We start from the raw sequence: 127,793 nt of genomic DNA on the forward strand, positions 1-127,793 counted from the left end.
GCTCATGAATTTGTGGTCTTGTCTTTTTCAGCTGTTGGGGCCTTTTGCCCCTCCCTGCCAACTTGGCCTCCTCTCAACAACTCTTGTTTGCTGCTGCAGACCCCAGTGATTCTCTGCCTCATATTCCCTCGAGCTTAACAGATCTCTATTCAGTTTCTACGCTATGCAGGGATCAAGGGACACTTCTTCCTGTCCATGCCACTCTGCCTTCTTATTGCTCTTGTGGTCACAGTAGGTCAGTGTTGCAGAGTAGTTCCCTTCTAAAATAATAAGCAGGGGAAAGAGGAAAAGCCTCTTTGCCCTCAGTACCTCAGTTTACTTCTAAAGTCCCAGATCATGTTTATCATATTCCTCCTTCCCTTGACTCCACTTCTTCATCCCCTACCCCTCACCCCGCCACCTGATCTTTAAGGACAGGATGGGACATATCTCTTCCCTTTGTCACATGTCTTACTTCTTCCTTCCTTTCATTGTTCGAGACTTTACTTCCCTAATGAGTTTTTTTTTTTAAGTTTTAAGTTTGGTTTTGGTTTTTTTTTTGCCACACCATAGGACATGTGGGATCTTAGTTCCCTGACCAGGGATCAAACCTGGGCCTCATCAGTGAAAACACAGTCCTATTCACTGGACCACCAGGGAATTCCCCTGAGATTTTAATTTATCTGATAGACAATTTCAACTGTGAAATTATTGAATCTGGAATATTTTTACACTCAATCATTGTATTTGGGCTACACTGTCACTTGCTACTTATAACCTATACTTGTCTAAGTTGGTACTTATAACCTCTGATTGTCTAAGTTTAATAACAATTTGCTGTGCATAATTCAAAAGTGAATTTCAGTCAATTATGCATCAGTAAAAATGAATTTTAAAAAAATAAATTCTAGGTTTAAAAAAAGAATACATTTTGGTCTAGAGAATGATGTGGATTTATAGAAAATTTTCTGGTCTAACCCATTGCAGATGGTTTTACTTGTATATCACTATTGTTCCCTGTTCCCAATGGGGAAAATAGTATTGATGGACATATGGTACATATGGACAATAGTACATATGGACAGAGAGTTCATTTATCCAAAAGGACTTCTTTAATACTCTGCTAATCTCCTCACCTGAAGGAATAGCCATGCCCCCGGCTATAGAAAAGAAAAGGGAAGAGTTTCTGAAGAAAGAGGGAGCTTTTGCCTCTTTGCTCAGCCTTTGTTAAAGGACATCAGTTGCACTGCAGTCACTAGCAAGTGGGGGTAACTGAAGAGCCTGTGCACTGATGCTCAGTATACATCTCTGCATTTCCTCCCACCACATAGCTCGTACCTAATCATACAGCAAGGGAATTAATTTGTACCTAGTAAATTCTGGTGCCTGGGGGCAAGGAGAGGAGCTGCTGTTGGCTTTTAACTGGTGTTGTCTGCTACATTCTAACCCAACTTTTATCCAAGAGGTTGGAGCTGGGGTAGGAAGCAATCACGAAACTAGTAATTACTGAACATATCAAAGCAGAATTCCTGATTCTCTACCTCCAATTTCTCTCAAATTTCTCATCTCACTTAATGACACCATGATCCACCTAGTTGCTGAAGTCATCCTAGATTTGCCCTTTTCCCTCACATTCAATCTTGTCAGTAAGTTCTGCTGGCTTTGCCTCCAGAATATTTCCTAAATTCATCAATTCTCCATCTCCATGGTTATGACCGTAGTCCAAACTCCATCATCTCTCACTTGATTTACTTCAATAACCTTCAAATAAATCTTCCCCCTTGTTACTCTGGATTTCCTTCCATTCATCCACCCACCATGGGTTTCCCATGTGGCACAGTGGTAAAGAATCCACCTGCCACTGCAGGAGACGCAAGAGACACAGGGTTTGGTCCCTGGGTCAGGAAGATCCCCTGGAGTAGAAAATGGCAACCAACTCCAATACTCTTGCCTGGAAAATTCCATGGACAGAGGTGTCTTGTGGGCTATAGTCGATGGGTCGCAAAGAGTCAAACACAACTGAGCAACTGAGCACACATACACATCCACCCACCATAGAACAGCCAGAATGATCTTTGAAAAAGATAATTTCCCTTCTAGTACTCTCCAGTAGATTCCTTCTTACACTTTTAAAAATACAAGCTCATCATCATGATCTGCTCCGGTTTATGCCTTTCCATACTTTCGGCTCACTCTGCCCCTCACTCACGTGTTATAGCTACATGTTCTGTTCCTTGAACACCCCAGGTTGTTCTTGCCTCAAGCTCTTCGCATCTGCTGAAGGCTCTATCTGAAAGATAGGTACTCCTAGATTTTCTCCTCCTAGATCTAGCAGACCTACTCCTAGATCTTCAAATAGCTCCCTCTCAAATATTCAGCAAGCCTCCCTTGACCACCCAAACTAGATTAACTGCTCCCCTCCAGTCACACTCCAACACATCAGCCTGTTTTGTTTTCTTTATAGCACTTAAAAATCATCAAATTTAACTCATTTATATGTTGGCCTTTTTATTGTCTCCCAGCATTAGAACAACCTCATCAGTGCCTGGAAGAGCACCTCATTCAGAGGAGGGCTCATAAATGACCATTGAAAGAACATAGGACCTTGTGTCTTATTTTGCTTTTGTTTCTTCGTGTGTGTGCTGAGAATCCATCTTGCAGGGATGACTAGCTGGGCAGAATTGGGGCATTCCCAGGCACTACTAACTGCCTGAGGAAATAATATTGAATTCTAATGTTCTCCCTTTAAAAATATCCCTTGTGGGTTTAGCATGGAGCTGAGAGCACAATTGTGAGCTGGGCAGGGATTCAAAGTCCTATGTGTTAGCCATCCTGAGATCTGCCTAGCCCCTTGGAGACAGGACTAACCCCAGGTCCATCTCCCCACAGTGTCCCCACACTTGCCTCTCCCCAAGTGCCAGGCACACACCCTCTTCTACCTTCAGTGTGAATAGACCTCCTCTTTCTCAGATGTACACAGTTTTCCCCTCAGAGTGTCACTTTCTCTGTGTGCACACATCTACATCCCTTATAAGTCTCAGAAACGTTTCATCAAATCAGTCCAACTTTATTTTGGCCGAGGGCTCAGGACAACGGAGGGCTGCACACGTGGACTCTCCGCTGGATGCAGGTGGCGGGGCTGAGCTTGGTGGGCAGGGGCAGGTGCATCAGGACCTTCCTCCGGTGCAGCCTAGTGGTGCCCAGGGGCCCTTCCAAGTACACAGGACAGGAGTACACTGCCAGGCCGCCTCGGGGTGGCAGGTCATTGGCCCCTAGGGCCTGGGCACTGACGCTGACGGGAGGCAGAGGGCTGGGTTGACTGGAGGAGCTGTCCTGCAAGGCCCCTGCTACCGGGTCCCACTTGGCGTTGTGAAGCTGTAGTCCAATCAGCAGCAGCCCCATCTCTGGAACCGTGGGATGTGGGCTGTTCGCCACCTGGGGGCGCCAGAAACTGGTCAGGCAAGGCTAAGAAACTAAGGGGTCCCGGTGGAGTCGGCTCAGAGAAGCAGGTGAGCTACTGAGGAAGTAGAACCAAGAGAAGCTAAGGTGAGGGGCTTAGCTACACTGCGAGGTGTAACCAGGGATTTGAAGGAGCGGAACTGGAAACGAAGGGGCAGCACGAAGATACCTGGAAGTGCAGAGGACTGATCAGCTCCTGACGTTTGTGGGGGAGCTGACTGGAGCTGGAGACTTTGCAAGCTAGGAAACTTGTCGGGGCGACCACAGTAAAGGTAGCTTCCCAACGCAGGGACAGCAGCAGGCGGCGCGGGTGGCAAAAGGCTGACAGGTGAAAGATGCGCTCTGGTACTTGGGTTCCCACACCCAGGTAGCGAACCAACAGCTGCCCACGGCGCGACAGCTGCCGCAGCCAGTGCCAGGGCGGCTGCGGCCCGGCAGGCGCGTGGGGTCGCCAAGGCGCGGGTAGGCGGCCAGTCCAGAGAGCCTGAGCCACCGCGGCACAGCGCCGGGCGGCACACGGAGGCGCGCCCTTCAGCTGCTGCAGCAGGCAATCCAGGTCCCTCTGCAGCGCGCCCACCAGCTGGCTCAGTTCCAGCACCTCCATCTTGAGGAAGCCCTCCAGCGGCAGCGGCGCACTCAGCCCCAGCTCCCCAAACCCCACGCCAGACTCCTCTTGGCGCGTGGTCTCGGTCAGCTGAGCCTGCAGTGACTCCAGCCTCCGCTTGGCTTGCGCTAGGCGTTGCCGCAGCCGCCTTTCGGCACGCCGCGAGGTCCCGCGGGCCGCGGGCACCCAAGTAGGTGAACACCGCTGCAGCGCACTCAGGATGGCGCGGCTCTGGCGTCGCAACAGCCAGGTCTGGGAGCCAACACTCAGTCCGCAGATCCGGGGTTCAGGCGGTGAGGGCAGTAGGTGCATCTCAGCCTTGCACTCCTCCAGAGCATCCAGCTCTAGTTCTTAGGGGTTGGAGAGGAGGGGTGAGAGACAAAGACCATCTCTTTCCACCCCAAAACCAAGGAGTAGGCCTTCCTCTGACACTTGAACCCATCATTATCCCATAACTGTGTGAATATCCTCCTTTCTATACCTTTATTGGTACCTTTGTTATCTTCCCTTGAGCAAGGTGGCTTTACTGTGCTGCTTCCCGCCCCAACACAGATACCTGACTGCAGCTCACCTGGGCTGGGCATCAGAGTGGCCAGCAGATACTGAGGTGTGTGTGGCTGGGCTCCATTCCCGCTGCTGGAGCTCAGGCAGGCTCGCGTGAGGCTAATCAGGACCTCCCTGTCCTTGTCATCTCCCACAGGACCCCCATAGAAAACCGAAGCTGAGGGTGAGATCAGAGCCCCTCAGTTTCAGCCCCTCCCATTTCCACCACCTCCCAAACGGAAGTAGTAGATTATGTCCCATCTCAGTGCTCCCCCAGGCCACTCCCTTCTGGGCTCTCCTAGGAGGGGGGACAGGAGGAGTCTCACCGGCCAGCTCTCTCATGGCAACACTAGGATTGCTAAGGCTGGCCCACAGCTGGTCTTGGATCTGCAGGACATGGGTCAGGGTCACTTGACTCCTGAGGGTGGAGAGCAGGAAGTCGGGTTTCAAAACTGTCTATATGCTGAGGATTTTCACATCTTTCTCTCCAGCCCAAACTTTTCTCCTGAGCTCCAGACCCATGAGGCTTACTAGGCATTGCCACTTGGCACCTCAAATTTCCTTTCAACTGAAATCATCATTTCCCCCCACACCAGCCACCCAGTTGTCCAATGCCGAAATCTGAGACCCATCCTTGACTCTTCCTTCTTCCTCACCCCATATTTACTCTCTCCCCACTGTGACTACTCTAGTCCCAACCACTTATACCACGATCTCATTTCTCAATACTGCCAGAGCCTCCCAAAACTATTCTGCTTGCCTCCAGCCTGCCCCATCTGGTCCATTCTCCACACTGCTGCCGGACTGATCTTTCCAACAGACAAATGGGATCATGTTTCTTCTATTTAAAGCCCTTTAGTGGCTTCCCACTGTCCTCAGAATCCAGTCAGTCCCACAAGCCTCTCCTCTCCCCACCGACCCCCAGCATGTCCACCTCAACCACACTGAAGCCTTCTCGCTCCTGCTAAGCTCAGTCCCCTCTGCTCAGAAAGGCCTCCTCTCCTCCTCATCTGCCCCTGCTGTTGGGACTCAATTCGAAGCAAGATTCCCAAGTCCTTGGAGAAGCCTTCCTTGACTTCTCCTTGCCCTCATATTTTGGAGCTCCCCAGAGATGAATCCCAGCATGTGAAAAATATTCAGTGTTTGCTGAGAGAGTGACAGAGCAGGATGGGTTGGGGAGTCCCTCACCAGTGCCCCCTGTGAGCCTGCAGCTTCATTCCATAGAGCTGCCGGTGTAGCAGGAGGCCATGTAGGAGAAGCAGAGGCAGCACCCTGCTTGGGGGTTGCACAGAGAATCCTTGCTGGACTAGCTCCATATTGTCGACCAGGACATGGCCCAGCTCCAGGGACTGGTCCCAGAAAACAGGCATGGAGTGCTGAGTGAGCACGGCTGGGGAGGAAGGAAAGTGCTGGGTCAGCACAGTGCAGTTGTCCTCTGGGCTCCAATCCAAGAGCCTGTGGGGAAGCTCCTTCCTCACCTGGTAAGGAAGCAGTAGCTTCTGCAGACACAGTAAGCCAAAGGCGGAAATCCCTGTGGACAGCAGCCACATTCCCATCTTCTTGTTGAGCAAAAAGCAGGTCTAACTCCAGGTCCGAGACCTCTAGGGGTCAGACATGGGGCTGAGATCAATTGCTGGACAGGGATCAGACTTGAGGCTAAGGGGTCTTACAAAGGGGATGAGGGGATAGACCATCAGACCCAAGTTCAGGCTCAGGCCCAAGTGCAGGATAAAGTCCTAGAAGCCATCTCTAGACAGCAAACCCACCTTTGCAAATCCCACCTACTCCAGGGGATCTTCCTGACCCAGGGACCAAACCCACCTTTGGCTCCATCCAACAGTCCCAGCAAGGGCTGCAGCAGCTCTTTTGGCCAGTGAGGCATAAGATGACAGTTCTCCAGCACCAGCCATTCCCCCCTGAGCATAGCCTTATGGAGAGAGCTGATCACGATGGAGAGTGGATCCCAGGTTTCAGAGCCCAGAGCTATCACCTTCAGATGCTTCTTCCCCTGGAGACCAACAACAAAATGGCAGAGTAACTCAAAGAGATCCTAGGATGACCCAAAGGACCCAGAGTAATGCCACAGATAACCCAGAAAGTCCCTGAGTAATCCAGAAAGATCCATGAGAATGCTGGAGGGGGTGGGCCCACCACCCACCCCAGCCCTAAAATCCCCTTCACTCTGTGGCCAAGAGGCTAGGGCTCAAACCTGCTTATGTCTGGCAGCCAGCTTCTGGATCACGGTCAAGTGATGCAGGGTGGCAGTGGGATGACCGGGTGGTGGCAACAAGATCAGTATGGGCTGAGTAGCCTGAGTATGTTCAAAGGGGATGGTGTGAGCACTCAGGTTTTCATCCAGGGGCCGGCCCAGGAGGCTGGTGGTGAAGGTGGCCAGGGTGCTGACCAGGCACTCAGGTCGCAGCACACGCCACAGGATCAGCTTCTGGAGGAGGCTCAGTGGGTGAGCCCCCGGCCCTGGTGCAGGGCCCAGCACGCTGGATGAGAGCGACAGGTAAGCCTGCCAAACACTGGCATGGCCCGCCAGGGATGCGCACAGCCCGGCAAATGGGGGCAGCACCTCTAACATCTCACATTCCTGCCAGGTTCTCAGCCCTAGCCAGGCCGGTCGAGCCACACCTGGGGCTGGTTTTTCACAGCCTGTGCTGGGAGAGACTGCCAGTCCAGGCCAGAGGGCCAGCCTCTCCAGCTCCGGCGCCTTCCTTGCCACTCGCAACAGAGCCAAAGCACCCAAGACGGCCACCAAGGGTACTCGGGTCAGGCCCAGTGTCGCCACAGTGCTGCCTAGGAGCTGGTGGGTCAGCTGCCTCTTCAGCTGCAGCAGACGGCAGGTTATTTCCTCCCGCCGGTGAATCTCACCCTTTATGCTGTTCAGAGCCCGCTTGGTGGCAGCCAGACAATCCTCTGGACTCATATGGAAAAGTGGTAGAAGGTTCTGCAGTGAGTTAAGAGCCTTTATGATGGTCATGCCGTGCCAGGCCACACGCCGATAGGGTGCCCACAGTGCCACCTCCTTCAGCTTCAGCTCTTCTAGGTCCTCTAAATGGGCCCGCAGCTGACACAGTTCTGCCTGGGCCCTCACCACATCTCGCAGGAACTTGGCTGGTTTCTGACGCCTTGGGCCCTGGAGCAGTAGCATCGTCAGCAGTCGCTCCTACAAACAGTCACTTTATTGCATGGATCTGGTCCTTCTCCACATAGTTCCCCGGTCAGCGACATTCATCTCTACCCCCATACCGGGGCCCATCCCAACCCATAGACTGAATCCCCAAGCACCTCAACATCCCCTGCAGCTTCCCAGGAGTCCAGGAATCTGACGGTCAGGTCCCACCAGTGGGTCTCGAGCTCAGGACGCTCCGTGCACAAGATTTCCCACAGCATCCGTTCTTCTAGGATTTCCGTGTTCACGCCCAGGTCCAGCACATTCAGCCCCTTCAGCAATTCACAGCCTAGCACTTGGAGTCATGCAGGAGAAATGCTTAACCCCTTCCCTTCGGCAGAGCCAGGGGTGCAGGGCCCAGGGAGTGTGGCTACCAGCTATGGTCCTGAGCCCGCTCTAGGTCAGATTGAGTGAAGCTCGGGCCCTGGTGTGTCCACAGAGGTGTGCTGGCAACTCACCCACTGGGCCTCACCTTTTTCCAAGGCATTGAGGGGGACAGTAGTACTCAGATAGAGGCAGAAGCCAGGCTGCACCTGGGGTGGGCTCAGCTGTTCCCGCTGAAGTAGCCATTGCAGTTCTGGGCAGTCTAGGCCCAGCTCCGTGTTGGTCAGTAGCACGGGCAGGCCTGAGTGGGGGAGACAAGGACACCTTACCCACCATGCCAGCACCTGGGTGCCCCCATGCATGAAGTCTGGCTCCAACCCAGGCTTCTTCCAGAGGATTAGTGCCTAGGGTGAAGGTAGGGGCAGAGGTCAGACTGGGGTTTGAGAGGCCTGTGGGGCCACTGAGTAGGGGAGGATGCAGGAGACCTTGGGCGGAGGGCATGCGTTCTCACCACGGGCAGCTGCCTCCTGGAGCTTACGCCCCAGCTCTGGGCTGGCGCCTGAGAAGACTTGGAGCTCGGGAGGGGGCGGGGACTGAGTTTCCTCCTCATCCTGCTGTTCTTTCTCCTGTTGCTCCTGCTGCCCTTCCTTTTCCTCCTTCGTCTCCTTGATTCTCCTTTCTTCGGCCTTCTGCTCCTTTGTTTTATCACCCTCATCACTATCATCATCTTCATCTCCCATGTTCTCCTCTTTAGACTCTCCTTTTTGATTTCTCTTAAAGCCCTTCCCTGTGGCAGGAAGATGAAGAGGCACTCTTTTCAGGGAGGGAATCGGGCTCCTGGGGAGCCCTATTCACCCAAGGACTCCAGCTCATGAAGGAAGGTCTGGTCTGCAGGAAGACACCTTAGGAAAGTCACTTAAACTCTCTACGACTCAATTTCCTCATCTGCAAAATGGGTTGATATTAGCGCATTACCGACACCACAGAGGGTTCCTGTGACGATGACGTGAAACAACGCACAGAAAGCGCTCCACTGGCACCTGGCAAGCACTCAGTAGAGGGTAGCTCCCAGTAACTAGAAAATTCCAGGGAGGGGTTCTAGTCACCCCTGAAACTAGCTCCATTTCTGCCTATGCATATATATATGCATCTAGGTTGGCTAGATGAGCCAGTGCATTTCCCTTTTTGCCTGAGCTAATCCTGTCACTAACAACTAGAAGAGTCACCACTAGCATAGAGATCAGTGCCTGGAAGTATCAGTTTGTAAAAGAAAGTCCATAAACTGTGGCCTTGGCCACAAACATGGGCACTGCTGTGGACACAGGTGGTTAGTTAACCAACATCTATCTGCAATCCCCTTCTCTTTTGCCTCCTCTACTGCAGAAGCTGGAAAAGATGAATAGTTTTTTGTTTTGTTTTATGTTGGGAAATTTAAGAATTTTAAGTTCTTAAAAAAATTAAGTGTTTAAGAAATGGGCAAGTAGAGGATGCCAGACCCACAATCTGATGTGTTTGTTTCCTATTGCTTAACAAATTACCACAAACTTAACAGCTAAAAACAACACCCATTTATTATCTCTCAGTTTGGTAGGTTAGAAACCTGACCAGACGCTCTGCTCAGAGTTATACCGGGCTAAAATGGAGACTCAAATCACGAGTTGCAGTGCTCAGCGGGCACTTGGGTGTTCTTCCAGGCTTACCATTTTATGGGTTTTGTTTGTTTGTTTGTTTTTGTTGTTTTATTGAAGTACAGTTGGTTTATAGAGCTGTTAGGTTCAGGTACACAGCAAAATGATTTAAATATATATATGCATATTCTTTTTCAGATTTTATCCACTATAGGTTATTACAGATATTGAATATAGTTCCCTGTGCTATAAGTAGGTCCTTGTTGTTTATCTCTTCTATCTATAACAGTATACATTAATATCTGCTAATTCCAAACTCCTAATTTATCCTCCCCCTCCTTTCCCTTTAGTAACCATAATGTTATTTTCTATAAGTATGTCTGTTTTGTAAATAAATTCATTTGTATCATTTTTTTAGATTCCACATATAAGTGATATATGCTATTTGTACATCTGGCTATCCAGATTTCTGGAAGATCTTTTATTTTTCTGATAAAAGGGACAGATATTGGCTAGGAGCACCTCTGACATGACTCTTGGAGGGATAGTAGCATTTGATAGCAAATACGGTGACTTTAAAACAATAGAAATTTATTCTGTTAGTGGCCTTGAGACCAGAAATCCAAAATCAAGGTGTTGGCAAGATTGCACTCCTTCTGAAGGCTTTAAGGAAGATTTCTTTCTTGCCTCTTCCAGCTTCTGGTGGTTCTAGGAGCTCCTTGGCTTGTGGCTACATAACTCCTCTGTCTTTCCCTTCACAGGCCTTCCTCTGTGCACCTATGCCTTATCTTCTATCTCTTATAAGGACACTTATCACTGGATTTAGGCCAACCCTGGAAATCTAGGATGGCCTCATTGCAAACCCTTAACTCAATTATATCTACAAAGATTCCTTTTCCAAAAAACATCACATTCATAGGTTCTGGAGGTTAGGATGAGGATACATCTTTTGGGTAGGCACCATCCAACCCACAACAATGTGATAAATGACTATACCAAGGGTCATAGGCCAGAAAGCTAGAAGATTCTGGGTGCTTGGAGGCAACACTGAAGCCCTATACCTGCTTATCCCAGTCCTTTTTATTGGATAAGAAGGACTTATCCAATAAAATAAGTCCATTTGTTTAAGCCATGGTGAGTGGGATTTTTGTTACAGGTAGTAAGTGGCAGTGAGGATTTTTCTTATCCTTACCAGTAAGGTGGCTAGGCTATGTGTAGCTAAAAAGCTAGCTTATCTCATGGGACTTGGCCCCTGGGCTCACTGAACTTTAGTGGACTTAGTAGAAGATGCTGGAGCAAGCTGGCTACACCTCTTCTTAGTGAAACAATCTCCAGAAAGAACTTAAAGGGAATTCCTTTTTTCTCATATCAAGCAGTGTTAGATCACACATGATCAGATACTCATGCACCTTGCCGACATAAAAAATGATTCTGTACATCACATCACATGGAATAGGAAATCACAGGCTATTGGAAAATCAGGGATGCCTCCAGATTCATCACAAGCACTTCTCTCCCTGCATTCCCTGCCTGACAAGAGTAGTCTCTCTTCCCCTTTTGATCCACATACTTCCAAGTAGGGGCTGCATTCCATGGCCAGGAGCCTCAGCCTAAGCTCCCCCCTAATACTATTTTCTTACTACAGCCCTGAGGTGAAGGCCAAGGTTTAGGTGAATGACAGTTACACTAAGGCCTAGTGGAATAGGTGGAGTCCCCAGAACCAATGTTAAGAGACAGAAGCCAGAAGTTGGGGCTTAAATTCAACAATAAGAATATAGCAAGAGTTCTGGCATCAGTTAATAGAGTCTTTACAAATGAAATCTGGAGGGGAAAAGAGAGATTTTAGGGGATTGACCAGAAATTCCCCCATCTGGTAATAAGTGTTTGCTTAATTTTACAGCACATCCTAAGCCCCCATACCCATTCCAATAGGAAGTGGACATTTACGGTATAACAGCTACCAACAGGGTACTCTTGCCTGACCTTCCTCTCACAGATACTTCTGGGGGACAATGGGAAAGGAAAATTATACTGTTTATCAGAACTCAGGGCAGCTGAACCGGCTGTCCAGGAACTCACTCCAGTGAATTCAATTAGCCAGTGAAATGATGCTATCTTTTACCTTCTGTCTGGCATTGCACAGTATATGCTGTAGACCAATATAATGTGTATTTCTCACCCTTTCCAAGTTTCTAAACAGAAGTTTATTAGTTATCTTGATTTGATTTTGCTTCTCTTTGCTTATCAGGTGTATTCTTAAGGTGAGATTCACTTAATCTAGGATAGTTTACAGAACCACCATGAAAAGCCATATCCAGATCTGATCAAGAGATTATTCAGAGTTTCAGGACTCAGAATTGGATATGGCAGCTAGATGTTCCTTTAGGGTGTCTCTTATTAGAGAGGGGGTAAATTAATTTCTGGCTCCACATGTGCTAGCTGTATAGTGGATGTTTTTGTAATGGTGTATGAGCACAACAGAAAGTCATATACTGGACAACCAAGGGATGGACTGTAATATTAACAGCAGTAAGACACTGGTAGTAATAATGACTACTGACTCAACGGACATGAATTTGAGCCAACTCTGGGAGAGAGTGAAGGACAGGGAAGCCTGGCATGCTGTAGTCCATGGAGTCACCAAGAGTCGGACATGACTCAGCAACTAAACAGCAACAACAAAAATAATGACTAATGTTTTTGAGAACTTATTATACATTAGGCACTATGTGAACTCTTTTTTCATGAATATCTTAATTCTCACAACATTTTATGAGATGGCCATAAGACCCTGATTTTTATTAGCAAACAAACTTAGGCTTTCAGTTCAGTTCAGTCGCTCAAGTTGTGTCCGACTCTTTGCGACCCCATGGACTGTGACACACCAGGTCTCCCTGTCCATCACCAACTCCCAGAGTTTACCCAAAGTCATCTCCATTGAGTCAGTGATGCCATCCAACCATCTCATCCTCTGTCATCCCCTTCTCCTCCTGCCTTCAATCTTTCCTAGCATCAGGGGTCAGCTCTTCGCATCAGGTGGCCAAAGTATTGGAGTTTCAGCTTCAACATCAGTCCTTCCAATGAACACCTAGGACTGATCTCCTTTAGGATGAACTGGTTAGATCTCCTTGCAGTCCAAGGGACTCTCAAGAGTCTTCTCCAACACCACAGTTCAAAAGCATCAATTCTTCGATGCTCAGCTTTCTTTATAGACCAACTCTCACATCCATACATGACTACTGAAAAAACCATAGCCTTGACTAGATGGACCTTTGTTGGCAAAGTAATGTCTCTGCTTAATATTTTTTAAACTTAGGCTTTAGAGAGATTAAATACCTTGCCTTAGGTCACACAGCTAGCAAAGTGCAAATATTTGACCCATGTAGTCTGCTTATAGAGCCCCGGTTACAGACCACTTTATTATACACCTGTTCTAGAAGTCTATTATTTTCACCAGTACAACCCTCAGCCCCTTCCTCTGGGAAATAAACAGTCTTCCTTCCTTCCCCTGGGAAATGCTCCTTCTGATGCTCTACCCAGATGGGTCCCTGATCCAAGCAGAACCAATGGAAATATTTCCCCAGAATTCCTGATAAATTTGAATAGGAAAGCTCTGAGTCATAGTCCCAGGTTCTAATAGTGCTGAGCAGACCAGGAAGTGGAAATTACGGTCAGCCACATAGATTCACAATCATTGCAGCATGGGCCCAAAAATATACATGTGACCTGATTGATTAATATCACATTGGCTGAAGAAAGCTGGGATACCCTGGCCATGAATATTTAGTGTCTTCATTGTGAAAGGGAAGAATGCATGTGGCTGAGAGTGTTGAGCAGCTCAGATACCAAGAAGTGTTGTGTTTACTATCCCTGGATTTACCTGTGCCGTTGGTGGGACCGGTGGCCAAGCGTCCAGCCTCTTCCAGAGGCAGCGGCTTCAGCCAGATGAGGGCCTCGTTGCCGGGGTCAAGCAGCAGGGGCCAACGGCAACTGAAGTAGTGAGTGCGACTTCGCAAAAGCAGTGCTGCCAGGCGGGCTGACTTTGCCTGGGGCTTCATATCTCGGTCCCACTGGAACTGTTCAGATTCGGAGCTCAACAAGGACACAAGGCTGAAGGGAGAGCGTGTGGAGAGCAGGGGATTCTTTGGCAACGTGGTGACAGATTTCTGCATCCGCTTCAGTGCCTGCGCCACGTCATCCGGGCCCAGTGGCTCCTGACAGCCCCTGCAGAGAGCCAGCCACTTGTCGAACAGCTCCTGGCGTCGCACTGGTGGGAAGGGACCCAGGTAGTTGATGGCAGCTGAACACAGGAGGGCATCTCCGAGCACCGTGGAGGAGTGACCCTTCAACTTCTGGTGTGGAAGGGAAGACCAGACGGTGTGTAGGCCGGTGGTGAGGGCAGAGGTAGACGGTCTGGCGGAGAGGGAGGGAGGCAGGGTGTGGGGGAAAGCGTGCAAGGAGGGCAGAGTGGGACAGAGGGAGGCAGTGAGGGCATGGGGAGGGGCAGAGGAGTGGTCTGCAGTGCAGAAATGAGCTTTAGGGGGCAATCTAGAAGGAGCTGGTTACCTGGAGCTCCGTAGTCCAGGAATGCATAGGCGTGAGCAGGGCAGCCTCAACCGGCCACTTGTGATGTTGGCCACACTGAGCCTGCCCCAGATTCTCGACCACACGCTTGTGGGAATTTTGGGCATTCTCCAGATTCTTGGAGAGGGCCAAACTGTGCTCTAGAAGCTCCTGGGCCTGGAACTGGTACTGGCCCAGGCGGGCCTGCTCCCGAGCCAGTGTCATCTCCACCTGCCGCAGCAGCAGGCCTGTGGGCAGTCCTCGGCGCTGTGCCAGCCCGTAGCACAGAACGGCCCAGAGCCAGGCTGCCAGGTTTGCTACAGGTATGCTCACTGCCCGCAAGTCTGCGTCACTCATGCCTGGAGCTTTCAGAGCCAGGTTTAATTTGATCATCTCTGAGTCTGTCATCTTCTCCTTGGGGAAGAACACCAGCTCCTGGGGGAGTGTGTGTTTAAGAGGGGTGGGGGAAGACATGGATGCTCTGACCCTGCCCCAACAGCCTCGCTCTGCCAAGTTGCCGCTTCACGCCTCCATCTCTCCTCCTCCATGGAGCCCCACATTTCTTACCTGATAAAAATCCTCAGAGCATAGCAGCTGCTTGGCGCTGGCCCAGCCTGTCTCACGGTGGAAGAGCTCACACAGAGCATCGGTCACCCGGACCACAGACTCTGCTGGTGCTCGATAACTTCGTATCTCCTCAAAGTCAGTCACCTGCAGCTGGCTCAGGGGCCCCAGAAATGCCTTGCCCATCTAAACGAGGAGAGACGTGCAGCTGAAGTGAGCTCCCAGAATTTCCTCTCTTCCTTCAAGGTATTTCCAGGAGGAATCATCTTCTCCTAGGGTCTCCAAGAGACCACACCCCAAGCCATCCTATTACCTCTGCCCCAGGAGACTCCATGATAAGTCAACCCATCCTCTCCTCTGGGCATCCTGTGAGAGGTTGTCCCTTTCTGAGAGGGGATCAGTGCAGGGCAGGTGGTAGGAAGGGCTCACCTGCTCTAGGAAAGCCTCATACTGAGCCTTCAGGGCATCCCGCTGCTTGGTCAGGTTCTCAATGAGGTTCTCCTGCTGCCGACACTCTGTCAGCTGCCGCTTGTACAGAATCTTGATTTGGTCTAGCTGATGATTCAGTCTGCCAAGGCTCTGTGAACAGAGTTTAGGCTCTGCAGCTCTAGATCGTGAGCCAGGTGGGACTACCCCAAGGGAAGACCCCACCTGGGCTTGGAGTCAGGCATACTCCTGACAGTTGTATGACCAAGTTGACTGTTAGGGTGAACAAGTTGAATTCCAAGTAGGCTACAGATACGTGCTGAGCTCTGAAACTGTCATTCTCCAGTCTGTGAGTTATACATCTACTCAGGCAGCCTCACTGAGTGGGTTGGGTGCTTCTGACCTACCATACAGGCCTAGGCAATCTGAATCCAAAGCCTCCATGCTTAACCACTGGGTGATAATCTATCTTACTTGACCCGCTAGTGGCATTTGTCATAGAAGCTCCTCCCTGTTGAAACATTCTCCTCCCTTGACTTTCATGAGACCATGTTCTTCTTTGGCTTCTGTGACTGCTCTTCCTCATTCTCTTCCTCTGCTATCCCTTAAATATTTCTCAAAAACTTTTCAGGGCCACCTTATCTTATCATCTTTTAGTGTACCTCCCTAAACTCATGGCTCTGATTATCACTTATATTTTAACAACTCCAAATCCTTATATCTAGCCAGATTCTTCCCCAAGACCCACACCTCCATATCCATCTGCTTAGTGGGAATTTCCTCTTCAGTGTCTCACAGACCCCTCAGACTCCACATATCCAGAAATGAATGTATTTTGTTATGGCTCCTCAGATCTCTTGAAATCCTATTCATCTCTTCATGTATTCTTTTCTCAGAGATCTGTGGCAAAATACATCCAAGTTTCCCAAGGAAGAAACCTGATGGTTAACCTGACTCCACCTCTTCTAGTCCCCAAAATCAAACCCATCTTCAAGAAAGGCCTTTCTGTTTTGTTTTGTTTTGTGTTTTGTTTTGTTTTTTTTTTTTTGTAGTTGTATTGTTTTTATTTTTGTAAGACAAAGAGAGAGAACGGACGGAACAGGGCCCAACATCATCCCTCAGAACAGCTTCTGAGTCATACATTTGCCTGGATTCATTTCGAAAAGGCAGTTTCAGGGTCCGTGTTTCAGGAGACCCTCCAGGCTGTCTATGTCTATCTCAGTGCAATCAGCTGAAAAGAAAAACCTCCCATCTGTTCACCACACAGAATGCAAAACAAACCTGTTTGGAAAATGCCTGCCCTTAAAACAAGAGTGAGGGCTTTAAAGATGCATTAAACACAGAATCTTCCAGGAATCCAGTTGGCTGCGGCTTCACAAAACCAGAAGCACAGAATAACACTTCCGCCACCGCCGCCGCCACTCACGTTCGGCCTTTCTGTTTTATCTCCAATATGTCTCTCATGTTTACTTCCATCCCCAAAACCATGACTCACACCCATGCTCTCTCACTCCTGACCTTTTGCACTGGCTTCCTAATAACCCCTACTCCCCCTCCTCTAATCTGCTTTTCATGCTGCAAGGCTATTTGGTTTTCTCAAAGGCAAATATCATATCATCATGTCTCTTAACACTTGCCACTGTTGCATTTGGTTTACAATACCTCCGTGACCAGGAGGCTTCTGTTCATCTTTCCAACCTCATTTGCTTTTCCTCTCCCAGCAGTGTGCTCTCCAGCCATTCCTGACTTTCAGTTCCTCCAACCTGGCACACACACTCTTGCCTCTGGGCCTTTGCACCTGCTGTTACTTCAGCCTACGACATTCTTCCCACCCACCCCCCCCCCTTCATACCAAATCTCACCTGACCTTCAGGTATCAACCTTGATGTACTTCATTCTTGTGTTTACATATTTAAGGAATGCTTTTGGTGCTTACCAATGCCTCTGTGCTACACAGTGTGGTACTATGCTCTCTCTAGGAAGTTTTTTTACTTCTTTTTTATTTTTTTAAATTATGAAAAGATGATAACACATTTACTAGAAACTTGGAAAATACAGAACAATGGTACATATAGTTCTACTGTATATTTCAATTATTTTTCAAGTAGATAAATTAAGATTTTTAGTTGGAGTTCAACATCAAGCTCTCAAAAATTAATAGAATAAATATACAGAGAAGTATAAGGATACAGTAGACCTGAAAAGCACTATGAACCAATTCAACATAAGACTTATAAAATTTTAGGAAGTCTTTCTTGACACTTCAGAGCATCCTGGACTTGCTCTGTCATAATGCATTGTTTTGTAATTACTTGCACAAGCCTATATCTTCCAGCAAACTAGGCACCATGAAGGACAAGGAGAGTGCCTTATCTTTATCAGGAGGCCATCTACTATCAATACATGATGACATTTATTGGGCTCTAGCTATGTGCCAGCACTTTGAAGTACTTTACATGTAAAGGCCTCATTTAATCCTCATCCTAACCTCTCTGGATCTGAGTTTTTTCATCTGTAAAATGGAAGAAAGAAGGGCCTCCTTAGAAAAGTGGAGGTGAGAATTCTGTCTACCTAGATGTAAGCATAAATGTCTCCTCCATTGCAGGAGGATTCTTTACCAACTGAGCCATGAGGGAAGAAGCCAGCATAGATGTAGACATGGACAAAAGTATTAATGAGTGCTCACACAAAAAATATGGAATTCAATTAAGCTTTGCTGAGCACAGTTATAAATAAATGAACCAACTGACTATGAAAGGGAAGAGAGATGGAGGGGTCCAAGATGACTCCTGGGGTTCAGCTTAAGTGACTAAGTGGAGGGTGGTGCCATTTCCTCTGGTGGGCAACTCTGAAACAAGTACACACAGTTATGGCTGTTAAGTGAATGCCCCTGAGACTATGAACATCTCTTATCCAGTTTTTGGGCTTCTTATGTTCTGATCCAGGGATTAGAGAATAATAGCTCCCCTAAACCATATCAAAAATCCCTGGTATTAATCATTTGAGGAAAAAGCAAGACCCGAAACAGAAAACTGGAATTTGGAAATCATGGGAAAGAGGACTCCTGTTCATCAATGAACTTAATTTTTTGCATCTCAACTGAGTCTTAATTTTTAATCTAAGCTAGTGATCCTCCATGGCAAATGGTAGGAGGGCAACAGTACTATGGTGACTCCATAGGACTCAGTGAAAACCACGTGTGTAGATACTGCATAAGCCATGCCCCTGGGGTTGTCCAGCACCGAAGGATAACCCTGAGGACACCCATCGGAAGAAGAGGGTTAGGCATGGGGAGCCGGAAGACCTGAAACACCGGGAGAAAGTAAGCCATATTATCTGCTTGTGAACTGATCACTAGTAACTATCTCACTGTAGTTACTCCTGAACTTCCATCAAAGTTTTGTGTAAGCAGGAAAGGGGAAAAAAATGCAATACCAGAATTCCTCTTATTAAAAATGAAACAAAACCAAAAAAAAATGTCTATTTTGGGAAAGCATTTTTAACTGAGAGTGTTTGATGTAATGATGCCACTGCTACCAATTTTAGCTAGATATGAGCGGTTTGTTTATTCAAAGAAGGAAATTGTTCTGTATAAGAAAGCAACAAGATTTAGAGTAAGGACTGGAAAAAAATCTCTTGTTACATGAGCATTGTCTTTGGGAAGCTCTAAAGGAAAAATAGGGTGACTGAATAGCATTGGGAGCAGTGCTGGGGAGATGGGACAGGGAGAGAAAACTCTGTCACTAGGAAATGCCCTGTAGAGGAAGGTGACAGGACAACAGGACACTGAGATTTAGTAAACCATTTAAACCTATTTATGGTTCTGTTCTAAAATGTAAATTGCTCCCACTGCCATCACCCATCTGCATTTCCCCACCATACCTAACAGTGTACATTTTTGTATATAGAGTATATAAATTTGTATGTTTGGTATCTTGTGGAAGGGTACACTGCAGGATCAAAGGGGTATGGGAAGAGAGGACAGCTACAAGATGTGTGCCAACCAGCAGTGAGCAATAGATAATCCAGGAGAAGAGGATTAAAGTGAGAGGGGACCATGAGGATGTAATCCTGCCCCATCCCCAATGGGAATCTCTGCAGAGCTTAGGGAGCGTACTGAACTTCACACAGTCAAGGTACTAGGGACAACCAGAAGCAGACGCTTGGGTTTCATGCATTTAGAGGAATCAGCCTGATCTGAGATGTGCCACAGGGAACTTTGAGCCTGAGCTCTAGAGGAGGAGGCAGCAGGGATTAGAGACAGCCCCTGGGGGAAATGGGGCTCTCAGGAGACCAGAACTAAGGTTCAGTCTGGTTGGTTTCTGCAAAGTCATTGTTTGGGCTCCTGCTTTGACCTACTGTTCATGCCTCAAACTCCTCTCCCCCTTACCTTATGGGAGCCTTTCAGCTGCTCCTCCAAGTTGAAGACCAGGGTGGTGTGGGCACTGTGCTTCTCAATCAGCATCTTCAGATTTCGCAGGGCATTCTGTATCCTGAAGACACCGTGTGCCAGTGAGTGGACCTGAGGGAGTGGAAGGAGATACAGGGGAGGGAATGGGGGTCACTCACCGCTGGGCCCTGTTCTTAATGTGCAGGGTCATCCACTGCTGCTGCAGTACGAAGGTGTCCAGGAAGTCCAGGAAGGTCTTGGGGGTGACGAGTGGCAATTCAGGGCACAGGTGCCCTTGGTAGCTGGCAGCCGAAAGGTGGATGAGAGCCATGGCCTTGGCCACGCTGGAAACTGAGGCCTGGATGTCTGGGAACCTCAAGGGGTCTGCAACAGGCGTGGCTTTAGCCTAGACTTGTGAGCTTGTAGGGGAAGAAAGGAAAGGGACCCTCTCTCCTCGCTCAGGAAGGAGGGCGGAAAAGGTGAAGGGAAGCTCAACCAGGTTATAGAGAGAGACTGACCCAAGTAGCAGTCCTCTTCAGAAGCTGGTCTAGATGGGGGGTGAGGACAGGTAAAGAGGCTCACCGTCATCAAGGGGTGGGCTCTGAACACCCTTCAGGTGATGCTGGGCCACAGCGACCAGGGAGTCTTGGTCCCAGGGTTCGTAGCGGTCAGTGCTGGCGATGGCCAGCTGAAGGAGCCTCAGGAAGAGGGTGGAGGGTAGCTGATCGTGGGCCTGGTCATCTCCGATCAAGATGAACATGTGCAGGTGGCTGCGTACCTGGTGGCAGAACCTGTGGGGCAGGAGCTCTGACACCGTCCTCCCCTCCGTCCCTGTTTGCCCACCCAGGTCCCCACCCCAACCTGCCCCCTCAACCCTGCTCCTCTGTGCCCCCTCAGTAGCCCTTAAGTTTTGTGGGGGCCTTTGGCCTTCGGCCAGGGTGGAGCCAGAGCAGAGCGACCCCTGGCTTGGGGGTCTTGGCCTCACCTCTGCAGCAGTATTTCCTTCTTGATGTTCTGCTTGGCAATAAAGCTGTCCCTGGGGAGATGTCCTTCGATGTTTTCCAGATCTGCCTCTGTGTATAGGTCAGGAAAACTGCCTGAGGTTGCCAGGGCCAGCAGGCGATGAAGGGTAGTATGGTCCACACCCTTGGGCACCAGCAGGGCCACCGGCTGGCCTAACATGCCAGCATGCCAGCTGACCTCCCTTAGACACCCGAGAATGGCCTCCTCTGATCCACACGGCAGACGGAAGAGGCGGGTCTGACAAATGCCGGCAGCCAGAGTGATGGCAGTACAGCGCCCGGTCCCCTGAGCCCCTGCGAGCAGGAGGCCATGCTGCCGGGGCCTGGCCAGCACCCGGACCAGGCGGGCCACGTGCTGGGCCATCGAGTGGCACCGGGCGAGGTGGGGGCTCAGCCGCAGCTGAGCGGCTGAGGTGGCCAGCTGCTCCTCCAGGCTCACCCACTGGCGTTCCAGGTACAAGTTGGAGCTCTCAGAGTTGGACTCTAGTATCAGTTCCTGACTGAAGACCAGGTCTGAGGGCTTCTCCTGGGGCCGGAGTAGCAGCATTGGGAGCAACAAGGGTGAGACCATGTCTTCTTGGGCTGCCTTCTGACACAAGTTCTTAGATTTATTCGGCTGGAGTTTGTAGCTGGAGATCCTTGTGCCTTCCTCCTGGCTTATCTTCTGACTCATGCCTCCCATGGTCATCTTCCTTACTGGTGCTACGGGTGGTGCTGGATCATTGCACGGAGAGCCTGTGGTGACCGGAAGGTCGTACGGGGCCTCCTCCTCCTCCGTCTCACTCCCGCTGTTGCTCAGGTCCTCCCACTGAGCCAGCTCCCCTTCGGATTCCACTTCAGGCACCTTCTCTTCCTCCTCCTCCTCCTCCTCATAACCCTTGCCCAGGCTCTGGGGTGCCGGCCCACAGCAGAAGACATTCTGAGCTACCTCTAGGAGTAGTCTGGCACAGAAGGAGCGTTCCTTGGGGCTGTCCAGCCGGTCACAAAACGTTCTCTGTGCCTCATGCAACCAGAGGCGCATGATGTTGCGCGTGGCCATCATGATCATCAGGCGGGTGCCACGTAAGCCGGACACCCGGCGCAGGTGCTCCTGATGGTTGAGACAGTCCACAAAACCCCGGGAGCCCATCCTGATGGGCAGCAGCTGCAGGCTGCCCAGAAGCTGGCTCACAGAGTGCATGGAGAAGCGGTAGTGTGGGCGGAGGGGTGAGGGCATAAAGCAGTTGCCCACTGCCTCCCAGGCCTCCAATGAGGCCCGAACCAGGGCTCTTGCTAGAACACTCTCCCGCTCCACAGAGGGGAAGCGCTCGAGCCAGGCCTGCATGCTGGGCATGTGCCTGCTCAGCAGCATGGCCTGGGTCACGCTGCCCAGGGCCAGCACTGTGAAGAGCCGAGAGAGGCGCGGGCACAGCGGCCGCTCGTAGAAGCCTGGCACCGTGGCAGTGGCCAGGAAGTTAACTCCAGGCTGCAGCGTCTGCAGCTCCAAGGGGCTGTGGGTATACACCGTGCCATCTATGGCCTGACGCAGAGTCTCCAACAGTGGCTGACAGCTCTTCTCTGCGTCTGGGGGCCATGAACAGAGAACACCCGCGTGAGGCCGAACGACAGTGTCACCCTGCTCCTCCTCTCCCTGCCTCTGTGGGTCTGCTCCTGGCGCACATGGGGTTCTGGGGAAGTTTATGCATCTGGGGTGTTGGGACTGGGTCAGGTCTGAGGACATTGTTCTCTCTCCCTAGAAGTGAGTGATTTTTTTTTTTTCTTCTTCCCCAAATCTTACCTCTAAGACCAATTACATATTCATTAACTGAAGGTTAGTGAACAGAAAGGTTTGGAAACCTGATCTGACCATAGTAGAGGGAAAAGTGTAGTCACCACAGTCAAAGATAATGGAGTTATATCTCATGCAGGCTTTTATAAAGTCAACTTTATTGAGAAATTATTTCTATAAAATAAAATGTACACATTGTAGATAGTTCAGTGAGTTCTGACAAATGTATATGCCCATGGAACCACGACCCCAATGATATTTAGGACAATTTCATCACCCCAGAAAGGTTCCTTCTGCCCCGCTGCAGTCAATCCCCTATCACACTGTCCCAGGAATTTCTATCTGATCTGATGTCTATCATTATGGATTAGCTTTGCCTATTCTAGAACTTCATACAAAGGGAATCATACAGTATGTGGTTTACCACGTCTGGCCTCTTTCACTCAGCATGATTCTGAGATTCATCTATATTTTGCGTCTATCAGTAATATGTTCTGTTTCATTGCTGAGTGATATTCCATTATGAAAATATCACAGTTTGTTGATCCACTGGCACTGATGTACTTTTATGTTGTTTTGAGGTTTTGACTATTCAGAATAATGCTGCTATGAACATACATGTGCAACTTTATTTGAGAACATACACGTGCTTTCATTTCACTTCGGTAAATACCTGTGAGCAGAACTGCTGGGTCATATAGTAAACATACATTTAATAGGGAAGAAACTGTCACACTTTTTTTCCCCTATAGTTGTATCATTTGCTCCTACCAGCAAAGTGTGAGGGTTTCAGTTGCTCCATATTTCACAATTACTATCAGTCTTTCTACTTAAACTCTTTCTAGTAGGTGTGAAGTACTGTCTCACAGGTTTTACATTTGGAGTTCACTGATGCATAACCATATCAAACACATTTTCATGTGCTATTCGTCACTCATGTATTTTTCTTTTGTAAAGTGTCTATTCAAAGTTTTTTGTCCATTTTTTAAATGGAGTTTTTCTTACTGAGTTATAAGAGCTTTTTTATGTTTTCAAGGTACAGAGCTTTGTTAAATATATGTATCATGAATTTTTTCTATGGATTTTTTTTTCATTTTCTTAAGTGTCTCTTGAAGGGCATAGGTTTTAAATTTTGGTGAAATATAGTTGTATCCTAAGAAATCATTGCTTCTAGCCAACTTCACACAATATTTTTCTAAGATTTATAGTTTTAATTTTTATACTTGTCTATAATCTATTTATAATTGATTTTTGTGAATGTTGTGAGGTAGGATTCAAGATTCTTTTTTTTTTTTTTCTTCACACATACATACAGCTGTTTCTACCCCAACAACTGTACTTTCCCACAGTGAATTATCTTGGAACACTTGTTGCAATCTTTCAACACTTGTTGAAAACCAAATGACCATAAATGACCATATATCAGATTCATGATTCTGTTTCATTAGGCTGTATCCATGTCCTTATATCAATATTGGTATCTATTACTTGATTACTGTAAACTGTGTACAGTAAGTCTTAAAATCACTAGTTTAAGCCCTCCAACTTTCTTATTTTTCAAAGTTGTTTTGGCCCTTCTAGGTCTTTCGCATTTCCATCTAAGTCTCAGAAAGAGTCTGTCAGTTTCAAAAAAAAAATAAATAAATAAAAATATAAAACAAAAACAAACAAAAAAAACCAAGACTTCCTAGTTTAGACTGGGACTGCATTGAATCCATGGATCAATTTGGGGAGAATAAGCACCTTAACACTGTTGATTCATCTGATCTAAGAATGTGATATATTTCTACATTTACTTAATTCTCTTTTATCTCAGCAGTATTTAGTAATTTTCAGTGTGTATCTTTCACTAAGTTTATTCCTAAATACTTTAAGCTTGTACATGATATTTTAAATGATACTTAAATTTTTTATTTCTGATTGTTTGTCATTAGGATATAGAAATAATAATGATTTCAATAGATTGACTTTGTAGGCTGTGAGCCTGCTAAATTCACTTATTTATTCTAATAGTTTTGTAGTTTTGTTTTTGCTTTTGGTAGATCCTTAGGACTCTCCATGTAGTAAATCATGTATATGCTAGTAGAAATAGTATTACTTTGTCTTTTCTAATTTTAAAGGCTTTTCCTTCTTTCTCTTATTGTATTGATAGCAGTCTCTGTTCACTATTGAAAAGAAGTAGTGAGAGCGGACACTCTTGCCTTGTGACTGACCTTATGGAAAAAATGTTCAATATTTCACAATCAAGTATGTAACTAGCTATAGATTTCAATAGATGCCCTTCATCAAATTGAGAAAATTCCTTTCTATTCCTAGTTTGCTGAGAGTTGCCATAAATAGTGTTGAATTTTATCAAATGCTTTTTCTTTATCTACTAGGATGATCTTATACTTTTCTCTGTTATTCTAATGTCATGCATTACACCAATTGATTTTTGAATGTTGAGTCAACTTACATTCTTGAGATATACCCCCACTTGATGATAATGTGTTGCTGAATTTTACTTAATATCTCATGAGGATTTGTTTTGCATTTATATTTATGAAAGATCATGGCCTATAATTTATTTTCTTGAAATATCTTTCAGAACTTGGTATTAGGGTTTGGTGGCCTTATCAAATGAGTTGAAAAGTATTTACTTCATTTTCTGAAAAATTGTAGGTTTCCATTTTTTTCATTAAATATTGGATATAATTGAACTGTGCAATAACCACCCAGGACTGGGAATGTTTATTATTATGAATTCAAATTTTTAATAGATCTATAGGGCTATTCCTTTCTTATTCTTTTTCTTCTTGAGTCATATTTTGATAAGGTGTGTTTTTCAAGGCATCTATCTGTTTCATCTGAATCACTAAATTTATTACTATAAGTTTTTCTAAAAAAAAAATTTCTACAATATTCCCTTGTTATTCTTTTTAATATCTTTAAAATAAAACCTCTTTCATTCCTGATATTGATAATTTATATTTTCCTATTTTATTTCTTGATTTGTGTTACTTGGGGATTCATTTTATTTACCTTTTTAAATTTTTGCTTTGCTGATATTTTCTATTATTTGTGCTTTTTATTCTATTTCATTGATTGCTGGTCTGATCTTTATTATTTATCTCCTTCTAATTATTTTAACTTTCTCTTCTTTTCCTAGATTCTTAAGCTGAAAATATAGATCACTGATTTCAAATTTTTCTTCTTTTCTAATCAGGCATTTCAAGCTGTAAACTCTCTGAGCACTGCTTTAACTACATTCCACAAATTTTGATGTGTTGTGTTTTCATTATTATTCAGTTCAAAATAGTTTCTAATTTCCCTTTGAGTTTCTTCATTTATGCATGAGTTATCTAGAAGTGGGCAGTTTAATTTCAAAAACTGGGGGATTTCTAGTATCTTACTGGTTTTTATTGCTACAGTCAGAGAAAATATTCTGTAAAAGTTAATCCTTTGAAATTTGTTGAGACTGATTTTATGCATAAAGTCTATCTTGGTGGATGTTCCATGTGCACTTGAAAAGAAAGTACATTTTGCAGTCAGTGGATATAATGTTCTCTAAATGTCAATATGGTCAATACTGCAAGGGATGCAAGGGACGAGATTATTCGGTGAGCATATGTAGACTGAGAAGATATTGAGAGTGGAACACTCAAGTCTGGTCTGTAGGTGTAGGTGTCAGAGTTGATAAATATAGCTAAGGATTTTACAGTCAAGAGAAAGGACGATGACTCCTTCCCTCCCGACTCCTCACCGGAAGCAGCCAGGTGGAGATCCTCCAGCAGGAAGAGGAGAAAACCTTTAGAATCCAGGTGCCGCCCAATCCATGGGCTGGCTTGTGATGGGCCCTGGACCGCCCGGCTCAGCAGCAGGCGAAGGTGGGTGGTACTGATGGCGGGGTGAATGGGGCTGTTTATGTAAGGGTGCTGTGGCTCCACCAGCGCTTCCACGAAGGTTGTCTTCCCTGTTGCTGCCTCTCCAGCCAGCAGCACGGGGTGTCCCTCTGACAGAAGCAGGTCCACCACGTACAAGAGCCGCTCAGTCTGCAGGACGGGAGCAGGGCTTACTGTGGCAGCTCCTGGCTAGCACAGTAATCTAGCTGAAAGTAAAGGTCTTAGGAGGCTTATGTCAAAGCTGTATTTGCAGAACACTTCATGTATTCTTGTGATTTTAAAAATGGTTCAAGGAATGGGAGCAGGCAGCCCTTAGCTATGCCGAGGACATGTACACCCCAAGATATCTCTTTGAGCCCCAACGCCAGCTTCGGCCCCACTGTCCTCACACCTGGGGAGAAGGGTAGAAGGTGCCCTGAGTTCCCTTGATGCGGCTGGCCAGGTATTGGCCAGTGAAGGGAACCAGTGTCCCATCTTCGGGGCACACATGTAGATCAAACACCGAGTCTGAGGGTGGCAGCTCAGAGTAGTTGGAGAGGCAACTAATAGAATCCTTCAGGAAGGTGTCATAGAGGGGCCAGAGCCTGATCAAATGAACATACAGGTGAGAGTGTCATATGGTTACAACAGTTCCGTTACACTCAGTTCCATACACTCACACACCCCACCCTTCTCCAACAATGACGCCAGGGTTTGGACACCCATGGGTCGTTCCATTTCTGCCCTCTCCATCTCCCCCCTCCACCCCTGTAGATACCTGGAGGGAAGGTGGGCTCCAAAGCCCCAGATCACAGCAAAAAGAAAGCTGCTGATGGCCAGCAAGTGCTCCCTGCGCTTACTAGGCACAGCATCACTGTCAATCTGGTTCTGGTGCAGAGAGCTGGTTTTTGAGGCCTTGATGCTTCGAGCCACTATACACTTTGAATCATTATAGCTGAGGTCCTCTGTGAAGGTCACCATGGCCAGGAAAGGAGCCCCAGGAGGAAAAAAGAGGAGGGGGTGGGGAAAGACAGTAGAGGTTGGCTATTACTTCTCGCCTTCAGTCCCAAGACCCAAGTCCACCTAAGAACCTGGGCCATAAGCTCCAGCTTATATCCCCACTATCCTCCACACAGCTCTCAAATCAGTCCTGCCTTCACCTGGGATATGTGCCTTCTCCTCCTCATCTATGCGCAGGTGTGCGTTGAGCAGACAACGCAAGATGCGGGCCAGGCTGGTGACTTCAGCCACACCTGGGCAAATGGGCCGCTGTCCGTGTACCTGCAGCAGAGAGCTGACACCCTGGCAGGTGAGGAACTGGAACGTGGCGGGCACCAACCCTTCAGCCAGGTGGCTGAGTTCAGTGACAGTCTGGGGCTGCAGGCGGTACTCACGGGGCAAGGCTGCCATCAGGACGCTCAGTATACCCTGCCAAGTCTGCTCCCCGCCACACCACACCAGGGCACAACGGCCCACCACTGTGGGGGCCATGCCTGTGGTATCTCCCACTTCCATCAGAAGAAAAGTACCTGGGGGTCGTGCTATTTGCTGACCATTGGGGAGGCTAAGCTGTGGGGGGTCACCTAGGAGGCAAGTGATAGGGTCCAGCCAGGAAGAACTGGAAGCTCCATCACATATTATCCAGTGATGAATCCCCACTGATTCCTGTACCTGCCCCCTTGGGCCCACGGTCCTACACCGACTGGCTTCACGCAGCAGCCTGGGGAAGACACCACTGTGCCAGCAGGGGCCCTCCAGCCATCCCAGGAACTCCTGAGGGCTGAGGACGCCTGGATACAGGTGAGTAATTTCCACAGGCTGGCAGCTCTGGGTTGTGGGGTCCTCCATGGCCGCCAGCCGATTCTGGATCTTAAATAAGCTGTGCCAACATGTGGTCTTGCCACTGCCTGCTGGGCCCAGGAGCAAAATGCCCGAGGCCTGGTCCAGGGCCTGGCTTAGTTGATCCAGGGACCCCAAAATATCAGGGCTGGGATGCAGGCCTCCCTGCCGTAACTCCTCCACCAGCAGTGACTTCCTCAGCCTGGGGGTTGCAGGCTCTGCCAGCACCTGGGAGGCGGTGGGAAAGAGCCCACAGAGCAGCTTCTGGAGGTCCTGCAGGTGGGCCCCCTCCAGGAGGCTGAACAGTGGGGAGCGCAGCAGGGTGCGCAGCAGGGTGGCCTCCTCCACGGTGGCTAGGCTGCGGGACTGCTCGGGCTCGGGGTCCTCCTTGGTCACGTTCAGAGCCTGTATCGTGTCTTCTAGCACTTTCCTGAGGAGGGGTAGGCGGCAGGGCAGGGGCCCAGACACCAGCTCACGCTCTAGGGAAAAGAACTTGGATAGGCGGGTCGCGGTGCGGGGGGCATCCCGGATCCCTGCACCCAGCAGGGTCAGCTCTGCGACTTGCTGCATGTCGGGCAGGGTCAGCGCCACGGGCCGCAGCAGTTGGCGCAGGTTGGCGGGGATGGCAGGGCTCAGGGCCCGCAGCGTCAGGAGGCAGCCGTAGCCAAGGCGCATGTCCACGTGATGTCTCTCAAAGAACCTGCTGCCGAGGAGCCAGGGGTGGGTGGGGTCGAAGGTGCTGGTACTTCGGGAAGCTTCCTGGTACAGCGGGGCATAGAGGTGGTGCAGTTTGGCCAAGCGCTGGCCCAGGGCAGAGAGCAAGCCGAGGGGCAAGTGCTGAGCTGCTTCTAACAGCAACCAGGCTCCTCCCTGCAGGGCACCGTTCAGGTAGTTGCTCAGGCTGCGGGCCTCCATCTGTGGCAAGCAGGGCATCACCACCAGCTGGCGCCCCAGGGCCTGGGCCAGGCTCTTTACTATGGCTGCCTTGCCCACACCACGGGGGCCCAGTAGGGTCCCGCAGGCCACCTCTTCCAGGGCTAATAACAGCGCGAGGGCTGGCCGCTCGGGCAGCAGGCTGGGTAGGGACCCCAGTCGGGGACCCAGGTACTCATAATTGTATAGGAAAGACCGACCCAGCACATCTATCCAGCATGCAGCTGGGGCTGGAAAGGTCTCAGTAGACACAACAGTCTTGAGACCCTGCAGGGGGCTTTGGGGAGCGGTATGAGGAGAACCCAGGTGATACTTGAGTTGGCGGACCCAGTGGAAGTCTGTCAGTCCACTGACCTGGTGCTCTTGCAGCAGCTGGGCTATGTCCCGGTGGGTTACCGCCATGACCAGCAGGGCACTTAGCAGGCTGGTCTGGCGGACAGAGGGCAGGGGCTGCTCACCCTGAGAGTACCTCTGGGCCCGAAGAAAATGCGCCAGTACCTCTAGCTTGCGCACATGCATGGGGACCATGGCCAGGGTCCTCCCTTCAAGCAGAGCCTCCTCCATGCTGGCCCGCCATACCACCTCCTCCGCCACCAGCACACACTGCCACGGGAAGGCCTGGACTAAGTCCAGCCAGTGCTGGACATACATCTTCAGGGGTAACTGGGTTTCCTGGGGCAACTGGTTTTCCTGCTTGAAGGCCTTGTCTAGGGACGGGCCCAGAGCAAGACGGGCAGCCACGCAGTCCTGCAGCTTGTGCACCAGTACCAAACGCAGACTCTCCTCCAGGGAGGCCAGCCACTTGGGGAGATCAGGATGCAGAGGAAGGGACCCCTGCAGCTTCACCTCCTCCCCACCCCCGCCGAAGACCGCGAGCGCCTCCACCTGAGTCTGTATGCTTGGGCTTGACTCCGGGTCATCCGTGCCTTTTGCAGTTTCGCTGGACTCGAAGTTCACGGCGTGCACATGAGGAAAGCAGCGTCGTGCCCACAGCTGGGCCTCGCAGGACTCCAGTGGGGCAGCCAGCAGGGCCACGAGCTCACTGTCGCTGAGGAAGAAGAGGCGGGGGAAGTGGGCACGCACGGCATAGAGCACGCTCTCCAGCTCCATGATGATGCCCTTCAGGTCCATGGAACCCTCCTGCAGCAGTTGTTGCAGCTGCTGGCCTTGGAAGAGAGGGTTCCGCTTGGCACTGGGCACTATGAGTGACAGAACCAGGGGGTCAGCTACAGAGATCTGCATCAGGGTCCGATACTGCTCATCCATGGCCTCGAAACGGGTGCTCTGTGGTGAGAGAGGGCGAGGGTGAGGGCAGCGCCCCCACCCTGACCCAGAGCCCTGCGGTTCGGCAGCACTGATCCACCCTGCCACACCCACTTCCCTACCAGCTCAGGACTGGGAAACTGGATCTTCATCTCATACAGAACTTTATTTAGGAAGATCCACTTCTGCTGGAAAGTCACCCACACCTGCAGCAGGGCACCTGTGAGGGCAGTCAGGGGAACAATGGAGGGAGACTAGGGTTCTAGCTTCTGCAAGAGGGACCAGCCTCCTCCTGCCCTCTTGGGATGCCCTACCCCCCAAAAAACTGCTTAGTAGGACCCCGGGACCTTGCACGAAGGAGAGAAAACCTGCAACGTGAATAAAGACCTGGTCACTTTAGCCCAAGAAGTGGCTCTGAAGGTGGTGCTCACTCTGTCTTCCCCCACCCAGCAGCTCTCTCCCCAGCCTTCTGGGTCATCTCCCATCAGGTCCCACCTATCAGCCCAGCTAGAGGCCTGCACTCACTCAGGCCATGCATGATGGTCACCCACTCCAGAGCAATTCTGTTTAAGTTTCCTGACTTCTGGATGGCCAGGATCTTGAACAACACCTGAAGGCTTTCATGGATCGAGTCCTGCAGGCTGCTGTAATCTAAGGAAGAGTGGACTTGAGCTGAGCTAGCAGTCAGATGAGGCAAGGGCACAGGCTACTGATACCCAAAACACACTGAAATGCACAGATCTCAAACTATTCTCTGGAAGATACAAACATTTTTTCTTCCACTAGTTGAACCATATGCTCACCAACAGTCAGAGTGTGTTTGCAAAACTGTTTATGTGAGTTCTGTTTATTATGTGAGTTATATTTTAATTATAGAATTTAATCTAGCATTATGTTAATCAATGAAATGCAGGTGGGGAAAGAGTTGCTGGTTCTATAAAAACTATGGAAGCCTTCAGAAGTAAAGGTAAACTACTAAAAAATAAAGGCATGATGTTAAATTAGGTATGCATGCTGTTGCTTTAGTCTTTTCCAGCTCTTTGCAACCCTATGGACTGTAGCCTGCCAGGCTCCTCTGTCCAAGGGATTCTCCAGGCAAGAATACTGGAATGGGTTGCCATGCCCTCCTCTAGAAGATCTTCCCAACTCAGGGATTGAACCCACATCTCTTTATGTCTCCTACACTGCAGGCGGATTTTGTTTTACCACTAGCACCACCTGGGAAGCCCAAATTAGGTATACACAAGTCAATTTTTTAAAACTGTGAAATTATAATAAAACTCTAGAAAAATTCTGGACTCAGATAGCTTCATAAGTGTCTTCATGTCACTTCTCAACTTTCAGAAATGGAAAGTGGAAATAGCAGACAATGTATTAATACTACAAAGGCAGTGAGGAACCTCTATCTGTTGGCTGCAAATCAAAGAAAAGCTCTTGTCCTTAGATTGAAAGGTTAGTAAATAAATGTACATTATATGATTTAAGCTAAAATAAAAATCTTAGGCCATGTATGCAAATTTTATGATTGACTGCCCTATTTAATGAACTTTTTGAATCCTCTGGCTGGGTTTTAATTAGACTGGATAAGAGGATTTCTCCTTTACTGGCAGTTCCCTAATTATACCATTTTGGGTGCCTGGACATACACTGCTCCCTCTGTCCGGCAAGCCCTTCTGCCCTTGCATGTTTAGCAAACCTGTACTCCTTCAGAAGTCAGCGTGAGGCCTTTTCCTAAGGAAATGGAAGATTTCTCTCAGTCTCCTGCTCATTTCAAGTTGCTCCTCCTTCTGATGGCTCAGTGGTAAAGAATCTGCCTGCCAAGCAGGAGACCTGGGTTCGAGCCCTGGGTTGGGAAGATCCCCTGGAGAAGGGACCAGCTACCCACTCCAGAATTCTGGCCTGGAGAATTCCATAGACTGTACACTCCATGGGGTCGCAAAGAGTCAGACAAGACTGAGCGACTTTCACTTCCACTTTTTCACTGCTCCATCTCACACCCATCTTTGTTCTCTTGTCCCTGTCTGGGAGTTAACAAGAGACAGGACTTTGGTCTGATAATCTCCAGAGTCTCCTGAATTTGGCTCAAAAGAGGCAGGTGAGTTTGTTGAGGGAAGGGCAAAGGAATGAATGAGCTGGTGCAGTCTAGAGAACACAGCATTGAACACTGGGGAGATGTGACCATAAATAGGGGAGACCTTTGCTGAAGAGGCCAGACATTGGGCAGGAGAGAGGGAGTGAGGGGCTCCCAAGAAGATTAAGACTGTGTGGAAGCTTCATGGAAGATACATCTCAGAACAGATGAATGGCTCAGGCTGTCCAGGAGGGCAGGGGCCCTGGCTAGAGAAGCCAGGTCCGGCAGAGCTTGGTGGATGAATATGGCCCTCACCCTGTCCTGCTGTCTCTGGGCCCTAAGGGCTGGGCCTCACCTGAGAGGATGAAGGTGCCGCTGTCCTTGCCCACTACCAGCCACTGGGGGCTGCGCGACGCGTGCCTCTTGGAGCGCTCAGAGACTGGGGACTCGTAGGGCACGTGCAGGATGAAGTTGAGCAGTCGCAGCTGGCGTGCTTCCCAGGCCCGCCGCAGCCGCAGGAGCGCCTCGTGGGCATGATTCCGTATGTTTTCAGTCCTCCAGAGCTGGAAGAGCCGGGACTTAGGAGCCGAGACTAGGGGATGGCTCAGGGGATAGCCCTGGAGCTTGGACTCGAGGGCCAGGGCTCAGGAGAGTGCGGGTCTCGGAGAGGGAGAGCGGGGTCATTGGCTTCAAAGGCAAGCCGCGAGCATCACACTGTGACCTAGGGCTGCTGCCCTGAAACCTACTCTTTTGCAAAGCTCTGGCTGAGCAGACAAGACCTCAATCAACTCATGCTCTTTGGGGACAGGGTAAGTATTGGGGGACATCTGCCATCCTGTGTGCCCACCACTTTGGGGCTGCCACCCACTTCCTTCCCCTGTAGAGGAGGGACATACTCTCAGTCATGGAGAGTCTGGAACCACCCATCAGATCCCCATACTCCCCAGGCAGGCTAGCAATCTCAACCCCCTCCCCACAGACCAATATCTGCTGTCCCCCTTGTCTCAAGGGGCTGCTGGGTCTTAACTGGCTCTACTAGAGCTCAGCAAACAGGCCTTGGGCTTGAACCCCTCCTCAGTGGGGTTGTGGGGGAGGGCTCACCTGATTGATTCGATCTGTAAATTCCAGCAGCGGACAAGAGAGCAGCTGGCCCACTGTTAGGTGCTCTATGCTGGAGAGACTGCTTAGCCCTAAGGCTGGAGGTGGAGGGACAGCAAGTCAAAGCAATACTCGGTCTTTGGCAGAGCCCAGCCGAGCCCAGCCTAGCCCAGCCCAGACAGCACATCTCAAAGCATGACTAGAGGCAGGGGCCCAGAATCTGAGGTCCAGAGCACAATTCAGAGTCCAGAACTAAGACTTCAGCCTAAGTCCAGCCCTGGGCAGCAGAGAGGATCCACGGGGTAGCATGGGAGGTTAAACATGCTTGTCTCTATGAGGGGAAGGAGGCTGTGGTCCATGGAGAAAGGTCAGGGCAGCCCAGGGAGGAAAGATGCTTCCCCAAAAAAGCCATAGAGAAGTGAGTTGTCCCATTGTTCTAACCCTATGTCCTTCCCTCCCCCAGCCCTCTGACTCTATCCAAACCCACCTCGCAGGAGTGCTTGGCAGTTGAGATTCTGCACCTGGAGGCTGCCCAGCTTGGTCAGCAGAGGAAGGAGGCTGCGAAACTCCTCCAGCATGCGCATGCAGCGCTGCAGAACTGGGCTATGCAGCCCCAGGGTCGCGCTCACCCGGGCCGCCTCTGTCAGCCAGCCGTCTGTCTTCTCCTGGGCCAGAGCCAGATTGAACTGTAGGGGGAGAGGCACACCGGGTGCTGGAGACCCTCCCACCCCCCACCCCCGGAGATGCTTCAACCCCGCGGAGGGGCTCCAAGGAGGGCGTCAGCACCTTGGCAAAAGCCATGCACTTCCATTCACTGATGTTTTCCGAGATGACTCGGTACAGGTGCCAGATGTGCTGCTGCTGCACGATGGGGCGGGTCCCACAGACTGGCAAGGGCACAGGACTCTCGTCCCCTGTGGGATAGGCCCGGGGGCCGGGAGGGCATGATCAGTCAAGATCCCATGATGACAGAAGGGAGGGTCCTGAAAGTGCAGGGGACGAGGTGGGGGTGGGGATGGTGTCCAAAACTGTTCAGTACAATAAACCAAGGGAGAGGTAGTCCAGGGAAAGAAACTCTAGGAAAACGTGATAGGGAAGAAAGGGAAGGCGTCCTCTTCTATTGATTAGAGTTCGTCTCACTTATGCCACTTCAGCCACAGCACCCTTCACTATTGCTCAGATACACCAGCCCTGCTCCCTCTTGCTGAGGGCCTTTGACTGGCAGCTCATTCTTTCTGGAACGCTCTCCTCTAGAGAACTATATGGCTCACTCCCTCACCACCTTCGAGTCCTTGATCAAACGTCAGTTTCTGAATGAGACCTAGGCAGTGTCCCCTCATTAAGAACTGCTTTCCACCCTCCCTGACATTCTTGACTCCTCTTAATCCCAAGGACAGAGGAGCCAATTTTTTGACTTCAGAATCCAATGTTTAGCCAGGCTGTGATATAAGGATATTATACAGTCATTCTTAGTCATAAGTAGCTTAGAAATTCTAACACCTCCAACTCCCTTCTTAGAAAAAAACAGTTACTCAAAGAGTTACTGCAGCCATCCAAAGAAGAAGTGAAAAAAACTAAAAGGTGTGGTATTTTTAAAACTGGAAGTGGGTAAACAAAAACCATTCAACCTTAGATGTCAAAATAGTTGTTAACACGGTTATAGAACAAAGCACATGTCAAAGGTAGCAAGTAAAATAAAAGACACAGAATGGAAAATAAACAGTAGCACTAACGGTCTAGATCTAAGATCCTAGATTGTTGTATTAATAATAAAAACCGGGAGTTTGGTGAAGAAACAGGGGTGGAAAAAGGAAATAAAACCAATGCTGTGCAGTTTTCCGGGTGAGACCCCACAAGGCCAGAGTCCCCTGCTCTACTTTTCCACAAACATCCCAACCACTAGCAGGAAAGGCCAAGGTCTGTGGTCTACATCAGCTAGAGCACGGGATGAGGGCCCCCCAGTACTTGACCAAAGGAAAAGTCCCTTGTTTTAGGATGGTCCCAGAGTGTCTCCTCCCTGGGATTGGGGACCCCACAGTCAGAGATGGTAACAGTTGGCTAAGAGTCAACTCAGAGGCAACGTGCCCTTGCAAGGGATACAAGTGAGCAACAGAAGTGACTGCACCTGAGAAAATAACCTGCAGCCTACAAAGTCCTTCCCGTGCAGGAGGGAACCAGCCTAGCCGCACGCTGCACAGAAGGGCCAAGACCAAGAGTTCTGTCCGGGTTTCCTCCTCGGGGCCAGGGGAGCCCTCAGCAGCCACCTCTCTCCACCACACTGGCTGGAAGCAGTGGCCATGGAGCGTCCACACCTGTTCTCATCTGGGACCTGCTGCCTGCTGTAGGCCTGAGTTGAACAGGGCTACACAAAGGCTAAGGACTACGACGAGAACACTTCTACATTTCTCTGCACAGGCTTTTAGCCCTCCGACCCCATCACATTCTGATGGAGCACTCACCTATTTGTCTTCTCCTCCACACCATGAGCTCCCATCTAAGCACAACGCTTATCCCCACCCTAAGCACAACACTTGACATACCCAATGGATTTAGATTTTGTCCTGCAATCTTTGCATATAAAAGAGACTAAAATGAAGGTATGTGATCCCTAAGACTTGCTTAGGATCACCCAGGACACAACCCAGGATCACACCACCCAGGATCATGCCACCCAGGATCCACCACCCAAGGGTGGTGGTGGCCGAGGAGGCGGGAACCCTGGGTACCAGTGAAGGTGGTGTAGGCATGGTGCAGGTCACAGAGGCTGCTGACTGTGTTCTGGTACTGACGCTCCAGGGAGATGAGCTGGCGCTCAGTGCTTCTCTGCTCCTGTGCAGGGTCCATGAACGGACCAGACAGGGCCTTCTCAATCAGGCCCTCCAGCTCCGCCAGTGCCGCGGCCATCAGCTGCTGCAGCTTGGGCACGATGGCATGCTGCTTGCTGAGCAGGAACTCTGAGGCCTGGCTTTTCTCATACTGGAATGACTCCCATGTGTCCATAAGCTGAGGGGTAGGCAGAGGGCGGTCAAGCAGAGGTGGTGGTGGTGGGGAGTGGGGAGGAGCAGCGGGAGGGGCAGAGGAGATGCCTTCTCACCGAGATGTCCAGTGCCTCATTCTCAGCACTGAAGAGGCCAAAGTGGTTGCGGATGAGCTCATAGAGGGACCGCGTGTATTCCATTTGCTCCTCCAGCTCAGCGTACCGCTCGTTGGCCTCATTCAGCTGCAGGGATGACAGCGTGAGGCCAGCACCCACACAGCCCTGCGCACCTCTCTGCACCCATCCTGAGGGGCACCCCCTCCTGCTAGAGGCTCCAGGTCCCAGCAGTTGCCTTTTAACCCACCGAGATCAGGGCAGTCCGGGATCAGATCCCCATCTGACTGAGGTCTCCCTGAAGACAGCACAGCTCCTCCCCCATCAAGTCATTGCCCTGACGACAGGGCAATGGATCTCTACTTAAGCATACAGAGAGCAGAACTCTGTCTCTGAAAGCAGGACTATTGCTCTCTCATCACATCAGGGCCTCCCCATTTCATGAGGATACTGAAGGCCATGTGAACAGGGTGAGAACTGGCCAGGGCAGGTCACACAGGTGAATGCAGTTTAAGGGTATCAAGCCCCATTGGGAGCTCAGGGAGTGTGCTTGGCATGTGAGCGGGATGGCCCTGGATAAGCTGGGGAGGAAGGATGGGGAGCGCCTACCTTCTGTGAGCACCATGCGATGGAGTGGATGTCTGAGTTGATGGTTTGGAAGGCCTTCATGAAGCCTGTGAGCTCTGTTATTAGCTGCTGACTGCGGCTTTGGCATTCATTCTGTACCTGTTCAAGAATGTCCTTCCTGATGTTTACCAGCTTGGATTCTGAAGACAGGAGAGAGTGAGGCGTGAGGGGCTGCAGTGCCGAGGGAGCATCCAGGGGAGGCTGGAGTGAGAGCAGGTTGAAGGGGAAACCAGAGCACGAACTGGTTCCCTCAGCCACTGAACACATGCTGGACCCCTGCCTGGTGTCATTAGCGGCAGCTCACCGGAGCCTGTGCTGGGCACCAGCAGACAAGGGCGATGAGTGAGACAGGAAGGTTCTCACCCACAGAAGCTCACAATATGGCAGCAGAGACAAACATACAAATGGACAATCACACATCAGTGCAATAAATGCTCTTCAGCCAGCCCTCAACCTGGCTCAGTGAAGAGGGGGGAAGCCTGACAAGACTGGGGAAGGCGTCTTCAGGGAAGGGGGCCCTGGAGCTAACTGTACTATGTGCTCAAGGCTCCCAGGGGCACACCCAGTGGATGAAAGCATGTGCAAAGGCAAGGGGACGCCATGGCCATGAGAAGCAGAATGCCCACCACAGATAAACAGTTTCTGAGGAGTCTTACTGCATCTGCCCTAGCAGAAGAAGGCCTAAGAAGAGTGTGCACTTGGCCTTTTGTTTTTTAAGGATTAAAGGAAAGAAGCTGTCAGGTGGACTTGTGGCCGAAAGATAATCTTGGAAGCTGGCTTTGGCGATATGAACAAGTCTACTGTCGCCAAGGACAGGAATAATACCAATATGATGGCTCATATGGTAAAGCAAGGATTCAAACTCTGGAAGCCTGGCTCCATCTTGTTATATTTTATGCTTTGAAGGGTTAAAAGTAAATTGACTCAAATTTCGTGAGCATCTCTGCAACTGGAAAGTAGGATAGCAAGTTCCAGGGGCATATAATTGAGACATACAAGGAATGGATCCAGTGGGGCTTTGAAGAAAGTAACCAATAGGAATTGGCACCAAGAGCTGAAACTGAGAAAACCAAGATGAGGGAACCTCCAAAGGGTACTCAAGGTTGAGCAGAACACAAAGATATCAACTTATCCTTTTCCTAACCGTCCCACTGGCCTCTGACAGTAGCTAGACCATTGCAATGGTGCTGCTTTCTGATCAGCAGCACCAGGCTGGTGAAGACCAAGAGCTCAACAGTGACACTGTGTGGTAAGAAGGAGCAGTGGACTGATAAAATACCAGGGTTCCTCTGGGTTGCAAGTTGGAGATGGAGGGGGAAATACATTTGAGAGATACTTAGGAGGCAGAAGAATGGAAAGGATTTGGTGACAGGTTGGATGTGGTGGAGTTAGGGAGATGGGTGAGAAAAGTACGAACTCAAATTTCTGTTGAGGCCAATTCTTTATCATTCTCTATTAAAGGGAGCCCAGATAGAAGAGGAGCAAAGTGGCAGGATAAATACATAAAACTAGAAGGATGAAAGTGGACAGAAGGGAACAAGGTGAAATGAAAAAAAAAAAAAAAAAATTAAGCATTTGCTGCATGCCATACTCAATGCTAGGAATATTGCAAATAGTATCTCATTTAATCCTCCTTCCCATAACCCAGTGAGTGGCTACATTATGTCCATGTTACAAATAAAGAAACTGAAGCTCAGTGATATGAAGTCACGCAAACCAGTAAAAACAGAACCACAGTTCTGAACCCAGCGCTTTTCTCTCTCCATCTGTTCCTCTTAAAGAGGTCAGCTGACCGTTGAGCAAGGACAAAGAAGTCAACAAATTAGAAAGAACACCGATTTCCTGAGCATGAGTGGAGCAAAGCCCGCAGCAACCAAGGCCAGAAAGAAAGCAGGCCAGTCACAGGCCCTCCTGCTTCTGCCTGGCCAGCCTGAACCCTCTGAACATTTAGGAGGGAGGGTGGGGATAGGAGTAGGGAGTTCTGTCACCTCGGAGATACCTAAGGAGGCCTGTGCTTTCGTCTGTGGAGGGGCAAAGGCAGGGAGAGCTAGGCAAGCAATCACTTTGAGGCCCAGCTTCAAGGCCTCCCACCTTCATAAACCAAGCAGGCCTAGATAGAGGGCATGGGTCTCAAAGTACCTAGTCTCTGCAGGAAGCAGACACTGCCATCTGGGGGTGTTAGGTCACAAAATAGATCGACCTCTCAATTTCCTAGAGGAACCAGCTTTCCAATCTACTGTGTTCTGTGTCTCTCCACAGCCATCTCCTGGGTGGAGGCACTTAGCCTGCAAACAGTAGTGTGAGACACGCTGCCCATAGGAAGGGAAGAAGAGAAAAGAGGAACGAGGCTACGTCTTAAACCAGACTTCTCAGAGATCCAGGGAGACCAACGACTGGGCCTTGGCCTTGTGTGGGTAGGTAGACACCTGAAGCGGGAAACTGAGATGGGCTGAGCGGGAATAGGTGGCACAGTGGGCCTGAGCTCCACTTGCCAGGTAATCGCTCTGGGGAGATGACCCTCTTGCAGGGTGCCCTTATACTCGTGTGACATGAGACAGTCACAGCAGAGCAGAAACCAGGGTGTGATGTGATGTGGCAGAAAGAGGAGCAAATATAATGTTCCCAAGATCCCACAGCTCCCAGACGGCAGTGGACACAGGGGACAGTGGAGAGTTGATAGCCAGCAGGCCCGGATGGTGTTCCTGGGTTGAGAGGCAAGGGGCCCCCTTCAGCAGAAGCTATGGGGGTGGCGAGCCCAGGACAAAGACTGGATGAAGGGTTTACTAAAACCCCAAGGACATGTGGTGTCAGCAGGAGCCAATGCAGAGCCAGGTCAGCTAGGGCACACACTCTGGGCTCCTACCAGCCGAGAGAACACATGCCAGCTACCCTAGCTCAGGATGCAGCTGTGCCGGAAGCAAAGGTCAGAAGGAGAGCAGAGGCCTCAGGGAAGTCAACAGAAGCCAGCCAAGAAGAGCACACGGCCCCGAAGTCCTCCCCAACGCCAGGTGCCACCCTGGGGAGGAAAATGAGCTGAGGACGCTTGAGAAACAGAACCACCCAGAACTGTAGTATTAATTTTGAATTAACCAATTACCCCAGATAGACTGAATTAGACCAAAAGTCCTCCTTTAAATGAAAAAAAAAAAAAATGTGTTCACTTTCAATTGGAATACAGTTGTCCCTAGGGGAATTGGTTCTAGGACCCCTGAGGATACCAAAATCCATACATGCTCAGTTCCCTTATAAAGGCACTCCTGGGCATACACACCGAGGAAACCAGATCTGAAAGAGGCATGTGTACCCCAATGTTCATCGCAGCACTGTTTATAATAGCCAGGACATGGAAGCAACCTAGATGCCCATCAGCAGACGAATGGATAAGAAAGCTATGGTACATATACACAATGGAATTACTCAGCCATTAAAAAGAATACATTTGAATCAGTTCTAATGAGATGGATGAAACTGGAGCCCATTTACAGAGTGAAGTAAGCCAGAAAGATAAACACCAACACAGTATACTAACGCATATATATGGAATTTAGAAAGATGGTAACGATAACCCTATAGGCAAGACAGAAAAAGAGACACAGATGTACAGAACAGACTTTTGGACTCTATGGGAGAAGGCGAGGGTGGGATGATCTGAGAGAATAACATCGAAACATGTATATTATCAAGTGTGAAACAGATCGCTAGCCCAGGTTGGATACATGAGACAAGTGCTCAGGGCTGGTGCACTGGGATGACCCAGAGGGATGGGGTGGGGAGGGAGGCGGGAGGGGGTTCAGGGTGGGGAACACATGTAAATCCATGGCTGATTCATGTCGATGTATGGCAAAAACCACTACAATACTGTAAAGTAATCAGCCTCCAACTAATAAAAATAAATGAAAAATAAATAAATAAAGTGGCATAGTATTTGCATATAACCTATACATGTCCCCCTGCGTACTTTAAATCATCTCTGTGCTGTGTGCTAAGTTAAGTCACTTCAGTCATGTCTGACTCTGTGCGACCCTATGGACTGTAGCCCATCAGGCTCCTCTGTCCATTGGACTCTCCAAGCAAGAATACTGGATTGGGTTGTCATGCCCTCCCCCAGGAGATCTTCCCAATCCAGGGATTGAGTCTGTGTCTCTTATGTCTTATGTCTTCATTGGTAGGCAGATTCTTTACCACTAGTGCCATGTGCGAAGCCCCTTAAATCATCTCTAGTTTACTTATAACACCTAAAACGATGTAAATGCTATGTAAATAGTTGTAAATACAGTGTAAATGCTACATAAACAGTTGTCGGTTCAAGTTTTGCTTTTTTGGGACTTTCTGGAATTTTACCCACAGACACAGAACATACAGATATGGAGGGCCAACTGTCTGTTCTTTCACCATCAGCAGAATTTAAGGCTACATAACAAGCCAAGATCAGTTAAAGAGAGTAACTTTTTATACATGCGAATCGTGGTGTCAACTTTGACTGCTACATGTGGAGAGAGGGCACCCTTGATTCCTGAGAATCTCAGTAAAGAAACTGAGTTCTCCTAGCCTAAGGAGCAAGTTAAGATTTTCCTCAGTCACATTTGGTCTGACTACTTCCACACCATAAGAACAGAAAATGCCAGGTGACAGAGACACCTTTCCTGAGAAGTATGGGGGATGAGCTGGGCCAAAACAGATGGAGAGGCCATCCCCTGTAGTGGACAGCTGGCAAAGGGAAGGATGGGACCTGGGGCTTTGGGAGGCTCTTCTAGTTCCTGCACCAAAGGTCTCTGGGAGACACTGAAGGCGTGAGGAGGGCCGTGTGGATAAGGTACAGAAGGTGAAAGACAGAAGGGAGGATAGGACTTCGCTGGTGGTCCTGCCACCAGGAAACCCCTGCCAGTGCAGGGGACACAGGTTCCATCCCTGGATTCCACATGCCATGGGGTCACTGTACCACACGCCACAACTAGTGAGGATGCAACTACCGGGCTTCGCAGGAGGCTCAGTAGTTAAAGAAGCCTCTTGACAATCCAGGAGACAGGAGATGCAGGTTTGATCCCTGGGTCAGGAAGATCCTCTGGAGGAGGAAATGGCAACCCACTCCAGTATGCTTGCCTGGGAAATCCCATGGACAAAGGAGGTGGGCAGAATACAGGTCATAAGGTTACAAAGAATCAGATATGACTTAGCAACTGAGCACACATGCACCCTGCAACTACTGAAGCCCGCATGGCTAGAACCTGTGCTCCACAACAAGAGAAGCCACTGCAGTGAGAAGCCCCTACTCAAGAGGGCTACCATAACTCGAGAGTAGCCCCCATTCGCTGCAAGCAGAGAAAGGCCATGTGCAGCAACGAAGGCCCAGTGCAGCCACAAATAAATAAATAAATAAAATTTTAAAAAAACAAGAAGGGAGGCTAAGCAGCACTCACCCATCTCTGCCTGTATGTCACGGCAGCTCAGCAGCAGCAGCCTGCCTCTTGTGATCAACTCCATGGGTATCCTGGAGACTTGGGCTTGCCAAGTGTTCAGGCGGGTCACCAGCATTACGTAGTTCTTGATAGGATAACCTTTCATAGACTCCAGCTTTTGACACCCCCAGGCTTGCAGGAATTCATAAACGCCTGTCATCCAGTGATAGTCCCTGCAGAATTCTTGCACCTCCTGCAGCATGTCCTAGAGGCAGATGAGGGGCTTAGGGTAGAGGTGGGCGGCTGTGACAGGAACTGGTGGCCACCATCCCATTTCTTAAACCTCTGTCCTCACCTCCAGCAGGGCCTGTTGGATAGCCAGTGCCTGCCGGATTTGGGAGCTGTTGTCCAGGTCTTCTTGCAGCTGCTTATAATCAAGAGGCAAATACTGGCCCCGAAGCCGGTGCCCATGGACCTCCAGGGCTTCAGTAACTGTGCGAGACTTCCAGGGCCACACCAATCCTATATTCGGGCCACAGAAGATGTCCACAGCATCGCTGGGCTGGCCCTGGAACTTGGGCATCATGAAGTCTGAGTCTGCATAGTCCTCATCATCTTCGTCTAGTGGGGGACATACCATGATTGTCCATGAGTGCCCTCCAGGGACCACATACAACCTCTCCCTCTTCCCTGAGTGTGGACATACACATTACACACCTTACACATTCTCTGTTCATGAGTGAGTTTACACATACATCTATATCATAAACACAGTGCCAGGGAATCTGTTAGAGTTCAGACACAGACAGCAAAATTTACTCTAGCTAGCATTTGCAGTGAAAGCATTAGTCGCTCATTCGTGTCCAGCTCTTTGTGACCCCATTGACTGTAGCCTGCCAGGCACCTCTGTCCATGGATTCTCCAGACAAGAATACTGGATGGGGTAGCCATTCCCTTCTCCAGAGGATCTTCCCAATCCAGGGAAGCCCAGTATCAGTACCCCAGTATAAGCCCAGTATAAGCAATTATTTCATAAAATTACATGAGTTGTGAATGACTGCAAGAACTGAAAAACAAAAACACTCTAGGCCAAGTGTCTAGAGATTTGTGCTGCCTGGCAAATGGGGATGTCATCGCCATGCTACCAGCGACATAAATACATGATGATAAATGATTACGAGCCCCACCAGAACAGATGGCATGCGTCCTGCCTCTCTCCCCTACTTACCTCAATTCTGAACTGAAGTCACATATAGCTCTAAATAACCTATGACTCCCAGCCTCGAGGAGGTCTGAGAAATGCAGTTTCAGAAATGCAGAACAGAGGAGGAAGTGGGGAAGGAAGCTGAGCAAGCCAGTCCTCAGTGCCTGTTTAAAGGAATATCCTTGAACCCGGCCTTCACCTTAATTCTCAGAAACTGGTTAATTGCCAACTTCGGTATTTGTGTTAAGCTTTGCACAAAAAGGGAGACGAGGCAGCAAAATGTTCATAAATTAGATTCATACACCAAACATGTAAACACCACGGTGCCCCCTCCCAAGGGCCCGTCCTCAGATCTCTTCCCTTCCCCATCAGGACTCACTTTCTAGAACTAACCCAGTTTCATGGTTTTAAATACCATCTATTTTCTCTGGAATTTGTGTCTAACTCAGATCTCTCCCTGAATCCCAATCCCATTTAAACAACTGCCTCATCCACATGTCTACCTAGATGTCTACCATGCACATAAAACTTTTTACAGCCCAAAGTGGGCTCTGATCTCCACCCACTCCCCTCCAAATTGCTCCTCATGCAGTCTTCCAACTTCAGTAAACGGAAACTCCATTCTTCCAGGTTGTCCAGTCAAAAACTTTTAAGTTATCTTTGACTCTCTTTTCTCACATATAATGTACCCACTCATCACAAAATTCCACTGGCACATGCACGAGGAGCAAAAACATGCCTCTACCCTCCTACCCCTCAACACATGTTCAGACCCAGGTTAGAGCTGCTCTGTCCACGTCCAGTGCCTGATTCTATGGCCATTAGGACACCGCACGTGCCCTTCTCCCTCCTTCCACCCTTCCTCCCCACTGCCTAGGGCTCCTTAAATACCTTCAATATACAGGGAATCCCAGAAGGTCTTCAGATCTGTAGACTGCATTACCTTCATGCCAACGTGCAAAGAAGGGGCAGAAAGAGCAAACAATGAGGGTTCGGACCAGGCTGAGAGCTTCTGATTCTAGAGGACAGAAACAGGGTATTCCCTGTAGGGAATTCCTCCAGCCAGCCCCCTGCCCACAAGCCAGAATACCTTAAGGGCAGAGGCCTTCATTGAACTTAGGCCCGCAGTTAAAATCTGGATCATATTTTCAATACAGGGCTCATGAGACAGCTGACCACGACTGTCAAAGACCAGCTGTGCTGAGAGAAAGGGTTTCTGCCTTGGGGCCTGTAAAGAAAGGTCAGGAGAGGTTGTGGGGCTACAGATCAGTACTTGTTTCCCGCCAGTCGGCCCCTGCCTGCCCGCCTTCCCACGTACTACCCACCACCTCACTTGCAGGATGTTGGCCACAAAAGAGGTTATCTTCTCCTCTAGGATGGACACGAGGTTCTGGCAGATCATATAGTCTACCAAGCGGGCCAGCTGTCCCATCTGCAGCAACCAGGCCTCCGCCTGCTTCAGCCTCTGCTCCAGCTGCTGGCACTGCACCTTCTGTAGGTACACAGAGGTCTGGTCTGTCCTGATCCTCTTGCAGTTTTTCAGTCGCTTCTGCAGACCCTGTTGCATGTGGTATGTATCCCCGTGGATCTGTCAGGAGAGTGGAAAGTTCACTGGAGAAGGGGGGATGGAGACCAAACTGGCCACCCACTGGTCTGTTGCAAAGCTCTTGGGTCTCAGAGTATAAAACCTCAACCCTAGATATGCAGATGGAGGGCTGCTTCTTTGTAGAGATTGGCTCTGGAAATCTTTAAGTGACCAGAGAAGATGTGAAACGGAGAACATATATTGAGAGGCTACAATGAGTTGATTTGATAGGCCAGGTCTGTCTGTCAAATGCCCCCAGTGAAGTGAAAGTTGCGCAGTCTTGGAATTCTCTAAGCCAGAGTGGTAGATATTCCCTTCTCCAGAGGCTCTTCCCAAACCAGGGATCGAACCCAGGTCTTCTGCATTGCAGGAGGATTCTTTACCATCTGAGCCACCAGGGAAGCCCAAGAATACTGGAGTGGGTAACCTATCCCTTCTCGAGTGGATCTTCCCAACTCAGGAATCAAACCAGGGTCTCCTCCAATGCCCCCAGGATTGGAGGGGGGGACTCAAATAGAAAGTTTGTGTGTGTGTAAATAGAGAGATTTGTCATGCATAGATTAGACAAAGAAGAAAAAAGATATTCAACAAATAAGGCTCAGTAATTATTCCAGGTTATGGTGTCCAGTCACTAGACCTGGTTGATATGGCACGCTGACCAGCATAACATAGCCTTCTGTGACAGCAGAAACTCTCTCTGGCTACTGACATAGACTTTCTAGTGGGGGGCAGGAAATGTGGGATAAAAGCCTGGGAGCCTCTTTGTGGGTTCATCTCACAACTGGGAAGTTCCTCAGCCTACAAGAGTGCTGACAGTTGCCACCTCTCTGGCCTGTCCTGATGAGGAACAGAGGGGAGACACCAGGAAGGTACGTTTGGCCAGATGGACGCTTTTGTCCCTGCGGCTCTCCTATCCTTTTTGATGCTCAACAGAGCTTGTGGTGAGAACTATGAGGTAGCTATGAATTATATTCTGCTCTCTCTGAGTTCAGATCCTAGTCTTCTGAGACCCAGACATAAGGCAATTGAAACCTAAGTTAGGCGTGTCATATACAAACTTGCCTTGGATACTTGGCGAGGTGTCCTCTTCCATGCTCTAGCAATGCCCTCAATACCCACTGGCTCCTATACATAGTCCTTAGTCCAGTGCACCATTATCAATTCGTGTGACTCGTCCACTACACTGTAAATTCTCCAAGGAATTTACTCCTTATTTGCTTCTGTTACACTTAACCCTAACTGCTTAACACAGAGCCTGGCATGGTTAGTTCCATTGTAAGTGTTTGTCAAGAGAAGGTATCGTCTCACATTGAGAGGACTTACTGAGTGACACCTAGGATAAAACCATGAACAACAAGGTCCTACTGTATACCACAGGGAACTATATTCAATATCCTGGGATAAACTATAATGGAAAATAATATTTAAAAAAGAATGTATATACATGTGTGTATGTGTGTGTGTAAAACTGAGTCACTTGACTGTACAGCAAAGATTGGCACAACATTGAATTAACTACACGTCAATAAAAATTAAACAAATAATAAAATTAGAGAGAAAAGGAGATTCTAAAAAACACTAACAACAACAACAATTACTACAATAGAGTATAATCTATTTAAAACCTTACCACTAGGGACATTATATCAATGCAAAGAAATAGAAGAAAACAATAGAATGGGAAGGACTAGAGATTTCTTCAAAAAATCAGAGATACTAAAGGAATATTTCATGCAAAGATGGGCACAATAAAGGACCGAAACGTATGAACTTAATGCAAGCAGAAGATATTAAGAAGAGGTGGCAAGAATACACAGAAGAACTGTACAAAAAAGATCTTCATGACCCAGATAACCACGATGGTGTGATCACTCACCTAGAGCCAGACATACTGGAATGTGAAGTCAAGTGGGCCTTAGGAAGCATCACTACGAACAAAGCTAGTGGAGGTGATGGAATTCCAGTTGAGCTATTTCAAATTCTAAAAGATGATGCTGTGAAAGTGCTGCACTCAATATGCCAGCAAATGTGGGAGACTCAGCAGTGGCCACAGGACTGGAAAAGGTCAGTTTTCATTCCAATCCCAAAGAAAGGCAATGCCAAAGAATATTCAAACTACCACGCAATAGGACTCATCTCACTCTAGCTAGCAAAGTAATACTCAAAATTCTCCAAGCCAATCTTCAACAGTACGTGAACCGTGAACATCCAGATGTTCAAGCTGGATTTAGAAGAGGCAGAGGAATGAGAGATCAAATTGCCAACATCTGTTGGATCATCAAAAAAGCAAGAGAGTTCCAGAAAAAAATCTACTTCTGCTTTATTGACTACACCAAAGCCCTTGACTGTGTGGATTTTCCACAACAAACTGTGGAAAATTCTGAAAGAGATGGGAATACCAGACCACCTTACTTGCCTCCTGAGAAATCTGTATGCAGGTCAAGAAGCAACAGTTAGAACTGGACATGGAACAACAGACTGGTTCCAAATTGGGAAAGAAGTACATCAAGGCTGCATATTTTCACCCTGCTTATTTAACTTATGCACAGAGTACATCATGTGAAATGCCAGGTTGGATGAAACACAAGTTGGAATCAAGATTGCCAGGAGAAATATCAATAACCTCAGATATGACACCACCCTTATGGCAGAAAGTGAAGAAGAACCAAAGAGCCTCTTGATGAAAGTGAAAGAGGAGAGTGAAAAAGTTGACTTAAAAATCAACATTCAGAAAACTAAGATCATGGCATCTGATCCAATCACTTCATGGCAAATAGATGGGGAAACAATGGAAACAGTGACAGACTTTATTTTTCGGGGCTCCAAAATCACTACAGATGGTGACTATAGCCATGAAATTAAAAGACTCTTGCTCCTTGAAAGAAAAGCTATGATCAACCCAGACAGCATATTAAAAAGCAGAGACAAAAAAAAAAAAAAAAGCAGAGACATTATTTTGCCAATGAAGGCCTGTATAGTCAAAGCCATGGTTTTTCCAGTGGTCATGTATGGATATGAGAGTTGGACCATAAAGAAAGCTGAGTGCTGAAGAATTGATACTTTTGAACTGTGGTGTTGGAGAAGACTCTTGAGAGTCCCTTGGACTGCAAGGAGATCCAACCAGTCCATCCTAAAGGAGATCAGTCCTGGGTGTTCATTAGAAGGACAGATGCTGAAGCTGAAACTCTAATACTTTGACCACCTGATGCGAAGAACTGACTCACTAGAAAAGACCCTGATGCTGGGAAAGATTGAAGGCAGAAGGAGAAGAGGACGACAGAGGATGAGATGGTTGGATGGCATCACTGACTTGATGGACATGAGTTTGTGTAAGCTCCGGGAACTGGTGATGGTCAGGGAAGCCTGGTGTGTTGCAGTCCATGGGGTCGCAAAGAGTCGGACACGACTGAGCGACTGAACTGAAATGAGGGGCATTATCTTTAAAGTTCTAACAGAAAAAAAAAAAGTTCTAACGAGATTTTTAATGGGGCTTCTCTGATAGCTCAGTTCGTAAAGAAACACTGTAAATCAACTACACTTCAAAAAAAATAAATAATAAAAATAGAGAGAAAATGGAGATTCTTTAAAAAAAACAAACTAACAACAACAATAATAACTACAACAGAACATAATCAGTATACATTTTTAAAACCTTACCACTAGGGGCAATATCTTTAAAGTTCTAAGGAGAACTTTTAAAAACTTAGAATTCCATATCTAGCCACAGTATCACTGAAGTTTGAAGATGAATAAAGACATTTTTAGATATACAAAGACTCTAAAAATTTACCATCCATAGATTCTCTCTGGAAAAAACAAAGAGTTAATTTCTGACAGAAGAAAATGAATACAAGAAGATAAAGTGGCCTACAAGAAGTTGTAATGAGCAAAAAAAAATAAAACCAAAAAATTGTGAAATATATTGTTAATTCTAAATGAGAAGCCATAAACCAAAAATGTTTGTAACAATGTAGGACTAAAATTCCAGGAGATATCCAAAAAAGCATAATGAGAAGGGTGGAGGGTAGGGAGAGGAGAAAAAGAAAATTAGAAGAATGCCAAGGTTTTATTCTGCTTGGGAGAAAGATATAGATACAAACTCAACTTGGCATTCATTCAGTCAACAAATATTCACTGAGCACCGACTGTATGTCATACACTACAATAAGTAATAGAAACATACTAGTTAATGAAACAGATAAAAATTCCTACCATCTTGTTGGAATACCTACAATAAACATAATAAATAGTAAATTTATATTGTATGCAAAAATTATGAGAGCTGTGAAAAAAAAAAAAACAGCAGGAAACAAGAAATCAGGAGTGCTGGTTAGGGGACTTCCCTGGAGGTCCAGTGATTAAGAATTTGCCTTACAATTCAGGGACGCAGGTTTGAGCCCTGGTCAGGGAAGTAAGATCTCACATGCCAAGGAACAGTTAAGCCCATGCCTCAACTACTCAAGGAGGGAAGGAGGAAGGAAGGAAGGAAATGGGTTTGTACCAGTAATGCAAAGGTAGTCTAACACTGACAATTTACCATATTAACAGACTCAAGGAGAAAAATTACAAGATCATCTAAATAGAAGAAGAAAAAAAAAATCATTGGACAAAATTCAATACCCATTCATGAAAAAAACTCTTAACAAACTAGGAGTTGATGGAAACTTCCTTAAAAATTGATGAGTATGTAAAACACTCACATATAATATCATTATTTGTTTCTAATCTGAGTGATTCAATAATATGACATTTTAATAGACAGCAGCATGCTTTTATTTAGCACAGATTATAAGCTTGGTTCTGTAACAGTTCAGTTGCCAGCTGTGATGATCACTGATTCTGCCTTACTGCCCTTGCACCCCACCTTTGGGGTGACTGCCAACAGGGACTGGTTCCATTCCACTCCACATAGCAGCACAGGAAGTGGCAAGTGTTACATTTGCTTGTCCTTTCATTTTTTCAATGGTGATTTTTAAAAAGTTAATTTTAATATCAGTTCAGTTCAGTTCAGTCACTCAGTCGTGTCCAACTCTTTGCGACCCCATGAATCGCAGCATGCCAGGCTTCCCTGTCCATCACCAACTCCCGGAGTTTACCCAAACTCATGTCCTTCGAGTCAGTGATGCCTTCTAGCCATCTCATCCTCTGTCGTCCCCTTCTCCTCCTGCCCCCAGTCCCTCCCAGCATCAGGGTCTTTTCCAATGAGTCAGCTCTTCACATGAGGTGGCCAAAGTATTGGAGTTTCAGCTTCAGCATCAGTCCTTCCAATGAATACCCAGGACTGATCTCCTTTAGGATGGACTGGTTGGATCTCATAGACACGTTGTTTTTTATGGCTTTTAATTTTTCTGTTTTAAGAAACCCTGGGATGATAAAAATATTATCTCATGTTACCTTCTGAAAGCTTTTTAAAATTTCTTTTTGCACTTACTTTTAACCACCATGAATTAATTTTTGTGTATGGTATAGCAACTATCAGAAAACAGCAATGCTTTAAAATATCATTTTATAATAGCAACAAAAAATGTCTAGTATCTAGCAATAAATCTAATGAACAAATCTAATGACAAATATGTTCAAGACCTCTACAGGAAACCTCCAAAATCATGTCAAAAGTAATTAAAGAAATCAAAATAAATCAGTAGATCCATGTCATGGATTAGGAAACTAAATATTGTTAGGATATCAATTCTCCCCCAAATTGATCTATAGATTTAAAGCTGACATGCTGAATCCACCTGCAATGCAGGAGATGTGGGTTCAATCCCTGGGTCAGGAAGATCCCCTGGAGTAGGAAATGTCAACCTCCTTCAGTATTCTTGCCTAGAAAATCCCCTAAACAGAGGAGCCTGGTGGGCTACAGTTCATGAGTCCCAACGGGTCGGACACGACTGAAAGGCTGAGCAGGCACGCACGGGGGTGTGTACCACAGACGTAGTCGGCACAAGAAGGAAGGATCCCATGCCTGGATGCTTCTATCAGCCACGGAGGCCTATCAAAAGCTCAAGAGAGGTTCTGAAACAAGCCCAGAAACATGTAAGATCGAGATCCCTACTTTCAAATTCTCTAACTGCTCCTGGCACGAATGACTGAAAAAACAGACATTGTTATGTTCCTTCTTGACTCCACTCAAGCCTTTAGGAAAAGACTGAATCTAAGTCTCTGCCTATTTGTTACTAATCCAGCCACTTAGAGTACAGGCTGCTGTTGGTAAACAGGACAAAGACTCTGAGCCCACTGCAGAGTCCAGAACATACAGGGAAGCTTAAGCCAAGAGATAGCTGAAACCCTGGCATGTTCAGCTTCGAGAGAAATCTCACCATAAATGGGAGCCTCTTACCAGATGAAGGATGGACGTGCAGAGACGCAGGCAGCGATGGAGCAGCCGCAGGGCCTTGTGGTTCTCCTTGGCTAGAGCCCGCCGCAGGTCCAGCAGCTCGTAGGACTGATCTGCTTCGTGGGGGAGCCAGGACACAGAGTGCAGCTCCTGCAGAAGTCTGGAATCAGGGCTAAACTGGTCAGAGCTGGTGACTCTGCCCTCCTTCCTTGGACTCTTTTGACTTATTCCTAGCCCAGCTCACCCCAGAATAAGCAAAGGTTTAGAGACAGCATAATGTTCCCAGAGACCGACAGTGACAGCCTCCTCTTGAAGGTTCTTTGGAAGAGGTTAAGCCCAGAGTGTTGCTGGCTGTGGAATTCTTTGGCAAAGGTTTGGGGTATGCACAGATGTTTACACTGGGTAACCCTTTCTGCCAGGATAGAAGGTCAAAGAGATCCTAGGGTCTGACTAGAAGGAGAGACTGCAGAGGCTTCTTCCTTGGAATAAGGAAAGCCGCGGGTCTTTACAGTCTAGATGGACAGGCAGGTTTTAGAATCAAAGGTGAGGAACCTCCAACTTCCCTATGGGTTGACCATCCCTGAAGAAACCCACTTCTGTTATCTATTCCCCCCACAACCACCCTGAAAAATCTACATTTCAAAATATCCTTGAAAAAATGGGCTCCCTGATAAACAGAGGATGATCACATGGGTATCATTTACTCAGTTCCTATTGAGGCACTGAACATGGTACTTTATATTCACTATCTCATTTAATTCTCACTGCTGGTTCGTTGAGTAAAGACAGTGAAAGTAAGTTAAAGTGAAAGTCACTCAGTAATGTCTGACTCTTTGCAACCCCATGGACTTCTCCAGACCAGAATACTGGAGTGGGTAGCCTTTCCCTTCTCCAGGGGATCTTTCCAACCTAGGGATCGAACCCAGTCCTGCCTCACTGCAGGCAGATTCTTTACCAGCTGAGCCACAAGGGAAGCCCAAGAATACTGGAGTGGGTAGCCTATCCCTTCTCTAGCAGATCTTCTCGGCCCAGGAATAGAACTGGGGTCTTCTGCACTGCAGGCAGATTCTTTACCAACTGAGCTATCAGGGAAGCCATCAAGTAAAGAATCCGCCTGCAAAGCAGGAGACTTGGGAGACGCTGGTTTGATCCCTGGGTCAGGAAGCTCCCCTGGAGAAGGAAATGGAAACTTACTCTAGTATTCTTGCCTGGAAAATCCCATGGACAGAGGAGCTTGGCAGGCTACAGTCCAAAGGGTTGCAAAGAGTTGGTTATGGCTGTGACTTTTTTTTTTAACAGCTCTGAGTAGCAAAAATCTTCTTTTGTTTTCAGATCAGGAAACTGGGGCTCACAAAGTAAGGTCTCTTGCTAGTGTTTAGGACTTAAATTCGGATCTGTGCAGCCAATTATGCCATGATGATTAAGCTCGACTGGAGAAAATCTAGAGCTGAGGTTATGAACTGGTAGCACATGGGCCAAATTCAGAATGAAAGGGTTTTTGTATGTACCACTAAGAGTTGGCCAGCACAGTGTTTTAATAAAACTTTTTGGTGTTTTAATAAAAATTAAAATATAACCAGATAAAATTAAGAGATTTTACAACAAAATGTGGATTCCTAGGTCATCCTGAAAAAAATAATGTGGCTGACATGCTGGATCCATATTCCTAATGGTAAGAATCAATTGGAACTGAGTAGTGACTGTCCTCTTTAGGTGCAATCCCGAAGCTGACTGCAGTCCATGCTCCCTAATGTCTTGAATTCAGCCCACTGTATTTCTTCCACAGCTCTTCCTTGGGCCCTGCAGGCATCTGAGCTTGCAACTCCTATCACAGAAGATAACTGCAATAGTTGAGGAGTTGTGCAGAGAAAGTAAGAAAGAACTGAAAACAGGAGAAACTAAGTTTTTCTTTAAAAAAAAAAAAAGAGAATTCAAGTAATACCATGGTAAGTGCAGAGTTTCAAATACCTACATTACATCCTCAGATTTGATATTTAATAACTGGACAATCTGGAGAAAGTTGATATAGAAATTTATTAATACATAGATCTGTTCAGAATATATTTTTCAGAGGAAAAAACTGGTTACATAACAATTATGTGAAGTATGATTGCATTTGTTAATATGATGGGAAAAAAGACTCTAAGAGTATGTGACAAAATGTCATGGTTATCTATAGATAGTGAGACTGAAGAGTTTTTCATTTGTGCTCTTTTTGTATTTTCCAAATCTTCTAAAATGATCGTGTAGGTTACTGCTTGTAAAATAATTTTCAGAAGTCCACTGCAGAGACTTCCCTGGTGGTCCAGTGGCTAAGAACTCTGTGTTCCTAATGCAGTGGGGTTGGATTCAATCCGTAGTCAGGGAACTAGATCCCATATGCCTCAACTAAGACCCAGAGAAGCCAAACAAATAATTTTTTTTTTAAGTCCATAGAAGTAAAAAAAAAAAGTCCATAGAAGTTGTGCCTTGAAGACCTCACCTGTTGATATGAAGCAGCCCAGCTCCAAAGTGGGGGACAGCCAGGAGCAGGTGTTTCTCCAGGAAAGACCGATGCTGGTGCAACCTCTGCAGCTTCACACCCTTCTTCCAGCTACAAACCAGAGGGAAGTGATGTGTACTGTGGCTCTTTGTGATGCCTCTTCCCAAACCCCATACCCACCATCACCTACCTGGCTAAGGCCTTGCGTAAGAGGCAATACTTGAAGAACGGTATGAGCTGGAGCTGTTGCCAGAGGACAGAGTGGCGATGCCAGGTTCCCAGCGTCATCGCCTCACTGCCCTCCACGGGATGCACGTGCAGGATCCCGAAGGGAGAGAGGATGTAGTGCTCGGGGTTCACCTTGCTGGGTGGCACCACCATCAGGCTGTAAGGCCTTTAAACCAGAGCGCAGATCAGTGGGGGCCTTGGGAGTTTGTGCAGACTCCAGGGAGGGACAAAAGAAGGACAGAAAGGGGAAACAAGGAGGCAGAAAGGAAGGCAGAAGACAGTGGGAAGAGGAGAAAGAGAGCAGAATGATCTTCAAACCAGAAAGATGCGCTATTAAGAAGAAAAAGGAAGCCAAAAACAGGTGGGAAGAAAGAAAAAGGCTCTTAGCCAGTTCCAAGAAGTTCATATCTCCAGACGCAGAGAACATACATCCCATCAACCCTAAGATGCTATCAATTGTAAGCCACAGCATTCTTTCATGAAACACTAAAAGAAAAAATGCTGGCAATATGATACGCCACCAATTTGTAAGATGCATGACAACTTCAGAAATGTTGAAATGTGAAAAGAAATGTACATCTTAGAAATGATAAAATATGTATAGCCAACATGCTGAAATAACATGCAGAGATAATCAGGGAAGGCTGTTTAGAGTAACTGAGAAAGGCGGAAAGCAAGGGTAACTAGAACACTAGACACAGACCAATAAAGAGGAAAACTGCCATCTAGTGAACCAGATAAATTCCTCCAGAGCTATTTTATAATCCTAGTAAGTTGTCTTATTTCAGGAAAATGCTCCCATATCCCACATTAAATATACTCTATATGTAAGTATATAACATATAAACTATGTGCTATTATCTAGTTGAGGTAAAATAGTTGCCATAATGCCATGCTTGGGCACATTTAATAAGGCATTTATTAATTTTCATCCTGCAGTTTTCTTTTCATAACTTGGAGTCAGCAATATTTTTAAGCACTAAAAATATTTTTTAGCCCTTTAAAAGCTGTGTGTCCCAAGTCCAATGCATATAATGCCTAAAAGGTAAAACCACCCTCCTCTCTCTCTCTCTCTCTCTATCTCTCTCTCTCCCATCACTCCCCCCATACATTATTAAGCAAATGACTCAAGGGCATATACAAAAGTATCCGTGTAAACTCAGTAAGTCAAATCATATAAAAACTTTATTTCATTTCTGACAAAGTGATTAGATCTTCTCAAGTATACCATTATCCCCAAATTACAGATGAGAAAACTGAACAAAGAGAAGTCATAAGATTGCACAAGGCAGTTAAGGAAAGAATTTTTGTTGTTTAGCTGCTAAGTTGTGTCCAACTCTTACACGACACCATGGACTGTGGCCCACCAAGCTCCTCTGTCAATGGGATTTCCCAGGCAAGACTGCTGGAGTGGTTTGCTATTTCCTTCTCCAGGGGATCTTCCCCACCCAGGGATTGAGCCTGCATCTCCTGCATTGGCAGGCAGACTCTTTACCACTGAGCCACCAGGGAAGCCCAGGATTTAAAAACCAAACCTACCTGACTGAAGCCCCCCTCTCTTAACCACTGGGTTATGCAGCATCCCGCAGGATAGCTACCTATCCTAACTGAGGCCTGACTTCCCAAGGGGATGCTCCTTCCCCTGTGGCCTTCTTAATGGAGGCTATTCCTCCTGCACAGGGCAGGACGTCAGGGAGAGCTGAGCAAAGACCCTAAGGAAGTGAAGGAATATATTCTTCCCTAAGTATAAATCAACCAGTCCATCCTAAAGGAGATCAGTCCTGGGTGTTCACTGGAAGGACTGATGCTGAAGCTGAAACTCTAGTACTTTGGCCACCTCATGCAAAGAGTTGGCTCATTGGAAAAGACCCTGATGCGGGGAGGGATTGGGGGCAGGAGGAGAAGGGACGACAGAGGATGAGATGGCTGGATGGCATCACTGACTCGATGGACATGAGTTTGAGTATACTCCGGGAGTTGGTGATGGACAGGGAGGCCTGGCGTGCTGTGATTCATGGGGTCACAAAGAGTCGGACATGACTGAACGACTGAACTGAACCAAACAGAAGTATAAATCAAAATCTAGGACAGGGGGTTCCCTGGTAGCCTAGAGATTAGGATTTCTGGCTTTCACTGCTGTGGCCCAGGTTCAATCCCTGGCCTGGGAACTGAGATCCTTGCAAGCATGGCAATCTAGGACAAATATAAGAAAACTTTGATAATTGCAAATACACTGAAAAGAAAACCTCAAAGTGAAACAAAAAATGCCAGGTTTCTACTTTTACTGATGGTGCACTAGAAATATGGACCAACATTCCCCTTGAGAACAACTAGAAAAACTGGGCAAAGTACCCAGATAAAACATGAAAGTCATCAGAGAACCCACAGATTAAATCCCCTGCGCTTCCAGATGGGACTCTGGTTACAACACAGGTTGAACCAGAAAACACCTCCCTCCTTGGTGTGGGCCCCCAGCTCTTTTGTTTTAAAACCAAATCTGCTTTAAACCCACTTCTGCTCTTTAGTTTTCTGAGTCTGAAGAAAGCTCAGCTTTCTTTCTTCTATCTTTCAGGAGCATATAGTAAAACTGACACACCACTGCCTCTACTGGAATCTCTGTTTGGAGAAAAGCAGCAACAAGCGCAAAACTCACTTCACTGTGTTCCTTTCTGGGCAGATGTGGGCCCTGTAATTATTCACTGCTTTTTTAGTTCTCTTGCTCATGGTTTCTTGTTTCTCTCTGTGCCTAATTATCTTTGATTATGTTGTTTCTCTGACTATGACTGAGCTGATAGTTGAAAGCCCTAAGCTTGTCATTTTCTTTCTATAGGCTCTCCACCATTGTCAACAGGGCTCCCACCCCACATTGCTGCCATTACTATCACTACTGCTGGACAGTCAAGTGTAGCAGCCACTAGACGTCAGTAGGTAGTTCATCATCTTCAACTACAGCGACAATCTAGTTGTGACGTCAGCACAGGTCATGGATTACTAGCATGCTATTTCCCATTAGCAAGAAGCCTAGTACTTTCCAAGGCCAAGGACATTACCAAACCAATATCAGAATCCCATAGTTGAGGATCGTTTCCTGAGACCACTCATGATGCCAAGTACTGTATCAGAGTCCAGTCAGAAAAACAGAAATTGCCTTCAGCATTTCGACAAAGTGAATTCAATAAAGAAAATGTGTTTTTTAGAAAAGGTGTCAGAGGACACCTGAAAAGCAAAAAGGAAAAAAACTAAGGTAGAGCAGAGACAACAGCTACAGGAAATGGATGCCAGCCCTAAGACTAGAGGAACAAAGGAAAGAAGTTTGGGTTCTCAGAAGCCATGGATTTGGAGGCTGGGCTTGTAGCACAGGGACTTGGATTTCTAAGGAATGCCGCCTGGCTGCTACTAGTAAATAAGGAGTTCGAGGAGGGGCCTTGTAGAATTACGATTCAGAACTCTGATGGGAAAGTGCTACCCCAACTGGCGTTGATCCCTCTTGCAGTGCCAGGATCAGGAAGAGGCTACTTCAGAAAGTGCCTGCTGCTGGCAGAGTGAATGACCATTTCTGGGGCAATGATATGAAGGGAAAGCAGAGGAAGGACAAAGTCCCTTCTCCTTTTATCCTGCTATCCAGTCTCCTTCTAGCATCCCCTATTAATCAAAACTAACAGGAAGCTAGCTGAAAAAAGAGAAATGAAGTTTACAGAGTCCCAGCCCCAGCATTACAAAGCAGAGAGAGAAGAGCAGAACTAGAGCCAAGAGACAATTGCTTAATAACAAGCACAATGCTCTCCGTGAGCTTTTGTTAAAAAGTGGATGGTACAGATCATTAGTCCCACTGAAGTTCAGGAGAAAGAGGTCAGTGTATGCAGGATATATAGATTCCTGGGAGTAGATATCAGATACTGCTCAAGACTATGGACTTTTGAGTTAAGACAGGGCCAGGTTTCAGTCTTGTTTCTACCACTTACTATGTGGTCTTGGACAAGTCACGTAACCTGTCTATGCATCAGTCTACTCATATCATATATGGAATAATAAGGGCACCTACCTGGTAGGTGGGGATTAAACGACACAGGTATTTTAAAAAAGCTTGATTAATGGTAATTACTACTGATATTTCTGGGAAGAGAAGAGACTTGAATAGGGCTTTTAAAAATACTAAGATTTTGATCTAATGGAAGAAAGTGAATGAATGACTTGAGTCATATAGAAGAAGACTTGTTTTCTTTTTTTTTTTTTTTAGAAGACTTGTTTTCATAGCACAGGGATAGAACGAGGACCAAAAGGTAAAAGTTAAAGGAACATAGTCTAAGGAAAATGATGCCTTGTGAAACACAAAGATTTAAATGAACACCTGATTCTTGCACTGGAATTAGAAGAGTTCACCATCAAATTCCTTTCTGAGGTGATGACCAAATGTTTCTGTCATGCTAGGACAAAATAAAGAAGACAGAGCAAAAAGTAGAAAAGAATGACTAACAAGAAAAGCTATGACAGCAAAGGGGAGCAAGAGGAAGTGAAGAGTGGAGAGAAGGCTGAGAAGGGAAGAAAGAGGGAACAAGGGAGACAGAAGAAATGAGAGGGGAGAGGAGAAAGACAGGAAAATAGCAGGTCTGGAGAGGAGGAGGAGGGGAAGACAGTGTGGGGGGAAGTCAGGGAGCGGGAAGAGGAGGTCAGGGGTCTGGGCATGGGCTCTCACGTAAAGTAGCGGCTGGGAGCCACGTTGAGATAAAGGAAGTGGATCTTCTTCAGGTATCTCTCTGTCTTCATAATGGCCATTATCTGGCTACCCAGGAGGGAAACCTGTGGTAAGAAGCCAGTGCTTCTTTTTTGGAGGGTCTTCTCAGGAACTTCCAAGTCCAGCTGAGACCTGTATGATACAAAGTCAGGAGAGAAGAGGCAGTCAGGAGAGAAGAGGCAGAGCAAAGCGGTCAGGCGGCTACTGTCTGCCAGTGAACAAAGGAGCTAGATTAGGTGCCTGAGAGGACCTGATGTGGCCTTGTTAGAGCCTGTCAACCATCTACACCCAAAGGTTTGCATGCTGAGCAAATACAGTCCAAGAGGTGACATAGTCAGGCAGCTGCAGTCATTCATATCTGTGTGTGAAGAACCCTTCCCTTCCTGATAAATGAGTAATTGTTCTGGATTGATTGTGATTACTATGACATCAATATTACATAATACTCAGTAAAAGTCATGGGAATACTTTGCTGTCCCAACTCATCACCTTGCAAGCCCATAGTCCTAGATATCTCCTCTCTGGCAACTTTCCTAGCCTTCTCGATCTCCTATCTTTGTCCCCATTATACCTGCTTTCCAACTCTTCATGATCTCCACGCCTGGGGTTTCTTTCTTGTTTTTTCTCCATCATCACCCAAACTCCACCTTCACATCCATCTCTTCCCAGCTGGGATCCAACTCTACATCCTTCAGCACCCTCAAGCCTGCACCAATACACCATCAGTCTTCCTACCCTTCTACCATACCAGCTGATAAAATTGGTATTAAAATTAATTATTATTAGAGAAGCCAAAAATCAATTACCTGGACTAATAAATTTGATGAGTAAACTCAAGAGCACAAAAATAAAACAAACCAAAAACCCTCTGAATAATTCAGTTTAGATTTAACCAGTCCAAGTATATTCATGCCATTAATTAACCCAAATCTAGATAAACAGAACAACTTACTCCAGGGCTACAACGCCATCCTAAAGTTCACATCAGGACTTCCTTGGTGGTCTAGTGGTTGAGAATCCACCTGCCAATGCAGGGGACATGGGTTCAATCCTTGGTCCTGGAGGATCCCACAGGCCACAGAGCAGCTGTGCCCTCACACCACAACTGCTGAGCCTGTGTTCTGCAACAAAAGAAGCCACCGCAACGAGAAGCCCTAGCACAACAACTGGGGAGTGGCCCCAGGTTTCCGCAACTAGAGAAATCCCATTGGCAGCAATGAAGACCCAGAACAGTCAAAAATAAATAAATTTTAATTAATTAATTTAATTAAATGAAGTTCACATCAACAACAGGGTTTGTGATTTTGACATTAGATCAGGACATCTTAATGGTGTAACTGCACTAAAGCTTCATTTCCTCAATAATTAAAGCCCTACTTGTACTAAGCAGGTTCAGTAGATCTCAGAAGAGAAATATCATCTCCTGTATAGACTCCTGGAGTCCAGCCTCATCTGTGGGCTCACTCTGCTTGATGTCTTAGTACAAGTTTTTAGGCAGCTACCCCTTGCGGTCTCCTTGACTGCTACTGCAGGCTTCCACCTCCCCACCCCCATGCTCAGCCCGCCGAGCTCCCAGTCCCCTTTTGCTTCTGTCCCTGCCCAGCAAAAACTGAGGCTCTCAGCCATGAAATAACTCCCTCAAGTTAGCTGCCTTCCCACACATTTATCTATACATATTTCCATTCTACTTTTGCCTCCAAATTTGAGAGGAAGGAGTGACCTTCTTCTCTGCAAGACTAATTCCTCCATTTGTGCTCTGGATACCTTCTGCCCTCATCATGAAGTATTTTCAATCTCCTCTTCTTCTGTTGTTAGCCTATACTTATTCATTCACTCTACAAATATGTATTGAGCACCAACTGCTCAAAGACTGTCTTGAGGGCTATAAACACCTCTCCATTTTTTGAGAGTCCTACTCAGACACCACTGTTCTTTCAATCTGCTTTCCTAATCTCTCTTTCTCTTTCAAACCAAGCTTCATGAAATAATGAAACATGATTTCCACTTCTTCCCCTTCCATTCACTTCTGAATGCACTACAGTCTGCCTTCCTCATCACAAAACTACACTGAAACTGCTCTCACCAATCTCTTCCTTGTTGCTAAATCCAGTGAATATTTTTTTCAGATTTTTCTTAATTGTCTTGGTAAAGCTTAACACCGACTGCTCCCTCCTCTTTGAAATTTTCCACTTTATTTCACTTCCTGACCTTCAAGGTATTTTGTTAACCCAAATTTAAACCCAAACTCCTCTGATGTGCTTTCTCCTATTTCTGATGTGTATGCACACACACACCCAGAGAAAGACCCGGGGAAAAGGCAGTGTTCTTTGATTTTGTAGCATTTAACTCAAATTGTAATGCTATTTTACTTAAATCAACTTATTTAACATCTATCTCCCTTAACTAAGCTGTAAAACCCCAAGGTGGAGAAGGAAATGGAGTACTCCACTCCAGTACTCTTGCCTGGAGAATCCCAGGGACAGAGGAGCCTGGTGGGCTGCCGTCTGTGGGGTTGCACAGAGTCGGACACGACTGAAGCGGCTTAGCAGCAGCAGCAAAACCCAAGGGAAGAGATTGACTCGCTCTTATCACTTCTGTATGCTCAGCATCTAGCAGTTCCTGATACATATTGTTTATCCAATAATACTTCTTGAATATATGAATGTCTGAGAGGCCAGTCCTGGGGAATATGGTGAAATTAAGCCACATGAGCTAGACCTCAGAGGTTTACTGCCAGCTCCAAAAAGAGGACCAAGAACTTGACTTCTTTCAAGCATCTCAGCCCATTCTCACTCAATCTAGATTACTCCCCCGGGAAAGGAGACTTATACTCACGGCACAGGGCAGATCATTGAAAAAGAAGCATCTGGTGGGGCAATTGAAGGCATACACAATGAAGGCACTAGCCACCTTCCATCAGGGCCCCAAGAGTCTACCTATATGCCCAGCCATAAACTGAGAGCTAAAATTGAGAACTCCAAGATTGATTGAAGGTAAAACTAGCCTTCTTTCCAGACAGTGAACGTATGAATGCCTGCAAGCCAGTCCTAGAGAATATGAAACAGAAAACAGCTTGAGTTTCTAGAATGTGTCACAGACAAGCTGGCCAGGGGACAGGGAGAAATTCCAAGACTAGAGTTAGAGAATTCTGAGAAGAGGGCATTTCTGTAGGCATTCTGAAATCCTTACAGAGCAGTTAAGAGCCAGACTGGGGCAAAAATCATCGCTCCAAGGGCCAACAGTCCCTCACTCGCAGGGCAAGACTCTGGAAGGATCAGAATGAAAAGTCCTATCTGGCAGTGCAGCCAACTCTAGTCTGCCTTGGAGCTGGTTTAGCTCACATAGACATGAGTGGAAGGGGCCCCCAGACAGGCACTCACCTAGGAGCATCTCGAGGGAGAGACCCAGATTGAGTATCCCACAGTAGGTAGGCCCAGAGGCAAGACTCGGGGATTATGGAACAAGTGAGAAAAACAACTAAGCACTACATGAGAAAGAAGTCTAGAAACTCTGGAAACTCAGGCTGTTTTCTGAAGCTTTGGCTTCCTCGAGGTTGACTTGTGATTTTCATTAATTTCTGCATTTTCCTAAGGGGATTAACACTGAGACCACTGGGGTTATTAGCAGACAGAAAGGAAGAGGTTTTTTTCCTTTCCTTTGCTCAAAGCCCTGGACTAGGTTCCTCACTTACTTAGTCTCTGTTCTTCCAACACGCTCCTCTTCTGCGTTGTCAGTGTCACTGACTTCATACTGTACTGGGATGTTGGTTGCCAGTGCCAAGGGCAGAAGCCTGAGGCCATCTAGCCACTGGGTCTCTTCCATGGCCACCTCCGCACCGACAATACCCAGGCTGTGCTGTAGCTCGGGCAGGGTCAGTGGTCGCAGCCATGTGGCCAGATCGTCCTCGACTTGCTGCCCTTCCCACTGGGCCTGCACAAAAGGGCATGCTGGGCGTGGGGTCCCATGATGGAACCTCTTCCTCTGGGGATAGCAGTCAACATGGGAGGTGCCCTCTAACAACGAGGAGTCTCGGGGAAAGGCCTGGTCTATGGCGTCCAGCAGATCCAGCTGGAGCTGGGCCTGAACCCAGGGTGCCCAGCGGTACAGCCGCTCCAGGAAGGGCAGCAAGTCAAGGCGACCGACCAGCAGCGCTCGATATGGGGGCAGCAGACCCAGCACGGCATGCAGGTAGTACCACGCTGCAGGGCTGCCATCCTGTAGCACTTTTGAGAACAGGGTTTGGAGCTCAGCTACCAGGAGCTCTAGCACTGTGGGGCGCTCGGACCGAGTCACTGCCTTCAGGGACTGCCTCTGTTTTCCTTGACAGGCTCCGCGCTGCTCTGCTTCGTCCAGGACACCTATGGAGCGCCGAGATTCAAGGGCTTTAGATGATGCCTCTTCATCTGAGACCAAGAGGAGCCAGGCATTCAACTGCCGTCGAACTGCCCCTGCCCACTGCTCAGGATCCAACTGCCAGTTCCAGGCTCCTGGTTGATGGGTCTCACCTGCTTGGCGCAGCACCAAGAGAGGGCAAGAGAAGGGGGCTTAGGCTCTGGGCAGCATCAAGGGGATTGAGAGAATGGGGAAGGGAGGGTCTTAGGACCGTGCGATGGATAGAGATGCAGTTTCCTGAGACCCTCAACCCACCCCACAGCTTCCCCTTAAGACCGGTGAAAAGCAGGCCCAGGACGGAGGTAGGGCCCTCCCTGCACAGGAGTCCCTTCCCACTGCCCCTGACACCATCCCCTCACCTGGACTATGGGGCATAGAAGGCAAGGGAAGGGAAGAGAGCGGGATGTGCTGGTGAGGTTTCATGGGAAAGTGCCTGTAGGAGAAACGGATGAACTTAAACTTGGGTCTCGGGCACGGGCTCGCTCTATTCACAGCCACCCCCACACAGACACTGGCATGCACTCTATGGTCACCGGTAAAGGCAAAGTGACAGACGCACCTAAAAGGACTCACTCAGGACCTCAGAGCAGCAGGGAACAGTCACTGGGGCTGGGGCCTGGCGATCGCCTGAAGGGGAGGAACAGGTCGTCACGGACAGGCAACAAAGCCCCGGTCCCGTCTGCCCTCGCCCGTGGACTAAGAGAACGTGTTGAGGACAGAAAGCAGAGAGGGTACAAAGGAGGGTACTAGGCGGGAGGAAGAAGAGGAGGTGGAAGAGGAGAGGAAGGGAGGGGGTGTGGGAGAAAGGGACACTCCGGGGGGCGGGGGGGCAGTGGTGAGAATGTGTGTGTGTCTGGGAGCAGTGGTGCGAAAGGCAGGGATCCCCAGCAGCGGACTCACTCGCGGCCCCATTCCTCCCAACTGTTAGAACAGTTAGCACGTCGCGTGAGGCGGAGCCTCGGATGAGAGCCCAGGCGGGGCCAGGAAGGGGCGGAGTCCTGGGAGAGGGGCGGGGCCCTGGGAGAGGGGGCGGGCCCAGGCCAAACCTGCCCTCTGCCCTCTGCCCGCAGGCCTTGGGAATAGGCAGTCTGGCTGGTTAGGTCTGGAAAACAACAACTTGTTTGATTTGGGAAAGTACCAATCCTGCGGGCGTCGTGAGCGGGTGTAGTCCATATTGCCTGTTTATCTATTACTGAGCCTGTAAGTTGCTACGGGCACCCACAACAGGGATCTTGGGACACCCCAACCCACCCAACGCACACTCGCGTGTATCCATCTAGACCACCACACCCCTAGCAAGAAATCCAAGTAAGACAAACTCCTTGATCACAGAGGATCTCAAAATCTGGGGGGGTTGGGGTGGCGGGAGGGCAGGAGGAAACGCCTGAAGGATTAAAATAAATAGAAACTCAGCATGTGACAGAGTCCCACCTCCACTTTGGATATCTGATAAGAATCCCAAACTTAAAAACTTAAAAGGTCCAAAACCTGAATCCTAACTGCCTCCTCCCCCAAATAAGCCTGTTTCTTTCGTTTTCTTCCGCATCTCAGTAAACAGCAAGTCAGTTTTTCCAGTTGCTTGGGTCAAAGGTTCAGTCAGTTCAGTTGTACAGTCGTGTCTGACTCTTCGTGACCCCATGGACTGCAGCACGCAGGCCCTCCCTGTCCATCACCAACTCCCGGAGCTTGCTCAAACTCCTCTCCATCGAGTCAGTGATGCCATCCAACCATCTCATCCTCTGTCATCCCCTTCTCCTGCCTTCAATCTTTCCCAGCATCAGTCTTTTCCAGTGAGTCAGTTCTTCACATCAGGTGGCGGAAGCATTGGAGTTTCAGCTTCAGCCTCAGTCCTTCCAATGAATATTCAGGGCTGATTTCTCTTAGGATTGACTGGTTTGATCTCCTTGCAGTCCAAAGCACTCTCAAGAGTCTTCTCCAACACCACATTTCGAAAGCATCAATTCTTCAGTGCTCAGCCTTCTTTATGGTCCAGCTCTCACATCCCTTACATGACTACTGGAAAAACCATAGTTTTGACTAGATGGACCTTTGTCAGCAAAGTAATGTCTCTGCTTTTTAATATGCTGTCTGGATTGATCATAGCTTTTCTTCCAAGGGGCAAGTGTCTTTTAATTTTCATGGCTGCAGTCACCATCTGCAGTAATTTGGGAGCCTAAGAAAATAAACTCTGTCATTGTTTCCATTGTTTCCCTATCTATTTGCCATGAAGGGATGGGACTGGATATCATGATCTTCGTTTTTTGAACATTGAGTTTTAAGCCAGCTTTTTCATTCTTCTCTTTCACTTTCATCAAGGGGCTCTTCAGTTCCTCTTCACTTCCTTTCATGAGAGTGGTGTCATCGGTGTATCTGAGATTATTGATATTTCTCCCAGCAATCTTGATTCCAGCTTGTGCTTCATCCAACCCGGCATTTCGCATGATGTACTCTATGCATAAGTTAAATAAACAGAGCTCTTTTCAGACCTGCCAGTGACCTTTTTCAAATACAGGCAGATGACGTCACTGCTCTGCTCAAACTCACTAATGTTTTATCATCTCATTCCCTCAGGAAGTCCTACAAGTTGCTACTGTTCAGCTGGCTACTACCTCTGTGAACTCTGCCCTCTCCCCATTCACAGAGTCACACCCAGCATGCTCCCACCCCAGAGCCTTAGTAGACTGCATCTCTGCCTACCGATCATTTAAGAGACAGACAAGTTTTCTGTGGCGGCATAACCAACTGCCACAAACTAAGCAGCTTGAAAGCAACACCCATTTAGTATTAGTATTAGTTCTGTATGTCAGTGCCCTCAGCATGGCTTGACTGGGTTCTCTGCTCGGGATATCACAAGCCTGAAATCTAGCTGTTGGTTGGACTGAGCTCTTGTCTGGAGTCTCTGGGGGAAAATCCTCCTCCAAGCACATTCTGTTTTTTTGTGCGTGTGTGTGTGGAAGTGCAGAGTCTTAACCATTGGATGGCCAGGGAAGTCCCCAAGCTCATTCTTGTTGTTGGCACTTTTCAGTTTCTTGTGGTTATGGGATGGGGTCCCTGATTCCTCCTGGGCATCAGGGGCCACTCTCAGCTCCACCCAAGAGGCCACCGGTCTTTCTTGCCATATGGTATCTTCATCTTCAAATCAGGCACAGTGCCTCAAACCCCTCTCATGTTTCAAATCTTTCTGATGTTCTCTTCTGCCCGCCTTTTATATATTTATTTATTTATTTGGCTATGCCAGGTCTTTGCTGTAGCATGTGAGGTCTGGTTCCCTAACCAGGGATCAAACCTGGGCCCCTTGCACTGGGGGCGTGGTCTTAGTCACTGAACCACCAGAGAAGTCCTAAAAACTCCCTGCTTTTAAAATGTGGTTAGGCCTGGCCTATCCAGATAATCTCCTTTTCTTACAGTCAAGTATGTCATATAATACAACCTAATCAGAGAAGCAAAATCTGTCATATTCACAGTCCTGGGGGTTATACATGGTGTGTACACAGTGGGGCACGAAATCTTGGGCACCATGTTAACATTCTGTCTACTACACGTATGCTGTAATAACAAAAAGACCCCCCAAATACAAGGGCTTAAACAGGATAGAAGTTTACTTTTTCTCTCATAGAACTGTCCAAGTATAAGTACTCCAGGGCTTAAATGGCAGCCTTTGAGTTGTTCTGCCTTCTTCATGGAAGTGGTCCTTGTCTTCAAAGTCCAAGAGAGTTCACCAGCATGTGTGTTGAGCCCCATCCCAAGTAGTGAGATGGGGGAAAGAGCAGGAGAAGGCATGCCCTTACCCTTAAGAGCACAATCTAGCAATGCACACATCATGCATCACACGGACACCCCTAGCTGCAAGGAAAGCTACAGAATGTGATCTTTATTTTCAGCAACCATCTATCTGAGTTAAAGTCAGGTGTTCAATTAGTAAAGAAAGAAGGGGACAATGGATGCTGGGGACAACTAGAGGCTATAGCACAGTGAACACTCTTCTTCCAGATGTCCCCAAGGCCTGTTCCCTCATTTCAAGTTTTGGCTTCAAGAGACCTCATTAAGTGAGTTCTTCTCTGACAACCTAGCATAAAATAGCAACAGTATCCCCATCTTCCTTGTCCTTCTTACTCTGCATTAATTTTCTCCATAGCACTTATTATCATCTCATATCAGTACATACTTAATTGCTTATTGTCTGTTTCCCCTGACTAGAAGTCTAAGCTCCATGGTGACAGATTCTGACTGCTCTCTGCTCTCTCTAGTGCTAGGCACCATAAGTAGGTGACCAGAAAATATTTGTGGAACAAATGCATAAACGTACAGCAATCTTTATTAATGAGAAAGAGGTCAGACTCTGGAAGTCAGACTGGACTGAAAACTTGACTCCACCAATTACTAGTTGTGAGACATTTTTCTACAGTTTCATTTTTCTGTGTGTAAAATGAAGATAATAATAGTACTTACTTTACAGTGTTGTTGTGAGAATTAAATGAGTTGTTATATAAAATGCTTAAATTAGAGCCTGGTAGATAATAAGCATGTGATATAACTGATTTGTGCAAACTATATATTTTTGTTGTTGTTTATGGCACTCTACCAACTGCTGTGTAATGGTGAATGAGACATAAAAACGTTCAGTAAGGGCCATATGAGGAGAGGATGGGTTGCAATTTTAAATAGGGTAATTAGTAAAAGGTGACATCTAAACAGGAAAGGAAAGGTGGGAAAGAGGGCAGCACTTCCCCCTGTCTATTGCCTGGTTAATTCTAATTTATCTTTCAAATCTCAGCTTTAGAATCACTTTCCCCAGGGAAGTTCTTCATCCCACACACAGTTAAGTTAGTACTACTGTCTGTTCTCATTGCAATGCTTATTTCTTCTTCATGACATACATCACAGTTGTGATTACTTGTTCTATATTGACCTTCACCATACCCACATTAAGTTCTAAGAAAACGACTGCATCTTTCTCATTCACCTCTGTATCTTCAGGGCCTAACAATGTTGGTAAAAGCAGTCACTCAAGTATTTGTGAATTATTATAAATATATGGAAGAATGTGGGGCATACCCAGAAAAACAAAGAGACCAGAGTTAGCAGGATGTGTCTGAACACTACAAGTAAATTGATTCTTTTATAACCAAGAATAAGAGAGTCAAAAGCTGGCTAAAGATGAGGTCAGAGCCCATCAGAGAAAGCTTCAGCTGTGAGGAGGAGTCTGAAGGTCATGGAAGGCATTAAGTAGATGAGTACCATGGTTAAATTTCTATTTTACAAGAATCACTCTTGGTTAGTATGGAAAGTGGATTGGCAGTACCTCCCAGCAGCCATTCTTTTCTTTCTTAGTAACAGAACCTCAAAGTTAAAAAAAAAAAAAAAAGCTTTATTTATTTATGTATTCCTTTGGCTGCACCGGGTCTTTGTTGCTGCACTCAGGTCTCCTCTAGTTGCAGTGAGCCGGAGCTACTCTCTAGTTGCAGTACACAGGCCTCTCACTGCAGCGATTTCTCTTGTGGAGCATGGGCTCTAGGTGCCCACGCTTCAGTAGTTGTGGCATGCAGGCTTAGTTGTCCTGTGGCATGTGGCATATTCCCAGACCAGGGGTAAAACTCATATCCCCTACATTGGCAGGCAGATTCTTCACCACTGAGCCACCAGGGAAGCCCCAGAACCTCCCACTTTTAACTGGGTAAATGACTAGTAAGATTAAAGATAACATTTCCCAGCCTCCCACATAGTAAGATCTGAATAATTTGCTGCAGACAGAGGTTTTTGGGTGTTGACTTATCTCATTAAGGAAGGAAGATACAAAAAGTGAAATTTTGAATGAAAAGAACTTCAAAATCATTGGCAAAATGTCAAATTTTGCCAGACAGCAGATTCATTGCTGTCCCTTTTGATTAAAAGCCTTTCTCTTATTATATAAATAGTTGATTGAGCTAGGAAGAGACTGAAAGACACTCATTCAACAAATATTTATCAAGCACTTTTATGTGCCAGGCAAGGTGATAAGGATACAATGGTGAGCAATACAGACAAGGACTCCGACCTCATGGGGTTTATAATTACCAAGTGTACAAGCGCTACAAGCCAAAAGCAGAAGCATTTATGGGAACTGGAGTCTGGGATGAGTTATCTGAGGGAAGTATTTGAACTAAGTACTCAAGAATGAGTAGAAATGAGGTGGGTAAAGGGGGAAAACACTGCAAGTCAGGAAAAAACAGGTACAAAGGCAAAAGCACTGCAAGTCAGGAAAAAACAGGTACAAAGGAATCAGGTATGACAGGTTAGAGGAACTGAAAGGCCAGGGTGGTTAGAACACACAGAGAGTGAGGTGTGTGGTTCATTTCAATTCAGCTCAATTCAACAAACAGTTATTAACTGCCCATTAACTTGACAAGATTAACGTGACTGACAAGATTAAGCTGAGGTAGGCAGGGGCTGGATCATGCAGGGCCTTGTAGGTCACATACAGAATGTGTTTTTATTCTAAAAATGGGGAGCTATTGCAAGGTCTTAAGCATCAGTTTGTGTCCTCTGGCTAACGCATGGAGAATAGATTGGAGGGCTGCAAAAGTGAGCATGAGAAGCAGCAGGAATTGCAATAATCCTGGTGAGAGATTGTGATGATGAAGAGAAGCAGACAGAATCAGGGATTTTTAGAAATTTAATCTGATAGGACTTTGGCAGTTGAGTGAAGGGATGAGTGAGGTTTCTAATTTCTGCAACTGGTTGAGTACCAGGCATAGGAGGAAAAGTTTATCAGAAAACATGTTGAATTGGGATGTTTTTGAAACACCTAAGTGGAGACATCAATCAAGTAGCTCAGAGGAGAGATATGAGTCATCAGTAACTAGGGCTCAGCATGAGGATGAAACAATCCCAGAAAAATTAGACTGAGAAAGAACAGGACCTAGAGAAACTTTTAGATTTAATGGGTGGAGGCAGGTAATCCTACAAAGGAGGCTAAGAAGTTGTGGCCACAGGTAGTAGTAAAACCATGAGTGGAATCACAGATACCAGTGAGAGTGTTGATGAAGAACTAGTCAATAGTACCAGATGCCACTGAGAAATGAAGTAAGCTGGGGAAATAGCCACTGGATTCAGGGCTATGAAGGTCACTTGGTGAGCTAGGGTGAGCTCACAAACTATTTCAATAAAGGCTGCTGTTCTGTGCTCAGTCGTGTCCGACTCTTTGCAACCCCATGGATTGTAGCCCACCAGGTTCCTCTGTCTACGGGGTTTCCCAGGCAAGAATACTGGAGTGGGATGCCATTTTCTTTTCCTCAATAAAGGTTACAGAAGTCAAAATGGAGTGGGAGGAGGAGTGAGAATAGAGAGGACCTAAGTATTAATACCCAACTGTTCTGAGAAGTTCAGCTGTAAAGTGGAAAAAAGTACATGGTACCTGAGAGATAAGAGGGGTCTGTTTGTTTTAATGGGAGCCTTCAGCACATTTAGACACTTATGATAAGAATTTAGTAAAGTGGGGAAAAGTCAGAGGTCTCCAAAGAAGGAAGGACTAGGATTCAGGGCCCAGGCATTAGCACTGGCCTTGAGAGGGAATGCCTGTCCTGTTTAAATGGGAGGGAAAGAGGAAAATGGTGCAGGTGGAGATGGGTGACCAAGTTATGAGTTGCAAGATGTTATCAGAGCTCCTAATTGATAGCTTCCATTTTTGCCTGTGAAGTAAATATATGAGGTTACTTGCAGAAAGTGAACAGAATGGTGGAGATAAGAGGGTTAAGAATATTGGTTTGAAATAGTCATTGCAGGGAACAGGAGAAATGACTGGAAAGATCTACTGGGATTACAGGGGCAGAGACTCCATTTGAAGTTAACCATGAGCTTCCCTGGTGGCTCAGACAGTAAGGAATCCACCTGCAGTGTGGGAGACCTGGGTTCAATCCCTGGGTTGGGAAGATCCCCTGGAGGAGGGCATGGCAACCCACTCCAGTATTCTTGCCTGGAGAATCCCCATGAACAGAGGAGTCTGGCGGGCCATCGTCCATGGGGTCACAAAGGGTTGGATGTGACTGAGCAACTAAGTACACACAGCACACATGGATTCAGTGATAAAAATTTGCTCTATAGTGATTTCCTTGGGCAGTTTTTTTTAAGACTCATTCTTTTGACATGAACATTATCTCTGCAGTTTGTCCCCAGTCTCTGTGTGTCTGCTCTTTAGTATGAAGACAGAATCCCCTATAGGTGGTAGGTAGCACAGCTGGGGTTAGAGTGTATGGGCAGGGGGTGGGGAGGGGTGACCCCTTCCCAGAGCTTTTCATTTGGCTGAGCTGGGTCTTAGTCACAGCACACAGAATCTTGGATCTTCACTGCACTATGTGGGATTTTTCAGCTGAGGCATGTGAACTCTCAGTTGTGGCATGTGGGATCTAGCTCTCCAACCAGGGATTGAACCTGGGCCCCATGAATCAGGAACATCAAGTCCTAGCCACCAGACCACCAGGGAAGTCCCCCTTGGTCAGCTTTTAGATGTCCAAAGGCAGGCACAAATATTTCATTTTTATCAAAGTCCAACAGAGATGAAAGGAAATTCAGCTTATTCAAAAAGAAGGACTAGAATGGAAAAAAAAAAAAATGGTAGAGGAATAGTTCATTAAACAAAGTGGAAGGAATAGTCAGTGAATAAGATGCAATAGTGTTTTGAAGATGGAGCAGTTTAGGGTGGTGACAATGGCCAGCATATAACTAAGAGTGGCTAAGACAGAGCAGAAATCATTGGAGATTGGGCCAAGGAACTAAGAGACAGAAACAGAATGGACTGTATGTGTAACATTTAAAGTATCAAGGGATGGATAGGAAGATGAAGGTCTAACTAGAGGAAAGTAGGAGAGTGGCAGTTATTAAGGATAAGTTCTGAGAGGGTGGTAGAGTTGAATAGGCCCAAAGGAATTAGACTTGACAAATGAGCAGGCAGTTAAGTTCTAAAGCCACAATGGCGAGAATAACCCTGTCTCAAGTATGTTTGTGAAAAAATGATAAAGCTTTATCAATGTTTATCATTGTGTTGTGCTTGAAATGTCACATTGCTTTCATTATGCCAATGGCTAACACTTTTTATGCCAAGACCTGAGGGAGGCTTCAGTGACAATAGAAGATGGATAGTAGGAGTAAGGTTCTTTTCATAAGTACTGAACATATTTACACACAGAAGAGATTGAAAGGTTAAGGAACTAACTCATGGATCAGACTGAGAAACACTTATTTTTCCATGCCTAGGGAAAGGATGACTGCAGATGAGCAAACAAATACACACTTTGGAAGTTCGAAGAATATAGACTTGGTAATTCCTTGGTTGTCTAGTAGTTATGGTCAGGGGTTCACTGCCTGGTTAGGAAACTAAGAACCCAGCAAAGGACAAAAAAAGAACATAGGCTTTAAGAGTCTGTGTTGTTAACCCTTCTCCAGCAATTACTCAATTATGTGACATGGGAACACAGATAATTCACATTGGAAGTTTATTGCAACATTTATTATATAAATATTGATGTGGAAGAATCTTTCGACCATCACCACAGTACTCCAGGTCCCTGTTCCCGATATCTTTGGGACTTGGGAAATTCATAAGTGGTTTCACCTGCATGTATACTTTCCAAGAGACTTTATTGGGCAAACAGGCCACTCAGTAGGAAAGTTCCGGTCAACAACTTTTTTGTTAAGAAAGGTTCTTAATAAACCTGTACAAGATTTGTTCCGATAAAGAGAGCTACTTTTCTCCACAGGTAACTGTGTATAAGGTGGGCTTCTGGTACATACTGAATTCTTGCTTCTTCACCTGTTGAGTGAGGGTAATACCTACATCAGAACCTATACAAAATGGGTACTCAAAAGATATTTTGAAAGGCAGCCTGGTGGAGTAAAGAAAACATGGATTTTAAAGTCAGATCTGCATTTTCAGACATGGTCTGTTACTAGAGAATTTCAACATCCTGATATATACAGGGGTGAAAATATCTGCTTTGTGGGTGGTTGTACTTAAAAAAAAAATGGCTACCGTGGGAGCCGATGTCTAAGAACTATTTCCATTTTAAAAATAAAACATGGTCACCTGGTATGGAGGAACAGAAGAAAAGTTAAAACAGCTAGAATGACACAAAAAGGACACATGAATGGCAAGAAAACTCAGTGATGGAGTGATAGGTCATTCAGATTGTTGAATACAGAAGTAAATTCCACGGAGGGCAATAATAAGGAAAGAGCAGAGGGGCTGGAATTAGAAATCGCAGAACAGGCACAGTGGGAACACATAGGGGTGGAGGAAGAGATGGAATTAGGAGATTACAGGCAGGAAGTGAGACATAAGGTGACATTCAAGAAGTCCTGAAGATTTTACTTTCTTCCCTTTTCTTTCCATAAGCATCACCACCTACTTCTCCCTTAGGTTTTTATCCCTCAAGTCTGAGTGTATTGCAGAACATGGTTTCACAAGTTTTCCCCTTCCTGACTGCTTCTGAAGACAAGAACACAGATTTTCTTTATTTAAAGATTTAACTGCTCATCCTAAGAAGACAGAAAATATTAAGTGAGTAACATCTTGAGGAAGTGGTTGATGTTCCAGAACACCCCTGAATTCTTACAGGTTTCATCTCTGTCTGAGGCTACTGACTTCCCAGGAGGTAATGCCTAAACACCCTGTGGATTCTTAATCTGTTTTCCAAGATATCTCCAAGCAAGCCATTTAAGTCAGACAGATTTAAGGACAGCTAGATAGAGTTCCCATTTTCTATCATTGGGGCAACCAACTTGTTGCTATTGCCAGTCTTAAAACTGTACCCTCAGCTCTTGCTTTAACCAGATGCCTGATTATAGGCTTTCCTTCTACATACAGAAGGCAATTTCTCTGCTTCCAGGGCTGAAGCACTAACTGACAGAACAATAAAGATGGTGCCAACAATGCGGGCGAAACTTCCTTGCCCAGAATATAAACCAAACAGAGGAAAAGTGGGTTTATTAGCTCCAGGAAAAGGAGCAACAGTACCCATCTCTCGGACAACTCCTCACTTGCTATACACAGGCTGCACCCAGCCCTAGGTCCACTGGCTCCTTCAACTTGAGGCTTCATCCAGCGCCTCCTTTCCCGAGGTTTGCGGATGGCGAGCTGCTAGATGGAGAGGTTTCTGGTTGTTCAGCAGCAGCATGTGGCACAGCTGAGGCAGCCTCGTAGTCTGCCATGCGGCGCTGTACCAGGGCGGGCATGAGCTGCACGTAGGCGGCCATGAGGCGGTGATTAGAATGGATCAGCTTCCCGGCACAGCTGTGCAGACAGGCCTCCTAGAAGGAAGACAGGATGGAAGCAGAAGTCAAAGGAGTCCTGTCAGGTCCTGCCGTAACTCCAGCCTAGGGGCGAGGGTCATAGAAAGGCCGGGGCCAGAGGTAGGGGAAGCGGCGAAAGACAGAAGCAGTATACTGTTAACTCTAAGGATCGAGGGTAATTCCCCTACTCAGTTCCCCACCTAACCTCCTCAGCATCCAGAGCTCGGTGGTGCAGGCTGGGCACGCAGCGCTGGAAGCAGAGTTCCGTCATCCGATTGTAGACCAAAAGGAAGTCCCGCAGCTGAGAGGAAGGGGGACAAGGAACTCAGCAAAGAGGGGCCACATTTTAATTCAAGACCGCGCCGCCCGAGCTTTCCCAGGACCGCGCCCCACGGCCCGACTTTCCCTGCCCTCAGATGCTTGGCTATTTGGGGTTCCCGATATGCAGACAAGATGCTAGTTGAACGCATGGCCCTAAAGCGACTTAGCTCCCACTCACGTTTCTCAATTGCTGCTGCTGCTGCTGTTGCTGCTCCATCACGCCACCAGCGTGAGCTCTAGGTTATTTCCTTTTCAGCCTCTCGGTAACGCCCCGGAAGTGACGTCTCGTAGCTCCCCAGGGGCAGAAGGGTTGGCTCCAGGATCGCCCTGCCCCAGATGTTAACGTCACTTCCGCCCTCATAATCTGCGACGTGGCCGGCTTCTTCTGCCCGGGTGGGGACGTCACTTCCGCCGAGTCCCTGACCTGCTGCTAGGATCGCGACGGGAACTGGAGCCGGAGGTCCCCGCGCTGCCCGGGCCTGGCGCCCTGAGGGGAAGAGCGGCCCGGCCCGAGGTGAGAGGGACATGCATGGGCGAGTGCAAGTTGAATGCACGAACCTGACCAGAGGGCAAGATGCCTCTGAGCCCTGGGGAAGGATGAGGACACACCTGATGCCCAGGTGTATGGGGGGAGGGCGGAGACTCACACACCTGGGGAAACTAAACTGACTTTGGAAGGGATCACCTACTTATGTCCTGGGAAAAAAGAGGTTTTTCCTAGAGGTCAAGAACTTAGACCAACTGATTCAACTAAGGCCTCGGGGGGCAGGGCCCGAGGAAGACGAGGTGCATGGGATGGAGGAGGGGAAGACCACCTGCTGGAAAGGGGAAGAAACACGAAAGGAGCGTGAACAGCCAAACAGTGGTGAACATAACTGAATGGCAGTAGACACCTGAGCTCGGGGAAAGGGGTTAATCTCCTGATGGGGAGAAACACCTGCATGGGGATGAGCTTCTTGAGAACACAAACTTTCTCTCTCTTGTTTGCTGCTGTATCTCCATGGTCTGAGATAGTGTGTGACACATAGTAGGCACTCATTAAATGTATGTGGAGTGATTGAATGCGTGAATAATCAGCGGAGTTCTGGTAGGGTGAGGGGTTCATGGGGACGTGACCTCAGGTCAGGCACACCTGAGGCCTGGGTTTGCCTGTGTACAAATATGCACCTTGGAGGGGAGAAATACACAGAGTTCAGGGAAGAATGGTGGCCAAACCCCAGAACCCTGAAGCCCTGGGACAACCTCTTAAATGGTAGGGGAGACCTTCCTCTTTGGAGTACTGGCCAGTTTCCAGAGCTGTCTGTGTTGGGCTTTACAGGGCGCTGGGGTGGAGACCTTGACTCCAGTCCCTTCGCTCGCCATGACGGACGGGATCCTAGGGAAGGCAGCCACAATGGAGATCCCCATCCATGGGAACGGTGAAGCTGGGCAGCTTCCTGAGGATGATGGGCTGGAGCAGGTGCTTCTGTTTGATTCTTCATATTGTTTCAATTGAGGAATCTCAACTCATAAACCCTGAACTCTCACCTCTGTTCCAGTAACCTTCCCCTAACGTACCTAACTCCCTTCAGTCTTTTTACAAATCTTTGTTCTGATTTTGTGCAGACTTCCCTTGTGTGCTCTTTCTATGATGCTTCAATCCAAGCTTGTTTTCACCCCCAAAATGCTTCAGCTGCCCCTATGTTCCTGAAGCCCCCTCTTCTCTGGCCTATAGGACCTCCAGCAGGTGATGGTGTCAGGACCCAACCTCAATGAAACCAGCATTGTGTCTGGTGGCTATGGGGGCTCTGGTGACGGACTCATCCCCACAGGTATGAATGATCAGAACAGGACAGGGTGCTTGAGCAGAGATGGGGAGAGGGATGGTTCCAGGGAGCATCAAAAGTTCAAAGTGAAGTCGCTCAGTTGTGTCCGACTCTTTGAGACCCCATGGATTGTAGCCTGCCAGGCTCCTCTGTCCATGGGATTTTCCAAGCTTGAGTACTGGAGTGGGTTGCCATTTCCTTCTCCAGGGGATCTTCCTGACCCAGGGATCGAACCCAGGTCTCCCGCACTGCAGGCAGACTCTTTGCTGTCTGAGCCACCAGGGAAGCCCTAGATTATGGGAGCATAAACTTTGTCTAAGAAGCCTTGCATTTTGTTTGGAGATCCTTGGAACCTCTGCTAGCATGAGCCTTATGGAATCTCAGCCCAAAGCCAGCTCCCAGAGTTGGCCTTCTGCTCCCAGTTGCAGTTTAGCCTCACTTGTACCTTCCGCTGCTGTCAGTACCTAAGACAAGCAAAGAACTCTGTTTCACAGCTCTCCTTCCCCCTAACCTGCTCTAGAGCCTGAATCTGATTTGGAACTTTGTGAGGCTTCTCAGAGCTTTAATTTGACTCTTAACGTTTAGAAGAACAAACAGTTGTGAATCTCACACTGACTAGAATCAACATGGGAATTGTCAACCGGGTTTTCTGTTTGCCGGACTCGCCATCCATGATCAGTCACCCATGCTGGGCCTACTTCCTGCTGTTTCCTCTACCCCTGTACACATGCCACTCCCTCTTCCCCCCTTTTCCAACCCTCACTTTAAGAAGAGGCCAACGTGTATTGGGATTTGGGTCTCAGGGCACGATGTATAAGTTCCTCCTAGTGACCAAGAGAATCTAATTGTCTCTAGCTTCTGCTCCTTCAGGGAAGTCATTTTCATGTGCTGGGAGGGGAGTGTGGGGGGAACCACAGAGGTGTCTGATTGTATCTGAGAGAGACTGGTGTCAGAGAACTTGGTCCTTTAGGGTCTGGCCGCCATCCATCTCACAATGCTACTCCTGCTGGCCCTGGAGATGAGGTGGCTCGGGGCATCGCTGGAGAGAAGTTCGACATCGTCAAGAAATGGGGCATCAATACATATAAGGTGGGATTCAAGCACCTCTCCCTTCCCCCAAACTGTCCTGGGTACCTTTTCCCCATCTTCCAGATCCTAATATCCCAGCTATGGCTGAGACTCGGAAGCCTGGGGATGCTGGGGTAGGTGCCTTTTGCGGGGGCAGTGTGCTAGGGTCTCTGACCTGCTCCCCCACTTCCCATTAGTGCACAAAGCAGCTGTTATCAGAGCGATTTGGCCGAGGCTCCCGGACTGTGGACCTGGAGCTGGAGCTGCAGATCGAGCTGCTGCGTGAGACGAAGCGCAAGTATGAGAGTGTCCTGCAGCTGGGCCGGGCACTGACAGCCCACCTCTACAGCCTGCTGCAGACCCAGCATGCACTGGGGGACGCCTTTGCTGACCTCAGCCAGAAGTCCCCAGAGCTCCAGGTGCCTTGGTCAGGCCAAAGAGGGTGGGGGGACTGGGCCCAGGCCCTCCCAGGCAGTCACCCCTCAGCCTCCCTCCCTCCCTCCCTCCCTCCTGCAGCCCAGAGGGAGAACCCCTCCAGGGTGGGCCCAGCCCCGCCCCCAGCAGCACTCACCTGTGGAGGCAGCCTAAGGGTTTGTACAGAGGTCCAGAAGTGGGCGGCGGTGGGGGAGGCAGCACACCAGGTGCCTCACGAGTAACCCTTCTCTGCGTTGACGAGAATGCCTTCTGTGCTCAGCCTAATCAGAGCCCCTCCCTTGCCTGCTGCACTGGCTTTCCCTATTCCAGTCCTGTGAACTTATCTGAGACCCCCCCACTCCCACATTCCTGCCCCAGGGTGGCCCCACTAACTTTCTGGCAAAGAGAGCCTTGCTGGAGGCAGTCCTGACTTGTTCCAGTGTCATTGGCTGTTTCCTCCCGGGAGAGAAGGGGGAGGACGGGCCCTTTAGCTCCAGTCAGGTGGTGACTGTTACTCAAGGCCTGTCCCTTCCTTCTGCCCACAGGAGGAATTTGGCTACAATGCAGAGACGCAGAAGCTGCTGTGCAAGAACGGAGAGACATTGCTAGGGGCTGTGAACTTCTTTGTCTCTAGCATCAACACATTGGTAACCAAGACCATGGAAGACACTCTCATGACTGTCAAACAGTATGAGGCTGCCAGGTGTGGGCACTGGCAGGGCCTAGGGTTCTGGGAGTTGGCTGGCATGGGTGAAGGTTTGAGCTTTAGGGGCAAGAGAATTGAGAAAAGTAGGAGAGTATGTGTGGAGGGCAAAGGGGTGGAGACCAGCCTATATCACCCCCTCCCCAGGCTGGAATATGATGCCTACCGGACAGACTTAGAGGAGCTGAGCCTAGGCCCCCGGGATGCAGGGACGCGTGGTCGACTCGAGAGTGCCCAGGCCACTTTCCAGGCCCATCGGGACAAATATGAGAAGCTGCGGGGAGATGTGGCCATCAAGCTCAAGTTCCTGGAAGAAAACAAGGTGCTAACCCCACCCCTTTGACCCAGCCCACCTTTCCATCTGTACCACTGACCTTCCCCTCAAACTCCCCATCACTGAATGGGGAAATGCATCCTGGCTAAGGAGTGGGAACATCCCCCAGCCCACTCAATCCCTGGACGTTTCCCTGTCACCCTCCCTCTGATCCCTGGCCCTTTTCTATTAGAGGATTTGGCTGCTGACCCCAGGAACACAACTGGGAAAAAACCACGCCTTGAGCTTAGGTGCCGGAACCACTGGCCCAGCCAGTCAAGTTAGGTTTCTCTTATTACAAGGCTTTTTATCCCTTGGTGGAGCTCAGCCCCCACTCCAAAAGCAGAATCAGAGCAGAGTCCATGTGCCCCTGGTCTGGGTTCAGGCTCATAGCCCCTCAGAAAGGGTGTCTGAGTCCAGTCTCAGCTGACCCTGCTGGACCCCCAGATCAAGGTGATGCACAAACAGCTGCTGCTCTTCCACAACGCCGTGTCCGCCTACTTTGCTGGGAACCAGAAACAACTGGAACAGACCCTGCAGCAGTTCAACATCAAGCTGCGGCCTCCAGGCGCTGAGAAGCCCTCCTGGCTAGAGGAGCAGTGAGCCACTCCAGCCCAACCTGGCTATCAAGAAGGACATCAGGAGGGGTAGTCCCAGGGTGGGGGAGATTTGGACATGGGACATCCCTTGCCACCTGCACTCTGGCTTGGGTTCCCTTTCCCTGGCTGGGGCCTGACAAGGGGCCTGCAGGCCCAGCAGCTGCAGCCCTGTCCTTTATCTTCCTGGCCACTGGGCTTCATTCCCAGATCTTTTCCTTTCACTCCACAGCCAAAGGCTATGACAAAACCACTCCCTGGCCAATGGCATCACTCCTCAGGCCTATCCCCAGTTTCTGGGGTGTGCCCCCTGACCAATGGCAGAGCCTCAAAAGGCCCTGTCAGCCAATGGCAGCTCTTCTTGGGCTCCCCTGGGCCAATGATGTTGCCTCCAGTACCCTTTGTCCCTCCTCAATGCGTGCCCATTGCAGAGAAGGGGACTGGGACCAAAAGGGTGGGGATATGGGGAGCCCCATTTTTGGCCATGCATCTGAATGGGTCTCCCCTCACCTGCCCACCCAGTTTAATTGTGCTTAGAGCCCTGGAAGATTGGGACCTAGCACTAGGAATAAACCTTTCGTAAAAGCAGGCCCAGTGAGGTCAATTTGTGGGGGATTCTAGGAGGGTGGTCTGGGTGAATAAATGCTCAGTCTAATCATACATCAAAATCCTACCATTTCAGGAGAGCTGGGGCCAGATAGCTGAAGTCACAGGTTTCTGGAGAGCCTAGTCCCCTCCCCCAGCCCCAGTAGGAGCCAAAGCTTTATTTGCCCTTTAGGCTCTTGCCAGGATAACAATGTATCTTAAAACACAGGGCCCAGAGGGGGTTGGGCCTACCGACCTCCATCATCTGTTCATTCATACAGCAAATATTTACTGTACTGAATGCTTTTATTTGCCAGGCACTGCGCGAGACCCTGGGGAGACATCAGGGAATAAAACACGGTCCCTGCCCACAGTGCTTATGGCCTAGTGGGGGATAGAGGCAAGTAACCAGGCAACTACAATACAGTGATAAATACTAGGATACAGAAGTACCGGGAGCTATGGGAGCATAGAGGATGATGGTGGATGGAGCCTAGATGGATGGAGGTGGGGATGTTAACTTGAAAGCTGAGACCTCAGGGTAACTAAATGACAGCCAGGTAAAGAGTAAGGGGAAGAGCATCTTAGGCAAAGACGACAGTGTATGTGAAGGTCCTGAGTAGGAATTGGGAGGAATTAGCTTGGCAGACATGAAGGGGGAATGGCTAGAGGATGGCTACAGAGGCAAGGTAGCAGATCATGCTGAGCGTTTTCAGGCTGCCTAAGGACTGCCCTTTGAACAGAGAGCTGTTGAAGCCTTATCAGCAGAAATTTGATGGTATGGGGGACATTTAGGGTTGAGGAAAGAATTCTGTGAGGCTTAAAATAGTGATCTACAGACCCAAGTCACCCTGTATAGGGTAGTCTCCTAGCCCTGGCCCCAAATTACAGAGCAATCATGAACCCTGAGGCTCATTCACGGGCACCAGAGCACCTGTGTGAGAACTGAGGCAGGTGAAGTCAAGGCACTTCCCAGGGTCCCTGCTGCACCCAGGTGTTGAGCCCAAACCTGAACCTTGTGTGTTGCAAGAAAGCTCCCTAACAGCATTTTTGTTTAGTCAGGGTCCAGGTACCATTGCCCTATATCCCTTGGCCAAGGAATGCTCCAGAATTCAGCATTGTCCTCTACCTCAAAAGGTGCAGTCATCTGACAAGTTTGATTATTGAGTGGGGTGGTCCACGTACAGGCCCCCCTCCAGCTTATGGGTCACTGGGATACTTCAACATGAAACGTTCTGAGGCTCCTCGTGACTGGAGCCAGGACCTACAAGCAGACCTCAAACCCTGTTTCCAGCCCTTTCTACCTGAGTGATCAGGGTTGCTGTCTGGGGAGCCGAGGGCCCTCAGTTCTTTCCGTTGCAAAACACGGATAACGAAAGAAGCTACCTATTAAGATGATGAGTATTAAAGAAGATCATATATTTAAGGTGATGCCTTATGTGTCTGGCACATAATAAGCAGTCCCTGCTAACAGTTACACTTTTTATTATTTTCCACCGGGACTGGTTTTCCACAATGCGATGATTCTGAGAATCGCTCTGGTCTTGGATGGTGGAAGGGAGTCGCTAGATGGCCTGAACCATAATTTCCTCGCGAGGGGCTCCTGAGGGAGAGCCAGGCACCTTGAGCCAAATCAAGCCCCATCTTTTTCGGTCGTCAGCCCCTTCTCCCAGAGCTCTGGGTACTGCCCTTCCACTTTGGGGCTCTTCCGTCGCCCAGAGATCCGCGCCGAGGCACAGGTCTCCCCCCGCTCAGCAGAGACCACACTAGCATAGTCCGTAGGAGCCCCCCAAGACAGCCTGGAAGGGCACCTCCAGGAGGCAGCCCTTACCCGCTCCCAGAGTCCCAACACCCTGCTGCCCAGCCGCCTTTTCGTAATGGAGCGTCCGCCGAGTCCCTGAGACCGACTAGGCTGCCGTTTCCTGGAACCGTCGGGAGTCAGAGGCAGCTGGCGGGGATCGAGGATCCGGGATCCGGGATCCGGGATCTGGCTCAAGGGTTGCCCAGCCCGACCGCGAAGGCACCTCCTGCAGGAACCTCAGGGGAGTCGGGGGATCTGAGCGGGTGGGGTAGGGGCGGGCGGGGCCTCCGCGGCGGCGGGCGGGGCGTGGGTGGGTCTTCGGTCTCCGAGCCGACCCCTCCCCCGGCTGGTCTGCAGCCCCGCCCCGGCCCCTCCCTCCGGCCTGTGCGGCGGGTCCGGCGGCGGCGCCGGCGCGGGGACAGGCGGAGGCGCGGGACGTGGGGCGGCGCCGCGGGCACGGCCGGGCGGACGGGCGCTGGCAGCAGGGGCAGCGCCGCGGGCTCCTCGGAGTGGCCGCAGTCCGGGTCTTGGCCCTCCCATCCTGCCTGGCCGCGGTGAGTGCGACGGGCGGCCCCCAGGGGTGCGTTTGTGTTCCTGTCTGCCCGGGTCCCGGTCTGGATCGGAGCGGTGATGTGTCTGTCCGAGTGGCTGTGGGTGGGGGCATAGATGCTTTTCAAAAGCTGTGCCTGTCTCTGTCCACGTGAGGCGTGTCCCTGTCCGTGAGAGCCGTGGGGGGATTCTTCGGGCTGTGGCTGCTCACGTGAGGTCCATGTTTGAGGGGGGAGGCGCGGGTGGATGGGTGATGGTTCCTTGGAAGAGCGCAGGGTTTGGGAGCTTGTGTATGTTGGCGGAGGGTGTCGAACCGTGCGGCCGAGGATGATGGGGGGTGGGGGCGCGGGTGGGGTTGCTGAGTGGGACTCTGGAATCTAGTGGCCCAGCTTGTCTGAGGGTTCCTTTCTCCCTGGTGCAGACACTTCCACCCCTTGCTACCCCCTCCGTCCTCAGGCACCTAGAGGCCCATCGGCGGGTATAGAGGACACCCTTTCCTCCTCTAGCCCTGGCCTCAGGACGGGCAGCCTCATCCGGAGGTTGTTTCTTGTAGGAAAGGACCCTTCTGTTTCCCATGCAGCCAGGGCCCCGCCTGGAGGACCCCAGGCTCCTCCCTGGTTCTGGCCTCCTCCCTTCTGGACTTGGCTTCAGATCATGGGCTGCAATCCTGCAGGGACAGATGGTTGCAGGTTGGAGGGGCAGGCTGCACCCCAGGGAGGTCAGTCCGCTAAAGGCCGGTCCTGAGCTTGTTCTTGTGCAAGGGTCTGTGATGTGGAAAGCATAAACCAGGACTGGCCCCTGAAAGAAGACGAGATCTGGGAGGCTGGAGCAGGTGCAGAGGTCTTTTTCACAAGTCTCTCCCTGCCTGTCTGTCCAGCTCATCAGTGCCCATTCATCCCTAAGCAGGGCTGTGATTTGCTGCAGAATTGGAATCAGCTGCAGGCCTGACAGGTGCCCTGCCTCCCTTGGCTTGCATGCCTCCAGTGACAGAGCACTTACTACCTTCTGCTATGGGGAAGCTTCTTTATGTTGAGTGGAGGTCTTTTTCCTTGGAACTTTGTTCCCTTGTCTTGTTATTGCCTTTGATTTTGCCTCTCTGTCTGGTGAGAGGGAACTGCAGTGATTTAAACATGGCTCTCTCGTCACCAACATATACTGAGCACCTCTGCCTGCCAGGTGCTGCCTCAGCCACTCAGGGGACAATGGCATCCTTGCTGAGAGAAAAGCCTGAGCGAAGGCCCATAGTTTGTTTAGTACTTGTGTTCAGAAAAATAGAGCAAAATCATTTTGCTAGGCTAGGGTAGAGGGTGTTCAGAAGGAGTGTCATTGGTGACCTCAACTCAGCAAGAGAGGTAGACAACTACAACCACTGTCTAACACACCAAGCCTTGCTGTGAAAACCAGAAATCAAATACTCAAGGTTGTACAAGGTTGGATTTGATCATGGACACATATTACAATCTGTAGAGATCTTTGGCTGGACAGAGAACCTTGGGAATCTCAGATCTGGGGAAGAAAAAGATATGCCCCCGCTCCCACACAGAATTTGCAAGTAAGGGGATGGAGTAGGAACTTGTCCAGACTCTTACCTTGCATTAGTGAGGTTAGTGAGAGTCAGGACTAGCCCTTGAATCTCCTGACTTTTAACCAAGACACATTTTAGGAACAGAAGCAAGGATATAGTCATAGCATATATCTGAAAATTGAAGGATGAGAAGGAATTGAGATGACTCCCAGGATTCTGGCTGATGGAGCTAGATGGATGGTGGTGGCTTTTATTGAGATGAGAGATGCAGCAAGATGAATAGGTTAGGGGAAAGTGAAGTCAGTTTTAGACTAGTCTCTAGCATCATCCCTGTACAGATGTCCTAGGTACAGCTAGATATACAGGTCTGGGTTCAAAAAAGTTTTCTGCATAGGAGATAAGACTTTGGGAGTTGTTGGCAAGTGGATGGTAACTGAAACCATAGGAGATGGTGAGATCTCCCAGAGTATGAAAGTGAGGGGAGAAAAGGCCCTAGAACAAAGCCCTGAGGAACGAGACAGATAAGGAATGGACAGTGAAGGAGCAGCCAGAGAGGCAAGTAGAGAACTCACATCAAGTGGGTCGTGATAACATCAAGTACAGCCACTGCCTTTTTGAGTCTTGCTCCCTTGCCCAACTGGTCCATGCTTCTTAATTTTTCATGCTTCTGTTCCTTGACTCACTGTTTTCCCAATGTATTTATCTTGTTTGTCCCCTAAGATCCAGTTCATATATCCCTTCTTCTGCAAGTTTTCTTTATTCTCCTCCCCTACCTTCAGAGTTAGATACTTCCTCCTCTTTACTGCCACTGTAGTTTGAATATGTTAATATCATGACACTTATCACATTGTAGGTTATATATTTACAAGTCTGATTCCCACCCTAGTCTGAGAACTTGTAAAGGACAGGGAGTGTGTCTGTTTCAGCATTGTGTCTCCAGTAACTGTTTTAAGGACCTTGTCCAGAGTGCCCAGGAAATTTGATTGCTTGATAGGTTGATCAGCTGATTGAATGGTTCATTCACCGCTCAGTCTGGCATTAGGGGGCGAGGAGAGTGGTACTGCAGATTTCATCACTTTCCTTCCTTGCCAATCTTTCTACAAGGGTTCCTTGGCTTTGAGGACTTTACCTCCTCCAAGGTTTCAACTGTTCCAGAGAAACCCCAGAGACAGTAACCTGCAGCATTTGTCATTTTGCTGAGGCTTCAAATGATCAAGTACACTTGGAGGCTAGTGAACAGGAGAAAGTCATTTTCAGAAGTGAGTGAATGTAACTGGCCTCTTGCAGCGACTGTTTAACAAAGCCTTGGTCACCCACCTTTACTCACAGCTGTGTAAGTAATGTATACTGGGACTCCCGTGAGGTTGTAGGGGGAAGTCCTAGAGGAAATTAGATGCTGCTTGAGAATTTGGAGAAACTGAAAAGCCTTGAAACACATCCTTTGCAGATGTCAGAGATCTAGTGGAATCAGCACTGGCTGCCCTCATTTGCTCACAATTGACTTCCTCTTCAGTCCCCTGGATCTGGCTTCCTTTCCTCCAGTCCTTAGAAACCACACTCCCTGGGGTTAATACCAGCTTCTTTAGGGCTTTAGATCATGGGAACTCTTTGCAGCATTTCACAGTGAAGACTATTCTCTTATCCATGAAGCTCTCTTTTCCCTTTGCTTTCAGGATATCTTTCCTGATTCTCCTGCTTCTTTGGCCACATCTTTTCAGCTTGTTTGCAGGCTCTGCTTCCTTAAATGTTGAAGTTCCTTGGGGCACAGTCACAGGCTCTCCTTTCTCATCTTATACCCTCTCTGGATGATGTCATCCACTTCCATGGCTTCAGGCACCATGTCTACACCAAGGACTCCAAATTCATTATCTCCAGTCGAGACCTCTTTCCTAGGCTCCAGCTTATCTTTCCAATTGCCAGCTGGATCTCCACTCGAAAGTCCCGAAGGCACCTCAGATTCCTTTTGCTAAACACTGAGCCTATCACCCTCCCATTCAAACTGCTTGTCTTTCAGAGTTTTCAAGCTAGAAAACTATGAATCATCTCTAATTCTTTCTTCTCCCTCTATTCTTCATATCTAATAACTGGTCACCAAGTTCTGTGATCTCTTGCTATGAAATCCACTTCTGTCACCTCCCCTTTGCTACTCCACTAATCAAGGTCACTCTCATCTCTCCTCTAGAATATCATGGCAGTGTCTTAACTTTCAACTTGTAACACCCTTCATCTTTTTTCCACACTGCAGTCAAAAATTTACTCTCCTCTCTCCCTCACCCTGTACTTAAACCCTCTCCACCTCCCCACTCTGCCTCTAAAAGGTTTCCTTTGCTCTTTGGATAAAGGCTTAACCCCCTACCAGTGTAGGGTAAAGTCTAAATTCCTTAATAAGACCAACAAAACATGTGATCTAACTGCTGCTTACCACTCCATCTTATTTCTTAGCCCTCCCCGTCACAGTGCTTGATTCAGTCTCCTGTTGCAAAAGACATGCTCTCTCTAAGTCTTACCCATCCTGGAGCTCTTGAATGGCCTTTTCTTCTGGAGAATTCCCTTGACCTCCAACCTTTAGTACCCTCTTCCCCTGCCCAGGATTTAGGTTAGGTGACTCTTGGCAATCTGCCCTTCCCCATCATAGCCCTCACCGTATTGCACTGTAGTAATCTATTTATTGGGCTTCCCTGGAGGTTCAGACAGTAAAGAATCCACCTACAATGCTGGAGACCTGGGTTCGATCCCTGGGTTGGGAAGATCCGCTGGAGAAGGGAATGGCTACCTACTCTTACTTATTAGATTGTGAAATCCATGAAGGCTAAGCTGTGGCTATTTATCTTTGTATCCCCAGACCTGGCAGAGGTGCTGAATAAATGCTGAAAGAGGAAATCTCAATTAAAAGATGGGAAGGATAAGGGATGCAGGGATGGCAGTAGGCAGCCTGAGGAAGCAGGGTGAAATCTCAGCTCTGAGTTCAAGGTCTTCCGAGTGTCTGCTGTGATAAACAGTTCATTTAAACCATGGCCTATAGGACCTTGGGGGCAGTGAGGTGGGAGTGGTGGAGTAGAAGCCTAGGAGAGGAAGGGAGCCTAGTGATTTAGGGCAGGGCGGGGGCTGGGGGTGCTGGGGAGTGGGTATGACCTAAGCAGCTACGTGCCCAGCATGTCTGGGTGGGGAACTGAAGCAGGAAGGGGAAGGGAGGGAGGAGCTGTCAGTGCCTGGATGGAGCCCAATCCCCGCCCCTGTGTGACAGGCTGGGAGAGCCCCTTGGGCTTGGAGAGAGGCGGAGCCTGACTTCCAGCTGCCCGAGAAAGGCCTGGTGGACCACTCCTACTCTTCCTCCCAGCCCTCCCCTTTGCCAAACAGAAGCATCAGCTTGGCCCTGGCCCTGTCCCTTCCGCCAACCCTCAATCTGTCCTCTTCCTGCTGGGTTGTTGTCTTTGTATTAAGTCTCCAGATTCAGAGCCCATCGTATCTGGAGAAGGAACCTCAGAATCCCAGTGCCCATATCAGGGGAGGATGCTCACAGGGATGCCTTCCACCCTACCCATGCCCACCCTCACATAAACATGAGACACATGCAGCCAAGCCTCTCTCCTGCCTCTCCACAAACCTGGAGAGGGCTCTGGACTGGCCCCATTGCATTCACTCATTCTTCATTCACTGATTGTCTTTAGAGAGGCCCATGCTACATTGAGCTGGGCACAGAAAGGGATGGCCTGCTCCTCGTCACTGTCTGTTTTGAAGTAGTCTGATTATCTTTCTGCCTCCTTTCATGGCCATGTTTCTCTCTTAAATGGTTTACATCCACTGTGTTAATTTCTTCATCTCCAGTCATCCTTCCATCACTCTGACTTGGCTTCTGCCCGTTCCTTTCCACCACATCCAAATCTGTTGGATACTCTCGGTCTTTATTTTCTTTCACTGCTTCTTCTTTCTTGAGTCACCCTCTTTCCTGGATTTCCTTGATCCCATACACTCTTGCAACCCACTCCAGTACTCCTGCCTGGAAAAACCCATGGACAGAGGAGCCTGGTGGGCTGCTGTCTATGGGGTCGAACAGAATCGGACACGACTGAAGTGACTTAGTGGCAGCAGCAGCAGCATACACTCTTGATCTTCCTCCCATCCCTCTGGGTTCTCCTTCACTCTTCACTCTCTGTCTCTAGATGGTCCCGTCCATTATCATTGCCGTGCGTGCAGACTGTCACTTCAGTTGTGTCTCTTTGCGACCCTATGGACTGTAGCCCACCAGGCTCCTCTGTCCATGGGATTCTCCAGGAAAGAATACTGGAGCAGGTTGCCATGCCCTTCTTCAGGGGATCTTCCCAACCCAGGGATCGAACCCGAGTCTCTGGCATCTCCTGCATTGCAGGCGGATTCTATACCCACTGAGCCACCTGGGAAGCCCCAACATTGCCTTAAGTATCATTAATATGCCAGTGCTTCCAAGTCCAAAACCAGTCCAGATGTCTCCCTTGAGCTCCTTTATTCTATTCCTTTCTTGACAACTCTACCTGGGTTATCACATCTCAAAATAGCGTGGCTAAAACAGAATGGCCCAAAACAGTTCCTCAGCTTCAGTGTCTCTGGGCACAGTCCATCATCTGCTCAGGGGAGAAATCTGTGAGTCCTTATTGCCTTATTCCTTTCCCCTCCACATCTGGTCAATTGTGATATCCTTTTGACTCAACCTTATGGTTACTTCTCAGCTCAGTATACCATTTTGCTTATAGGCTGGTGGCTCAGATGGTAAAAAGTCTGCCTGCAAACTGGGAGAACTGGGTTTGATCCCTGGGTCAGGAAGATCCCCTGGAGAAGGAAGTGGCAACCCACTCCAGTATTCTTGCCTGGAAAATCCCATGGATGGAGGAGCCCGGAGAGCTACAGTTCACGGGATCACAAAGAGTCAGACACAATTGAGCAACTAACACACTGCTAATACCCAGCATCAGCCTACGTAAAGAACTGGGGTAGCCTCCCAAGGGGTTTTCCTGCTTCCACCTGGCTCTTCTTCAATCCTTGTAGCCACCAGAATAGCTTTTTAATTTATTTTTATTTTTTTGTAAATTGCATCATTTCCCTCCCAATTTGGGATAAAACCCAGATTCTTAACATCAAGGTCCTTTGTCATCTCATTCCCAGAGTTATCTCCAGTCTTTTATTCCTTTGTTCTAACCATGTGGTCCTTTTGGGTTCTCAATGACCTTTTTGCCTAAGAACTTTCCTTCATGCTGTTCCTTCAGCCTGGAATAAATTCCCTCCCTCACTCACTAATGCCTCTACCCTCATCCCTGCCATTTACCTTCTAGCCCTCAATCCTCTGCTTAAAAGTCACCTGCTTGGAAAGGCTTTCTTCAATCACCCAACTGAAACCTTATAACTTTCTCATAGCATCCTTTTCTTCTGTATAGCACTCCCCTCCCCCAGTTAGTAGTTATGTGTGTGTGTGTGTGTGTGTGTGTGTGTGTATATATATATATATATATATATATATATATATATATTCATTTATTTACTTTTTAAATATCTGTCACGACCTCCCCACCACAAGGACAGTGACCACATCTGTTCTGTTTATCACTCTATCCCCAGTGCTGGTACAAAGTAGGCACTTGGTAAATAGTTATTGAATTACTGAATTTCTTCAATAAATACAAACCAATCCTGATATCAGACTCTGTGCTAAGTGCTAGGATTAAAAATGAATAAAATATAATACCTCTCTTCAAGAACTCTGCATACAGTGGAGGAAACCAAGAAACAACAAGAAAATTACAGTGTAGTGTATAAGAGCCAAGAAGGAGGAAATAACAGGGTGCAGAATGGAGCAAAGGTGGAGCACCTCATCCAGACCTCAGGAAATCAGGGAAGGCCTTCTGGAGGAAGTGACATTTACACACAGACCTGAAAGATAAGCGAGAAATTAGTCAGACAAAGTAGGGGTTAGAAGAGGATCGCAGGCAGAGGGAACAGAATGTGTGACTGCCCAGAAGCAAAAGAGAATGAGTTTTCCAGGAACTGGAAAGAAACCAGTGTGACTGCTCACAGAATCATGAGATGTGAGGTTGTAGAGGGAGGTATGGGCCAGACAAAGCTAAGCCTTGTTGGCCATCTTAAGGAGTTTGGACTTTGTCCTCTGGACAATGGAGAACCATTGAAAGAATTTAAACAGGGAGTTAGTGACAAGATGGAATCTGTGTTTAGAAGCTTCATTCTGGCTGCAAGGGGGATTGATGAGAAACGGGCGAGGAGACCAGGACACCAGTTAGGTTGTTGCTGTATCGTTGGAGAGAATGGGTGGCAGCGTGAATTGAGGGTGGTATCTGTGCATTTGGAGTAAAGGGGATACGTTACTTGGGAGGCAGAATCCATGAGACCTGGATACTGATTGGATGTGGAGAAGAATGCGACCCTGGGCATTTGTGCTGGGAGGTGGGTCAGAGAACAGCTGGAAGGGCTGTGGGTGGCCAGAGGAGAGACACTATCAGAGAAGCCTCCTGGGGTAGGGTTTAGGGAACGCAAAGGAGATAAAGGTGGGTGTGTCAGTGAAAATGGACATCCCTGTATGCGCACTTGACGGACACAAGTGTGAATCCTCAAAACAACCATTTGAAGTAGGGATTAGTATTCCCATAACTGTAAGTTATGGAAACTGAAGCTCAAAGAGGATATATGAATTGTCCAAAGTCACATAGCTGGGAAGAGGCTGAGCTGGGTTTGAAGTCCCGTCATATCTGATGCCTGTGCTTTTGACCAGAGCATCAGGCTCGGAGGGCCCCCAGTCCACCTACTTCACCTTGCTCCATTCCTGGCAGGGAAGAGACGGGGCTAGTGCTTTTTAGGCACTGTGGGTGGTGGCGATCAGGGGGAGGAAGGGAGTGCTGGCTTCCCTGGTGCTGACCATCTCTCTGGGTACAGGCTGGTGTGAGTGGCAGGAGCCACCCGTGGGCACCATGGCGAAGAGGGAGGACAGCCCTGGCCCGGAGGTCCAGCCGATGGACAAGCAGTTCCTGGTGTGCAGCATCTGCCTGGATCGGTACCGGTGCCCCAAGGTGCTGCCCTGTCTGCACACCTTCTGTGAAAGGTGAGGGGGTGTGTACCGGGGAGGGATGAGGACCTTGCACGCCCTATGGAGAAGGGAGTGGCGTGTGTAAACCTGTAAGAGGTGAGGGAGATGTGTGCACACGTGGAGGGGAGTAGATGAACCCCGACCTACAGGAGATGAAGGTTTGGGCCTGTGAGAGGACCAGTGGTTTCCTAACACTGGGCCGCGCCTCCTGCCTAGAACGGGACCTTCTGTGCCTCTGCCCAAACCCTGAGGCAGCCTTCAACATCACCAGAGAAATCAAACAGAGCTGAGGCTCTCAACCAGCTCTGGCACTAGAAATTTCTGACCAGTGGGAGGATGTGCAAAGCTAGGTTTATCCTCCCTGCCCATCCTCATTGTCATCCTGAGGAACTGAGTGAAAGGCAGCCCCTCCCAGCCTCTGGGCTTCTGTCTATTATTCATTCACTCAACAAATATTTATTTATCGAGCAACTACTACAACCAGACCTGTCCCGGGTGCTGGGAAAGCAGCGATAAGCAAAAACAGATATGATCCTTGCTCTTAAAGGGCTGACAGAATAGTGAAGGAGGAAGATAGTCATCAAATCATCATACAGCCGGACTACAGATAAATGTAATATTGCAGATAAATGTAATATTGATACAGATAAATGTAATATTGCACCCTGAATGAGTGCTGCAAATAAAGTGCTCAGATGGGATCTGTTAGAATTTAGAGAATCGAGAAGGCTTCCCTGAGGTCTGATCCAGAGGCTGGATGGGAGCTAACTGAGTGAAGGGAGTGGTCAGAGCCTTCCAGGCAGAAGGCAGAACACGGGGAGGCCACGTGGCATGAGGAACTGCATCAGATGAGAGGCTCTAGAGGAAGCCCGGTGAGACTGGAGCATAGCGAGTGCAGTTGAGAGTGGCCTGGGACAGAGTTGGAGCTCAGACCGAGAGGGGCTTTGCGGACCTCTTGGGGAATTTTGTTCTTACCCTGAGAGCCCCGTGAAGCCTTTGAAGGGTTTCATGCATGATCACATCTGTATTTTGACAGTATTCTTTCTCCAGCAGCATCCCTTTTTGCTCTGCGGTCAGTTACCAGATCCCTGGGTCTTGTCTCCCCCCAACCCCGCCCCCCCAACCCCTTCACTGAACCTGGCTCTGCCCAGGGATGCTCTTCCCTTTCAGTCCTGCTCTTTCAGGTTCCAGCTCTACTGCTCTGTCTCCTCTTCATCAGCTGGAAACAGTCTCAGCCTTCCTGTCTGTTCCTAGATCAGCCTGGCTGACTTCACTACCTACCTATGCCCCTTAGTTCTTGACTGTTTCTCCAGGGATGCCCTCCATACCACTTCAGTCAGACACCCTCCCAAACACACCCTGGATCTTGCCATCACCCCAAATAATGCCACTTCTTCTGTGGCCACAAGCTCCAGCATCCCACTCTTGGCTCCCATCACTCCACTTTCAGTACACCAGCTTTGACTGGATGTAGCTGTCTAATGCCTTTGACAGCTCCCTCTTCTCCCAATCACCCACTGCTTCCTGGACTCCCTGTCTTTTCTACCCATTCTGAATCCTATGCAGACCATACACCTTTGTCCTCTTCCAAACCCATGTGGCAGAAGCCTAATCCTGGATCTGAGCTGTAATTAGATGTCTCCACACCTTCTCCTACACCCAGATCACTGAGCACTCCTGGAAGAAGATCAGTGCCTAAGAATTTATAACAATAGCTACCATGTATTGATTGCTCACTATTTGCCAGGGACTGGCTAAGTGATTTACATGTATTGATTTACTTAATCCTTTCAACAGATACTTTATTATCCCCATTTTTAGAGAAGAGGAAACTAGGGTTCAGAGTCCATAAGTAATTAAGAAATATTTCCAAGGCTCTGCAGCAAGTTAAATAGTCAAGGTCTGAATCCAGGTTTGACTGCAGAGCCTTCTCTCCCAACTACCACTCATTCACTTATCCCTTGGTCCCTGCTCTCAAAGACTTATGCTCTAGTGAGAAGTGATGGACAGTAGGCAAGCAAATAATCAAACAGGAGAGTCACAGTTTGGACTGTTTTCCAGGAAATAAATAGGGAGCAGGTCAAGGTGGTTGGGCCAGGGGCTAGTCTATGTAGAGTCATCAGGGAAGGCTTCCCCAAGGAAGTGACGTTTGATCTGAGACCTGAGGATGAGCAGGAAACAGGCATATGCAGGTTGTTCCAGGCATGGGGGCCATCTTTGCACTGTTTCATCCAAAAGCCTTAAGGAAGGAGTAATTGGGGCATGTTCAGAGACCGGAGGAGAATGCATGAGTAAGGAGGAAAGTGGGGTGAAGTGAGGTAGGGAAGAGTCAGAACAGTTCATGGGGGAGCTTGGCAGTTTTAGGAAAGTGTTTGAAGTTTGTTCTAAAGGCAGTGGGAAACCCTGGAGGATTTTTTTTTAGCAGGGAAATAATGTGACATAAATTGGGTTTTTCAAAGCTCATTCTGGCTGCTGTGGAAGAGTGGGTTCTACAGAAGCAAGAATGGAAATAGGAATCCAGTTAGGAAGCCATCGTAAGCCAAGCATGAGCAACACATAGGATGGGGTTCTTGATGAGTTCAAAGGTATTCTGCAGGGTAAACCCCAGATTCAGCTCTTGGAAGAGAGCTACAGGGGAAACTAAACGGAATGGTTGAAATGCAGACTTCAGAGTTGATGAGACATAGCTGGTACTGGGAACATGGGAGTAGATAGCTGAAGTTAAGTAGAGGAAAAAATCCTGGGGGTAAGGGGGTAAAGAGGCTTAGGAACTAAGAAATCTTTTTTTTGTTTGTTTGTTTCTCACATCATGCATAATTATGTCATCTTAGTTCTCTGACCAGGGATTGAACTCATGCTCCCTACATTGGGAATGCAAAGTCATAACTGCTGGACCACCAGGGAAGTCCCTGGAACTAAGAAATCTTGATGGTGGGTGAGTTACTCTGTGGATGTCAGAGTCATTGAGAATAAGGGCAGGAGTGTGTGTTGGGGTGGGAGGGGAGTAATAGAAGAAGAGAGTGAGCCAGGAGAAAGACTTCAGCCAATGGGGAAGCAACCATTAAGTCAGCAGAGACAACAGCAAGGTGGGGTGTTGTAGACAGAAGGCCTGAGCTTCCAAGGAGCTGAAGAAGGAGAATTTAGAAATGTTCCCGTTGGGGGTGGGAAGGACTCAACCCCACCTTCTGGCCCCGAGGAATGTGGAGTATGAGACCAAAACCACCCTCAACTTGAGAAGACTGGAGGGGAAACTAGGTCACAAATAAGTTAATATTTGTGAAGCACTTAGAACTGTGCCTGGCACATAGTGTTTGTTAAATAAATAAGATGATTAATTCAGATCAAGAGGTGTAGAAAACATTAAGAGCGGAGATTGAGGATATGGGAAACTTTGCACCAGTCAGATCTTCCCTCCACAAATTGGTGGTCTCCAAACACGGTGGCTTTAGTGGTAAAGAGACTGCCTGCCAATGTAGGAGACTTAAAAGACACAGGTTCAATCCCTGGGTCAGGAAGATGCCCTGGAGGAGGATACTGCACCTCACTCCAGCATTCTTGCCTGGAGAATTCTATGGACAGAGGAGCCCGGCAGGCTATGGTCCACAGAGTCTCAAACAGTTGGACACGACTAAAGTGACTTAGCACACAAAAAAGCACAGCTGCTATAAGCCTGTTTCTAGTAAGACCCCTCCCCTCCTCCCTTCAGTGCTGAATCCTAGCCTCCTTGTCCTCCTGGACCCGCCTTCGCCCACTCATTTGTTTTCAGCCGTTAACCATACCTGAGGCAAGTTAGGCATCCTAATTTTGGCCCCTGGTGCTCAAGTACAGCCAGCTCCATTTCCCTCTCCTCCATCCACCCACTCCTCCTCTTCAAGCCAACCTGAGCCACTCTCCCATCCCCAGACCTTGTCCCATGTCTTCTAGTCTCTTCCCTCCCTCCTCTGCTGGCTCGTCAATTTATAAACATGCTCAAGCCCCCCATTACAGATAAGAACTCCCCTTTGTCCCTCTGTCCTTCCCAGGTGCCATCCAACTCCTTTTTACTCAAACTTCCAACCTCCCATTCACTCTTCAGTTGGCAACATTTTCCCATCCTTGCCTTCCCTGACTCAGCTGCTTTTGACACTGGTGGCTATTCATTCCCTGCTTCTGGAATTGCTCCTCTCACTTGGCTGCCGTGACACCATCTCTCCTTCTATTTCTCTGCCCGTTCCTCTTTGCTCTCCTCATTCAGTATTTGCTGGGTCCTGCTCTTGGCACAGTAATCCCCTTCTTGGTGATCACATCCTCTGCCATGGCTACAGAAGCTATCTGAAGGTGGGTGGCCTCTCTCTCTAACCTGTCTTCTCCCCAGCTGTCTACGGATCCCCTCTGCCTGCATGTCCCAGTGTTACAGTAAACTCAATCAGGCCAAGGCTGAACCTTCCTGTAAACTAGGCCTCTTTCTGTGTTTCTCATCGTGGTGAATGGCACCACCATCCACTTAGTCATCTAAGCTAGGATCCTGGGAGTCAACCCAGGCTCATCTTTCACTCCCCATATCTAATCAGACAACACCTCCCACTGGCTGCACTTCTTAAACACTTCTTAAATTTGTTCCGTTTTGGTCTACATTGTTACTGTTCTGTTGCTCAGTCATGTCCGACTCTCTGCGACCCTGTGGACTGCAGCATACCAGGCTTTCTGTCCTTCACCATCTCCCGGAGCTTGCTCAAACTCACGTCCATTGAGTTGGTGATGTCATCCAACCATTTCATCCTCTGTTGTCCTTTGGTCTACGTTGCTCGTGCCTAAATCCAGGTCTTCCTCACCTCTTGCCTAGACTATTACAAGAGTATCTTGCATAAGCACATGCATTACCTTGGATCTGCCTCTCCTGTTCACTTGCTTTGTTATCTTGGAGCACTTAACCTTTCTGAGTCTGTTAACAAGCATCAGGTGTACCGTACGTGGCACATTGCACCTAATAAATGGTAACTGGGTGCTAAAGGGGAAGATGCTACCACCCCTTATCTGCTGTCTCATCATATTCACAGTCACCTTCCACACAGAGAGAGTGAAGAGGAGCTTGATAAAGTGTAAACCTGGCTTTGTCATGCTCTTGCAACTCCCTCCTGCTGTTGGGATACCTTCTAAGTTCCTTGGTGTAGCCCAGGAGCCCTCCATGAGCTGGCCCCTGCCTCTCTCTCCAGACTTCCCTTACCATTCCTTGCCTTGGAGTCCTCTCCAGCCACCTCGAACTGCTTATAATGTCCTAGTCATACTATGCTGTTTCTGGTCACCTTCTGTATCTGGACCCCCCTTCCTCCTCTCCCTGCTTCCTCTGGTCAATGAACAATTATTTGTCCCTGAAGATTTTGCGTATGTCACCTCCTCTTCTGCCCTTCCTGGCTACCCGCTCTACCCACCCTTGGCCAGATGCCCCTTCTGTGAATTTCTTTATTACTACATGTTCTGTGTTCCTTATGTTTATTTATTTGTTTTGACTTTGCTGGGTCTTTGGCACACCGGCTTCTCCAGTTGTGGCGTGTAGGCTTTAGACCATGCAGGTTCAGTAGCTGTAGCGCCCCTGTTTAGCTGCAGTATATGGGGTCTTAGTTCCCTTACTAGGGATTGAACCCTGACTCCCTACAGTGAGGGGGATTAACCACTGGACCACCAGGGAAGTCCCTGTGTTCCTTATATTAACGATCAGTAATACTAATACCCATACATGAATATGAGCAAACTCTGGGAGATAATGGAGGACAGAGAAGCTTGGTGTGATACAGTCAATGGGGACACAAAGAGTCGGGAACGACTTAGTGACTGAACAACAACAAATACTATTAGTCTACAATATGTAGCACTTTCTGTGAGTCAGGCGTTGCCAGCACTTTACATTTAATCCTCCGTACTTTGTGAAGCCTGTCCAATCTCCATCTTACAAAGGAGGGGTCCTTAGTACATAAAAAGTTAAGTAACTTGTCAGGGGTCACATAGCATAATAGGTGATGGACCTGGGAATTGAACCCAGGCAGCCTAACTTCAGGACCCATGCTTTTAATCATCACACTGTTTAGTTCTACAAACTCTTAATTTTGTTACTTTTTTTCCTCTATAAACTGGAAATGTTTTAGAGGTAGGCACTGTGCTTTATCTTTGTATTCCCAGAGCTTGGCACAGATTTGACAAGAGTAGGCAGTCAATAAATGTTTAATGAATTAATGGCAGGGGGTGGGGACAGGCAGTTGCACATTTTCTGTGAGAAGGGTTTGTAAACACCTGTGAAAGGTGAGCCTGTGTTTGTGCACTCTGTGAGGAATGCGGATACGTCTGCCCTCCTGAGAGACGTCAGGGGTGTGTTTCCACTCAGGTGTGAGAGAGGAGGCCTCTTACCCCTGCTGGCAGGACAGGATGCGTGTGCCAACCAGAGCGGTTTCCAAATGAATGTAAAGCACACCTGTGAGGAGAGGGACTGGCACCCCTAGCAGGTGAGAGGAGGGGTGTGCTGACACCACCTCACCCCTGCATTCCTCTGACGCCCCCTCCTCCCTGGCCAGATGCCTCCAGAACTACATCCCTGCCCAGAGCCTGACACTGTCCTGTCCCGTGTGCCGGCAGACGTCCATCCTCCCCGAGCAGGGCGTCTCCGCGTTGCAGAACAACTTCTTCATCAGCAGCCTCATGGAGGCCATGCAGCAGGCACCTGATGGGGCCCACGACCCCGAGGACCCCCACCCCCTCAGCGCAGTGGCTGGCCGCCCCCTCTCCTGCCCCAACCATGAAGGCAAGGTGGGCCCAAGCAGGCCCAGTGAGGCCAGGACTTGGGGTGGAGGGGCAGGAGAGGTCGGGGGAGGGGGCTGAGAGGCTGTGGGTGAGAGGGTATTTCTCTGGGTAAAGTGGTCCAGGTAAGGGGACGCACCTGGAAGGTGAGAGGCAAGGAGGGCAGGTGGGGGAGGGGAGGGGACAAAGAAGTCTGGTGTCTAGCGGATGCCTGACTGGAGCCCTTATGCCGCCAGACGATGGAGTTTTACTGTGAGGCCTGTGAGACGGCCATGTGCGGGGAGTGCCGCGCCGGCGAGCACCGGGAGCATGGCACGGTGCTGCTGCGCGACGTGGTGGAGCAGCACAAGGCGGCCCTGCAGCGCCAGCTCGAGGCGGTGCGCGGCCGGTAGGCGCCTGGCGGGAAGCGGGCTGGCGGAGCCATCGGGGGTGGTGCTTTCACAGGGGCAGGGAGAGACCCTGGGGAGGGTGGAGATACAGGGAGGTGGCAGGGAGGGGAATTCGCCCAGGGCAGCGGTAGGGTCCCCAGGGAGAAGGAATGGGTTGGCGCGGGCACCCTCTAGCAGCCCCAGTATGAGATGCTCCCCCTCCCCAGACTGCCACAGCTGTCCGCAGCTATCGCCTTAGTCGGGGGCATCAGCCAGCAGCTGCAGGAGCGCAAGGCAGAGGCCCTGGCCCAGATCAGCTCAGCCTTCGAGGACCTGGAGCAAGCGTTGCAGCAGCGCAAGCAGGCTCTGGTCAGCGACCTGGAGGCCATCTGTGGCGCCAAGCAGAAGGTGCGTCTGCTCACCGTTTCCCACCTCCGTCCATCCTGAGACGGCCTGCTGCCTTTCCACACCTGTGCACACCTTCCCCTGGCCTCTGCTTGCCACCTCCTCACGTGGTCAGTAGGTGCTGCGGGCATCTGTCCTTTGTCCATACTCACCCTCTGGTATTTCTTTCATGCCATAGTACAAGTTCATCAGGAATCACAAGAAACACCCCCTCCCTAGCCGTCCCCCCACCATACCAGTCTGCTCACCCAAACCTCCCGGAACCCCTCCTCAGGTGTTGCAGACCCAGCTAGACACACTGCGTCAGGGTCAGGAACACATCGGCAGCAGCTGCAGCTTCGCCGAGCAGGCACTGCGCCTGGGCTCGGCCCCGGAGGTGCTGCTGGTGCGCAAGCACATGCGAGAGCGGCTGGCGGCTTTGGCGGCGCAGGCCTTCCCGGAGCGGCCCCACGAGAACGCGCAGCTGGAACTAGTCCTCGAGGTCGACGGGCTGCGGAGATCGGTGCTCAATCTGGGCGCACTGCTCACTACCAGTGCCACTGCCCACGAGACGGTGGCCACGGGCGAGGGCTTGCGCCAGGCGCTGGTGGGCCAGCCCGCCTCGCTCACCGTCACTACCAAAGACAAGGATGGGCGGCTGGTGCGCACAGGCAGCGCCGAGCTGCGTGCGGAGATCACGGGCCCGGATGGCACGCGCCTGCCGGTGCCCGTGGTGGACCACAAGAATGGCACGTACGAGCTGGTGTACACGGCGCGTACGGAAGGCGAGCTGCTCCTCTCGGTGCTGCTCTACGGACAGCCGGTGCGCGGTAGCCCCTTCCGCGTGCGTGCCCTGCGCCCTGGGGACCTGCCACCTTCCCCGGACGACGTCAAGCGCCGCGTCAAGTCTCCTGGCGGCCCGGGCAGTCACGTGCGCCAGAAGGCTGTGCGAAGGCCCAGCTCCATGTACAGCACGGGAGGCAAACGGAAGGACAACCCCATCGAGGATGAGCTAGTCTTCCGAGTCGGTACAGCGGGGCCGAGGGCTGAGCCAGAAGGGGCGGGGCGGGGCGGACGGGGGCGGGATGGGTGGGGTCACAGGCTCAAAATGACCTCAGTGAGAATTTTTGTCTGTTTGTTTCCATTTCATCTGTTCCCCACAGGGAGTCGTGGAAGGGAGAAGGGTGAATTCACCAATTTACAGGGTGTATCCGCAGCCAGCAGCGGCCGCATAGTGGTAGCAGACAGCAACAACCAATGTATCCAGGTAAGCTCTTCCCTAACCCCAAAATAGAGGTTCTCAGGCTATGGCCTACTCAAAAAAGAAACAGTATCTCCGGAAGGAAAGGTGAAACCCTGCAGATAGTACCCTTCCTTAAAGAACAGTGAATCATAGCACCACCCCTCACCCAGCCACTTGCCACTCCAACCTCACTGGCCACAGCAGTAACCAGCAACTTTACAGTTAGACACCAGGGTTTACCGAGCTGGCAGCCTCTACCTGCCAGGCTGTGGTCAGGCCAGACCGGCTCCTGGACCCCAAAGATCTGGCTCATTCTTCCTTCGCCTCTGCCTCCCCTTAAGTCTCTACTTGGCTGGCTTACATCCTGCCCTTTCCACCACCGTGTGGTCAGGATGCAGGCTCCGCACCTCCCCTACTATCTCAACGTGCCTGTGTGTCATCTATGCTAGTCTCTGCAAATGTCCAGTTGACTAGACGGTCAAACAAGGGTAACTTGTGAAAGCGGTGCCTTCCAGTGTCTAGAACGTAATGCATTTCATAGGTGGTCCTGCCCCTGGCCCTCCTAGTGCCTCACGCACCTGAGTGGACCATCCACCACTCAAGGGGACATGGTCTCTGCTGCACTCTGGTCTCCAGAAAGCTAGAAAATGTGGTTTTCTCTCTCTATTCCTTGTAGTGAGCCTAGGAGCGGGCAGAGCCTAGTGGCAATCACCAGCGTGCTAGACGCAGCAGCTCAGTTCAAAGCTCAAGGTCTGAAACCAGACACCTGGGCTTGAATCCTAGTTCTGCCACTTACTGACAAGTCATGTGACCCCTCTGAGCTTTGGTTAACTCATGTGTAAAATTAGGAAAAGAATACCTCAGAGGGCTGCCTGACATAATGTACTGTGCTTGACACTGAGTGAACCTTCTAACGTTAGCTGCTGTTAACAGTATCATTGTCCAGGTGGGGGCTGTAAACAAAAGCCAGGAGGTGGGAAGGTGCTGGAGGAGGCTGTTCAGGGAGCTGGAGGGAGGGGCTGGAGGGAGACTATATTAGGAGTGAAGTATCTGAGGTCGCGCTGTAAGTGGTTTGGGAGCAGAAGCTATGGGATTTTGATTTTGATACTGCAAAGGATTGCTTCTAACTACTATAAACTTTCAGTTCTTGGAAACATTTTGTCAGACAGCAAAACTTGTCCTTGAGCCTTACTTCACACCTGTGCATTTAAACTTCTTCCTGACCCTCTGCCTGAGTACCCCGTCACAGATACGGCTCTCCCAAAGGTCTGTCACCTGAGGCTCAGCTCCACCTGGCCCTTGCTTTCCTCCTAGCAGACTGAAGGAGCCAGGGACTCTTGCATGAGTGTATTCCTCAGCCTGTCTAGCCTGCCTTTATTCCCACCCTGTTGCCAAGCGCAGAGGAAAGGAGAGGCTCAGGTCAGCACAGGGAAGCATTTGGGTCCATCCTGCATAGCGTGGAGTAGAACAGGTGGATGAGGCCTGCTGTCATACCCTCCATCCTCCCACTCGGTTCCTCCTCCGTATGCCAAGGGTGCTTTTTGGCCCAAAAGTTGAGCTTGGGGAAACTTCTCCTGGGGTGGACACACATGTCACTTTGTCTCCCCAACAAGGGACTGTGCTTGTCCGTTGTTTCCAGGTGGGAACTTAAGAGGGAGGGCCTAGTGCAGCCCCCTCCTTGCTCCAAATACTTCCCCTGCAGCAATCCTCCTGGCCCCTGCCCCCAACCCCCCCCCCCCCCCCCCCCGGCCCCAGCCACCTCATAGCTGCTAGGAGCCTGGCTTTCAGTTCTAAAGCTGGGTTTCTGCTGCTTTCACTCTGGGGTCCTCAGGTCTGATATGGGCCAGGCTTCCAGATGGACTGTGACTCCCCCCTTGGTTCATGAGGATTGGAGTCCTTGTGAACTTTTCCTCCTTTGGAGCTGGCTATGGTGGCAGCCAAGACAAATCTCCTGTGTTGAATCTGCATCAGCTGACAGAAGAGAAAAAACATTTTGTGATTTTTGAATGAAGGATTTGATTTGGCTGTATTACCTCCTTGTGTAATTAATTGTCTAAGTCCAGAAATTTTATCAGCTCTTTTGTGAAAGCACCCTCATTTCTTTCAGGCAGAATGTTAATCACATTGTCCTCTGAGCTTCCTCAGCCTTTTGCCATGGCCCTTTTCACTCTTTACTAGAATCACTTGCTTGTTTTATTTTTAGTCTCTCACCCAAGTAGACTCAGGTCCTGAAGTTGCTTACTGCTACTGTGGCATAAGAGAGAGATGTTAAGGGTCAAATTAGGGCACTGGTAGATTCTAGAGATAAGGAAGCAAATATGGCAGGTTTTGATGAGCCATCAGATATCAAAGGAGAAGGAGGGATCAAGAATTGCGGCGCTTGGTGCCCTGGGTAGGTGGTGTTGCTGTTCGGGAGCGGGCCTGGGAATAAGTTGATGAATTCACACTTTCATGTGTGGTGAGTTTGAGACAACTGCAGTACCCGAGGAGAGGTGTCCAGTTCTGGTCTGGGAGTGAGCTGATGGATTCATTCATTTGTTGAATGTCTGCTGTGCGCCAGTTGCTATATCAGTGCTGCAATGCAGCAGCGAACAAAACAGACACGGTCCATGCCCCACCTAGGGCTTACATCCCTAGACGGGAACAAGGCTACTTAGCAGTTATTTAGTTACAGAAGTGACAGTTGTTATGAAAAGAGATAAAAAGTGTGCATCATGGAGACCTAACTTTTTATGTATGTATTGATTCAGGTAGTAGAATTGATCATTAAAAGCTTCTCTGAAGAAGTGACCTGGGAATTCTGAGAACTGGAAGATGAATTGGAGTTGGCCAGTTGTAAGGGGTAGGATAGGACAGGACAAGAAGAGTAAGACCCCCGTAAAGCCTCAGTGTTGAGATAGAAGCGAAGCTGCTCGGAGGGAAGGACGCAGATGTGTTGCCTCACTGCTGATCTGGCCTGTACCTTCTGCCTCTCTCGCAGCAGCTTTTCAGCCCGTAGTGCCTGTCTTCTTGTGCTGCAAGTGCTATCCAAGCACAGGACCAGGGCAGAACCCAGCGGCTGTTCTGATCAGACAGGGAGGGCATGATGGAAGGTCCATCTCAGGAAGAAGTGATGTCCATAGGTGGGGCCAATTCCAACATCCCAGCAGGCCTGAAAAATGGCGATGACACAGGCTTGGGGACCTCGGTCCACTAAAGAGGGAAGAAGTCTGGATCAAGAGCAAGGCCAAGGCCTATAACTTGAGTTCTGCAAGGCTGCTCTTGGCTCTGATTTACCTTGTGTCCCTAGAGTTATAACAGAGACTTAGGCAGAGAGAGATGTTTTGGCTGTGAGGAATAAGCAAGAGGCTTAGCTATAGAGAAGAGGAGCATTAAAGTAGTGTTTTAAGGATGGGGACACCTGACCATGTTGCTAAGGTGGGGGAAGTAGAAGCAGGGGTGAGAGGTTGAAAGGTTTATTCTGTCCAGATTACTTTATCAGCCGCATAACCTGGAGGGGCTAATCCTTGTCCCTTCCCCCAACCCTCACCTAACCCTTTCTTGTCTGCTACCAAGTCCTGTTGAGTCTTCCTCTGTATGTTTCTTGAGTCCATCTACTTCCCTCCAGCAAGTGCCCTGGCCCAAGCCAGCGTTAGTTCTCCCCTGGATCACTGCAGCACCTCTGTCTAGGCAGCAGTTTCCAGTCTCGACTTCTCCCTGCAGCCAGAGTGCTCTTTTTTTTTTTTTTTTTTTGAGTCCTTTTAAAATAAATTTTTGGCCATACCATGTGGTGTATGAGATCTTAGTTCTCCAGTCGGGGATCAGACTCTCACCCCCTGCAGTGGAATGAATGCAGCATCTTAACCACTGGACTGTCAGGGAAATCACTCGTGTGCTCCTTCTTAAAAAGCTCCCATGGGCTTTTTCCAGCACTACTAGGCAATTCTCCAATTCTCAATGGACACTGACCAGCGATCCTATGAATGTAACTCAATTCGGATACTACCTGAAGGTGGCATCACGCCCCACAGGTTAAAGGCTCAGCCCCAAGAGATGGCCCTCTTCGGAGGCTAATCGACAGTTCAGGTTGTCACCTATACTTTGACCCACCAGCTGTAAATTGGAAGTTCCTACATCCCACTCCTTGGGTTCAAATAATTAGATACAGCAGCTCACAGAATTTAGAGAAACATGAATTATGTTTATCAGATCCTTTATTGGTATAAAGGGTATTGTAAAAGATATAGGTTAACAGACAGAGAAGAGGTACATAGGGTGAGGTCTCCTAGTGTAGGAGCTTTGGTCCCTGTGGAGCTGGGGAACACACCTTCCTGGCACCAACCCAGAAGCTCATCGAATCTTGTTGTTCAAGAGGATTTATAGAGCTTACTGTGTGCTCCCCACCCCTTCTCCTTCCCAGAGGTTGGTGGGCAGAGCTGAAAGTTCTGACCCTTTAATCAGATGGTCTTTCTGGTGACCAGTCTCATCCCCAAGCTATCTAGGGGTCCCACTCTAAGTCCCTCGTTAGCATAAACTCACAAGGGGCTCCTTGTGAATGACAAAAGACACTGCTACTGATCAGGAAATTCTTTCAGGGTTTGAAGACCTCTGTGCCAGGCACTGGGGACAAAGACCCCCAAAAAAAAAAAAACACCCAAATATATTTCATATTATAGCACAGAGTCAGATCTTGTCATTCTCCTGCCCACAACTTTTCAGTGACTTCTCATCATATCCAGAATAAAGCCTTCTTCTGTTCTTTACAGAAATGCCCATTGCAGTCCAGCCACACTGGACAAGTAATGCCCAGGCTGGACTCAAGTACTGCACATATTGCACTCTGCCTTTTACCTACTGTTGACTCAGCTTAAACACCTTTCTTCCTCCTCCTTTACTCACCAACTCTGGCTCATCTCTTGGCATCCTTATGAGGCTGTTAACACAGATTGCCCCTGCTCTTGGAGCCTTTCCTAATCACCTGTCACCCCGTTCACATCCTCACAATCCCAGTCACACCTCTGCTGCATGTCCCCTAAGGTCTGCCCTGTCTGATTCTGCCCCGTACCCCCAGCAGGGTGTCAGGAAGTGCTGGTTGAGTGATGAATGAATGGGGGGGGGGTCTCCTCCCTCAGGATCCTGCTCCCTTCCCTCTGTGCCCACAGTCTCTCCCCTCCTGCCCTCTCCCTCCCTCGCTCCTCTGCTCCAGGTTTTCTCCAATGAAGGCCAGTTCAAGTTCCGCTTCGGGGTCCGAGGGCGCTCGCCCGGGCAGCTGCAGCGCCCCACGGGTGTGGCCGTGGACACCAATGGAGACATTATCGTGGCAGACTATGACAACCGTTGGGTCAGCATCTTCTCCCCTGAGGGCAAGTTCAAGGTGAGAGGCCCTACAGTCACTCTACTCTGCAGCCTTGGTGGCCAGCCGCTCTGACCTTTCTAGTGCCTCCTGGTGGTCAGGGCCTGGACTGGCCGATCCATCCTCAGCCTCAGATTCTGTTTTGGCACCAGGCCAGGACTGCTCTCTCCACCAGGCAGCCCCTAACGGGTAACCCCTTCCTCCAGACCAAGATAGGAGCTGGCCGCCTCATGGGCCCCAAGGGAGTGGCTGTTGACCGGAACGGACATATCATTGTGGTCGACAACAAGTCCTGCTGCGTCTTCACCTTCCAGCCCAATGGCAAGCTGGTGGGCCGTTTTGGGGGCCGCGGGGCCACTGACCGCCATTTTGCAGGTATTAGAGGAGGATTTAGAGACCTAGTTCCCGAAACTCCAGCCCCAGAGAACTCCCCTATATACCCCAGTTCTAAAGACCCCTTCTATATTTTAGCCCTAGGGGACCCTGTCCCTGCACTGTACCCTAACACCATCACCCCAGAGACCCCACCATCTCCTCACAGCCCAGCTTTGTCATCACAGATGTTCTTCCCCACTCCGCTCAGTCTCCCGGCTTACTGCCAGAGAGCCCACTTTGTATTTTCAGGGCCCCATTTTGTGGCTGTGAACAACAAGAATGAGATTGTAGTGACGGATTTCCATAACCATTCAGTGAAGGTCAGTGTCCTCCCTCCCTCCATGACCACTGTCCCAGCATCCTTTCCTCCTCTGCAAGACCCCTTTCTCCCTCACCTCCCTGCTTTCTCCCCTGAGATCATTCCTTTGCTCAATAAACATTTGTGACGCAGCTGCATTGTCCCAGGACCTGTGCTCGAAGCTGGGAATAATCACTATGTTAAAACAAATATGGTCCCTATCTTCTTGATTTTGGTCTAGTGGGGTTGAGAAAAAGGTGCCAGGATATTGTAATGTGATGTGACAGATGCTGCGCTACAGGAGTGCAGGGAGACTAGGTGAGGGCATCGCAGGAGCACGTGACTTAGTGAGACTGAAAATGACCTAAAGCACAAGTGGGAATTAACCAGAAGACGGGGACAGGAGAAGCCGAGGAGGTGGAAACTCTTACCAGGTAGTTCAGGTAGTTCAGGTGAGGTTTGAAGCGGGGGGAGTGGTGCCAGGTGAGAAACGAGGCTTGCTCACTTCCTGCAGGGGCTTGCTCTCTTCCTGAGAGTTATGGGGAGTCACTGAAGGATTGCAGGCAGGAACGTGATGCAATCTTGTGTGTCTTAGGAAGAGCGCTCTGGCTGGGGAGAGACTGGAGGCAGAAAGATCAGTCTTTTGCAGTAATCCAGCTGAGCACCATTGCAGTGGCAGTGTATGCATTGGGTACAGATTTGACACAGACTCAGCGGCTTATGGTAATTCACTGGAGGTCAGGCCCAGGAGAAGGAGGAGTTGAGAGTGACTTGTGGCCACCAGCGTGTTGCCAGTCACTGGGAAGGAGAATGAACTGCCTTCCCGGGGAAGATGAGCTGCCCAAGGGACGTCAGCGGGGGTGTCCAGTAGGCAGTGGGATGCGTGGATGTGAAGCCTAGGGAGAGGAAACTGGTTTCCAGCTGCAGATCCGGGGTCCTCAGCCCTGGGCTTTCACCCTGTCCCCCTCCGAGGCCCTGCCTCCTGCCTGAGGCGGGGTCCCCAGCCCCCAGGCCTTTCCTCTGCCAGGTTTACAGTGCCGATGGGGAGTTCCTCTTCAAGTTCGGCTCCCACGGCGAGGGCAACGGGCAGTTTAATGCTCCCACGGGGGTAGCTGTGGACTCCAATGGGAACATCATCGTGGCCGACTGGGGCAACAGCCGCATCCAGGTGAGGAAGGCCCAGGGGTGGCATGAGGCGGAGGTTTCCCCCTGGGCCCCGCGCAACCCCCTCCCCAAATGCCACTCATCTGCCTGATCTCACCTCTCCCTCTGATCTCCACTCCCTCCCCAGGTATTCGACAGCTCTGGCTCCTTCCTGTCCTATATCAACACATCTGCCGAGCCACTGTATGGCCCCCAGGGCCTGGCACTGACCTCGGATGGCCATGTGGTGGTGGCCGACGCTGGCAACCACTGCTTTAAGGCCTATCGCTACCTCCAGTAGCTGCACAGGGGCCCTGCCTGGCTCATGGAGGGACGGACATAGGGGTGATTGGACAAGATGGTCTGGCCGGGAGGTGGGCCAGACCTGGCAGCACTGAATGTGGGCTGCGGGCGTGGGTGTGCCCGGTGCCCTCCCTCTCCCCCCTCCCAGCCCCCCACGGTTGCACTTTATTTATTCGGTTCTTGCTTTGGTGACTGGGTGGGCCTGGACCGTGGTCCCAAGGATGTGTGCAGAGCTTCACCCTCCCCGCCCCACCTTACACACCTCCCCGTCTCCTCAGTCTGCTCCCCACCCCCCAGCCTGGGGCCACAACAGCCTCTTACTCCAGGGCGAAAGTCCCTCTGGTTGTCTCCCTACCACCCTATACACACTGACAGAGGCAGCAATACCCCACCCCCCATATTAAATAAATGTGTTCACCACGATGGTTTTGTTGCTTTCATGTGAGATGGGGCTTGGAAGAGGAGATGAGGGTACAACCAGCTCTTGATGAAAAGAGGGGCAAGCAGCTGGCTTAGGGGACCCAGATTCCAAATGAACCCTGATGTTTTGAAGCTTCAGGGGAAGAGAAGAGACAGGCAGAGCCCCTGGAACTCAGCCACCTCTAAATGCCTGTCCCCAGGCCCACATCTCCTGCAGAAGTAGGAAGGTCTTTGGTTCTCTGCTCTAGGGCTGAGAAAGGACCCTTACCCAAACACAACCAGCAGCTGTGGGGAGAACAGTTGTAAGGATGACAGCAATCCTTGAGGCGCAGGCCTGGGTTAGGGACCTGGGGCAAGCCGAGGCTATGGGAAACTCTGGGCATTGGAAAACTCAGCCCCGAAGACTTTGAGCTCTGCTTCATCCTCCTTCTCTTCAAGCCAAGACTGCTGCCCTTTCCCTACAGTGGAACAAGGGTCCTAGTACCCCCTCCTGAGCTCTATTGTGCCAAGGTTTGGCTGCCAATTCCAAAGATAATTACCAGCAGCCCTCAGTGATTTGGGAAGTAGGGTCTATGATTTCTTCCCCTCTACAAAAGGCTGAAGCTGCTCTTTATTGCTAAGTTAGAGCAGAGCCCAGTCCTGAATCTGGAGCTGTCACACCCCTAACTGGTAAGTGGTAGCACCTCATTCATTCTCGGGCCCCTTGCACCCAGCATGGTAACTGGCAGAGAATGTGCACTCGGCAATGTTTGGGGAGTGATGGGCCTGGGAAGGTTGGGTAGAAGAGGTCACGGGGAAGCTCAAGACTTTGCCCTGGTGTAGCACTACCCTATGGCAGAAAGTGAAGAGGAACTAAAGAGCCTCTTGATGAAAGTCAAAGAGGAGAGTGAAAAAGCTGGCTTAAAACTCAACATTCAGAAAACTAAGATCATGGCATCCGGTCCCATCACTTCATGGCAAATAGATGGGGAAACAATGGAAAACAGTGACAGACTATTTTCCTGGGCTCCAAAATCACTGCAGATGGTGACTGCTTCAGCCATGAAATTAAAAGACGCTTGCTCCTTGGAAGAAAAGTTATGACAAACCTAGCGTATTGAAAAGCAGAGACATTACTTTGCGACAAAGGTCCATCTAGTCAAAGCTATGGTTTTTCCAGTAGTCACATGTGGATATGAGAGTTGGGCCATAAAGAAAGCTGACTGCTGAAGAATTGATGCTTTTGAACTGTGGTGTTAGAGAAGACTCTTGAGAGTCCTTTGGACTGCAAGGAGATCAAACCAGTCCATCCTAAAGGAGATCAGTACTGAATATTCATTGGAAGGACTGATGCTGAAGCTGAAGTTCCAAAACTTCGGCCACCTGAGCGGAGAACTGACTCACTGGAAAAGACCCTGATACTGGAAAGATTGAAGGCAGGAGGAGAAGAGGATGACAGAGGATGAGATGGTTGGATGACACCACCGACTCAATAGACATGAGTTTGAGCAATCTCCTGGAACTGGTGATGGACAGGGAAGCCTGGCATGCTGTTGTCCATGGGGTCGCAAAGAGTCGGAGACGACTGAGCGACTGAACTGAACTGAACTGAGCACAATTCCTGGGTCTAGGTTGGCAGGGCCTGTTCATGGACCTCTGGAAGACAGTAGGGGCTTTTCAGAGATCAAAGGGACACCTTGTGGACTATAGGGAAGTCTCATGTATGATTTGATATAATCAAATTAAGTGTTTAGCACAATGCCGGGCACATACTTGTGCCCAATAAATACAAGAAAATTATTATAATCATTCATAGGGAGGGACCAGAGGTGGCTCAGTGGTAAAGAACCTGCCAGCCAATGCAAGAGACTTGTGTTTGATCCCTTGGTGGGGAAGATCCCCTGGAAGAGGAAATGGCAACCCACTCCAGTGTACCTGCCTGGAAATCCCACAGACAGAGGAGCCTGGCGGGCTACAGTCCATTGTGTCGCAAAAGTTGGATATGACTGAGCACACACACAGACACACATTCAGAGGGAAGTAAGAATGGACTGTGCAGGAAGGCCCATTATAGACAGGGAAAATCTTGAAGGAGTTGGTTGAGAGCAGCGAGCACTTTGGGTACCTGGAGCTGCATCCCAATTCTTCTAAGTCCAGAGACGAGAGAATCCCATCTCTGCTGCCTGGAATGCTCAGCACACGCAGCATTTATGGAAGTGAGAAGTAACCGGGATGAGAGAACTCAGTGGCAGAGCAGGCTGCACACAGCCAGTCCAAGGGACAAGTAGGGCAGTGTCCAGCTTAACTGCAGCCCTTGGCGACGCCAGAGGAAGCTCTGTCCATGAAGATGTTTGCAGGCACACATTCATACTCCCTTAGGGGGAAATCAGAGCTGCTGGTCAGGAGGGTTGGGAAGAAAAGACTGCATGGTAAGTGAGATGGTTGGATAATTCTGGGCTTGAATTCCCCAAGAAATCAAGCAAGGGACCAAGGTCCCTACACCTGCTCGGGGCAGCGGAGATTTTCAGAGGGAGGGGACATGGCACTAGGGCCCCACAGCGAGGCTGAGAAGAGTGAAAGGGAAAAACTGCGGGGAGCTGGTTTCAGGGAGGAAATCTCTGGGGCTGTGGTTGCAGGGTGGGCGTGCACTGATCCCCGTGGCCTCCAGGGGGCGCTCAGGCCCAAGTTTGGACATGCGCTTCGTCCACAGCCCAGGACACAGCGTTGGGAATAACTCAGGAAAAGCAGAAATGGCTAACATATCCACACCTGGGTTCTCAAGTGGCCTCTCAGCCCCTGCTCAGGAGGTGAACTCTCACGCGAGCTGCCTTCTGTGCAGAAGACTCTGCTGGCCTAGTCCCTGAGCGGTTGGGGGGGCGGGGAGGTTGAGGCGGTTGGGTCGGGGGGTGGACGGGAGGAGAGGAAGGCTTCCAATAATGCCATCTAAACCACCATAGAGTAGACAAACAAATTAGGAAACAATAGTGGAAAAGTGCCACAGATCAGTCTTCCGTGATAGGTAGACCCAGGGGTGCTGTGATGGGGACCAGAGCTGTGTGGGAAAGAAGAGGCCAAGCTGAGAAACCACCATCCAGGGTTATGTGCTGTCTCCCAGCAGAGGGCCCTGCTAGGCCACAGGGGAGGCTGCTCCTGGACCAGAAGGTCCACGCAGGGCCCTGCCAGTACTAGTGAAGACCCTCATGGTGGCTTTTCCGGGGGGTATTCCCGCTCGGTGTGAACACTTCAGTCTCCCCAGGCAGGCTCAGTGAAACCTGTAGGACACGTGGACACAGTTCTGGAGCTAGAGATGGCTGTTGAGGGGTTGGCGATGAAAGGTCACTGGGTGCTCGAGGAGGGCTAATCCCAGGAAGGTTATATAAGATTTTAGAGGCTGAAGACAAGGAGAAGGGGAGTCTGGGAGTAGCAGCCCCCACTGCCCAGCAGCTGGGAGGAAGCGGGCCCCAGAGGAAGGGTCAGAGATACCCTGCAGTGGGAGAAGTGGGTGTCGGGTATCTGCTGAGGGAGTCGAGATGCTACCCATGCTGCCAAGGGCCTGAGGAGTCCAGCTTTGTCCACTATCCTCAGGGAAGGAACAGTGTCAACATGACAGGTTTTCATGGTGAGTCAGGAGAGGACGCTAAACCTGATGGCACAGGCCTGGTAACACGTTCCAGGGCTCCCAGAAATCTCTGTCTTCCTGTCAGGAGGAACCTTTGCAGAGTAGATAAGGGATCTCAGGCCTTTGCTGAGGTTATTTAAGGGGCTGTCAAGGGCAACTGAGAGGGATCAGGGGCCCTTCAGGCTGGATTGGGGAACAGGGATCCTGGCACCGCAGCCTGGCCCAGAGCTGACTGTTCATATTTGTCTCCTGCAGCTACGTCTCCGATAGAAACAGGCAGACCCCAGTGAGTGCTGAAGATAGCAGATACTAGAGATAGCAGAGCTGAGAGGAGGAGAGGAATGTAGGGCTGGACACCGGAGAATGAAACAAGACCACAAGATGAAGGTCAGTGCCATGGAGACCTATGACCCCTAGATCGCGGTATGTCTCCAAAATAAAATACCCCCAATCCTGATATTCTCCTTACCTGGGAAGAAGAAAAATTGTCATAAATTTGGCAACATTAGTAACACTATTCAGTACTTGAAATTAATGTTTTTCATTCAATAAATATTTATTTAACATCTATTACATGCGTACCAAGTTTATTGCACTTTGCTTTATTGCACTTCACAGATAGTACTTTTTTTTGCTGTTGTTACAAATTGAAGGTTTCTTGCAACCCTGGGTTGAGCAAGTCTTTTAGCACATTTTTTCCAACAGCATTTGCTCAGTTCATGTTGCTGTGTCACATTTTGGTAATTCTTGAAATATTTCAAACTTTTTCAGTTTTATTATATTTGTTCCAGTAATCTATAATGTTACTATTGCAAAAAGATACAACCCCTTGAAGGCTCAGATGATGGCTAGCATTTTTAGCAATCAAGTGTTTTTAAATTAAGGTATAGAGGCTTCCCTGGTGGCTCAGTGGTAAAGAATCCACCTGCCAATGCAGGAGACACCGATTCTCAGACCCTGGTCTGAGAAAATCCCACGTGCTGTGGAGCAACTAAGCCTTTGTACCACAACTATTGAGCCTGTGCTCTGGAGCCCACAACCCGCAACTACTGAGCCCTTGAACCGCAACTACTGAAGCCCACACACTCTAGGGCCCGTGCTCCACAACAAGAGAGTAGCTCCTACTCTCTGCCACTAGAGAAAAACCCACACAGCAACAAAGACCCAGCACAGCCAAAGATAAATAAATTATTTTTAAAAATTAGGATATGTACTTTTTTTGATCTAATGCTATTACATACTTAATAGACTACAATATAGTGTCATTATAACTGAAACTCCAATTCTTTGGCCACCTGATGCGAAGAACTGACTCATTGGAAAAGACTCTGATTCTGGGAAAGATTGAAGGCAGGAGGAGAAGGGGACGACAGAGGATGGCATCACCGACAGGATGGACATGAGTTTGAGCAAGCTTCGGGAGTTGGTGATGGACAGGGAAGCCTAGCATGCTGCAGTCCATGGGGTTGCAAAGAGCCGGACACTACGCAGTGACTGAACTAAACTGAACTTTAAAAAAACTAATTTACTTATTTTTAGTTGCTCTGAGTCTTCATTGCAGCACACTGGCTTTCCTTAGTTGTGGTGAATGGGGGCCACTCTCTAGGGGTGGTGTGCAGGCTTCTCATTGCAGTGACTTCCCTTTTATTTGCACTGAGAAACCAAAAAATGTGTGTTACTCATTTTATTGCAATATTCACTGTATTGCAAGGGTCTAGAAACAAACTCGAGGTATCTTTGAGGTATGCCTGTACATGCCCAGTACTAGTTTAGGTAGAGAAAATATAATGGTACAGGAATTTCCCTGCAGTCCAGTGGTTAAGACTCTACCCTTCCAATGTCTGGTCGGGGAACTAAGATCCTACACACTACATGGCGCAGCCAAAAAACATTTTAAAAATTAAAAAAATACATAATGGTACATAAGACAGGCAAATCAAAACTAGCAAAGAAAAAAAAAAACCATAAACAAGCAGAAGCTAAAGCATAAACAAAAAAATAATTTTAAGTTTTATTAAGTAACGTAAAGGAAACCAGCGAGATTCAGAAATAGCTAGATGAGGTGGACAAGAAAAGCTTCATTGAAAAGACAGCATTTAAGCAAGAATCAGCTATAAATACTGTGAAACCCCAGTACAGTTTTATTTATTCTGTGATAGGTAAACAAAGCACTTTCCCCTTAAGATAGAAACTATGAAGAAAGTCTAATTACTAGTAGGTCTCTCTGAAAGAGACACCTCCTCCAGCCCTTCCATCCCAGGTGATTTTTTGCAAAGCCTGTGGGGGTGGGGGCAAGGGTGGAACTTGGACTTTCAGCAATGGTGAAATATTATTGACCAGCCAAGGGCAAAGATAAAGAGACTTGGGAATGCCCCCAACAGGTCCCTGATGGAGCTTGGAAGAACCTGTTCTCTGGGTAGTTCTAAGTTTGTTTGTATGTGTATGTGGTTATTAAGTATATGTACTTGTTAGTGTCTTTAAGAGTCTCAGAGCTGGGCTTGGCACAGTTCACAAAAATGTTACTTTCCTCTTCTCTCCTCCTGCGTTCTTCAGGTAAGTTCAACCACAGCCAGGTGGTCCTCAATCAATCTACCCCCTTCTTACCCTTTATGGGTACCCAGACCCATCAACAAGGTGAAGAGTTGAACATCAATGGCCTGGGACAGTCACTGCTCAAAAGTCACTGAAGGGCTTTGCTCTCGACATGAAATGATCACAACATTGTTAATTGGCTATGGTGAAAGTCGCTCAGTCGTGTCCGACTCTTTGTGACCCCATGGACTGTAGCCTACCAGGCTCTTCCTCCCTGGGATTTTCCAGGCAAGAATACTGGAGTGGGTTGCCATTTCCTTCTCCAGGAGATCTTCCCAACCCAGGGATTGAACCTGGGTCTCCTGCATTGTAGGCTTTACCGCTTTACCGTCTGAGCCATCAGGGAAGTTTTAACTGGCTATACTCCAATATAAAATAAAAAGTTAAAAAAAAAAAAAAAAAAGAAAGTCACTGAAGGGGGATGGGGCCTCCTGCCGGGAAGAGTTAGTCTTGGACTCAGATTTCTGTTCAGACCCTGACCTTATTTGCACTGATGTAATCAGCCAATATTGGCATAGTCTTGAGAGATCTCGTTCCCAGCAAGCCTGGAGGTGGGGGTAGTGCTGTTGCCTTCTCTATATAGGGGGTTCAGCCAGGTGCCCAACACTGTCCTGGGGCCTCTCCAGCTCACCATGGCTCGGGCATTGGGCGCGCCAGTTGCACTGTGGCTGTTGGGCTTGTGCTGGTCTTTGGCTAAAGCCCACCCTCTGTGAGTGAAGCTGAGGCTGGGGAAGGAGGACCAGGGTTGGGGTTAGAGTGGGATAGGGCCAACTTTTAGGTCTGGCGTCTTGGGACTTCCCTGGTGGCTCAGACAGGAAAGCATCTGCCTAAAATGCAGAAGACCTGGGTTTGATCCCTGTGTTGGGAAGATCCTCTGGAGAAGGAAATGACAACCCACTCCAGTAGCCTTGCCTGGAAAATCCCATGGACAGAGGAGCCTGGTAGGCTACAGTCCATGGGGTTGCAGAGTCGGACACAACTGAGTGACTTCACTTCACTTCTTCAAGTCTGAGGTGAGGAGCTAAGGGAGAGCGGTTCGCTCCTGTGGAGCCAGACAGCTCCGTGTCTTCTCTCTAGGGCTAAAGCTCCTGAGCTGGGGCACGGAGTTGAAGGTGGGAATGTGGCCAAGCCGGATCCAGACGTGACGGGTGAGGCCCTGACTCTCTGCGTCTGTCTCTCTGCTTCTGCATTGTATCCCCTTCCGGGTCTTTCACCTGCTGTCTCCCTACCTCCTCCCCAGAACGCTGCTCGGATGGCTGGGGCTTTGATGCTAGCACCCTGGATGAGCATGGGAACATGCTGTTTTTAAAAGGTAGGAGGGGCTGGGATTGGGGCATTTGGGACCTCAGACTTGGTCCCTTTCACGAGGATGTATCCTGGTGGTCTTAGGAATTATTTAAGAGCATCACCCATGGCTTCCTTGTAACTATCTCAGAGCTTCCTTGTAACTATCTCAGGCCCAAAGTTTGCTCTGGGTCCCTCAATGACTGTGTGTTTTGCAGGGGAGTTTGTGTGGAAGGGTCATGCCTGGGCCCGGCAGTTAATCTCAGAGAGGTGGAAGGATGCCCCCAGTCCCGTGGATGCTGCATTCCGCTATGATCAAAACAGTGTCCTTCTGATCAAGGTACGACTGGACCCAGGTCAGGGCCAGGCCAGGAGTGCTGGAGTCAACACAAGAAACCCTCCCCCAGGTGGCCCTTGCCAACAGGTTCCAGGTTTCCTCCTCCTGGGCCTTCCTTTCCTGAGAAAGGTCAGGCTAGGGGTGTGTGTGTGTGTGTGTGTGTGTGTGTGTGTGTGTGTATGTGTGCGCGCGCATGCGGGCCTGACAAGCACCACATCCAGTGGCTCTTCTTCAGTCCTAATCTGCGTCCACACCTCTCTGCTACTCCTCAAGCTGTTGACCATCCTTTCCTTCCTAGAAATTCTTCCTTGGCTTCCATGACCCCGCATCTGGTCTCCTTCCTATGGTTGCCAGGTTGTTCACCGTACAATGGTACCTGGCCAAGGGGTGAGTGGAGGATGAAATCCAGCCTACTGTGCTCATCAGGTCCCATGTCCTGGCCCAGCTTGTGTCTGCTCCTTCTGGGCACCTTCTCCTGACTCACACAAAGATGCCGCGTGGCTGGGTGGCCCTCACTGCTGGCCTTCATTTCCCTCCTGCCTCCTTTCCTGCTCTTCTCAGCTTCTCATCCTGGGCCACTTCCTGAATGTTCCTTGGGGATCCTTCCCAGACTTTCCATTCACCCTCCCTGGGTGATCTCAACCACTGCCATGGCTCTGAGACTCTCCACGTTGTGGACACCAGATATGGATCTCTCCCCAGAGCTCCAGACATTTCTTTGCAATTTCCTGGCTGACATCTTCAACTGAGATGTTCTGTAGACACCTCAAATGCAGCACCCCCCAAACAGAACGCAGTATCTTCTGTACAAATCCCTCTCCTCCCGAGTCCCCTATTTCAGCAAATGGCACCACCACGCGCTGCATCCTGTAAGCCAGGTGCACATGGGTCATGAGACCTGGCCCTTGCTTATCTTTTCAGGTTGATCTCTTCCCTCGCCACATTCACTGTGTGCCAGCCAGATGAGTATACTGTGTACATGCTACTCCCTCTGCTAGGGAGGAGGGGCTGGGAGTGGGGCATTTGGGACCTCAGGCTTGGTCCCCTTCACCAGGATGTATCCTGGTGGTCTTAGGAATTATATAAGAGCATCACCCATGGCTTCTTTGTAACTATATCAGTAGGCCAAAAGTTTGCTCTGGATCCCTCAGTGACTGTGTGTTTTGCAGGGGAGTTTCCACACTTGTCTACCTGGAAAATTCCTGCTCAGTTTTGAACACCTGGCCCAAATCTTCTCTCCTCTGTGCAGCCTTCTAGGAATTCTCTAGGTTGACTTAGGCACCTCTCCTTTATTCCCAATGCACTTCACATGCCTCCACCTTGGGGCTCACGTGGCTAGGACTCAGTAGGGGCTCACTTTCTGCTTTTATACAGTGAAAAAAAATGAAGTCCTTGAAGGCAGAGATAGAGTCTTGTCACCCCTTCATGACCAGTGCTTCTCACAATACCCGGCATATGGTATTCATTCAGCAACTGTTTCTTGAGTGAATAAATGAACAAATGAATGTTTGAATGGATGGATGATTGCAGGATGACTGTGGATGTGTTTGCCAAAACCAACAGTGTTGCAGATAATTGTACCATGGGAGTGCTAGTTGTACATAGTCAGATGTGTGTGTGTGTGTAGTAACAATGATTGGATTTGCACAAACTGAAGGTGTATATTTGTGCAAGGGGTCAGCACATTGTTGTCCACAGATGGATTGAGGGTATGGGGGACTGCAGAAGAATATTATGTTAAGTGCAATAGACCAAAGGTGTCGTGTGAGCAGAGTGGCAGTGTCTGGCATGGATATTAAAAATAGCGTGCTTTTGTGTGTAGGGGGACAAATTCTGGGTATATCCTCCCGAGGAGGGGCAGGAATACCCAAAGTTGCTCCAAGAGAAGTTTCCTGGAATCCCATTCCCACTGGATGCAGCTGTGGAATGTCACCGTGGAGAATGTGCTAATGAGAGTGTCTTCTTCTTCCAAGGTCAGTGCAGGCTGGAATAAGAGAGCGAGGAGTAGTGGTGGGATGGTGGTGAGGGAGGTTGTGGTAGGGAGGGTGGTGCTGGTAGAACCATGATATGGTTTCCCAAGAAAGAGAAATAGAGAAGCTAATTAAGGTCTACACAGTTTAAGTTGGGGAAGTAAGAGGAAGTCATTCTGGGGAAGTTAACTGGATATAATTCTGCTAAAAGGCCCAATTGTCCTCCATGACCCTTAGGACAAATCTATGTTCTTTAGAATCATAGACAAGGTTCTTCATGACCTTACATAGGAGGTTCTCCAAGTCCCTCCAGCCTATTGACCCTCCAGCCTTTAGTCTCTCAATCCCTCCCGTTGAATATGAAGTCCCCCAAACTCTCTGCTATTCCCTAGACACCCAATTTGCTTCATTCTTTAGGCTTCCATCTCCCACTCTTATCTGCTTTGTAACTCCTTCAGATTTTAGTTTAAGTATCACTTTCTCTGGGAAGTTTTCCCAGACTCTCCCCACTGCCCTTGCTGAACTGATCATGTGTACTTTGCTGCTGAATTTTGTCATATGACTACTTTCCTCAATTCTTTCCCTGCTGGGCTGTGATCTCCACGTGATGGGGACCACATCTGGTCCATCCTGGGGCCCAGTGCAAGCACAAGGGAGGGCACAGTCTGGCCTCACCAAATGCTTGTTGGTTGATTGAACAAAGGCAACCACACGTGGTTCTGGGACTTCTCTACAAGAACCGTAAAGGAACGTTCCTGGCCGGCCGTTGGGAACTGCTCCTCTGCCATACGATGGCTCAACCGCTACTACTGCTTCCGGGGTAACAAATTCCTGCGCTTCGACCCCGTCAAGGGAGAAGTGAATTCCAGTTATCCTCGGGATGTCCGAGATTACTTTATGTCCTGCCCTAATAGAGGTGAGAAAGCCCCAGCCCTGGGACTCTGGAGACATGCCCACCTTTCCTGAGTCTGCAAACGCCATACACCCCAGCTCCTACCCTCACCTATGGAATGATACCTTGGCCCTTGCCCCAGCCCCACTTCCATTCTGGCTCTTCCCAACTGTCTTCATATGGGGAAGACCTGTACCCCCAATACTCCCAGTGGTTTCTTCCACCTCAGACCTCATTCTGACCTCTTGCCTTCGTGTGTTCTCCCTTGCTTATTTCTCCCCCAAGGCCATGCACATAGGAATGCAACCCAGCATGTGGATAAGCGCTGTAGCCCACATCTAGTCTTGTCTGCATTGCTGTCTGACAACCATGGTGCCACCTATGCTTTCAGTGGTAAGAGATGCCCTCCAATCCCCCATCTCTGTCCTCCATACCTCCCAACTCTTTCCTGCGTGCCTCTCATCTCTGAGATATTTCCTCCATTTTCATCATTGTGCCCCATATGAACGGCTCCCATCCTTTCACCCTAGCATGCTCCTTCTCACCTCTCATTCCCTCAGATGCATATGGTCCAACCTGTCTCATTGTCCAGGCCTCTGACTTCTTCCACCTGTCTGCCTCTCAGTACTATCCATGCTGGGTCTGTGTCTTTCTGGACCCCCTGAGCCTATGACTCCTCATATTCCCTTTGCTCCTGCATATCTCTGACCCTCTCCCCACCCCCCTACCTCAAGCTTATCCCCAGGAGCTCCATCTTTTTTCCAGGTGCCTGGTTCCTATGTCCAGGCCTCTGGGCACAGCATTACCTGGAAATAAGATGCTCCTGTTGCTGAGAATCAGCCAAAAAGTGTTCAGTTCCTTAGATCTTTAGGCAATAGCTTCACTAGCCTGATGAGATTTCTCCCCTGAGTGACCAGGGGAGACCCCTCTCCCCAGACCTGTGCCATTAATTAGTAAAAGCCACCTAATGCTACCTAAGGATAAGTCTTGATCTATACTTGAGGACAGCTCTAAGAGAAAGAGTGACCTACCACATTACACTTTGCCTAAGACATACGTATGACAGGATACAAGTGTGAAACCATGGTTTAGAATACAGCACAGTGAAAAATCCTTCCTTACTCCTAACCCCTGAACAAATCTGATCAGATGTGACTACCAAGCTGTAATGAAAAATACACAGCCACAAGCGGAGCATATCCCCATAACAAGGGGGATATACAACATAACAGCATATCCCCATGCTGTAATGAGAACATAGATCTGTGATGAAACACACACCCACAGTGAACAAGTAAACCTGTACTGAGAATACGTGCCAGAGTAAGAACACATACATATCAGGAGAATACACAGCTATGGTGACAGCAAGGCACCACTGGGAGAACACACACACAAAGTGAGATCGATAGAAAGACATGGAGATAGAAACACTAAGAAAATAGGGCTACAGGGACCCCACAGAGATAGAGAGAGAACACTCACCCATGGCGAGATCGTGGAATCTCAAGGCCATGTGCGCATAAACAGAATGCAGCTGAAATCCTAAATCAAGAGTATCAGAGATGTTCCATAGCTGTTGAGAGAACACCGTTATGTTAAAAATACCCAGCCAAGGTGGGAACTCACTATGTTGGCAAAAACCCCAGCCGTTTTTGACCCAGCCGTTCAGCAAAGGGCCAATTCTCCCCTCTCCCTTATTGAAAAATCTCTTGTCTCTACCTCATGGTTTCTAATCCATTCTTTCTGCTTTCCCAACTTTGGCTCACGCATGGACCATCATGTCCTCTCAACTTTCTCTCTGGTTATGATCTTTTAGCCTCAGATACAACTGATAACTGCCCCGGTTGCTCTTTTTCCTACTGGTTTTCCAGAGAGAGAATGGACTGGCCCAGCCCCATAGTTTTATTCTAGACCACATTAAAGTGGCTGCTGGTTGGCCTCTGCATTGGCCATTGATGGACTGGGGGTTCAGCACTTGTTTCCTTTGCCCAAAGAGCAGCATAGCTCTGGTTCTCAAAATAGGAGCCATGAGCAGGGTAGATTCATCAGGAGGGAAAGGTGGACATGTGGTCACTGAGACTTGCCTGGTTAATACACACAAAGAGAGCTTGTGGCTGCATGGGGAACATCAGCTATTTATCAAGCACCTGATAGGCACTGGGCATTGTTCTAGCCACTGGGATACAGTGATCAACATGGCAGACAAGACAATTACCCGCATAGAGCCTGCTGGAGAGAGAGAAGATGATAAAAAAAAAAAGAGAGAAAATAAAACAGAATACTTTCAGGCAGTGTTAATAGCTGTGAAATGTCCTGGGAACATTAGAATATTTCTTATTCCCAAATACCATTTGAAGCTAGTATAAATGGATTTGTGAGTTGATGATATTTTAAAATATAAAATAAAAAATGTTAAATGTCAAAAAGCTGTGAAGGAAATAGGACAGAATAATTGGATAGAGGTGAAGAGAATGATGGGCCCCTTCTCTGAGAGATGATTTTTAAAAAATATTTATTCTATTTATTATTTGTCTGCACCAATCTTAGCTGCAGCATGTAAGATCTTGTTCCCTGACTAGGGATCGATTAAACCCGGGTTCCTGCATAGGCAGCATGGAGTCTTAGCCACCAGACCACAAGGGAAATCCTGAAGAGATGACTTTTGAGCTGAGATTTCAATGATAAAGAGAAATTAGCCCCATAAAGCAATGGAGGAGAAGCATTTTAGGGAAGGTGAACAGCAAATACTTTGAGGAGTCAAAAAAGGAGGCCAGTGTGACTCAAGCGTTGGGAAAGAGCAGATGAGTGACTTGAAAAGAGGGAGAAAGGAGCCAGATCACATGGGTCTGGGAATTCCCTGGTGGTCCAGTGGTTAGGACTCTATGTGTTCACTGCTGAGGGCCCAGGGTTCTGTGCTTGGTTGGAGAACTAAGATCCTGCAAGCCGTGCATGGACCAACCAAAGAAGTTAAAAGATTATATCATGGGCCTGGGAAGGATTTTCAACTGTAAAAGGAAGCCAGGAGGGGATCTTGAGCTGGGCCATGATCTGTTTAGTTTTTTAAAAGATCATCCTGGTTTCTTGTGGAATGTAAGTCACAGAGCTATAATTGTATAAGCAGGGAATCAGGCGAAGAGTTTTCGTAGCTGTCTGGATTAGAGGTTATGACAACTTGGACTGGGATAACAGCACAGAGGTGGTAAGCAGTCACCATGATGTATTCTGGATGTTGAGTCCATAGCATTAACCAATGCCTTGGATATTGGTCAGAGTGGGGAAGGGAAAAGAGAAGTTTCAAGAATGACTTAGCTTTGGGGGACTGGGCAACTAGGTGACAAGTGGTTCCTTTTACTAAGATTAGAAAAGAATAGGGTAGAAGGTGTGTGTGTTTGGTGGGAGCAGAAATGAGTTTGGACACATTAAAATGTTGGTATCTAGTAGCCTCAAATGGACATGTCAGGTAGGCAGCTGAGTTTGAGCCTGACACTCAAAGAAAAGGTCCATCAGAGGTGAAGAGAACAGATCAAAAGTCTTCAGTATGCAGATGGGGTTTAAAACCCTGGACTAGATAAAATCACCTAGAGTGAGGGCAGATAGAGTGGAGGCCCAAACTAGGGGATTCTAATGTGAGATGCCAGGCTGAAGAGGCATCAAAAAGGTAAGAACACTGGAAGAGTCTGGAATAACAGGAGAGAAATTTCAATGGCAGAGGGAAACAGGAATGTAAGTGAAGTGGACTGAGGAAGGAAAGGTAAATAAAAGTTTAGACAATTTCTTTAGGAAGTTGTTATTTAAAGGGGAGAGGAAAATTAGGGGGCTGGTCTGGCTACTCCTTGTCTCTGGCCATCTCCAGGGATCAGAGAACAGAGCCCGTGTGAGAACACCCAGGGGGAGCTTGCTGGGGTCTTCCCTTTTTTTTTTTAACTTTTTATTTTGTATTGGGCTTTAGATTCTATGTTGTGATAGATTCAGGTGAACAGCGAAGGGACTCAGCCATACATATCCATGTATCCATTCTCCCCCAAACCTCCCCTCCCATCCAGGCTGCCACATAACATTGAGCAGAGTTCCATGTGCTGTACAATAGGTCCTTGTTGGTTATCTACTTTAAATATAGCAGTGTTTTAGGTTATAGGTCCTTGTTGGTTATCCATTTTTAATACAGCATTTCTAAAAAGAAATGATGCAAGTGAACTTACTTACAAAACAGAAAAAGACTCACGGACATAGAAAATGGACTTATGGTTGCCAGGGGGAAGGGACAGTTAGTGAGTCTGGGATGGTCACACACGCTGCTTCCCTTTTAACTTCTGGCCACCGTCTCATTGTAGCACCTCCTCACATGGACATCTGAGATGCATAACCTCATAACGTTGGCCTGATCTAGCAACCTGGCCACTCTTCTCCAAGCCTGCCCTTCCATTAGGCCCCTGCTGCCTCCAGTTTCATCAGGTCACAATGCTTAACTTTTCCAACCACTTGTTTGCTCTACTTTCTCACCTAGCCTCTTCCCTCTTGGCCTCTGGATGCACTCTCTCCTCCCTCTTGGGATTCACCCCTGCATCTGTCACTTGCTTCTTCACGGCCTGACCTTTTACCACCAGCACTAGAGCTCCCTCTGCTACCCCACAGAGAACCACTACTGGCGTCTGGACAGCAGCCGGGATGGGTGGCATAGCTGGCTCATTGAGCATCTGTGGCCCCAAGGTCCCTCAACAGTGGATGCTGCCTTTCTCTGGGATAATAAGCTCTATCTGATCCAGGTGTGTGATGGGAGAGAGGCCTGAGGTGGAAACTGGGGAGAATACCCTGCTCTGTACTGATTAATGTCCTTTGTCCTCCAGGGTACCCAGGTATATATCTTCCTGACAAGGGCAGGCTACACTCTCGTACAAAATTATCCAAAGCAGCTGGAGAAGGAATTCGGGAGCCCTCACGGGGTCAGCCTTCATTCCGTGGATGCAGCCTTTACCTGTCCTGGATCTTCTCGGCTCCACATCATGGCAGGTGAGGGGCGTTGGGTGCTGAGGGGTGGTTGGTTCTGTGCTTCTCCATCAGGGCATGAGAAAGGCCAGGTGCAGATCCCTGTGACGTGGAAGCCATGTTACATCCGGTGTCTCTTCCCAGGCCAGAAGCTGTGGTGGTTGGATCTGAATTTAGGAGCTCAAGCTACGTGGACAGAGCTTCCTTGGCCCCATATGAAGGTCGATGGGGCCCTGTGTACGGAGAAGTCTCTGGGCCCCCACTCGTGTTCCGCCAATGGTCTGGGCTTGTACCTTGTCCAAGGCCCCAATCTGTACTGCTACAAAGACGTGGAGGAGCTGAGCAAGGCCAAGAACCTTCCCCAGGCCCAGATGATGAACAGCCTCCTGGGCTGCGCTCCCCCCCAGCACTCCTGATGCGAGTCTGGCCCGGCTCCTCCTCCCCATCTCCTCACAGTAAAGCCACAGTGCTTCTTCACTTGAATCAAAGGGCCCTGGTTGTGGAACAATCTCACTTCTTTGAGTTGAGAAGCTTTTAACCTCTCTTTTTGAGGCTCTTAAAGCTACAGGAGGTCAGGGAGGGGAGGGCTGAAGGACAAACCTCATTTCTTTACAGGTGATTCCTGAATCCCAGTCATAAACTGGCTCCAGACTATCATCACAGACAGGGAAACAGAGGGGAGGGAGATGTCAGAGGGAGGGGATATATATATATATATATATATATATATATATATATTATTATGACTGATTCATGTTGTTGCACAGCAGAAATCAACACAACATTATAAAGCAATTATCCTCCAATTGAAAAACAATATTAGAAAAAAAAAGAGAGGAGAACAGAGAAAAAATGTAGAGAAAGGAATCCCTGTGTTGGCACAGCAAGTAAGAAGCAGAGCAGGGACTCTGCCCTGCTAATAACGGACCACACCTTGGCCCCAATGACATCAGGAAAATAGGGCTGGAAGTGGCTACGCTTGCACCATGTGGACTGGCCCAGTGCTGCCATGAAGGACTCTGGGAGTCCTCAAACTGTAGATCCAGGGGATTCAGGCAGCATCACAGTAGAAGATGAGGCTTGGTTGCTGTGAGTCGGGCACAACAAATGGAATGAAAAATGAATGTTTTCACCTGCCTGAAGCAAGCTGGGAAAATGCAAGAAGGACTGACTCCAGGACCTGGCACTATGGAACACATTTTCAGAATATCACACAGCCTCGTGGGCATCCTGTTGGCTACCTACCAGTCCCCTGGGTGTTTGCACCATCTAGGCCAGCAGTGTCATCTGGGTGGAGGTTACAGTGGTTTGTTCTTTTCTGGTCATAAGCTGACCAAGACTTTAGGGTCCAAACTTACTGACAACCATTTGATTGGGGATTGGCCTGGACTATAGGCAACTGGGTCTCGAGGTGAGACCATTTTCTTCCTCTACCTTTCCAAGTCACCTGAGGTTGAAAACTTGTTTTAGGCCCCCCCAAAATAGCCTCAGACTCTAGCAAGGGGACCTCACTCTGAGCTTCCATATGCTAGCCTCAGTGACCTCTTCCATTAAATGGGCACAATACTAGACACTTCCCTGTGACAATGAGTATGGACTCAAATCCACCTCTTGGATTCACTCCAGAGGATCCTTGGAAGGATAACCACACTCTGGTCCATGGTCCCTCCTGACCTGGTGGCCCCATCCTCTGTGGGGATTTGGAGTCTAAGAAGAGAAGACAGACAAACCTGGCACTGGGAGGCCAGGCCATAGTGTGGTTCCCAACAGGCACCAGGCCCTGTTGTTCAGGAGAACTACCTCAGGTTCCTTTCCCAGGCTCAGTGGCTGGGAAGAGAAGCAGGTGATGAACCCAGGCCCATTAGATCATGGTCCATCCAGGACTTGAGTTTGGCTGGGACTGGAAACAAAGATAGGGGCCAGGCACCAGGGCTGCAGGATCCACTTCCAAGAAGTGTCTTGAGTTTTCCCTTCCATCCTTGAAGATGTCTGGATGGTTCTCCTCATGGGGTTGGCTTCTTCTCCTTCAGCCTGAGGGGTGAAGACAAGGCCAGAGTCTTAGTTCTGGGTCTCGTCCAGTCCATGTGCCACATCTGGGGCCAACACTGCATCATGCCAGGATGCCTAGAGGTGTTATAAACAGTTATCCAGCAACTCTGGTATTGGAGGCTAACTTCCTCCTCTACTGAAAAAGGAGGACTAAGTCTCCTCTTTCTTCTCTTCTCCCATCTGCTTTGTTGAAGGGAAGCCTCTAAGCTTGTGTCCAAGGAACTTTCAGAAAAGGTCAACTCATGATTCTTCCATCCACCCTCTTGGCACCTCCTATGCTCAGGGCATTGTGTCAGGCAGTAGAAAAAAAGATGGGATGGACTGTTCCTGCTCCCAAGGTCTGCCACTCTACACAGTTGGGGCAGGTGGGGGAGGTTGAGGGGGAACACAGACAAGGCATCAGATAAATGCAATAGAGTGAGACAGACATTAAGATGGAAGACAATATATGACAATGAAATAAGAGCCAGCAATACCTGGATGGGGAGCAAGTTAGGAAAGCCTTTATAGCTGAATTTTAAAAGATGAGTAGAACGTATGCAGTCCTTTCAGTTCAGTTTAGTTCAGTTGCTCAGTCGTGTCTGACTCTTTGTGACCCCATGAATCGCAGCACGCCAGACCTCCCTGTCCGTCACAAACTCCCGGAGTTTACTCAGACTCATGCCCATCGAGTCGGTGATGCCATCCAGCCATCTCATCCTGTCATCCCCTTCTCCTCCTGCCCCAATCCCTCCCAGCATCAGGGTCTTTTCCAATGAGTCAACTCTTCGCATGAGGTGGCCAAAGTATTGGAGTTTCAGCTTCAGCATCAGTCCTTCCAATGAACACCCAGGACTGATCTCCTTTAGGATGCACTGGTTGGATCTCCTTGCAGTCCAAGGGACTCTCAAGAGTCTTCTCCAATACCACAGTTCAAAAGTGTCAATTCTTCAGTGCTCAACTCTCTTTATAATCCAACTCTCACATCCATACATGACCACTGGAAAAACCATAGCCTTGACTAGATGGACCTTTGTTGGCAAAGAAATGTCTCTGCTTTTTAATATGCTATCTAGATTGGTCATAACTTTCCTTCCAAGGAGTAAGGGTCTTTTAATTTCATGGCTGCAGTCACCATCTGGCAAATATATATTCACTGCCTGCTATGCACTACCATGCCTGGTGCATTACAGGCAGAAGAGGCAACACAAGCAAAGAAGAGCCAGGAGTGGGAACCACAACTACTCAGAAGGGCTGAGTACAGGGGATGAGTGAGAGACTAGTTGGAGGTGAGGAGGCTGAAGAAGGAGCCAGGGGCTTCTCAGCTCATGGGGGGCCTGCCTGTCAGGCTAGGAAGCTTGGATTTTGCCTATCTTTGGGGCAATGGAGACCTACTGAGGGATTTTAGACCAAGGAGTCCCCATACTTGATGAGATTTACATTTTAGAAAGATGACTCTGACTGTTGCAGAGTGGATTCTGGGTGAAAGGAGATCGCTGTGGCTGTGAGAAAGTCACTGAGGAGGTCAGTGCTGAGGTCCAGGTATAAATCATGGAGGCCCAGACACTGGTGCAATGGAGACGAAGAGAAGCAGGCAGATTAAAAACCATTTAGGGGATTTCCCTGATGGACCACTGGCTAAGACTCCACACTCCCAAGGCAGGGGGACTGAGTTCGATCCCTGGTTGGGGAGGTAGATTCCACATGCTACAACTAAGAGTTCGCATGCAACTAAGTCCAACTAACACCTGGTGCAGCCAAATGAATTACTTAATTAAAAAGAAGACATTCTGTAGGACTTGCTGATAGACAGGATAGGAGGGTGACAAAGTGAGAGTTTCACTGCCAAACTCCTCCAGGGCTCCTTTTCCTGCTCATCATTGT

At 48.7% G+C, this 127,793-nt stretch overlaps 5 protein-coding genes across 6 annotated transcripts; 3 read left to right on the top strand and 2 right to left on the bottom strand.

Moving 5' to 3' along the window:
* Nucleotides 1-3,063: 3,063 nt before the first annotated feature.
* Nucleotides 3,064-64,759, bottom strand: DNHD1 (dynein heavy chain domain 1). Its single transcript, XM_061161312.1, is given in 45 exon segments — nt 3,064-3,414; nt 3,608-4,392; nt 4,614-4,763; nt 4,912-5,003; nt 5,774-5,975; nt 6,064-6,186; nt 6,407-6,593; nt 6,795-7,757; nt 7,880-8,058; nt 8,236-8,388; nt 8,599-8,874; nt 13,596-14,067; nt 14,282-14,713; nt 14,846-15,028; nt 15,272-15,421; nt 19,659-19,761; nt 19,838-20,042; nt 20,241-20,449; nt 20,644-22,243; nt 26,191-26,479; nt 26,721-26,913; nt 27,087-27,273; nt 27,469-30,364; nt 30,466-30,563; nt 30,869-30,994; nt 32,770-32,977; nt 33,516-33,610; nt 34,000-34,198; nt 34,299-34,426; nt 36,239-36,594; nt 36,596-36,732; nt 37,213-37,370; nt 42,648-42,891; nt 42,982-43,247; nt 44,722-44,773; nt 44,921-45,058; nt 45,164-45,418; nt 51,756-51,912; nt 54,235-54,345; nt 54,425-54,628; nt 59,156-59,326; nt 62,886-63,699; nt 64,160-64,213; nt 64,487-64,584; nt 64,725-64,759. Coding segments are annotated over 45 exon segments (14,484 nt in total).
* A 9,284-nt stretch (nt 64,760-74,043) lies between these two features.
* On the bottom strand, nt 74,044-75,462 carry TIMM10B (translocase of inner mitochondrial membrane 10B). The gene is made up of 3 exons (XM_061148432.1): nt 75,348-75,462; nt 75,054-75,149; nt 74,044-74,866 (listed from the first exon to the last, which is right to left on the bottom strand). The coding sequence occupies exons 1-3, from the start codon at nt 75,384-75,386 to the stop codon at nt 74,654-74,656; spliced, it is 348 nt and encodes a 115-aa protein (XP_061004415.1). The 5' UTR covers nt 75,387-75,462; the 3' UTR covers nt 74,044-74,653.
* A 98-nt stretch (nt 75,463-75,560) lies between these two features.
* On the top strand, nt 75,561-80,657 carry ARFIP2 (ADP ribosylation factor interacting protein 2). Of its 2 annotated transcripts, XM_061148412.1 has the most exons (8): nt 75,561-75,683; nt 76,488-76,628; nt 76,884-76,980; nt 77,945-78,063; nt 78,240-78,461; nt 79,002-79,159; nt 79,307-79,481; nt 79,920-80,657. In XM_061148412.1, the coding sequence occupies exons 2-8, from the start codon at nt 76,530-76,532 to the stop codon at nt 80,073-80,075; spliced, it is 1,026 nt and encodes a 341-aa protein (XP_061004395.1). In that variant the 5' UTR covers nt 75,561-75,683; nt 76,488-76,529; the 3' UTR covers nt 80,076-80,657. The 2 variants fall into 2 exon arrangements, with proteins under 2 accessions (XP_061004395.1, XP_061004405.1); XM_061148422.1 differs by lacking the exon at nt 76,488-76,628 and having other exon boundaries at nt 75,588-75,683.
* A 2,246-nt stretch (nt 80,658-82,903) lies between these two features.
* TRIM3 (tripartite motif containing 3) lies at nt 82,904-108,225 on the top strand. The gene is made up of 12 exons (XM_061148443.1): nt 82,904-83,008; nt 91,441-91,606; nt 98,134-98,365; nt 98,593-98,744; nt 98,952-99,132; nt 99,404-100,136; nt 100,272-100,375; nt 105,537-105,704; nt 105,890-106,058; nt 106,308-106,378; nt 107,384-107,524; nt 107,648-108,225. Exons 2-12 carry the CDS (start codon nt 91,476-91,478, stop codon nt 107,798-107,800), a joined length of 2,235 nt encoding a protein of 744 aa, XP_061004426.1. The 5' UTR covers nt 82,904-83,008; nt 91,441-91,475; the 3' UTR covers nt 107,801-108,225.
* Nucleotides 108,226-115,044: 6,819 nt separating this feature from the next.
* Nucleotides 115,045-124,297, top strand: HPX (hemopexin). Its single transcript, XM_061136369.1, has 10 exons — nt 115,045-115,121; nt 115,490-115,560; nt 115,653-115,724; nt 115,915-116,036; nt 117,856-118,006; nt 118,707-118,919; nt 119,181-119,288; nt 123,531-123,661; nt 123,743-123,905; nt 124,026-124,297. The coding sequence occupies exons 1-10, from the start codon at nt 115,045-115,047 to the stop codon at nt 124,295-124,297; spliced, it is 1,380 nt and encodes a 459-aa protein (XP_060992352.1).
* Nucleotides 124,298-127,793: the final 3,496 nt, after the last annotated feature.

The sequence above is a fragment of the Dama dama genome, chromosome 1 (genome assembly GCF_033118175.1).
Source record: "Dama dama isolate Ldn47 chromosome 1, ASM3311817v1, whole genome shotgun sequence".
NCBI lineage: Eukaryota > Metazoa > Chordata > Mammalia > Artiodactyla > Cervidae > Dama > Dama dama.

Excerpts from the sequence above, each read along its gene's own strand:
- TIMM10B (XM_061148432.1), bottom strand. The coding sequence starts at position 75,386 with ATGGAGCAGCAACAGCAGCAGCAGCAGCAATTGAGAAAC. Across the intron at positions 75,150-75,347 it reads AGCAGCAGCAATTGAGAAAC|CTGCGGGACTTCCTTTTGGT; the intron begins GTGAGTGGGAGC and ends CCTTCCTCTCAG. Across the intron at positions 74,867-75,053 it reads GAGCTCTGGATGCTGAGGAG|GAGGCCTGTCTGCACAGCTG; the intron begins GTTAGGTGGGGA and ends TCTTCCTTCTAG.
- ARFIP2 (XM_061148412.1), top strand. The coding sequence starts at position 76,530 with ATGACGGACGGGATCCTAGGGAAGGCAGCCACAATGGAGATCCCCATC. Across the intron at positions 76,981-77,944 it reads TGACGGACTCATCCCCACAG|GGTCTGGCCGCCATCCATCT; the intron begins GTATGAATGATC and ends TTGGTCCTTTAG. Across the intron at positions 78,462-79,001 it reads AGAAGTCCCCAGAGCTCCAG|GAGGAATTTGGCTACAATGC; the intron begins GTGCCTTGGTCA and ends TTCTGCCCACAG.
- TRIM3 (XM_061148443.1), top strand. The coding sequence starts at position 91,476 with ATGGCGAAGAGGGAGGACAGCCCTGGCCCGGAGGTCCAGCCGATGGAC. Across the intron at positions 100,376-105,536 it reads GCAACAACCAATGTATCCAG|GTTTTCTCCAATGAAGGCCA; the intron begins GTAAGCTCTTCC and ends CCTCTGCTCCAG. Across the intron at positions 105,705-105,889 it reads CCCCTGAGGGCAAGTTCAAG|ACCAAGATAGGAGCTGGCCG; the intron begins GTGAGAGGCCCT and ends CCCTTCCTCCAG.
- HPX (XM_061136369.1), top strand. The coding sequence starts at position 115,045 with ATGGCTCGGGCATTGGGCGCGCCAGTTGCACTGTGGCTGTTGGGCTTG. Across the intron at positions 123,662-123,742 it reads ATAAGCTCTATCTGATCCAG|GGTACCCAGGTATATATCTT; the intron begins GTGTGTGATGGG and ends TTTGTCCTCCAG. Across the intron at positions 123,906-124,025 it reads TCGGCTCCACATCATGGCAG|GCCAGAAGCTGTGGTGGTTG; the intron begins GTGAGGGGCGTT and ends GTCTCTTCCCAG.